Source organism: Mirounga angustirostris, unplaced genomic scaffold, assembly GCF_029215605.1.
Source record: "Mirounga angustirostris isolate CCGP_5_RB_7025 unplaced genomic scaffold, mMirAng1.0.hap1 SCAF_8, whole genome shotgun sequence".
Taxonomy (NCBI): Eukaryota; Metazoa; Chordata; class Mammalia; order Carnivora; family Phocidae; genus Mirounga; species Mirounga angustirostris.
In genome coordinates this window covers 31,876,377-31,996,717 of record NW_026991716.1, presented here as the reverse complement: position 1 = coordinate 31,996,717, position 120,341 = coordinate 31,876,377, and the positions used below count along the sequence as shown (strand labels likewise).

Here is a 120,341-nt window from a genome sequence, read left to right as displayed (position 1 = left end):
TGACACGGAGCCCCTCCTAGCTCCCCAGTCTTCATGATGGCTGCTACTGGTTCTCACTGTCCTATCCTCACTTGAGAGCAGAGAAGAGAGCCTCAAGGAGGACGAGTGTTCTCCCAAGGGGATGGCTGCTAGGAGGGGAAGCCAGATTCCAACCTGTTCCTGTCTGCCTGGGAGAGCCCTGCTCTCCTCTCTGAGCTGGCTTGTGCACATACCACAGGGACCACAGGAGGGGGAGGAGACCTGCGTTGTTTGTCTGAAGTTCAGATTTAAATGAGCGTCCTGTATTTTCATTTGCTACATCTGGCAACCCTACTCTAGAATCTACTGTCTTCTAGATCATTGATCCAAGTTTGCAAATGGGGAGACAGACTGAAGTTAAATGTTCTCTTCACCGAGCCAGTCACTGGCTACACCAAGATTTGAATCTGGTCAGCCCGACTCCCAAGTCCATGCACATGGTTGACAATTTAAATCATCAGGTAGCCTTTTCTTAGTCCACAACATTGGATGGACCCCAGGCTGTCACTTGCAGGATGGGGACGGTGCCTGGAGCCCCAGGCAGGTAGGTGGGGGTCCTGGGTCAGAAAGTGGTTTATGAAGGACCCACCGTGTGCCAGGCGTAAGGCTGGATGCAAAATCCAATCTCTGGGCTAACAGGTAATTCAGTCTGTTGGGTGCTTGAGGCATCATCACGTGCGTTGTTGCCTTCACTCTCCCGGAGTAAACAGCCTTCAGGTAATTTCTTTTAGAATCACGTAGGTCTCATGTAGAACTCAAGTGAAATATGGCTGGCCTCCTAGCTTGTCTCCTGACCCCACTCCGCCCTGCCCCGCTACTGCCCCCCCTCCCCAATGTAACAGAGCTAGAGGTCGGCGATGAGTAGTTTCAAGGTCCCAAAGTAAAGAAGGAACCAGAATAAGAAGGTAAATCTTGTGAGCCCAAAGCCTAGGGCCCTCTCCTGGACGTGGCTCTCCCCTGCTCCGGGTTCTGTGGGAAGCTCTAAGGAAGGGCCAAGATGGCTGGACCTCAAAGACCAGGACTGTAGTTCTGTCTTTCCTGCCCTGTGCCCGTTCTGATGTTCCCAGGGAAGAGGGAGGAATGCCATTTTGGTGGTCAATGCCACACTCAAGGCCTAGGCACCATTCTGAGGTTTCACGGGGGCTCTTTATTTCCCTGTAGCACAAATGCCTGAGAACTGGGGCTCTCCAGATAGCTGAACTCTGAATCCTAACCAGGTGCACACTAAGCCTTAGACTAATCATCCCAGAGGCTGGGACTTGGTTAAACAGCCAACTTCATTCACAGTGGAATCAGTCGGCCTCCACACGTTTTCCCTTTGCCTTCCCTTCTCCTGCCTACTCCTCTTTCTTGTGGTGCTGTGGGCCTTGGGAGAGCGGGCACTGGGCTCTGCGGATTCCCCACAGCCCAGCAGAAAGCAGGGAGTCAGCATTTGCTTAACATAGTGGGTTTTTAAGGACTCCCACCCCAGGGCGTTAAGGCTTGATAGAATGGGTGATTTAAATCCACGGGACTCAAATCAAGAATCCGGGAAGACTCAAGTTCCCAAGTATTTCTGAAACGCCGCCTTGCCCTGCCCTCGCGTTTCCACAACTACTAAAAAAGGCTTACTCCTTGGCTCAGTTCCAACAGGAAGGCGGGACTAATTTTGAAGCCCCCTTGTTCTCCCCAATCCTCAGCACCTGAACCCAACTGAGCCAGACAAGCAGGTGTGTGTGCACTGGGGCCGGAGCCCATCTGTCTATAGCCACGCGTGATTGCCACTTCACAGCTGCTGTTCGAGCGCTTAGAGCCTGGCACCGCACAAAACACGTTAATGCTCTGAATGTGGTCCTACAGTCTTAGGTGCCGTCATCTGCACTTTCAGGTGAGGAAACCGTTTTGAGCAACTCAACAGGCTCACAGGCCTCCTGAATGGAGAACTGGGATTCAAACTCAGGGAGTGGGAAGGGTTCTGCCCGCAGGCAATCACGGGGTGGCCTTCTTGCACCCACTAAACAGTTGAGCAGACATGGGAAGTGAGAAACTGCCTTTAAAACCCTTCGCTCCACAGCTACTGTCGGGACAGCGCGGCCGCTGGTGGAACAGAAACGTGTCTCCGGTCTCAGGCTCAGACCCCCTGCCCACCGAGGCCCTCAGGATTGGCTGCTAGCCATGCGGCTGGGGCCCAGCTTAGCGAACTTTGAGGACTTGAGGCTTCTGCCTCGTGGCTCTCAGCCTGAGAGCACACACTGTGAGGCTGGACAGATGCCATTTCTGATTACACTTAGTCCTCAAAATACCCCTTTTGCCTTAGTTTTTCTTCTGATTACAAAGCTCATAGAACTTCAGAAAATCCCAATCATTTTTCTTCCTGAGTTAAGCATGGCCAACATTCTGATATGGAAACTTCCGATCACTTTTACTCTGCATAAACTCTCTCCTTTCAATAAAATTGGGTCCCAACTAGTTTTATATGCCAGCTTTTTTCCCTCCCTGTCTGGAACATTGTCTGACAAGCATAGGTATTTTATCACTCCTTTCTAACGCTTTAACAGAACAGAGGAAGGAGCAAACTACACCTATTAACCCTGGAACCCAAACTCAAGACTCATTCCAAGATTAGGTTGTAACCATTTTACCTTTAAGCAAAATTACGAAGTTACTAACTTAAAATCAAATCACAGGTTTCCCATACCAGAACCCAACTTCCCAGTAATAGGTGCTGGAGGCAAGAACTCCCAACAGGGAAGAGGCACCTGGGTGGCTCAGTCTGCCTTTGGCTCGGGTCACGATCCCAGGGATCCCTGCATCAGCCTCCCTGCTCAGTGGGGAGTCTTCTTCTCCCTCTCCCCCTGCTCCTTCTCAAATAAAATCTAAAGAAAACAACCCCCCCTCACCCGCAACAGGGAAGTGCCTCAGGTCAGGAAGAGGGCAGAGCCTACATACCTGGAGAGCAGACGGCCTAAGCTTCCACAGCCTGATTCTACCCATTTGTTAAACTCCCCTAGAAAACAGGGGCAATTACATTATTTTACAGGTCTACTTGTGTTTTCCTAAGCATCTCATAGAGTAAATTACTAGCCTGAATACAGAGTATTTAATTTAGGGTCAGACAAGCAAATCAGGGTTGTGCACCCCTCCCATCTTTTAGAATCTAGGAACCCAACATTCTTTGTGAGCCCTACCAAAAGCCCAAATGCACAATTCAGAGGGCTAAAACAAGAAGCCCATGAAAGAAATCATGGTTAGAGAGAGGCAACTTCAGGCCATAGATTAAGCATGCTGCTGAGAAAAGAGTCAATGTCCTCAAAATGTGAAGGTCCTACCCCTCCCCTTCCACTAGCAAGCAATGGGAGCACTACAGGCTGGAGTCTTAGCCCAGATCTGCCCTTCTCAGGGTTCAGAAAAGCTTCAGTCCTGGTTAGCAGCCCGTTACATGTTATAAAGTATCCCAGAGTTCTGAAGACCACATGGCTTCGAAGGTAGACAGAATGTACTTCCGGGTGTGCAGCACGGAGAACATGACCACCCACCCGTGGGTGCCAGGAACTGCGTCACCAGCACAGTGCTATGGCATGCAGTGTCAGCTCACAAAGCACCTCCCTCTCCCAGTCACAGGCAGGCAGGTGAGGGCAGCACCAGGATTTATTGAACTGTGCGCCTTAGTACAGGCGCTGGGGCTTGCCCATGGTGCTCTTGATGTATAAAGCCCGGACGTTCTGCCAATTCTTCTTGAGCAAGGACACCAGGAAATTGACCGCTAAGTGGATGTTGTACACAAGCTCGTCATCCGTCATCTTCACATGGCCAACAGCCACTGCCAGACACAGCACCTGCGGGAAGAGTGAGGTCAAATCAGGCTGACGGCTAGATGGAGAAGAACCCGAGTAGGCACATCTACAGGCCCATCCCTCCCCACCCCTCCAGTGACCCTACGAACGGGTACTCTGACCCCAGGCCAGGAAGACCAGGGCTATGTGAAAAACTTCAATTCTGCCCAGTGACTGTCACATGTCCGAAGTATCCACAGAAAGGCAAACCAGGGCTCCCATCTGGAGAATGGGGGTAAACTTCAGGACTGGTGGTGCCTACCACCACCACCACGGCTTAACCAAGCTATGCAACCCAGTCAGACCTCCTTACCTTCTTCATCTGGAATTTGATGGTGGACTTTACTTCATCCACTTTGGCCACCATGTTCTCATTGTGGGTCAGCAAGGAAGGGAACTTTCCAGCCTTATTCAGGCCTGGGCCCAGGATTCGTGGAATCTGCTTGATCAGAGATTCTGAAGCCAAAAAGGCGTCATACTTCTTGGCTGGTAAAAAGAAGCCATTGGATGCTTAGGATCTGGCCTCTCGAAGGCAAGCTCCAAACAGAGCTCCGGCAACCAACCACAAGAGTGGCCTCTAAGCACCACGCTCTACTCCTCTTCTCCACGTACCAAGTCTTTTTAATCCTCTCCTCATTCCAGCTTATCTCTATCCCCTGAACTTTTACTGGCCCAACATTCACATGAAACCTGGTGTCAGAAGCCCAGGCTGACCCACTCTCCTCATGTTCCAATAATAAATGCACACGTTGGTTAAGACTGCTTGAGTTCAAATCCTGCCTGCCTACTTCCTAGTTACAGGACAACCAGGGTACCAGTTTCCTATCTGTGAAATGCCTCCACCACATAGGATAAAGATGGAAAAAAAATAAGAAACAGAGCTTTAAGTAGACATCCTATTTCAGAACATACCAGCACCTGACTGGTCAACTTAGGGGAGCTCCCCTGTTTAGAAGAATCCTCAAAGCAAATCTAAAAAGCAATCTTTAAAAGGTTAAAAACCATCACTCAAGTTAACCCACCACAGCAATCTCTTCCATCATGATTCTCTGCACCCTCTTCCATCATTTTAAAATCCAGATGGCAGCACTGCCACTTTTCCACCACTCCCATGACAACTGTCTGCCCAAACACAAAACCACCCTAAGGCACACTCACCCAGCTTCTTGACTAATTTCTTATTCTTGTTGAGTTTCTTCAGCGCCTCAATGTCCATGTGGGGAATATCCACTGCCTTGGCCTCATCACAGTGCTGCTGATCCCCCAAAACACATACGGAGAACTTGGGGCGGGGAGTGGACTTAAGCCTGCGTTTTGGGGGACAGAACAGGTCAAGCCCAGCCTGGGGTTCCGAAAGCAGGTGAAGGGGTCTGGGGCCGCTGCAGCCACGGAGCCTTACCCAGAACGTCCACATTCACCAACAGCTAGTCTGGCTTCTCAAACTAGCCGGCGGGCTCGGCCAAGGCCTCCCCACGCCTCCCCTCTTATTTTAAGACCCAGGGTGGGGGTCCGTCCAGCCACGCCTGCGCGGGGCAGGGGTCTGAACGACCCAGGCGCGTCCGTGCCCCCGCGCCCGCCCGTCTCAAGCTCAACAGGAGCCTGGAGGGTGGCGACGGGCACGGGGGCGCACGGAGGGCTGGGTGGGGTCAGAGCGGTGCCAACCTGACGGTGCCCGAGAAGCGTTTGTCCTTCTGAGGGTCATAGTTCTTCAGGCTGATCTGCAGCTCCACCGTCTCCAAAAACCTGAGAGAAGGCGACCGAGTCAGGCGGCCGCCCGCGGCCTGCACGCCGCCGCCCTCCCCCGAGCCCGGCTTACTTCCGGCGCTTGCGCTGGTTCCCGTGCAGAACTTCCCGCACCGCCTCGTACAGGGTGTCGCGGGAGACTTTGCTGCTGCGGGAGAGACGCAAGACGAGCGCTCGGCACCTGGAGGCTTCGGCGTGGTCGGAAGCCTCGGGCCTCCAGACGCACCCCACCCGAGGGGATTCCGGACACCACGTCGGGCGACTGGGCGCGACAACGACAAGCCCCGAGGAAGAGAGACCCTACCGGGGGCCTGGGGCTGCAGGACGAGCGAAACAGGGCCAAAGACCACCTCCGACTCAGCCCGCAAGTTTCCCATCCTACCAGGGTGCCAGGAATCGCGGATGGGGGCGGATGGCTCCCTGAGCGCCACTCACCTCATGGCTCTTCGCGCCGCAGTCACCGAAAAAGAAAGCAATGGGGTTCGCGCATGCGCTCAAATAAGGCTCTTGTTCTCGCGAGATGCCTTTTCCTGTAGCTTCCTCCCGAGAGCGGCCGGGTCGGCTCAATCCCGGGGAGCGCCGCCGTCTGCTGCCGCTAGAGGGCGCTGCCGCGCGTTGCACAACTTAGACTGGCTCGAAGGCGAGGCGGTGCGGCGGTCCGGGCGCCCCGTGGCACGCGGAGAATATCCCCGTTCGCGCCAGCTACTGCTGGCCACTTAAGAGGCCGGTCCTGGGCACCGCAGCGTGATGGCCGCTGAGAGCGTGCAGTTCCCGCATGCTTGTCCCTCCACCCTTTTCTTCCCACCGCCCCTGCTTCGGGTCGCAAAAGCAGGCTTTACTCCTGATCTCTCCCTCATCATCTTGCTCTGGGGCTCATGGTTTCAGAGAAGTCATGAGAAGGGAAATGTCATGAAAGTTCTGTTCCCGGCCCCTCGAAGCCTGCAGTGGGGGAAGAGCTGGGAAGGTAGTTGATAGTTGATTGAATCACACCTACCCAGTTAAGTGTTTACTATGAACAAACCTTCTCCAACTCCAGACAGCTGCACCCACCTTCAAGGCCCCATTCCCCAGGGGTCAGTGCACACTTCACCTACTCAACAGACAGCTCTGATAGGGCTGAGCGGAGTGGCATCACACATCATCGCCAAGAACATGAATGAATGAACTTGAGAACTTTGTCACCTTCACCAGGAAAAAGATGCCCCTTGTCACTGAGTAGGGTGGGTGGTGGTGGTGTCTGTTGGTTTTCAACAAATACCCAGAGTTCATAGGAAGGCAGACGCTGCTTTGAAGAAAATATTAAAACTTCCTGCTTTTTATTAAATACCTGCTCTTTAATAAATTATTATCCAAGTCAGAACACAGAGGGTCATAACATACACTTGGGTGCAAGATATTTGTGCTGAGGACACAGGTCAACTCAGGGATCCTGAAGCATCATTCATCTACCTAGGTCTGCTTTGACCCTACTGAGGCCTTTCTGAAAGTTTCTGTCCCCACAGTCTGAAGTAAAAGTGACAAGGAGTGAGCCCAAGGTCAGCATCCCTTGGAAATAAAGCTCATCAAGGCTGCTTAGCCCAGGACCTTCCCTGCTGGCTGGGAGGCCAAGATGTCCTCTCTGCGTCCTGGAGCAGGGAGGCAGCGGACCTCAGCCTTTACCCCCAGGCAAGGGGTCAGGGTGAGGTGCTGAGGGCAGAAGTATCCTTCAGGCAGCTGGTGAGGGAGCTCCCGGAGTGTGGTCCCTTAGTGCATGGTCAGGGGGCCAGATGTCTCAGGGCGGCCTTCAGGGACTTCCTCAGGAAAGTGGTGTTGAGCTCTAGGGCTGTGGCCAGGCCCTGCCTCTGGATCTCAGTGATCTGGGGAGAAGGAAGAATCATATCAGGACTCCAGCAACCCTTTCCCCTCTGCCCCATGGCACTGTTTAGGAGGAAAGAGAGAGGAATCAGGACACAAGGATAATGGAGGAGATATCTAAACGCATTACTTTTACTTCACCATGATTATACAAGGTCTTTGTGTTCAAGTGGACCTGGGGTCAAATATTAACTGTACAACTTACTAAGTCAGCCACACTAATAACAGATGACAATTATTGGGTGCTTACTACGTAGCAACACTTTATAAACATAATTTCATGTAATCTGCACAACCCTCCCATTATACAGATGAGAAAACTGAGGGTCAGAGATACTCTGTTGTAGCTGCCACATTCCTTCTGGGGCCTGCTATTTCTTCCCTGACCTGCCACTACAACCTCCTGACAGGTCTCTGCCATGTATCTTCTCTCCAGTCTCCACTCCTTATAGATGCCAGAGACTCCTTTATAAAATGCAAATCTGACCAAGTCACTCAAGCTTCAGCAGTTCCCTGGGATAACTACCTATGTCTCATATTGCAGTCCCTTCTTCCAGGATCTACAGGGTCTCCAGAGGATCCAGGAGCCTCCTGAAATTGCGCATAAGATGTGTGTTCAGATTTTCATTTTTCTGGGAGGATCTATAGCTTTCATCAAGTCATCAAATGGGACTGTGACTCCCCCAAAAAGGTAAAGAGCCAACAGCCAAGGATACCTGACCTTCAAGATAAAAGTCCATGCTCCTCATCATAACCTACAGGGTCTTCCATAGGATGCTAGCATGGCCTGGCCATGGGACCTTGGGCAGGTCACTTAATCTTTCTGGGTTTCAACTTATCATCTATAAAATGGAGTTAATAATAGTATTTTATCATTGGGCCAACACACGGAATAAACTAGCAAGTTAACATAAGCAAAGGGCTTCGAACTGTGCCCAAGCCGTAGCAGGGGCTCTGTGGTATTAGCTCTCAGTGTTTTAACTCTGACCTCTAACCTCACCCCTCCCACCATCCACTCTCATGTTTTTAGGCCTCAGCTACTACCTGTAGATCCCCTTGGATGCTCATCGCTTATACAGTTTCCTTGGCCTGAAATGCCCTTTCCTCAGTCTTGGCCCTTGGCCACCACTCACCCTTTCAGAGCTATGCAGCCTGTCCGAACTCCCAACCACAAACAAGGTTTAGTTGCCTCCTCCCCCTCTGCAACCAAATGCCCCGCGCACACCTCTTGCCTGGCTCCTTCCAGATACTATGCTGATCTGGTTATCATCTCTCTCCCACCTCACTAGCCTGGCACCAGTGGAGAGTGTCAAGTCAAGGACAGGGACTGTGTTATGGACACCGTTGATTCCTCAGGGCCCCACACAGCATCTGGCTCACAGCAGTGTGGGCTGGATGAACGAACTCCTAAGCAGTCTCGTGCCCCAGTCCGAGGCTTGAACTTGTAGCTTCCCTGGTTAACACTCAGGGTGTCTTCCCTGGCAAACATCTAGAAGTACCCGCTCATGGCATACTCAAGAGCAGCAGCGCCAGCCCTCATGGCCCTACCAATACTCACATTGGCCTGGTACTTGGTCATCACTGTCAGCATGAGCTTGGCATAGGCCACAGACGTGGTGGCTGCTGGCCCCTCTTTACAGAGCTTCTCCATCAACACACTGAACTTCTCAGGGGTCATCTCCACCTGCACACATTGGGAGATGAGACAAGAGAAGAAGAAAGGGCCCTGGATTCAATTCCGACCTCTACCACTTTCTAACTAAGTAACCCTGGACAGATCACATAACCAGACAAAGCCTCAGTTTCTGCATCTGTAAAAATGGCGCTCATGATATCTAACGCTAAAGACGGTAAAGAATTAAATGAGATAATGCACATAAAGCCTGGCACACAGGTCTCGGCCTCACTTGGTGATTGAAGATATAAAGGGCTGAGGAGTCCCCAGGGTACAGCCAGCATAACAACAATAGCTCTCCTTAATAATAATTTAATAAATACTTGTTATGCATCAGGCACTGTTCTGAGCATTTTACACCAATGACCATTTCGACCTCACCCTGGCCTTGTGTGGTACATACTATCATCACTCCCCTTTTGTAGATGGGAAAACTGAGGCATAAAGAGGTAAGGTCAGCTACCTAAGTTATAAACAAATGAGGCGGAACTTTAGGTAGTCATATGGCAAAATTGCCAAAATATACTGTAAGTTAAAAAAGCGAAGTAGAGCCCTGAGCTCGGTGTGTTGTCATTTGTGCAAAAAAGTAGGCAAAAAGTCACTTTAAACACGTGTCCTTGTATATAAAAGCATCTCTGGGAGAGTTTCCCTGAAACTACTAATGCTGACTAGCCCTGGAGAGGGGAGTCTGGATGGGCGGGGGGGGAGGGGGGGGCATTTTTCTCTATATCCTTTGAGCTTTAAAATTTGTGAACATAGAGGCGCTTGGGTGCCTCAGTCAGTTAATCATCTGACTCTTGGTTTCGGCTCAGGTCATGATCTCAGGGTCATGGGACTGAGCCCTGAGTAGGGCTCTGCACTGAGTGGGGAGTCCGCTTGGGATTCTCACCCTCCTTCTTCCTCCGCCCCTGCCCCCACTCACACATATGCACTCTCTCTCTCTCTCTCAAATAAATAAGTAAAATCTTAAAAAAAAAAATTCGTGAGGGGCACCTGGGTGGCTCAGTTGGTTAAGTGTCTGTCTTCAGCTCAGATCATGATCCCAAGGTCCTGGGATCGAGCCCCGCGTCACGCTCCCTGCTCCGCGGGGAGTTTGCTTCTCCCTCTCTTCCTGACTCGTGCTATCTCTGTCTCTCTCTCTCAAATAAATAAAATCTTTTTTAAAAATTGTGAACATGTTTATTATTTATTTACTCAAAAATAAAATTAAATTCAGGGCGCCTGGGTGGCTCAGTCAGTTAAGCATCTGACTCTTAATTTTTTTTTTTTTTTAAGATTTTATTTATTTATTTGAGAGAGAGAATGAGATAGAGAGAGAGCATGAGGGGGGGAGGGTCAGAAGGAGAAGCAGACTCCCTGCTGAGCAGGGAGCCCGATGCGGGACTCCATCCCGGGACTCCAGGATCATGACCTGAGCCGAAGGCAGTCGCTTAACCAACTGAGCCACCCAGGCACCCCCTGACTCTTAATTCTGTTCAGGTCATGATCCCAGGATTATGGGATCGAGCCCCCTGTCAGGCTTCGTGCTCAGCATGGAGTCGGCTTCAGATTCTCTCTCCCTCTCCCTCCTGCATTCACTTGCTCTCTCTCTCTCAAATAAACCAAAATAAACCAAAATAAAATAAAATAAAATAAAATAAAATAAAATAAAAATAAATGAAATAAAATTTCACACACACACACAAGTCCCTCCCCAAGGCCACGCAGCTAGGAAGCGGCAGAGCTGAGCTCTACCATGCAGTCTGCTCTCGGCTACCAGCCTTTCAAGCCCCAGGACTCACCCGCTGTCACGGCCCAGCTTGCTGCAGGGCAGCTGTTTTGCTTGCCTCCATCCCCGGAGGGACCAGAAACCCAGGAGACCCATGCCCGTCCACAGCACCGCGGTGCTTCCTCACCCACCCTTCCCCAAGGCAGCCTGCTCACCCGCCGCTCCAGCAGTGACTGCAACACCAAGAAAGTGTCCTCTTTCCAGGGCAGCTCCAAGATCTGTCTACAAAAACCACAGGTCCCGCTGAGGACAGCCCACATCTGGGTATCTACTGCTCCTACCCCCAAGGCAAGGCAAGGCAAGGCCCCGGAGACAGCCAAGATTCCCCAGCCAACAGAGCAAGTAGTCAGAGCCCCCCACCCCCCGACCCATGTTGGCGGCTGCCCAGTAGCCAGCCCACACTCGGTGCTGGGAAGGCTACAACCCAAGACTCCTGGGGCAGACCACGAAGGATTTGGTGTAAGGTGCACCAAGGTTTCCTGAAAAGCAAGCAGGAATGGAGAGTGCATCGTGAGTACAGAAGGTGAGGGTGACCCAGAGAAGAGGACGATGGTGCAGTGAGAGGTCCATAAGGCTTTCTAGAGGGCAGAGCCCAGCCCATGGGGATGTCCACTCCAGCTGTGCTTCCTGGGCTAGGGCAGTCCTCGCTCATGTGGAAAGGGAGCGTGTCACCCCCGGGAGCAGTGTGGCCTCCTGGCTGCACGGCCTTAAGTCTGATCCCAGGCTTTCTCACTTGCTGGCTCTGTGACCTTTGGCCCACGTCCCTTAACAGCCCTGGGCTTCAGGTTTTCCATCTCTAGGGCAGCCACGGCACCCACCTCACAGCACTGGGTGAAGACTAACTGAAAGAATGACTCTAACGCACAGAGAAAGGACTCGATCAGTGGTGGCTGACGTTACTGTTCAGACTGTCCCCTTCTCACGTGAGAGTCAGCATTTTATAGTCCACTTTAGTGTCAGTGGGCTCTTAGCTACTCATTTGTTTCTACGTGTCTGGATCTTGACTCCCCAGTTTTAATACCCAAATTGAACACCAATTTAATAACAATTTTTGAGCACCAACTCGGGGCCAAGTACTGTGCTAAGGTCTATATACATTATCACATTTAATATCTAGAAAAGTCCTACTGAGTATATATCATCCCCATTTTTCTTTCTTTCTTTTTTTTAATATTTTATTTATTTGACAGAGACACAGTGAGAGCAGGAACACAAGCAGGGGGAGTGGGAGAGGGAGAAGCAGGCCTCCCGCTGAGCAGGGAGCCCGATGCGGGGCTCGATCCCAGGACCCTGGGATCATGACCTGAGCCGAAGGCAGACGCTTAACGACTGAGCCACCCAGGCGCCCCCATCCCCATTTTTCATATGAGGAGACAGAGGCTCAGAGACATGGAGAAAGCTGTTTGAATTGACCCAGGGCAAGGCTGAGATTCGAAATCCTGTCCGCCTGGCTCCAGAGCTGGAACTCTTAACCATGCTCCAGCTACGCTGTGAACTGCTCCAGAGGGGCGACCACCAGCCTCTCCCCTGTGCTCCCCAAGGCACCTGGCCCGGAAGCCTGGAACCTGGCGCCACCTGGGCAGGGTCCTGGGATGGCAACTTGCACAGGGCCACGGGGGGAAGGCACAAGCCAGGCTCGGGCCACAGCGAGAGGGGCATCCGCTGGGCCACTGCCCGGCTTTCAGGCACAGGACCTGCTACCCAGGCGGCTCCAGCTCCAGAATGCCAGGAGCAGGCTGGGCCAGTGCGAGGGGCTGGGAGTAGGGGCCTGTACACTCACCCCAGCATTAGAAGCTGCATGTCTGGCTCCAGGGCCTCATCCCTCAGAAGGCAACACAGTAACTCTGTTTGAGCCGGACCTGGGGAGGGGACAGCAGAGGGGGGAGGTCTGGGGGCAAATGGCTGGAAAGGATGGAACAGAACGCCTGGCTCATTATAGGGGGGCATCGGCAGGGAAGCAAGGTATCTTTACTGACTGAATACACAACTGCCAGGGTCCCCTGGAGTGAAGGGTGCTGGGAACCGAGAGGGCAGAGCTACCAGGCCTGGGGCTGGTTCCAGAATTACCTGTTCCTGGGGCCTGGAGCACAGGGCCAAGAAGGGCTTTCCAGACAGGATAGGCATACTTGGCACAGAAGGAGGTCAGGGCAGTCATGAGCAGGCGGGAGGCTGAGGAAGTCAGGGAGAGAATCTACAGCCAACGGGAAGGAAAATATTAATCCATTCGTTTCTTCTTCCCTTTAATAAATGTTTACCAGACATGTATTTAAGATGGTGATACATGTTACAAAGAAAAAAACATAAGTTCTTTTATCTAGAACTCACATGGATTCCCCCATTGGAAAAGATACAAAGCTTCCTTCCCCAGCTCCGAAATCCCTTCAGTTCTGGGAAGGTCTGGGGCCCGACAAGGAGGAATTTGATGCCGTGTGGATAGCTGGCCTGGAGGTTCATGCCCTTCCCTTGCCCCAGGCTGCCTCGACTGGCCAGACGCCTTACAAGGTTGGGAACCTGCTCTCCCAAGCGCCACCCTTCTGAGGGCTCAGATTCTCTCCCCCATAGTCCCTAGCATGCCAAGTGTATCGCAACGCACCTACCCGTCTAAGGAAGAGGCTCTTGGTCAGAACGGTCGCATTGCTAAGGCTAAGATCTGGTGAAACGGACAGGAGCCAGGTGCAGAACTGCAGGAGAGCTGGGTCCGAGAGCTGCGGGAGCTGCAGCTGGGCACACAGCAGGTCCATCTGCCATGTGGGAGGGACGACACAGACGCACTCAGTCTGCCCCTGCTAGGCTGTCTCAAGCCGACCGGGCAGCAGAATGGGCAGGGCAAGGACACGCCAAGGTAAGGTGAGGCAGGGAGAGCTACCCCCGGGGTGAGGATCCAAGGGCTAAAAGAGGGCACACAGGGTGACCCCGACCCAAGGGGCCAAAAACCCCAACAAAATCCCCTCCCCCCATTCCCACGTGAGGCAAGGAAACACAGACTTAAATGGAAAAAGGCTGGGGAGAGGGGATGTACCCTCAGGGCCAGGCAGTCTTTCTGGACTCACCTGGCTGGGATTGCATTCATGGAGAAGCTGCAGCTCGGGCGGGGGGGCGCCCTCCAACCCCTGGAAAGGCAAATCCCATGTTTGCGCCGGCAGAGCCCTTGGTGACGAGTCAGAGACCACCCCTTTGTCTGGCAGCGTGGGTGGATGAGGAGCCTGGATGCTACCAGAGGAGAGGGACTTGTCTGGGGTTAGATGACATATCTGTCCTTTGGGCCAAGACAAGCCCCTGCAGTGACTGTCCTCAGACCCCCACTCCGACCCCCCACTGTCCAAACAGCCTGTGCTTCCCTGGGCAGGGCTGAGGTCTAGGCGGCAGGTGGATGAGGGGCAATGGTGAGTGGGGGCCAGGTACCTCCCCGAAGGTCTTGAGCAGCTGCTGCAGCCTGGGAAGCTGGTCCTGCAGAGGAGAGCCCAGTCACTGCCAAGTCCCTACCAACACGGTGTGGCCCCAGGCCCAGTCCTAGCCCCCTCTCCCAAGAAGGCCCCACATCAGCGGGAGCTAGCAGGCAAGGATGATTCAAGAGTCAAGAACACGAAGCCTAAACCTTGAGAGGTGCTTAAGAACTCAAAGTCAACAAGGTCCGTGGAAATGCAGCCGCCTAGACTTGTCCTCTCTGCACCCACCTTAATGGGTTGGGAGGACTGGCTGGAGGCTGGCACGATTCCACACCCTCCACAGGACAGTTCTGGACCTTCTCTTCTTGCCTGGCAATCCTTTAACCTCATGTTGTAGAACATTAAGGCCAAAGGATCCTCCCTTTCCAAAACTTCCTCACCACCCCCTCCTCAAGAGTCTGTGGAGCAGAGACTATTCCCTTAACCCCACCCCTGCTCCGGGGACTCCAGTTATCCCAGTTGGGAAATAGTCTCCCAACCAGCTTTTGCCCTGGATAAACCCCCCACTCCTGGAGGATCACTCTAAACCCAGCCTCCCCACTCTAGTACCTGGACAGCTTTGGGCAACTCCAAATTCTCGGCCAGGCCCTGAGCCTCCTCCAGACTCTGACCAGCCTCCCTGGGCTCGGCTCTGACAGGCTGGTTCTTAATGGGTGAGGCACCTCCTCCAGCTGCCTGGGTCTCCAAAGATTCAGATTCACGTCTCTCCTCCTCCTGACCTTCTTCCCCTTCCCTTTCCAAACGTCGGAACCTTTTGGGGGCCCTCTGGCCCTCAGGACTGGCAGGCTCTTCCTCTGGCCCCTTTCTGCGTTTCCGAGGCCACAGGGAGTCCTCGTCCTCCTTCTCCTCCTCTTCTTCCTCTTCGGGAACGGGAGCCTGGGCTAACTTCAGCCCCCTGCCTCCCTGGCGCAGCCGCCCACACAGGCCCTGGAGCTGTCTCCGGCAGTGTGTAGACAGCGGGGACGCTCCCTCAATCGCTACCCCTGCGCTCAGGTCCCTCTGCAGCAACTGCCCCAGGGCCCGGAGCCAGGCGTCGGCGCCTCGGCTCTGGGCTTGTTGTGCAACCTGCAGCACCGGGAGTAGGCCGCTCTCGGGCAGCGACGGCCGGACAGCCATCAGCAGGGACATCAGGTTCCTCCGGCATAACGGGGGCAATCGCAGCAGCAGCGGCCTCCTGGTAGCAGGAGGAGGACAAGCAGTTAAGAACATCTTGCTGGAAGGAGCAGAGGACAGCCGAGGCAGAGCTAGAGGTGGGAGGGCAATGGACAGACGGGGTGGCTAGCAGGCGGTGCCTGCGGGGACGGTGGGGGTCAACGTGAGTGCCATTCAACAGGCCTTCACTGAGCGTGTATTTTTTGCTGTGGTGGTGAAGCCAGCTTGAGTTCCTTTTACTATTGCTAAACAGCCAAAAGTTCTCTGAGCAATTCCATTTTTTTTTTTAACAATTCCATTTTGTTAAAATTGAGCATTTATTCATGTATTCTGTGCTAGGCTCTGCTCTTCAACACCTAGTTCAGCTCAAAAAATTCACACTGAAACCTACTCTAGGGACACCTGGGTGGCTCAGCCGGTTAAGCATCTGCCTTTGGCTCGGGTCACGATCCCAGCGTCCTGGGATCGAGTTCCGCATCCGGCTCCTTGCTTGGCAGTGAGCCTGCTTCTCCCTCTGCCTCTGCCCCTCCCCCTGCTGTGCTCTCTGTCTCTCTCCCAACAAATAAATAAATGAAATCTTAAAAAAAAAGAAAAGAAACCTACTCTATAAAGATCCTTGCTTGTTTTATACAAAAAAAAAGTCCCTTCCCCAACTTTATATAAAAATAATACTCCAGGGGCCCCTGGCTGGCTTGGTCAGTAGAGCATCTGACTTTTTTTTTTTTTTAAGACTATTTATTTATTTATTTAGGGGTGCCTGGGTGGCTCAGTTGTTAAGCGTCTGCCTTCGGCTCAGGTCATGATCCCGGGGTCCTGGGATCGAGCCCCGCATCAGTCTCCCTGCTCCGCAGGGGGTCTGCTTCTCCCTCTCCCTCAGCCTGCCACTCCCCTTGCTTGTGCTCTATCAAATAAATAAAATCTTTAAAAAAAAAGATTTTATTTATTTATTTAAAGTAAACTCTACACGCAGCATGGGGCTCAAACTCACAACCCCAAGATCACAAGTCACACGCTTCACTGACTGAGCCACCCAGGCACCCCTTAGAGCATGTGTCTCGTGATCTCAGGGTCCTGAGTTCAAGCCCCACACTGAGCTTACTTAAAAAGATAAATAAATTAAAAAAATTTTTTTGTAAAGATTTATTTTTTGACAGAGAGAGAGAGAGACAGTGAGAGAGGGAACACAAGCAGGAAGAGTGGGAGAGGGAGAAGTAGGCTTTCCGCTGAGCAGGGAGCCCGATGCGGGGCTCGATCCCAGGACCCTGAGATCATGACCTGAGCCGAAAGGCAGGCGCTTAACGACTGAGCCACCCAGGCGCCCCCATAAATTTTTTTAAAAAAAGAATGTGCTATGGGATGGGCCAAGACCCAAAATAAAAACAATAATAGTAGTAGTAGTACTCCAGGATGCTGTGCAGTGCTTACTCTGCAGCCCTGTGCTCACCTTGGCTATCCCCTGGAACTTATAAGGTCACAGCTGTCTAGCTTTGACATTCCTTTCACCCTGCTGGGTTCCTGAGAGGCAGAGGCAGACTCTCCTTTTTCCACGTCCCGGTACCCAGCACAGCATCAGCCCATCACAGGGACTGGGTGCACATCTACTGAATGAATAAACTCTCAGAGAATAAGTGTCCAGAGATTAGCCAGGCTACTGTGGGCAGAGCAATGTAGCTGTCTGCCATGTTGGCAATGCAAGAATCCAGATGCTGTGTGACCCAAGGCTTATTGGTGTGGCAAGCAAGTCGTGGGTACATCGAGCCATGCCATCACGCCTCTGCTGCTCTCTATGAATTTGCAGGGCTGCTTGTCATCACATACAAGGGGCACCTGGGATGTGTGAAAGAGAAAAAAAATCTGACTTTTATTTCTTTGTGAACAACAAACACTAAGTGAGAGAGAAAACTAAAGCAAAAGTTAAAAAGATAGCCAATTTGTTGTAGAGGATATTGAGAAGTGCAGAGGTGGGGAAGACCCTACTTCAAGGGCTTTTAACTTTTTTGTGTTCATGGACCCCTTATCAGAATAAGTGTTAAATGTATAAGATAAAATACATGGGATTATGAAAGAAACCAATTATACTGAAATAAAGTTCTACCCAGGGACCCTAGATTAAGTCCTCCTCCTATTCTGTCCAGAAAAAAGCAGACAGCTGGATAAACATTTCTATGGCCTCCAATTTGGGGATGCAGAAAGCTCTCTCTCTCTCTCTCTCTCTTTAAGTAGGTTCCACACCCAGCCTGGAGCCCAGTATGTGGCTTGAACTCAGGACCCTGAGATCAAGACCTGAGCAGAGATCGAGAGTGCCATGCTCAACTGACTGAGCTACCCACGTGCCCTTCTCCTGATCCATTTCTTGAAAGAAATTCAGAGTGGGGTGTGGGAAGACAATATGAGAATTTCCATTTCTCCTTATCTAAAACATAAGAAATTAAGTATTACAACTTAACATATGGGGGGTGTGAATGGCCCTTCATAGTCCAGTCTCCAGCCTAATTCTGAGAGAGGAGTATCCAAGAATGCAAAGCCGGCTCTTCAGCCCCCTAGAGGCTGAAGGGGGCACCTCACTTTTTTTTTAAACTTTCTGTGTATTTTCATTAATTATGATAATTAAACGCATTTAATGGATACTGCATTATGTCCTTTAACAAAACCAACCTCACTAAATGGACATACATGGCTGATAAGGATGACTGAAAAGAAACAGAATACCATGGGACGCCTGGGTGGCTCAGTCGGTTAAGCGTCTGCCTTCGGCTCAGGTCATGATCCCAGGGTCCTGGGATCCGGCTCCCTGCTCTGTGGGGAGCCTGCTTCTCCCTCTGCCTCTCTCTCCCTGTCTGTCTCTCACGAATAAATAAATAAAATCTTAAACAAAAAAAAAAAAAAAAAAAAAAGAAAGAAAGAAACTGAATACCAGTTCCAGAAGCCCACCAAATAAGAAAATGGCAGAGTTGGGGCGCCTGGGTGGCTCAGTTGGTTAAGCGACTGCCTTCGGCTCAGGTCATGATCCTGGAGTCCCGGGATCGAGTCCCGCATCGGGCTCCCTGCTCGGCAGGGAGCCTGCTTCTGCCTCTCACCCTCCCCCCTCTCATGTGCTCGCTCTCTCATTCTGTCTCAAATAAATAAATAAAATCTTAAAAAAAAAAAAAAGAAAAGAAAATGGCAGAGCTGACCCTTCTGCTCCGAGCAGAAATTGTCAGTTACATAGAGGCCAAAAAAAAAAAAAGCTCAGAGTCACCCCAAAGACTATAAATGAGCAAGAACACCATCCATAAGGAAAGTGATTTTGCCCTAAAATGTATACTGTGCTTTGAAAATTTGACATTATAAAGCCACTCCATCAGATGTCTGTTCGGTCACCATGTTTTAAATTTCTACTTTTGTATACTTTATAATGTACGTATTTTTACTCTTGTGTACACTCGGTTATACTAAGTATCCCTACACTGGAGGTATGAGTTCGGTTTCCTTAGAGAAGAAAGTTATATGATCAGAAGTGATTTGAGTCCACTGGCTTCTAGTTACTGATATACACGAGGCGGGAGACGTGTGTCTACCCGCTCCGGCAGCACCCAGTAGGTCCTCAATGAAGGTCTGTTGGATGCCCCCCTCCCAGGGTGCGCGGCAGGGACGCCTGGCTGTGGGGAACTAATGAACCTCTCCGGGCCGCGGTCTCCTCATCCAGAAAAGTGGGGTGGCGCCCCGCGACCAGACGACTTACAGCTCCAGGCGACAGTCCGGGCCCTCCACGACGGGCTCCTCCCGGCACAGAGCCTCCAGGACGCGGCCCCAGCAGAAGGGTTCCTCGCCGCGACTGCCCAGCGCCCGCAGCAGCCCCAGGCCGCGCCTCGCCCCCTCCGGCCCCGACTGCAGCACCTGCAGCAGGAACCGGGCGGGGGCGTCCAGCTGCGCCCAGGGCGCCGACCCAGCGCCCTCAGCCAGAGCGGGCGCCGCCTCCGAGGCCGCCATGCCCGGGGCTCCGGGGCTCCGGGACTCCAGGGCCCCGGGGCCGCGCCGGCCGCCGCTCTGGTTCCTGACCTCAGCCTCGAGAACTGGCGAAAGGGAGCAGAACGCCAGCGCCTGCCCCGACGTGGCGACCAGCCTCCTCCCGCGCCTACCACCTGCCGGGCTCACCTGTCCACTCGGAGCTCAGCGGCCGAGACCCTGCCAAGCTTCGCGCGCGACTTTAGAAACCTATGAAGTGGGCGGGGCCGGACGTGAAGCGAGGGGCGAGGGCAGGCCGGAAGGGGCGGGGCCAGTGGTGGTCCTGGCCATAGAGAAACGGAGGAACGGAGTAAGGGGGCGGGACGAAGGCCGAGGGAAGTCCACGGATGGGGCGGGGCCACAACAAGGGTGTTCGCCCGTGGGCGGGGTCATGCCACAGAGAGAGGGGTGGGGCGGGACTTGGTGGAGGGACGGATCCTGGCCTGCTGACCCTGATCTTCCTTCCTCCACTGCTCCCTGAAGTAGGGGGATGAGAGGTGGATGCAGAATGGTTGTCAGGGATCCTGTTGTTCTTCAGGATCCAAGCATCATTTAACTTTAGCTGATGTCCGTATTATGTGCAGATCATGGATTTTGCGATAGGATTTGATCACAGTTTACCACCCCACCTTGACATCACCTCCTCCATAGGCCATCAACTGTCATCACTAGGGTTTCAGTCCTCTCCAGAAATATTTGATACACAACTACCCCTGAGAATGGGGTGGTAGTAAAACCTAACACTATCTATATGGCCAAAGGCCTTGCTGTGAACTTCCTCTGAAGTCCGGGAAGCCGGCTTGCTCTGGTTGTTTCCAAGGGGCCAGGAGCGGCTCCACCTCCCAAGGTTTCAGTTTAAGGAAATCTGCTGGAGAAGGCAGGCTTCCAGTGAAGTGGAGGGAAAGGAGGAATCACTGCAGAGGATAAAAATAAAGAGAGAGGGGATGGGGTGCCTGGGTGGCTCAGATGGTTAAGCATTGGCCTTCAGCTCAGGTCATGAGAGTCGGGCTCCCAGCTCAGCAGGGAGTCTGCTTCTCCCTCTCCCTCTGCCTCTCCCCTTGCTTGTGCTCTCTCTGTCTCTCTCTCAAATGAATAAAGTCTTTAAAAAAAAAATAAAGAGGGGAGAAGAGCCCCCACAGCACCCATAAACCCTACTTTGGGTTCCAGTTTCTATTTACCATTCTCCCAGCTTCTGCAGCAACACACATCCATTCATTCAATAAACCTTTACTGAGCACCTAGGGCTGGGGATTTAGGGAACAAAACAAAGACCCTTCTCACTGTTGTTGACACTCTAGAGAGGAGAGACAACTAATAAGTAAACAATAGAATGTTTGATTGTGATTAGTGCTTTCAAGAAGAAGAATATAGCAGGGAAGGGAGATAGGGTGAGGTAATTTTAAGTAGGTAGTCAGGCAAGATGAACCTGAAGAAGATAAGGAAGCAAGTCAGATAGAGATCTGTGGGGAGGCCATTTCAGGCAGAGGGGACAGCACATGCAAAGTCCCCGAGACATAGTGCGACTGGAGCAGAATGTACTTGCTGGAGAGTAATCAGAGAAGAGATCAGAGAGGTAACTGGGCTAGATCTTGTGAGGCCTTGAGGTCATAAAGAGGACTTTGGTTTTTCACTTTGTATGGTAAGCCATAGGAATATCTTGTTTGTTTTTAAGTAATCTCTACACCCAATGTGGGGCTTGAGCTCATGACCCTGAGATCAAGAGTTGCATGCTCTGCCGACTGAGCTAGCCAGGTGCCCCTGAACAGTATGGTAAGCCGTAGGAATATTTTGAGCTGGATCTGATTTCCACTGGAGCCATGTTTTTTCCCAAAATAATTTTAAGTGAGGTGTTGGTAAAGACTAAGGAGTATTTCTTAGCTAGTGACTGCTTTGCAAAGGCTTAAATAGCAGGAAAGAAGTTTTTTGCCAACACCTCTATCTCAGGTTAACTGTTCTAACTTCATAGAAGATGTCTTTGGTCTTCAAATGACCAGCTGTTGGGGGAGAGGGGAGAGACAGGCCCTGGCAAGTAGTGGGTAGGGTCAGGAATGCTAAATAAACTTCAGTGCCTTGCCAGTCCTCAACTCTCAGCTTTACTCTGAGATGGTGGCTCTGGCTCATGCCCACTAAGGTGGGCATTCTAGCCAATGGGAAGGAGAGCAGGGAGGAAAGTTCTAAGGGTGGTTCAAGAACCCTGGGGGATCCTGGAGAGCCTTTCATGGGATCCATGATGTCATTACTATTTTCCTAATACTAAGATGTTATTTGCCCTTTCTACTCTCAAACTCTTAGGAGCATAAAGTGAAGTTTCACAGAGGTCAAGTGACGGGTGACATTGCAACAGAATGATTGCAGAAACAACCCGTGGTTCAGGGGGAGGGCATCTGGGCTACGAGCAGACATTCTTTAGATACCAGCAATGATGGCTTAGATGCATTTTATTGGTTTTATTTCAGAATCCTACAAAAGAACAAAGTTAAAATCCAAGTCCCTGGCAAGAGAGTGAACCCTTTCCCTTCCTCTTCCCTTGATCCCCAGTTGTGTCAGTGCTGCGCTCCTTGGGCGTGGAGGGCTTGCTACTTCAGCCCCTACCAAGCCCCAAAAGGGAAAAGACTTATCACCTAGCAACCCTTACCCCTCAGCCCCATCCCCCACATGTTGATCCTGGTTACAGAAGGCCGAGGTAAGAATTATCGGGATCCAGCAAGAGTTCCGAACCCCAGAAGGCCATGGCCAAGGCACAGTCCATGAAGAACACTTCGTCTTCCTGCTCGGTGCCCCCTAGGAACCCTGCTGGGCCCAGCACCTGGGAGTAGAGAAAGAAATCAGTGAAAACCCATCAACTTCAACCCTATTGCCCCAGGAACAAGAGAATCAAGGCTGACACATAAGGTTGGGCAGGTTGTACATAACACAAAGATGCCCCATCTGAGCAGGCACCATTATCATTATGAACATCGTGTATGGCTTTTACATTTATCGAAGACATTTATTGTAAACATGGCCAGCAGCCTCCCTGTCCCATATTCCTGCTGTTACCACCTCACTCCCAGAGGTCAGCTGCATACTCTCAGTCCAGGGAGGATCAGAGGTCAGGGCTTTATCCGGTTGCTGGTGCAGATAAATACAATCAGACTTGAAGGGGCAGCGGCCATTCCCTTGCATGAAGAATCGGCATCGGATCTGGCTATGAGAGGACAGAAGGAGAGAAGACTGTTGCTTTCAAGCCCTGTTGCCCCAGAAAAAAGGAGCACTCAAGGCTGACATGTAAGGTTGGGTAGGTTGTACATACCACAAAGCACCACTCCTGTGCAGCCACTGAGGGTATCACAGTGTAGATTTTACTACATTTATTACAACTATTTTCCAGCAGATGGCAGTAAAGTGTCTTAAGGGATGCCTTTCTCTAAGTCCCACAAGGTCGATTTGGGCCAGCAGTGATCCCCGGAATCTCTTTTCCGTCTTTGAACTAAGTTTCAATAAAAGCACCAATACAGGAGAGGTTTGTGGGCAACCTGTGATCGGCTTACGTAGGACCAGCTTCCTTCTTGCGGAGAAGGATGGATGAGAGGCAGAAAGGAAAGGACAGATGCCTGTTAATAGGTTCTTCTCTGCATTATCACTCTCTGCTCCACACCTTTGAGTCCTGCCCACTTCCTGCAGCCCCAGTGTGAATGCAGGACCCCACTGACTCCCCAGGCTGGAGGCCTGGGAATCCCTCTAAACAAACGGCCCTTTCTCTTCTTCCTCCTCCTATTTACCCAAACCTAGCATCAGACAGGAACCCCTCCATCTGGACAGCCTACAAAAACCCCACACTCAACCTGTCCAAATCCCCCATCAGCTTCTCTCTCTCTGGGCTCATGTAATAGTGCCATAATGTGGCCACATATGCTCAGTAAGATATTCATCATTTTTTTTTTTAAAGATTTTATTTGAGAGAGAGCACAAGAGCAAGAGAGAGCATGAACGGGGGGAGGGGTAGAGGGAGAGAGAGAAGCAGACTCCCCACTAAGCAGGGAGCCCGATGTGGGGCCTCGATCCCAGGACCCTGAGATCAAGACCTGAGCCGAAGGCAGATGGTTTACCGACTGAGCCACCCAGGCGTCCCATATTCATCATCTTAAATCTTCCTTCTCCACCTCACTGTCAGTTGGCCACCCAGGTCTGGCCCTTTTTCCTCTCAAGTCCATATCCACCCCCCCGACCCCCTTCCTCCCAGGATGCACTAGGAGTCAGAATGCCTGGGTTCAAACCCCACTTTTTCACTGAAGTCATAAAGACCATGCCTCAGTTTCTTCTTCTGCAGCATGAGGGTCGTAGGGTGCCCTAGTTCATGGAGTTGATAATGGGCAAAGTCTGTCATACAGATTAAGCCCTTCTGCTACCTTGTCTCCTAGCACCCCCAGGCTGGGTGCTCCCTTCTGGTGGTTCTCGACTGGTACCCCAGATGCCAGTAGTTCCCCACTTTGGCCTACCTCTGCCTTGAGTGCTCTCATTTCTCCCCTCCTGAGGGGCCCCTACTTCTTTTCCAACACCCAGCTCAAATACTTCCTCCTCTGTGAGATTCACCCAAGAGTTTTGTCTCAGTCACTTTGTTGATCCAGCTATTATAGTTCACAGACAAAATCCAGGTGCCTTCTCAACAAGGTCAAATGTCTCACAGGTGGAGACAAGACCTTTTTTATCCCACCCTTTATCCAAATATACTTTGCATATGTTGAGTATAATTAACCCTTTGGGAAGGTGGAATTAAGAAGCTGGAATGTACCTAATTCCAGATCTGGATATAGGCCCACCCTCCCCAATAGATGAAAAACCTACCCACCTTTTCCCTTGCTCCGAGGGCTGACCTTCTGATCTCCTTCTCAGAGACCCCATGTTTTCAAAGATCATCTATGCAACAACATGTATTCCTATCAATCTACTTTCGGGAAAGGGAAAGGGGAAAGGGGAAAGGGAAAGGGAAAAGGAAAAGGGAAAGGAAAAGGAAAAGGAAAAGAAATAGAAATCAGAAGTAAAAGCCAAGCAGGGCTTTTCATTTTGCTGAGAAAACCAGAGTTGCCCTGCATTGACCCTGAGCCAGGCTGGCAGAGAAACTTGGGCTTGATCTGCTGCTGCTGTCTCTGTCACTTTCCAAAACAGTGGAAAGAGCTCACATCCTCATCTGCCATCTCCATGGCTCTGAACTTCTAGGATTTGGGGGATCCCAGGCTGGGAACCAAGGCTGAGCCGGAGTAGCGCAGGGGCCGCCTTCCCCTCTCCCCTAAGCTGCCAGGCTCACCAGGTCCGAGCCTTGAAGTTCCTGATGAGTTGCTCCTTCGCAGCCCCCTTGCTCACCCAGAATTTGTGGGGGATGATGTAGCTGGAATGGACCCGGCACTGGGGACAGGCCCTGCGGGGGTGATGGGGCGGGAGAGTGGTCACGAGCCCAGACCTCTCGGAGGGGTTTCCCTCCCTCCCGCCCTGCTCCTCCTGACACTGACTTGATGACGTCCAGCGGGAAGGTCCGCTGGCTCTTCCTCCACGTGCGCAGGCAGCCCAGGCAGTGGGCGTGGCTACAGTTGGGCAGGATGCCGAAGATCCGCTCAGCCTCTGGCTTGTCCCACACCTTGTCCATGCAGATGCCACACACAACGTCCCGACTGTCCTGCTCCCTCTGCAGCCACACGCAGGGTCAGGGCACATCCCCATCCCCCCCCCCCCCGCCGCCCCCCAGACACACTGCCGCCGCACATACAGCCCCGGGGACCACGGAGCCCTCCTCCGGCTGGCCTGGGCGGCTCGGAGGTCCAGCCTGGCATCCTCTGCCACTGCCCCTCCCCCACAACCTGCTGCACCTCCTGGTCCAGGCTCTGAAGTGGGGCCACCAGCTCCCGGACGGGGTCTGACGTAGGCTGATGCTCGCGGGACTCGCTGTGTTCCACGTCAGCAGCTGTTGGGGGAAACTGGATCCATTCATTCATTCATTTACTCATTCACGCAAGCTCTACCTCCACGCACACAAAGTCCGGCCCCCAAGTAGCTCAGAATCCAGGCAGAATTGTAAGTCTCTGGTACAACCACTGAGAACCATGCGGTCCGGTAACAGCAGCTACTGGCCACATGTGGCTAGTGAGCACCTGAACTGCAGCTAGTCTGAACTGAGAGGTGCCGGAAGTGTAAAATGCACGTATTTCCAAACTGAGTACCAAAAAGACTCTAAAATGTTCCATTAATAACTTTTTTATATTGATTACAGATTGGGATAATATTGGATAAAGAATCTTTGATAAATTGGGTTAAATAAAATATAATATGAAAATTAAACTTCACCTGTTGCTTTTTACGTTTTTTTTTTAAGATTTTATTTATTTATTTGAGAGAGAATGAGATAGAGAGAGAGCATGAGAGGGGGGAGGGTCAGAGGGAGAAGCAGACTCCCTGCTGAGCAAGGAGCCCGATGCGGGACTCGATCCTGGAACTCCAGCATCATGACCTGAGCCAAAGGCAGTCGCTTAACCAACTGAGCCACCCAGGCGCCCCCCCCCCTTTTTTTTAATAGTAGGCTCCACACCCACACCCAGCGTGGAGCCCAACGCAGGGCTTGAATTCAAGACCCTGAGATCAAGACCTGAGCTGATATCAAGAGTCAGACCCTTAATGGACTGAGCCACCCGCTTGCCCCTGCTTTTTACCTTTTTAACATGGCTACTAGAAACATTTAAATTTCATATGTGAATTGGGACCACTTTGGAAAAGAGTTTGGCAGTTCCTCAAAATATTAAACACAGAGTTACCATATGATCCAGCAATTCTACGTCTAGGTATATACCAAAGAGAAATGAAAACATATGTCCACACAAAAACTTGTACATGCATGCTTATATCAACATTATTCATAATAGCCAAAAAGCAAAACAACTCAAATGTCTATCACCTGATGAATTAATAAAACAAAAGGTGGTATTTTCATATAGCAGAAGAGTATTTGGCCATGAAAAGGAATGAAATCCTAGGGCTCCTGGGTGGCTCAGTCATTTGAGCATCTGCCTTGGGCTCAGGTCACGATCCCAGGGTCCTGGGATCGAGTCCCGCATCAGGCTCCCTGCTCAGCACGGAGCCTGCTTCTCCCTCTGCCTCTGCTTCTCTCTCTCTCTCTGTCTCTCATGAATAAATAAATAAAATCTTTAAAAAAAAAGGAATGAGGGCGCCTGGGTGGCTCAGTTGGTTAAGCGACTGCCTTTGGCTCAGGTCATGATCCTGGAGTCCCGGGATCGAGTCCCGCATCGGGCTCCCTGCTCGGCAGGGAGTCTGCTTCTCCCTCTGACCCTCCCCCTTCTCATGTGCTCTCTCTCTCATTCTCTCTGTCTCAAATAAATAAATAAAATCTTTAAAAATAAAAATAAAAATAAAAATAAAAAAAAGGAATGAAATCCTGATCCATGCTACAACATGGATGAACCTAGAAAACGTTATGCCAAATAAAAGAAGCCAGCCACAAAGGGCCATATGGTGTGTGATTCCATTTATATGAAATGTCCAGAACAGGCAAATCCACAGAGAGAGAAAGTAGTTTAGTGTGTGCCAGTGGGGGGGGGGGGGGGGACGGAGAGGATGTGACTGCTACTGGGTTTCTTTTTGGGGTGATGAAGATCTTCTAAAATTAGATAGTGGTGATGTTCATAGTACTCTAAATATACTATGTCACACTGGATTGTATACTTTGGTGAATTTGTGAATTATATCTCAACAAAGCTGTTAAAAAATTATATGTGTGACTTGTATTTCAGTTGGACAGCACTGAATTAGAGCAGTAATTAAAAAAAAGAACCACATTTAGTGTTTACTCTATGCCCGGTACTGTGACCTAAGCACATCACATTTATGAACTCATTGCACTTCACAAGACCCTGGGAGACAGGTTCTGTTATCATTGTCCTTTTGTAGATGAGGACACGGACATCCAGAGAGGTTAAGGGACTTATCCAAGATCACACAGCTGCTGAGTGGTGGAGCCGGCTTTTGAAACTAGGTGGTTTGACTCCACAGACACCATGATACTCTGCTTCTAAAACATAGACAATGACAGAGCTGGAGGCAAGTGTCCCTCTAGCTGGAAATCTTGAGGTAGGAAAGGGATAAAAGAAATATAAACCTTGCTCAGAGATAGCACAGGAACCCTGGTCTCAGATCCCACCTGTGTCCCCCCTAAGGGCCACTGATGACTTACATGATGGTGAGAGGGAATTCCAGGGACTGCCACCAACCTCCTCGGCCTTGCTGGCCAACCCCGCCAAGCCAGGCTCCATGCTCCAGCAGGCCCCGGGCCAGTCCCAACCCACAGCCACGGAGGGCAGGTAGGTGGGCTCGGAGCCCCTGCGGGTCAGCCCCAGCCGGGGTCTTGGCAGGGTGACATGTGGCTCCGAATGGCGCCGGCCCCATTCCAGGTGGCCAGGGGGCTGAGGGTGCTGATAGCTGCATTGGGAAAGAGAAGTGTGAGGAGATCAGATAGACCCTCCAGGGCTCGGAGCTAGCTCAGCCTAGAATTTGGAGCTGAGAGGGGAGAAGAGGCTTTGGGAAGATGCATGGTGCATGGAGGGAGGATTCCTCCTGTGTCCCCCACCCTCTTCCCCGTTTTAGGAGAGGAGTGCTTACCTGCATTGGTCTCCGTGGAAGCAGAAGCCTCGCTGGAAGTATCTGCAGACTTGGGACACCTTCCTGTCTTGAGCAAAGTAGTAGCTCAACCTCCAGCGATGGGCCCCTCGGGCAGAAGTCCTAAGAGATTGAGTCATGCTCAGCCCCTTTGTGATCCTTAGACAGAGAGGCTGTAGGATTGCAGAGCACGGGCTCTGGAGTTGGTCCTGCCTTCAAATCCTGATCTTCTGGGGTGCCCGGGGTGGGTAACTCAACCTCCCTAAAGCTTGGTTTCCTCACCCTTAAAATTAGGTTAGCAATGCTTCATTGTTACCTCAGGATTGTTGCGGGGGGTTGTTTAAAGATTTTGCACGATGCACGTAGTGGGTGCTCAGGAAATCACAGTGATTACTCTTCCGTCCTCCAAGCACAGTCTTTCTGGAGTCAGAACTCAGGGTTCAAATTCTGGTACCAGGGCCAGCCTCAGGGGCATAGATCTGTGTTGTCACACAGGGGCCCTGCCCTTGCTTTAATGACCTGCTGTTGCCCTCTTAAAAGGATTACATTTAAAAATATATATATATATATATATATATTTTTTTTTTTTAAGATTTTATTTATTTGACAGAGAGAGAAACAGCGAGAGAGGGAACACAAGCAGGGGGAGTGGCTCCGGGAGAAGCAGGCTTCCCGCCGAGCAGGGAGCCCGATGCGGGGCTCGATCCCAGGACCCTGGGACCACGATCCTGAGCCAAAGGCAAGACGCTCAACGACTGAGCCACCCAGGCGCCCCTAAAAAATATTTTATTTGAGAGAGAGCATGAGCGGGTGGCAGGAAGCGGAGGGAGAGGGAGAAGCAGGTTCCCCGCTGAGCAGGGAGCCCGATGCAGGGCTCGATCCCAGGACTCTGGGATCATGACCTGAGCTGAAGGCAGACGCTTAACCGACTGAGTCACCCAGGGGTCCCTGAAATGATTACATTTTTGAACAAGGGCCCTGATGTTTTTTGGAACTGGGTCCCACAGATTACATAGCCAGTTCTACCTGATACCACTCCTTCTTGGTTGTGTGAGCTTGGACCACTTTTCCATGCCTCAGTTTCTTTATTTGTAAAATGGGGATAATATTAGTACCTATTTCATGGGGTGAGGTCAAATTTAAATGACATAATATATTTAAAAACAATATATGGGGGCATCTGGGTGGCTCAGTAGGTTAAGCGTCTGCCTTTGGCTCAGGTCATGATCCCAGGGTCCTGGGATCGAGCCCTGCATCGGGCTCCCTGCTCAGCCGGGAGCCTGCTTCTCTCTCTGCCACTCCCCCTGCTCTCATGCTCTCTCTCACTCAAAAAAATAATATCTTCTAAAAAATAAAATAATAAAGACAATATATATAGCAAGCCCTCAATAACTATTAACAGTTTTCATCTTCATCATCACAACTACAGGGGCTTTTGAGGGAGAAGGTGGGAGGCGGAAAAGGGAAGGAGGAAGATGGTTGGGCAGGTGTTTATTGAGAATCTACTACATGTTCAGGCCTGGGCCAGGGCGCTAGGACAGTTGTCCACTCTTGTCATGTGTTTCCTTGCCTGGAGGGCAAATGAGACCACACATGAGGCGGCCAGGGCATCAGGGATGGGGACAGAGGCCCTATTCTAGTTGCAAGAGAACACAGACTGCTAGCCCAAGCTGAGGGTCTGCCGCAGAGTGGCCAGCACCATTCCCCAGAGAAGGTCCAGTGGTGAGGCCCGGGCCGAGACGCAGGCAGAGGGAGAGAACGATGGACGACAGGCCCCCAGGGCTTGTCAGTGAAGGTGCCAGATTGTGGGTCACATGCTCCTTCATTTACAACAACAGCGTGGGACCCCGGGATGAAGAACCTGCCTGTGGAGCTCCTGCCGAGGTGACAGAGCAGAGAACCAAGAAATCAGGGCCATAACTAGTGGAAGGGGAGCGAGGCATTCACCTCAGACACAAAATTTCGAGGGATGCCCCCCAAAAACCTCACTAATACAAGAAATAATATCTTAAAGATCAAAATTCATGCCAAAGAAACCTACGATGACCAAAATATCAAACTTTGAAACAAAGAGGATTCAATCCCACACAATTTATCTGCTTTGCCTCCCCCAGTCCAGGCCCCGCAAGAAGGGCACAACCGACCCAGACAAGCACAGGCCGTGAGAAGGGTTCAGCCAGGGACAGACAGCTGGTAAGGTGGGGACCGACTTTTGACAGGGTGGCCAGGGAAGGCCTTTGATGAGGTGCGAGAGGTAATAATCATTATTCCAGTGAGGGTTGTTCTGTTATTACATAATAAAATAATAGTAATAGTAGTATGGTTGCTCCTTTTATGGAAGCTATTGTGAGGGCCAGGAGTGTAATGTAAGATCATTACACAGTAATTATTGATGAGAGACCACTATGTAAATTTTGGCATAATTCAGAGGAAATTCAAAGAATGTGCTTGTGTGCTCTCTCGCTCTCCCTCAAATAAATAAATCTTTCTTAAAAATTGAAAATAGAAATTGATGCTGAACCCTGGCTTCTTCTAACAATAAGCAATATTTATCCATGGACACATGAGCTTTTGCGGGGGGAGAGAAAAAGCAACTGTCCCGTCTATCTCAGGAGAAAATTTTCTTTCTTTTTGTTTTTTTTCTTCAGGAGAAAATTTTCTAAAGAAATTTTTTTGTTATTTAATTATTAACTGTTAAAGTATGTAATATATTTAAGTTGTTTTGATCAATTGATTACTACTAATAACAACATCCAGAAAAACATAAGTTTCACAAATATTTTTGTTGCAGGAACATAGAATATTGTCATCAGTAAAAGATGGAATCTGAGAATAAAAATATGTTAAGATAAAACTCTGGGGAAGTGAAATAGAAAAGGCACTCAAGGAAAAAAAAGGAATTATGTAAAACTGTAAGAGCCTGTATTTGGGGCACCTGGGTGGCTCAGTCGGTTAAGCATCTGCCTTTGGCCTAGGTCATGATCCCCCGGGGACCGGTGATCAAGCTCCCTGCTCAGCGGGGAGTCTGCCCCTCACCCCACACTCTTGTGCTCTCTCTCATTCTCTCTCTCACTCTCTCATAAATAAATAAAATCTTAAAAAAAAAACCTGTAAGAGCCTGTGTGTGTATATATATATATATACATATACACACACAAACACATATAAAATACATATATATTTTTAGATGGATGACATTATATGTAAAATCTCTCTGGTAGTTAGATGCCACTGGATACATGAAAAGAATCATGTACTTATTCACAGCCACCCCGCTCACCTGCCATTTCTGGTCAGCTGCCCACACAGCGAGTTCACTGGCAAGACCCACAGCCAACAGCCCAGAATACCTTGGATTGAGATTTCTACTCAGAATTAGAGCCTGCCCCAGCCCAGTGCTCCCTGGAACCTTGTCACCATTCTCACTACCTGGCTTGGAAAAAGTGAGAAGCTGATACAGGACTGAGGGCAAGTTCTTGTGGGCTCAGGGCTTTGAACATATCCCTCAAAATCTTGCCTCAAGTGCCAGCCTTGGAGAGGAAAGATTCAGAAATGACAAAAAGCATTTGATTTAGTGATATAACTTCTCTTTAAACACATCTTTTAAAAAGCTCTTTTGGATTTTTTTTTCCTAAAAAGTTATTGTTTTATTTTATTTTTTTTAAATAAACTTTTTTTTTTTTTTTTAAGATTTTGTTTATTTATTTGACAGAGAGAGACACAGCGAGAGAGGGAATGCAAGCAGGGGGAGTGGGAGAGGGAGAAGCAGGCTCCCCGCAGAGCAGGGAGCCCGATGCGGGGCTGGATCCCAGGACCCTGGGATCCTGACCTGAGCCGAAGGCAGACGCTTAACGACTGAGCCACAGAGGCGCCCCTATTGTTTTATTTTAAAGTGGGACTATTTGGGGCCACCAACTACCTCCTTCACAAGCTGAGTGGCTCAGCGACAAGAGCTCTCCAAGCGTGTCCACGGGGGTTCAGCCCCTTCGATGAGCCACAAGAAAAGGGGCTAGGGGCTTTGTGATCAAATCCATTTGAGTATCTCTTCCTTCTATATTTTCTTAGAGTCATGCTGTATATCGTTTATTGTACGTGAACATATAAAAGGTTCTGGTAGGGGCAGCTGGGTGGCTCAGTGGGTTAAGTGTCCAACTCTTGGTTTCAGCTCAGTCATGAACTCAGGGTTGTGGGATCGAGCCCCATGTGGGGCTCCGTGCTCAGTGGGGCATCTGCTTGAGGATTCTCTCCCTCTGCCCCTCCCCCAACGCTCTCACACACTCTAAAATAAATAAATAAATCTTAAACAAACAAACGGCTCTGATAAGCCCTGCAAAGGAGACTGCCCCATCTAACCCAGCATTGCTTAAACCTGTTTTTATTGTTATTTGTTTTGGGCCCTGCACCCACCCACCCTTAACGTGCCAATGAAACACACGTTGCTTGTGGAAACACCAAATTAGTTCACTTAATTCTGAAAACAAGTCTTAAAAGTCAGGAGTCTTTTTTTGTTTTCCAAATCTGAGGCTCAGAGAAGTAAAGTAACTGGCCTGGGACTCAGAACAAGAGCTAGGACCCAGGTGTCCTCATTCAGCCCAATCGTTCTCTAGCTGCCTGACTGGGGGAATTTCTCAAGCCAAGCTCTGAGGCCAAGGGGGAGGGACAGAGCAGCCGAAAGGCCCAGGTAATCCAGGCCTGGGAGGCGGCAGAAGGGGCTTAGTGCCTGGGTTGCTGGAGCCGTGAGCATACCCAAAGGAATGACTCTCTCATGGCATAATGTTCAACCTGACCTGTTTCCATTCAAACGTTACGAACATCCGGCTCCATGCTAAGTCCTGGGGCTACAGAGGTGACCAGGACATCAGATCCCACCCACTGTTTGGGGTTTCTGGGCAGAGAAATCTTCGCTGAGTGGAAGAGAAAGAAGGCAACTGGGGAACGGTCAGACCTGAGCTAGCCCTGACGGAGCTGTGCAGCCTGGGTGTGTCTTTTCTCCTCTCTTGTCTCAGTCTCCTCCTCTGGACTATGAGGGCATGGGAAGTGATCTCCAGACCCCTCCAACATTGGGGTGGGGGCAAGGAAGCCCCTCCTTGGCCTGATGCACCCCACATTCTTAGACACTGGGCTTTCAAAAGCCAGGCCGAACCTCAAAGCCTTTTCTCCCACCTTCCCTGGGTTCCCCTGAGACCCAGACCCCCTACCTGCATGGCCGCTGGGAGCCGGGGCTGCTCTCTCTACCATGGCCGCTACCATCTGCCCGCGTGGAGCCCATTCCAGCTGCAGCCCCCAGTGAGAATCAAGCAGGCTGCTCCGGTGCACCTTTATCCTCCCTCTCCAGGCAGGGCCAAAAGGGGGAGGGGCTCCCCAGCCAGGCCTGCCCCTTCCCTTGGCCCCAGGTCTGCAGAGGGGAGGAAGAGAGGGCGGAGGCAGGACGGTTGGGAGGCTGTGGGGTTGAGCAGCCCAGTTCAGGCTCCAGGAAGTGCGTGGGGTGGAGCATGAGGGCCTTCAGGGATCCCTAGGTGATTACTGGAGGAAACTGGGGAATGGTTTAAAACTTCAAGGGTGCAGAGGGGCAGGGTGAGGAGGGGATACAAGGACCTGAGACCTAGGACCAAAGGCCTCGGAAGCTGCGAGTCTCAGGGCTGAGGAAGTAATTTGTGGTGTCCGAGAGGGGTTTACAACTGAGGAGGCCAGAGTGGGGCCTCCCTCAACTCCAGGGCTACGTAAACCCCACATGTGGAGCTGAGGTTGGTGGAGAAATCAGAGGGTGGGCTGGGAGGCTTTGGAGCGTTCAGGAGATGGTGTAAGCCAGGCATGGGGTCCAGGGAGGCCTGTCCAGGGGGGCCACATACTGGACAGATCCAAGAGGCTCTGGGGACCTGCCTCTGGGACCAAGATGTTCTTTCTACAGAAAGTCGCTGTGGCCTGGTCTATGTTTGCCATTGAAGCCAGTTTGCTCCCCTGGGCACAGAAATTAGAAGAGTCTATGCCTCAGCTCAGCAAGGGCTACCGTGAGAGGTGGCCAGGAGGGGGTTTGCCCAAGGCTTTATCCAATGAGGACACCTCAGATTGGATGACAGTCCGTCCACCAAGCAGAGCCTCTCTCTTGGGCAGGATAAAGATCTGGTGGATTCATAGCTTGCCGTGGGGCGAACCATGGGTTGGGCCCAAGGAGGATGTGGAGATAGGGGAAGGAGGACTGTGAGGTTTAAGAGTCCTGTTCTATTTATTTATTTATTTATTTATTTTTTAAGTAATCTCTATGCCCAACGTGGGGCTCGAATCTCAGGACCCCGAGACCAAGAGTCGCACACTCTTCTGGCTGAGCCAGCTGGGTGCCCCTCCATGGTTCTATTTCTAAGACCCCCTCAAGTCCCATCTTATGCGTCCGAAGCTCATGCTCTCTCCACTAGACTGCACTGTCCCCTATGGAAGAGAAGTTTAAGAACACCAAATAAGAGGAATTCACTTAAAAATTAAAGGAGCGGGGCACCTGGGCACCTAGTCGTTAAGCGTCTGCCTTCGGCTCGGGTCATGATCCCAGGGTCCTGGGATCGAGCCCTGCATCGGGCTCCCTGCTTGGCGGAGCCTGCTTCTCCCTCTCCCACTCCCCCTGCTTTTCCTCTCTCGCTGTTTCTCTCTCTGTCAAATAAATAAATAATATCTTTAAAAAAAATAAAAAAAAATAAAAATTAAAGGAGCAATTTTAAAATTGAATTTAAACAACTTATGTCTATGAGTACATTGAGATCATAGATTGGGACCAATAGTCTTGGACATTTTTGTTATTTCCTTTACTTTTGTTGGATCAACATTATTATAAGACCGCTGCTCTGAACACTGAGCTATGGAGCCCACTTTGGATCAAAATTATTACGTTTTATGTCCAGTTTTTATTTTAATTCCAGGTAGTTAACACACAGTGTTATATTAGTTTCGGGTGCACAATATAGTGATTCAGCACTTCCATCCATCACTCTGTGCTCATCACAAGGGCCCTCCTTAATCCCCATCACCTATTTCCCCCCATCCTCTTGACCCCCTCCCCTCTGGTCACCATCAGTTTATTCTCTAAGAGTCCGTTTCTTGGTTTGTCTGATTTTTTTCCCTTTGCTTGTTGGTTTTGTTTCTTAAATTCCACACACGAATGAGATCATATGGTATTTGTCTTTCTCTGGTGGACTTATTTCGCTTAGCATTATCCTCTGTAGCTCCATCCATACTGCTATAAATGGATCAAAATTATTTTTAAAAAATTTTCATTGGTGCTGCCAATCTTCCCTCTGTGGAGCCTGTGACCACTTACACTCCCACCAGCAGTATGGGAGTGCCTGGTGTTGCACACCCTTGTTGCCAACACAATGTCATCACACTTGTTAGTACTTGTTAATTTGGTGATTTAAAAAACAGTATCTCGGGGCGCCTGGGTGGCTCAGGCGTTAAGCGTCTGCCTTCAGCTCAGGTCATGATCCCAGGGTCCTGGGATCGAGCCCCACGTCGGGCTCCCTGCTCAGCGGGAAGCCTGCTTCTCCCTCCCACTCCCCCTGCTTGTGTTCCCTCTCTCACTTTGTCTCTCTCTGTCAAATAAATAAAATCTTAAAAACAAAACAGTATCTCATTGTAGTTTTAATTTTTATTTCTCTTACTATGGGTAAAATTGAGCATCTTTCCATGTTTGTTTTTTAGGTAAATGCTATGCCCAACGTGGGGCTTGTAATCAAGACCCCGAGTTCAAGAGTCCTATCTCTATTGACTGAGCCAGTCAGGTGTTCCAAGCATCTTTTCATATATTTAAGAGGCATTTTTTTTTCTGTTCATATCCTTTGACCATTTTTCTATCAGTTGTTGACCTTTTATTTATTGATTCATAGGTGTTCTTTATATATTAAGGAAATTAGCTCTTTGTCTGATTATGTCACTTTTTTTTTTTTACATGGTTGATTTAAAATGTCTTATGGTTTTAGCTCTGGGAATTAATTTTTAAGATGTACATATAGTAAGGTGTTTCATTTTTTATTTTATAGACTCTTTTAAGTTTTGTGTATGATGCATGAAACTTAGAAACTTTTTTGTGTATATAATAGACTTGAAAGGTCTATCCACCTCATGATTATACAAAAATATGGGGCCCCAGGGTGGCTCAGGCATTAAGCGTCTGCCTTTGGCTTAGATCATGATCCCGGGGTCCTGGAATGGAGCCCCGCATCAGGCTCCCTGCTCAGCGGGAAGCCTGCTTCTCCCTCTCCCACTCCCCCTGCTGTGTTCTCTCTCTCCCTGTCTCTCTCTGTCAAATAAATAAATAAAAAATCTTTAAAAGATTATATAAAAATCTTTTCCCATGGGTTTCTTCTAGTTTTTTTACACTGTAAATATATCAAGTGTATCCATTTTCCTGTTGATGAATGCTATTTTGTTTCCAAGTTTTTGTTATTGCTGCAGTGAAAACCTATAGGAGTCTTTATGTAGTTTTGTGGGTTTCACACCAGGGTATGGTGTCAGGTTGGTTTCTCCAGGAAATACATTTGGAGGGTTACTTGCAGGACACTCTGTGGGGAGTGCTCTTTGGAACAACAGCTGTAGGGAATTGGAAGGAGGCGGGATGGCATAGAGAGAGAAGCTAAATTACAATGTAGTTGCAGCAGAAGCCTTGACTCTGGAGCTGGGGTGATCCTTCAAGCTGTCCCAAACAGGCAGGGTGGCTTGGCCTCATACCCCAGTGTGGGCTATAGGCTGCCCCTGGGAGGTGAGCTTATCCTGGGCAAGGCAGCTGCCTTCAGCAAGAGCACTTTCCGGAGAGGAAGTCCGCTGGGCACCCTGCAGCCATGGAAACTAAGGGCTACGTTCCCAGGGGGTGGAACCTCCCTGACACCCCCACAGCCCACAGGCACATTTAAGCTTTACTAGGTTTTGCTAAGCTGTTTTTCAAGTAGATTATACCAACTTCTACTCGCTTCTCAGTGTGTAAGAATTTGTACTGCTGTTCTTCCTGTCGACATCTTCCATTTTCATTTGCTTGTACTATTTTCTGGATAATTTCAATAGGTCTTTCTTGAGCTGCAAAAATGACCTCTTTGGTGGTATCTAACCTGCTTCTTCTTTTTTAAGATTTTATTTATTTGAGAGAGAGAGAGGAGGAAGCATGAGAGAACACAAGCAGGGGGAGTGGGAGAGGGAGAAGCAGGCTTCCCGCCGAGCAGGGAGCAGGGAGCTCAATGCCGGCTCGATCCCAGGACCCCGGGACCATGACCTGAGCCGAAGGCAGATGCTTAACGACTGAGCCACCCAGGAGCCCCTCTAACCTGCTTTTTAGATCGTTGGGTTTTTTTCTTTTTTCTGGAAGTTCTAGGTATTATTTTTTTAAGATTTTATTTATTTGAGAGAGAATGAGCAGTGGGGAGGAGCGGAGGGAGAGGGAGAAGCAGGCTCCCTGCTCAGCCTGGGGCTCAATCCCAGGACCCTGAGATCATGACCTGAGCTGAAGGCAGACACTTAACCAACTGAGCCACCCAGGTGCCCCTGGAAGTTCCAGGTATTTCTTTAAAAATTTTTTTTCCCTTAAAAAACAAATTTCTCCTTATGGTTTTGATTTTTTTCTTTGTATTTTTTAATAATATAAACGTTATTTCTTTTTTTTTTAAGATTTAAAAAAAATTTTTAAGGTAATCTCTACCCCCAGTGTAGGGCTCGAACTCATGACCCAGAGATCAAGAGTCACATGTTCTATGGACTGAGCCAGCCAGGAGCCCATATTTATTTCTTATAATATATTCAAGTTATATTTTTGGATGTCCCCAGGGGCTCTAATTTCACTGGTTGTTATGGCTATTTGTTTTCATGCAGGATTTTCTTCATTTTTTTTTTAATTTTGTGGGAATTCTGTACTTCCTGCCTGTACATGTCATCCAGAGAGGTTTTGCATCTGCTTCTTCCAGGCTCCCCAGGGATATTACCAGCCTGAGACCCTGTTTCTTTCTTTCTTTCTTTTTTAAAGTAAGCTCCACTCTCAATGTGGAGTTTGAACTCACAACCCTGAAATCAAGAGTCGCATGCTCCACCCATTGAGTCAGCCAGGCACGCCCCATCTTTCTTTCTTATTGAAATAAACGTATTGCATTAGTTTTTTTTTTTTTTTAAGGATTTTATTTATTTGACAGGGAGAGAGCAAGAGAGCACAAGCTGGGGGAACGGCAGGCAGAGGGAGAGGGAGAAGCAGACTCCCCGCTGAGCAGGGAGCCTAACGCGGGGCTCGATCCCAGGACGCTGGGATCACGAACTGAGCCGAAGTCAGACACTTAACCAACTGAGCCACCCACACGCCCCTTATTGCTGAAGTTTTAAAGAACTATTACAAAGATAGTAGCTTCTAATTCTCTTAAGGTTGCTTTCTTCTCTTTTAGTCTGATTCATTTGTCCTGAGTATCATTAGAAAGAGATCTACTTGCTCCCCAAGTTTTGCTCATGGGTAAAAAGCAGAGGTCCTAAGGCCCTGGATCAATATGCCTCTTCCCAGCTGAGTGGCCCCAGGCACACTTGCTAATCTCTCTCATTGTGCGTCCTCACCTGTAAAGGGCAGGTGATGGTATTTACCTGTAGGGTAATGGTGAGAATTAAGAGGTGACGTATGTAGAATGCCTGACACGAACTAGGAGCTTAATAAAGAGTATCACTTAGTGATACTAACAAGTTGCCAGAATGAAGTGGATGCTGTCTCTTTGCAGCCAGGTAACAACAGAAAACTCGTACCGAGACATACCTTCTCCCTCAACTGAGTCCTATCTAGTTCTTTGGTATCCTTTACTCTTACCTCTTTAGTGCTGGGAAGAGGACTGGCCGTTAACAACTGAGCCAGTCTTCAACTTGACGTGAGCAAAATCAATCAAGCAAACCAGAAGATTCCATCGTAAGCGAGGCTATCAATTTCAGAGACGCCCCTGTTCCAAGCATTCCTCTTCCTCCTCCTCAGGTCCTCCTGTTCCCCTGGGACTGTCCCTCTCCTGGCTGAGATGAACCCTATGGGACTTGACAGAGGTCAGATCGCTCCAGCCAGCAACAGAGAAAACAGGGAGGCAAGTGTCAGACTTGAAAGGGACTCATGGCGCTTCTGGCGGGAGCGGCTGAGTTGCATGGAGCTCCAGGCTTCCTGCTCAGGGCATGAGGTCCCGGGGGCAGAGCAGCGGCCGTGACGGCCGGCACCCTGGCAGCCCTTGGTGTCGTGAGTGTGGACTCTGGTCCTGCAGTCACCTTGGTGGGCGGCTCCAGGCTTTGACAGGGAGAGAGCACTAGTTTCTGCAGTGTCCGTGGGGATTCTGGTGATGCTGGCCACTAGATGATCCCATTTCCCACACAGCCCTGGGGCTGACGGTGTCTGCCCAGTTACTAACGGATGGCCTCAATTTCCCCCCTTTTGATCTTTCACTCCTTTTGATAGTTTGGTCACAATTTCCTAGAGTACATTCCCCACTCTGGAATGTTTCGGGGTGTCTGTTTTCCTGGCTAGACAAGTACTGAAGTCTGCCCTGAACTTGCCTCACTGCAGTCGAGCCCACGGGCTGCAGAGGGCCCGGCTCTCTGTGAAGGTGGCACCCCGGGAAGTAAAGGAGAAAACTAGGGTGCTGGCTGAGGAAAGCCCTGGTCTCTTGTGCGGGTGATGCCTCCTCCAGGGCCCTTCGGAGCCCTTCCCAGGCCCTCCTCACGCCAACGGAGTTGCTACCACGGCACCAAAGGTGTGTGTACCCGTTCTCCCACTCGTCCCCCAAATGCCCCGTGCAGGGCAGGAACCTCAGTCCTCCACCTTTGCTGACCGATGAGTGGGGGAGCAAAGCAGGTGATGGGGAAAGGTGAATCAGCTCTCCTGGCCTGCACCCCAAAGTCTCATTTGCCCAGCCCGGTTTCCCCCTTTGCACACTGGATAGGGAGGAGGGGGAGGAGTCCGATCAGCCCCCAGGAAAAACCTGTAAAAAACGGAGTCAGCCTACATCAATTCTTAAATATTTAATTCCCATTTATTTAAAGTTCTGTCAGTCTGTGTACACTATTTATATTAAAAACACAGGAAGCTGGGGATCCTAGCAAAAATATACATTTCGATTTTGGAGATTGTGTTCAGACACTGAGAAGAGCTATATCCTCAGCACCAGGCCTGGGTGGGGGCGGGGGGTGCGTGGTGGCGGAGGGGGCGTGGGGGTCAGGCACAGCATCTCTCCCTTCACAGTGCTGGCTCAAAGGGAGCACCCTAACCCCAATCCTTGGTCAGCTGGGGGTGGCGGTGGGAGTTGTCAGTAGAGACTGATCCTAGGGCATGGAAGGCAGGGGCAGATGGACGGGACTCTAACCTCAGGTCTTCCCCAACCTTTCTCAGAGACCCTCACCAGTCCCTCACCCTTCCAGGCCAGTTTCCTTCCTGGTGAAGCAGGCTGGGTGGGCTGACTTCCTGCTCAGACACAGCATCCAAGCTGGGCTTCAGTCCCTCCTCTGAGGCCGAATACTTCACCTGGGAGGAGGGGAAGGGTAGATGCAAGGGCCAGAGGAGGGGGACTGGGCCTGGCAAGGTCCTTGGTCACCAGAAGCTGTGTAGGGGGAGTTCCCAGTGACCGGCTGGGCTGAATACAGGGGAAAGGGAGAGCAGCAGAACTGTTGGGACAAATGGATGTCACACTGAGCGGGATCAGTTTATCCCTGGCACCTCCCCCATAAGCAGGTGCTGGGCTGGTTCAGCAGGGCACCCCTGCCCACCAAGGGATCTGGGAATGAGGGCGCAGCTCTGCCCACTCACCTGGAGGCCCCTCTGACCCATCTGCCTTGGGGAAGGGAGGGTGAGGGGTGTGGAACCAGGTAAAGTGATTCAGTGCTTGTGTGTGCTGGAGTGTTGGGGGGTGGGGGCGTGCGTGAGCTTCCTCTGGGCTCCTGGTTGAGGCTGAGGCCAGGAACTCCTGAGAAACAGGAGTCGTGGGTGGTGGCTGCTACAGAGTGGTGGGAGAGGAGCTGACGATGACCCCAAGGCCTGGGCTCAGAATTAAGTACACCACTTGCTGCCTTTTCTGCCAACCTCCGCCTCCCTCGAGGCTTGCTCCTCTTCAGTGGGGGCCCCCACCTGAAGGGAAGCCCATCTCCTTCCAGGCTAGGGGTGTCCCCTGGCGGCCAGCGCAGGGGACCATCAGTGACACTGGCCTGGAAGACTGATGAAAAGAACAGAGAGGGCGTTAGTAATAGGGGGGCTGGGGTGTGCTGCTAGAGAGGGGTTGGGTGGGTAGGGAAGGGTGGTGACAGTCTGGGGGAGGCGTCCTGGCCCTCAGGGCAGGGCCCCCGTGACTGGGGGCCATTGCTGCAGTCAGCCCGGGCCCTGCGTGGCTTCCCCAGGAAGCCAGGCCCAGAGAGCTTAGTGTTTCTTTGGCTGGCCCATGTCCTTTGCTGTGAAGACAGGAGAAGTGAGGCGCCTACCCTTACAGGTGACTGTTGGTGTGGAGGGCAGGCCCATTCCTCCCTGCTCCTGGGGGACAGGGGACGGGGCGGACAAAAGCAGAGGACCTGTTCCATGCTGCTGGTGAAGTAACACAAACTGTCTCACAGAAAGAGAAAGGGGGACAGACATAGGGATGGGGAGAGAGAAAAAGGGAAGGCCAGGGAGGAAGGAAGAGGGGAAACCTACAGAGAGGAAGAGAGAGAGAGCGAGCAAAGAAATTAGAGAAGAGGATCTGAGAAAGAGGCACATGAAGAAGGGGAGGGAGGGAACGCAGGGAGCAAGAGGCTGTGTGTCTGAGCGCAGGAGTGTGATTCCACTGCTCCGGGCCCATGTGCACCCAGGGCTCAGGGCCTGCTCTCCGGAAAAGTCCCGTGAGTGGCGTCTGTCCCAGCTCTGTCCGCCTGCCCCCAGAGGCCCCGGGCGCACGCCCTCAGTACATGTCCTTGTAGATCTCCTGGAGCAGGGGGTGCAGCGAGGTCTCCGTCTCGGTCTTCTTGATGCGTTGCATCATCTGCGCGTGCTCGGTGACCAGCTGCCGCAGGTCAGCCATTTTCTGCAGCAGCTTGGGGAAGAGGTACTGGGCGTACGGATGGTTGGCCTGCAGGTGGAACTCGAGGGCACGCAGGATGGTGTCCTGGATGGCCTCCACCTGGGGCACGTTTATGAGGCCTGGCCGGTCTGTGGGGACACAGGGCAGAGGTGTGGGAGGGAGCAGGCATGCATGGAAGTCTCCAGGGGCGGCAGAGGAGCTCCCCTACCTCTACCCGGGTGGGTGACTTGGCCCAGGGGACAGCAGACCTACTGCTGTGACAGACCCAAGCCCTGTTCTGTCAGTGACTGTTCTACTGAGTATTCTAGCCCCTCCACCCCAGGTCCTGGCCCATCTCCTTCACTTTTTTGTTTTTTCTTCTGAAAAAGGCAGTATGACCTCATGGTTAAGAGACTCACTGTCTGGATTCAACTCCCGTCCCTACCACAGGCTAGCGAGGAGGCTGTGGGCGGGCCACTCGGCAGCCTCTCTGACTTCCGTTTTGTCATCTGTAAAACGGGGTGACAGAAGTACCTTCTGCACAGGCTGCTGCGAGGATCAAATGAGTTATAATTTGGGAAAAGGAACCAGAACAGTGCCTGGCACGAAGTAAGCTCTATGGCACTGTGAGCAGGATGATTATTCTAGTTATTGCAGCGGAATCTGAAAAATGCAGGCAAAATATGGAGAATTTCTCCACCGTCAGAAATCATCCCCGTTAACATATTGGCATTATTTCTTTGCAGTCTTTTTTCTGTCTCCTCTCCATCGAGAAGAGGGAGCCGGTCCTCCACGCAGTCGGGGCGTCGCGTGTCGCACGGCTGTCATCACAGGGCACCTCCCCACGCTATGCGCGCTCGGGCCTGGCGCCCCGCGGTGGGGCCCGAGCCCCAGCAGGGCGGCCCCACCCTCACTTACCTCCACAGAGAATGATGGCCGCGATGAAGAGAGCCAAGTCACTGTCATCAAGTTCCAGGGCATTGAACTTGACCGCAAACTCAAACTTGGGCTCGATGATGTCACTGAAAGGCTTCCGGAGGCTCCGCAGGAACTCCCGGGTGACGAACCCGGTGCCGTTGGCCACCAGTAAGCCGTCCTTGTTGACGATGGAGGCCAGCATAGCGAAGATGGCCTCGTGCACACCGTACTTGAGGAGGGTCACCTGGTCGTTCAGGAAGAGGCTGCTGAAGCTGGGGATGCTCTTGGCGAACTCGGTGAGCTCCCGCACGGTCTCGACCGTGGTGCACTGGCAGCGGTAGAAGACGTGCACGCTGATCTCCTTGTAGGGGGGCAGGCCGGTCACCAGCTGCTTCCACACCAGGCCCTTCTCCGCTTGCCACAGTGTCTCGATGTCATGGATCACAAAGGGCTGAAAACCAGGCCCCATGAGAGGCCAGGCCTCGGGGGGACCCCCGCCCATGTGCTCCCCATGCCCCCAGCCTGTACCACGAAGTGAGGGGAGGGAGGAGGCCCGGGTCTCCCAGCAGTCAGGCAGGTGGCGGCAGGGCCCAGAGCCCGGGGCTGCCAGGCCAAGCAGTGACACTCACCGCCGTGTGGCTGGCCTTGCCGGTGAGGATGCCGCGGGCCTTCTTTTTGGTCATGTTGAAGTTTTTCAGGTAGGCGTTGTAGATGTGCTTGGCGAAGGCCTTCAGGTCGGCCACCTGTGGGTTGTGCGGATTCCCCTCGCTTGCCGTCAGCCCTGCCACCAGCTTCCTCTTCTCGGCCTCTGGCATCCGGCCAAAGCGGATGGCTGTATTGGGGGGTGGGGGGGAGGGGGGGTCATCGAGGAGCCCAGGCAGGAGCTAGCACCTCTAACCTCCTTGTCTCACAACAGGTACGTGAGCCAAAAATGGAGACACGTTTTTTGAGCCCAGGACCCTCAGAAGCTCTATGGCCAGCACACTGGAATGTTGGGGGACCCCTCCAGAATGCAAGCGCTGGGGGACAGGGATTCTGTCTTGTTCACAGTGCCTGGCACGTACACAAAGGCCCTAACTCCTCGGGGAGTCAACTGAGCCACTGTGCCTGGAAGGCAGTGCACTGTGATGCGTAGGAAGACAGTTTCTGGTGTCAAAGGCCTGTGCCTGAGTTCCAGCTTGGCAGAAATAGGCAGGCTATTTCACCTTTATTCATAAGAAAAATGGGCTAATACTGAAATCTCACTGGACTGTCAAAAAATAAGACTATTCACACAGTAAGCACTAAAAAGTTAGTCATTAGTAATGGAACAGGATAGAAATCTGGCTTCTCTAAGAGAAAAAGTGAGAAGAACTGCGTTGGCCCTGAGATCTCCTAGGAAATCCGCTCAGCCCACCCAAGGAACAGAGCCCGGGCGGATACAGACTGAAGGGTGGGACCAAACCCCAGATCTGCCAGGCCCCACCATCTAGGAAAAGCTTCAGGTGGAGGGCTCGGTCCCGCTACCATCTAAAAGGCAAGACAGGGTAGCTGTGAGTGGAGACATTTAAACAAGAGGCTCTCCCCAGTCCTCCGGGAGGGCAGGGCAGGGTCTGACCCAGACAGGCAAAAGGGGCAGGTGGGCTCTGCAAAATCCTACTGTATGGGATCTGAAGACAAGACTCTGTAGGAGGCCCAAGTGCAGAGCGGGATCTGTCTCCCGGGAGAGGCCAGCCTCCAGGAAGCTCCTGCCTGGCTCCTGGCAGCGGACCCGTGTGGTCCCTCACTGGCTCCTGCCTGCCTTCACTAACCAAGGAGAGCTGAGGCGATCCCCGGCTTGGGCAGTGGCTTTTTACGCTGTCTCGGGTCACCTGAGCCAGGCTGAGGTGCTGGGTCAATTCCCAGCCCCCCTCTGGGCCAGCGAGGGTGAGCGCCCCAGGCCGGGGCCCCACAGCGGACGTGGAGCCGGAGCCGTCTGGGGAAGGCCGGTCTTCGCCAGCTGCCGCGTCAAGCCGCACCTGCTGCGCGCCGGGCACCGCTCCAAGGGCCCCCCCACCAGGCCGCGCCAGGCCCGGGCGGCTCTCACCGTTGTGCGACATGCCGAGCGCCACGCATTTCTGGAAGCGGCAGTACTGGCACTTGTTGCGGTTCTTCTTCTGGATCTTGCAGATGCGCTCGCACTTCTCGTACTCCAGCTTCATGCGGATCGTCCGGCGGAAGAAGCCCTGAGGGGCGGGCGAGAGGTGAGGCAGAGCCACAGGAAGCTCAGGGTCCTGCTCTGCCCCGTGGGTTCTGTGACGTCAGGGGCCCCAGTTCTGGGTGTAAATGTCAACCTTCCTGAAATCTGGAAGTAATTGGGAGAAATTTCTTTTGGAGGGGAGGGAGGAGGAGAGTAAACAACTCTAAAGCCTTTGAGATCTATCTATATTTAATTCTTTATTTTAGATGCTTCCTTGTGAGTTTGGTAACCTAAAACTGTATTGTGGGTAATCTGGTTTATTCATAAAAGTATCTGGTTCTGGGCATTTTCTAGGCGGCGGTGTGGCAAAATAGTATGTACAATTTTGATGGGCGTGCAGGTAGGAGGATGAACCCGAAAGCACCCCTGGAGAAAGAAATGTAAAGTTTCCTTTTTTCCCTCAAAGAGGCCCTTCCGGGCCTTGAGGTGCAGGAAACACTGCCGTCAGGGTGATGGTTGAGCCCAAGACCCTCATTCTGCCCAGCCGGTGTTCTAGAGCTACGTCCCCAGGGGGCGCCAGCAGCCAGCCAGCCCACATGAGAGGCTGGGGCAGTGCGGAACAGGGCAGGCCTCACCAGGGACCAGCAGGACCCAGGGCGGTGGCCTGGAATGGGCCCAAGGGCCTGGCGGCCGCCCAACTGACAATTCCGCAGTGGGGCTGTGAGGGCCCGGCCTCTCTGGCAGGTCAGCTCTCCGTGTAAACACAGCCCCAGCCGCCAGCCACCACTCGCCGCGGGCCCTACCTTGCACCCCTCACACGCGTGAACGCCATAGTGGAAGCCCGATGCCTTGTCCCCGCACACACGGCACTCCATGTTGAGGCTGCCACACGAGGCCCCGTCACAGCCCATCTGCAACTGGTCCAGCAGTGAGGGTGGCGAGGAGCTCCGGGAGAGGTCTGCAGACACACGACACAGGGGTGCCTTCATATTCAGCCGGGACGGGGGTAGGGGAGGTGACCAGAGCCCATGGGGCAGAGCAGGTGATGGGAAGAGCCCATGTTTCTTAAGCAGCCCTCACTCAGCTCACTTAAGAGCTATGTGCCTCAAGGAGTCAACCTTTCTGAGGATCGGTTTCTTCATCTAGACCATGGGGCTTTTCCTCAGACCTGACATACAGCAGGTGTTTGGGGAATGGCAGCTATCACTATTGGGGGGAAGTCAGAGCCTTCCTGGGCTGTACTCACCGAGGAGGAAGGGGTGTGTGTGTGTGTGTTTTGGGGGGGATGATTGTGTTTTGGGGGGAAGGGAGCAAGAGGAGGAAGACAGAATCTCTTCAGACTGAACTTGGGAAGTAGCCCTCCTAGCTTAAGAGGCTCCACTGTGTGGGCCCATGTAGGGTTGTATGAAATGAGTGTTAGGGAGACTGCAGCCCTCCACCCACCTCACCTGGGAAATTCGATTCTTGTGTGGACTCCACAGAGATGCTGTAAAGGGTATCTCAAGAAGCTCAAACCCATTCTTACAAAACTTCTTGCTCAAGTAGAAAGAAGGCAGGTACCATTCATGCTGACTGGGCAACATACTGAATTTCCCCAGGTTTTTTTCTATTAAGTGTACAAGATGTTTGAACCAGGTGTTGTAAGTATAAGCAAGGAAAGCACTAGACTAAGGCAATGACTTCAGGGTGTATGTGCTGTCAGCTGACTCGGTAAGAATTTCTGGGAGTCTCTTTGGAATCTCTCCCCTGGACACTCAGCCATGAGCCCGGCCCTGAGCCCCAGTGTCCCGGCCCAGGGCCAGCTGCATGACCCCACATGCCGCCTGTCCTGCCAATCTGCTGTTCTCTGCTCTCTTTCCTGATGACTGAGCAACCTCCTCAGGGGCAGGGGCCAAATCCCCAGACCAGAGAGTCAGTGGCTCAGAGCAGGATGGCACCTTAGAGAGACCCAAGCCATGAAGCTGAGCCCAGACTTAACATTTCCCAGGCTGGTGTTGCTCCTGGTCTGTCACCCAAATATAGGTCACTCCACAAAATATCTTGATTTCCCTCCCACGGAGTAACCCACCCTCCCTAGACCAAAGTGTACTCCACTCTTCTCACACCTTCCTCAGCTCCCCTTTGGGCCCTAGGAGTGACAGCAGGAAAGCCTTCAGCCAGACCCTACCTGGGCCACAGGGAGGGGAGCATGAGCACCAGACCACAGAATAGAGGACCAGACAGCCCGCTGCCCTCCTGGGCTGGTAAGGGCAGGGGTGTGAGGTAAAATAGCCTGTCCCGTCCCAGGGCCTTCGCTCCTGACCATCGGTCATTCCAGGGGGTGTAACGACCCGCCTCAGCCCACAGATGGGGGAGAGTGGGCTCCCTCCGTCTCCTGGGCACAGTGCTGCAGGGGGGCCTGTAGTTTGGGAGGGCAGAGCCACTCTGGTTTTCTCCATAGCCTTTGCCACCACATTGACAGTCCGTGTGTGTTCACTCAGTGTTGGGTGCCCTCTACCAGAAAGTAAGGGCCACAGGGCAGGAACTCTGCCCCCAGGGTGCTGCTATGGGATGGGGAGCAAGCACGGGACAGTGACTATGGAGCAAGTAAGTGGACCTCAAGCTCCCTGGGTTGGTCCTGCACTCGGCGCCAACGGGCTGCAGGGGCTGGGCAGTCTCCGCCTCGCCTGGAGGTCTCCGAATAGGGGCAAGAGAACTCATGTTATGAGCTGTCCGGAGAAAATGAGATCACGTGTGAAAACCCTTTGTAGAGACCTGTGTGGCGGCTGAGCAGGAGGGTTTCTGGCCCTCCCCCCTCTGATCTGTGTGGTCTGTGTGCATGTTCGCTGTGTCACTTCGTGTAAGCAGCTGTGTTGTGTGGCTTACACATCTGCCTCCTCTGCTAGACGTGGGACATCTCTAATCACGCCGCCTTTGGATCTCTAAGCTCACCTCCACCACCGAGTCTTGTCCGCAGCCACCAACCTTTTGGTGGTGCCCTCTGTGTTCTCCCTCCTGGCCTCGGAGGCCGGGCAGGGGTCTGGGCACTTGCCCTGCACGTGGCAATGCCACCCTCTCTTTTCATTCAGCGGACATTTGGTGAGCACCTGCTGTGTGCACAGCAGGATCCACACCCTGCCCTCGACTAGCTGAGGTGAGAATGAGGTAAGAAAGCTGGAATACGAGGGGCGCCTGGGTGGCTCAGTCGTTAAGTGTCTGCCTTTGGCTCAGGTCATGATCTCAGGGTCCTGGGATCGAGCCCCACATCGGGCTCCCTGCTCGGCGGGAAGCCTGCTTCTCCCTCTCCCGCTCCCCCTGCTTGTGTTCCCTCTCTCGCTGTGTCTCTGTCAAATAAATAAATAAAATCTTTAAAAAAAAAAAAAAAGCTGGAATACGACACGGCGAGTGGCAACACTGGCTGAGGGGCGGGCAGAGGGTGCAGGACTTGGAAGGCGCCACCACCAAGCCTGAGGCTCTCGGGGAAGGTGACTGCTCCCCTCTTGGGGCTCAAAGATGAGATCTTTGGGAGACTCCAAGTCAGCTTCCAGATGCTTGGGAAGAGCAGGCATGAGGGTGAAGAATGTGACTGAGTTCAAATTGGTGTCTTAGGCTCAACACCCAGCTCTGCCCTCTGGGCTTCAGTTTCCTCCTCTGTAAGATGGAGAGGACAGGAGTATCTATCTGAGTCATGGTGAAAAGTAAGAGTTACTACAGAGAAGAGCCCTCGGACCTGGAAGTTCACATCAACATCAGTGTGAGTTAGGATGGTGCTTATCAGAAAGCTGCAATTCTGCACTCCCCAAGCTCTGTACCCTACACAGGCAGGGACCGTGACCTGTCCTCCTTCTGGCTGGCTGTACCTCTTCCCCCGCAGCTTCACGGAAATCCAAGGTGGGGGTGTCTCTGCTTATTGAGGCCCGGAGAGCCCCCAGGACCAGACCAAGCCTCCTTTTACTTCCCCTGGCCTGCCACTGGCCCGTGGCTCAGGAGCATTAGGACCACTGGGAACCCTGGGAGAAGCCAAGATGCTCCGGCCCCACCAGCCCCTGAGGCAGCCTGAGCTCCGGATCCTGAGGAGACACCCCGGGCGAGTGTCTCAGAGGTTAGTGCTGCAAACGAGACTGTGGAGAAACAGGCCCAGGGCACTATCAGGGCGCTGGGCCATGGCAGTCCCGCCCCTGGGTCGTGAGCAGACACAGGCTGCAGAACCTGAAAGCAGTTGGCAATGCTTGGTGGTGGCTGGCTAATGGAACAAGGGCACCCCCTGCCCGTTTGGAATAAAAGAACAAAAATAACTGCCAGGCGGAGAGAGGCAGGGGAGATGAGGCGCTAGGATGGGCAGAAGTGTATGCATCCTCCAGGGGTAGGTTTTGTGCCAGAGTGCATGTGCAGTGGGGATACTGAAGTGGTGGGGGCTTGGGAGTGGGTTTGCTTTCCTTTAAAAAAATTTTTTTTTAAGATTTCACCTATTTGACAGAGAGAGAGAGAGCACATGTGCAGCAGAGGCAGGAGGAGAAGCAGGCTTCCCACTGAGCAGGGAGCCCGACACGGGACTCGATCCCAGGACCCTGGCATCATGAGCTGAGCCGAAGGCAGATGCTTAACTGACTGAGCCACCCACGTGCCCTGGGAGTGGGTTTTCTAAAGATAAAAGTTCTGTTTCTTCCTGGCTGATCACCTGGCTTAGGGTTTTATCTTTGAATTTTACCCAAAAGTAATGATGGCAGAATGCTCCCCATTCTAGGGACCAGGTTCTGAAGGTCCCACTGCCTTGCCCATGACCTCCCGGTGGGAGACTGGGATTCTGAGAGGCTGTCCCCCTTACCAGGAGTCCCTGCCCCTCAGGTATGCTGGGTGGGGACATGGGCCACGCCAGTCTGAGGGCCGTCTGCCTGCACAGCGGCTCTCCCCAGCCAGCCCAGCGGCTCTCCCCAGCCAGCCCAGCATCGTCCTCCCCTGGCTCCTCCTGAGCTCTCAGGAAATATACTTGCTCACCCAATGGCCATCATCCGGGCTCTGCCCTGCCTCTGAACTTCCACTCCAGACACACCCTGTCTGACCCCCCAAGCATCTCATGAAGGCCCACCTCTCCTTCTACCCCAGGAAGGGAGGGGGAAAGAACCAGCATTTATCGCCCACCCCCCAAAAGCTTGTTAGTATCATTCAATATCACCTTGGAAGATAGTAACAGACACCATTTAAAGTTGAGGAAACTGAAACTTGGTGAGGTTAAGGGACCTGCTCAAGGTCACCTGTCTAATACCTGGTGGGGCTGGGCCTTGAACCTAAACCTGACTTCCCTGTGAAGAGTGCGTGTCGATACTAATAATCTCTTTTTTGTGCACGCCTCCCATGTACCAGGCGCTCTGCTGGACCCTTTATACCATTAATCCCATGGGAACCTTAAAATAACCCTTCAAACAGGTCTTCTGACCCTTTTATAGGTGAGGTTAAGTAACATGCTGACAGTGGCATTAACCAGATCATTAATTTTATGTGTCACCTTGGCCAGGCCATGGTACTCATGGTGACCAGTTTTTGGTCAAACACCAGTCTAGATGTTGCTGTGAAGATATTTTTTAGATGGGATTAACACTGAAATCATTGCTCTCCATAATGTGAGCAGGCCTCAGCCAGTCAGTTGAAGGCCTTCTGGAAAAAGACCGAGGCCTCCCTAAGGAAGAAGGAATTCTGTCTCTGGACCGCCTTCAAACTTAAGATACAGCATCAAGCACCCTGGGTCTCCGGTCTGCTAGCCTGTCCTGCAGAATCCAACTTGCTAGCCCTCACAGTTGTGTGAGCCAATTCCTTACCTGTGCGCACGCACGCACGCGCACACACACACACTCTATGTATGCACACATCCTATGGATTCGGTTTCTCTAGAGAACCCTGACTAATACAGTAACAGAGTTAAGAATTATAACCTAGAACCACCTAACCCCCGGGGCTGAGCTCTTACTATTCATTAGTACTAATCAATAATTCATGCTCATGATAACCGATCAGACATGTCACTGCTGAGGATGACACCATGCCATTATTCAAATGTTTAGGCTCAGCGTAAACACTAACCCCAACACCCAGGCAGTGAACTATCAGTTGCACCATCTTGGATTACAAGTTCAGCAAATAGACACTATTGACCTTACTCACATCATTTACGTATGGATGAGAGTTCTCTTACATATCTAGTCTCTACTGCTGGAGGTACGCTGTTGTCATAGCTGTGAGAGTGGCCAGGAGGGGTCAACACTATTTACTTTGCTGGCAGAGTCCCACAGGCAAACAGCTTCTGAAGTCAGGGCCAATTCTGTGGGACTCTGGAGCTGGGTTACTAAGCAGCCTCCTTACTTCTGTCGTCCTGTTCACCTGCACAGTGGGCTTCTCAGGGCTGGCGTGCAGCCTTGTCCTCAACTGAAAGGTCAGCCCCTGCCTGGACACCCACTGAGTGCTTGCGGAGAGAGGAGGTGCCAAGGCCAGGAGGAAGGACACTTGATCTTCCTCAGCCCCAGCCCGCACTAAGACCCCTGACCTCTTCCTAGGGTGTGGATGTGATGCCCATCACTGAAGTAGGAGGGGACAGCTGCCCCCACCCCTACCCAGCTCGGGGACCCTGGGCGTGTGAGTTTCCTTGTTGCTGAGTGCTAATGGGGAGATCTGTCTTGCCTGCCGCTTTGTCAGGTGTTGAGCTCGGGATAGAGATGCAGAACCTCTGAGGGGTCAGAAGGGAAGCAAACTAGGGATCTTCTTGCTGTTTCAAGGCTCGAGGCTGTGTCCCATCCTCCTGAATTCCTGAGGGGACTCGAGGCCAAAGTCACAGACTCATGGGGCAGGGTAGAGAACCTTACCCGGCCAGCCCTTGAGGTGGGCAGACTTTAAAGGCAGAGCCTGAGAATGGAGAAGTGAAGGCACCAGCCAAAGCCACAGCTGACAGTCACCGACTTGAGATTCCTGCCCTGGTTTGTGTGATTCCCAGCACAGGACAAAGCTCTGTCTCCAGGGCCCCTCACCTGCTGGCCTTTTTTGGGAAACAAAACTGCTTTACCTTTTTAAAGAAAAGCCATGCGTTTGCTTCTTAAACGGTGAGAGTACTGTAGACTTGAGAATAATACGTAATGGTGTGCACCACTGTATGATGCATCCTCTCCGCCATGATCCTACTCCCCTGAGTTAATGGCACAGTCCTTTGCGTGTACACTCTTCTAGTGCCTTCCATGATACTTAAAGATTTTTAAGCAGTGGGATCCCCCATTTGGCAGGAGCTCTTTTTCCCGTCAGTAGATTCAGACCCACCCTATCCTTGTTAATGGCTACACAGCATTCCACAGTGTGGCTCTACCACAGTTTACATAACCAATTCCCCACAGATGGGCGCCTGCCAATTTTTTGCTTCTCTGAGCAGTGCTGCAGTAAATAAGTGTGGAAATCTCTGTGCACTCTGAGCGAGTATTTACATGGGATACATTCCTAGGAGGGGAACTGCAGGGTCAAAGGAATGAAAGAATGAAAGGCTATGCAGTTCTCCTGCATAGCCAAGCTGCCCTTCCACCCTTGGTGGCTGGAGGGCCCTTAATCTGACAGGCTAAATGACATCTCATTTTGAAGATGTCTTCTTTGATTGGTGAGTAGACTGAAAAACATTTTGTTTTCCGGCCATTTGTATTTGTCCAACCATGAACTGCCTGTTTCTATTTTTCTGTTGTTTGTCTTATAGAATTTGCGGGAACTTTTTCTATACAATGGCTTTAACACATAATGATTATATTAAAAAACCTCCTCCTGTTTCAATTATTGAACAGGGAAGTCTTTCTACCTCCACTCTATTGTTGTATTGGTAAATGCAATCCATTAAAAATCACATCACACATGCACTGCAAGGGTGGTTGGGCAAATTTTTCTCAGACGTCTCCGTGTATGCCCTAAATCCCACTGATAAAGCTCCCCGAGATGCCATCCCCACGTCCACCTCGCCTTGCCTGTACACCCAGGCCCTGTGCTCTGGTCTGCATGTGAACAGGAGTATCATGTGGGGATACGGTCCCCACAAGGGTGTGTAGGAAACTCTGGTTAGCCATTCCTCTTCTGAGAAAGGCTGGTCTCTAAACTCATTCCAGTCACCAGCCAACTCCCAACCAGGGGTTGGGAGATACTTTTTCTTGAGTCCTGAAATCACACCAAGCCCACTTTGGTCATTCCTGGGTATGTGGGTGGGATCAGAGGGATGGGAGAATGGCCCTTCCCTTACCCTACCCACCACGTGCCCTGAAGAGGAAGAAGCTCTGCAGAATCCAGGAACTTGTTCTGCAGGTTCCAAGTAGTATGGCTCCAGGATTTGGGCCTTCTCTAACTATAGGCCAGGCAGGAACCTGCTCTCCTCAGCAGCCCTGCCCCACCTTAACTCTGACACAGGGCTCCAGAGACCATCCTGTGGGGTGGGCCTACTCCTCTGCCCTCAATCACCACCCATGGCCGGGATCTCCTTCAGTGAGATCAGGATGTCCCTTGCTGGAAGCGCATCCTCTCGTGACCGTGAGTTCCCTCTGAGGGTAAGGGAGCAAAACTCAGCTGAATGTGCTGGCACTTAGGTGGAGGGAGAAGGCGAGAAGCGGTGGGGGAGAAGGGGCCAGGGACAGGGAAGGGGCAGCATCAGCAGCAGGGAAAACCAGGGGCCAAGGAGTGGATTCTGGGTGCCCCTGAAGGTGGACATAGCATGATGATGAAGAAGATGGGGCGAGAATAACACAGGGTCCCAGAGATGAATGTCTACACTGCTGCTAGCAATGGATTAACAAAAGGGGAACCGAGGGGCGCCTGGGTGGCTCAGTTGGTTGAGCGACTGCCTTCGGCTCAGGTCATGATCCTGGAGTCCCTGGATCGAGTCCCGCATCGGGCTCTCTGCTCGGCAGGGAGTCTGCTTCTCCCTCTGACCCTCCTCCCTCTCATGCTCTCTGTATCTCATTCTCTCTGTCTCAAATAAATAAATAAAATCTTTAAAAAAAAAAAAAAACAAAAACAAAACAAAAGGGGAACCGACAAGTGAGATAAGAGCAGCTAAAAACTGGCTGGCTGCACAAAAGTAACCTTAATTATAGTCATTCAGACTAGCCGCTTAGCATTTATGCCTAATTACGGGGCCGCTCAATGATGAGTGTCAGCAGCAGGTCACTGCAGCTGTCGTGACTGATCGTTACAGCCGCAGGTACAGCTGATCTTTCCAGCGTGCTGTTAAGGCAGATTGGCTCCGGATCCCTTGGGCAGCAGCAGTGGGAACCAAGCGGATGACGACACGCATTATAAATGCGAACTCATTTAATTCTCACAAAAGCCCCTGTCCACATCCCCTACAGGCCCCGTGGTTTTCACAGAAAGAAGAAGTGCAACTGGCCCGAGGTCCTGCAGCTGAAGGGCAACAGAACAGTGGTGTGAACCCCGGCTGTCTGGCTCTGCCCCTCTGTGCCCCATGATGCTGTCTGCAGAGGGCACGGTTCCTGCTCGGCCCACTCGGCATCCTCTGCCCTGTGTCCCCTGCCACCCCCTCCTCACCTGTATAGCTGCTGGAAGGAAGTGAGTGCTCTGGTCCTCCATTGAGTTCTGGGGCTCCTTCTGCCTCTGCCACTTCCTTTTTCTCCTCCTCTTCCCGGACCTCAGGGGCTTCCCCCGGTGGCTGCTCCATGGCTGATTTCCCCTCGGCGCCACGCCTGCAGGCCCGGTCATAGCTCTGGCATCATCTGGGTCTGAACGCAGACGGACCTCTACAGGGCAGCTGCCATCAGCCTGGGCCAAGGAGACAGGGAGAGGATGAGAAGGTGTGAGAAGGGCATGTGAGAGGGCTACCACCGGGCGGGGGGGACAGCAGGGAGGGGTCTCCCCTGCTCCTGCTCCTTCACGACAGGCACGCCTCCTCCCTGTAGTGCTAGCCCATGGGCTCTGCTCCTTGCACCCCGAGTCACTTCCCCTCCTGCCCTTTGTCTGCTTGGTTCCTGAGGCAGGTCTGTGGGGTTCCGAGCAGTCTCCACAAACCAGACAGGGTGACACACCCCTGCACCACCTTTCCCTGGCTCCTCGGCCCCATCCCGCTCTTGGCGCCACATCAGAATGATTTCAGGGGCTTCTTCCAACTCTGGTCCTCCTGGAGGTCCTGATATGCATTATACTTCCTAACCCCCGCCCTGTCCCCTCCAGCACTCAGGCTCTCCTACGCCGCAATTCCTGAAGGGAGTAGGTCTTATCCTTCCTGTGTTTAGGTGTGGGGGGACAAAAAGACCGGAGCCCCTGCGGTGCTAGGCTCACAGCTGGCAGCAGATCTGCAACTGGACGCTCAGCAGCACAGCCATCAGGTAAGGGGAGATGTGCTCGGTCCAGGAATCTTTCCGAGGTAGGGTTACAAGGTGGTGACTCCTGTGTGGAGGAGGCAGTTCCAACCCTCGGCAAGTGACATATTGCCCACAGATGCCACCATCAGTGGTGGTAAGACCATGAGGTGTTGTGGGGCAGTCGTCCTGGCAGGGAACAGTAGGGAGACACCTTGAGAGTGGGGTGGATTTTGACCAGAGATGGCACGGAACTTGTCTTGGGGACAGAGCATGAGAAAAGACTCAGAGGCAGCACAGCAGGGAGTGGTGAGGAGTCCCGGTGGCCAGGGAGTGAGCACTGTGGGAGCGAGGATTTGGAGGGACGGCCAGGAAGGTGGGCTGTGTCCAGGCACGCATGCATGACTGACTCTATCCTGAGGCAGTGCAGGCTGTGGGAGGATCGAAAGCAGAAAAGACCTGCTTTAGGGCGCCTGGGTGGCTCAGTTGGTTAAGCGACTGCCTTCGGCTCAGGTCATGATCCTGGAGTCCCAGGATCGAGTCCCGCATTGGGTTCCCTGCTCGGCAGGGAGTCTGCTTCTCCCTCTGACCTTCCCCCATCTCATGCTCTCTCTCTATCTCATTCTCTCTCAAATAAATAAATAAAATCTTTAAAAAAAATAATTAAAAAAAAAAAAGAAAGAAAAGACCTGCTTTAGGGAAATCCAAGCAGCTGTGGGCCTTCTGGATGTGCCACAGGCAGCTCAAACTCAACCTATCCAAACAGAACCCACCATCTGCCCCCAAACCCGCCCCTCCTCTGGTAATCCCTACTTTGGTGACCCACATGTCCATCTACCCGCTTATCAAAGCCAGAAGGCAGGGGTCAACGGAGACTCTTCCCTCTCCCCCACTGCTCTACACTTGCAAACTTGGCTGGACACTGCAACCACTGGGGAGTTTTTCAAAATATGGATGTCTGGGCCTGTCCCCAGAGATTCTCATCTGATGGTTGTGGGGAGCTGCTTGGGCACTGGAATCTTTATTTTTAATTCTCCTGGTGATTGTCATGTGCAGCCGAGCTTGAGAACCACTGTTCCACAGCAAGGCCACTTCCAGCGGACAGTAAATCCTCCCTCTCTCATCATTCCTCTCCAGCAGGCTTTCATTTTCCCTTGTTTGGACTGACGACAACCTCTTCAAGTCTGTCAACAAAAGGCAGTTTGGAAATTCAGCCCTCGAGTCTAAGAGCTGGGAGTTGGGAATCTAGAGCTGTGGGGAGCATCCTCATTGATTTTGACAGTCACGGAAGGGATTCAGTTCACCAAAGGAGAAAGCAACATGTCAAGGGAGGTCAGGGGAATAGGCACCAGAGCAGTGGCCAGACGCAGGAGAGACGTGGGACAACCAGACAACTCAGAGTCATGGGAAGGGCTGTTTCACGAGGGAGCGCTCAACCGTCTCAAATGCTGCGGGGTTGAAGGGTGATAAACTGACACATGACCCCTGGAATCAGTGACCACCAGGTCATCAGTGACCCTGTGAGGCAAGTTTCAGTCAAGTGGTTAAGATGGAAACTGGGGCTCTGAAGAATAAGTGGTAGGACAGGAGGCAGGACAGCAAACGGAGACTAGGTTTTTGGTAAATACGTCAAGGAAATAAATGTACTGCCTCGAGAAAGTGGCAAAGCCAGGAAGAAGTTTTTGGACTAGAGGAGACTCAAATAAGCCGTGGGTAGAGGAGAGGTCTGCAGAGAAAGACCGTCTGAAGATTCCAGGGGGAGGCTGGGGCAGAATGACTGATGAGAGGGGACTAATTCAAGGGCACAGGAGGAGGAAAATACAAAGAAGTATCGTGGCAATTGGGGAGGGGGTGATGAAAGCTCATCCAGGATGGCCTCACTCTTTTAGTTAATAAAGTAGGCGGGAAAGTTGTCCACTGAGAGTAAAAGATGGGACTTGAAGAAAGCAAAGAGGCTGGGTGGACGCACTTTGGTAAACATGACAGGGAATTAGCTGGAGAGCAATAAAAAGAACTGTAGCAAAGCCACAGTAATTAAAACAGTGTCGTACTGGCACAAGAATAGACAACCAGTGAAAGAATACAGAGTCCATAAATAGATGCAAACACACATGGAACTTCAACATGTTACAAAGACAGTACTTCACATCAAAGAGAACAAATGGATTCTCCAATAAACAGTAATGGGACAACGGAGTAGCCATCTGGAAAAATTAAGATGGATCCCTACCTCAAACTTTATATCAAGATGAGGTCCAACTAAATAAAAAAAAATTTTTTTTTAAGTTAAAACAAAAATATATGCATTATTGTGCACCTGGCTGGCTCAGTCCATGGAGCACGCAACTCTTGATCTCAGGGTCATGGGTTCAAGCCCCATGTTGGGCATAGAGACTACTTAAAAAAATTATATATATATGTGTGTGTACATATATATACACATATCTATAAACTTTCTACATGGTAGAAAAAAATCATAACAAAAAACAGATAATAAACTGGGAAAAAATATTTGCAACTCTCATCAAAGGACTGATTTCTCTAAAACATTTCCTATAAGTAAGTAGAAGCAGGGCACCTGGGTGGGTGGCTCAGTCGTTAAGTGTCTGCCTTCGGCTCAGGTCCTGATCCCAGGGTCCTGGGATCGAGCCCTGCATCAGGCAACCTGCTCAGCAGGAAGCCTGCTTCTCTCTCTCCCACTCCCTCTGCTTGTGCTCCCTCTCTTGCTCTCTCTCTCTCTGTCAAATAAATAAAATATTAACCAAAAAAATACAAATTAAAACAATTCTCAAATACACTTTCTACGATCAGATTAAAACAAATGCTAACACGTTGCTAAATATGTGGGGAAACACAATCTCACACATCCCTGGTGGAGAGGTAAGCTGGCACGACCTCTGAAGAGGGTAATTTGCCTACATTTCTCTAAATTACAGGTGCGTATATCCTATGACCCAGAAATTCCACTTCTTTGTGGAAATCTTTGTGACATTTCTGTAACCTTCCAGTTTTTTCAAAACAGAGTTTTTTTTTTAAAAAAAAAGCTAAAAAATTCTGGCTTTCTGGTTTCTCTTGAAAATTGGGCAGACCTGGCCACTGGGTGCCTGCATGGCCCCGACACCACCCTGGGAGCTGAGCAGTGGCCTCCTCTTTATGTAGACAGGTGCTCCCCACTGGCACCCATGGTCTCGGCTACTTCCTGCGGTCACTCCCTAGGCTGCTTCACTCATATGCACTGCATGAGGTGTCCCCTCCTGTGGGAACCCGAGTCTAGTTAGCATAAATCAGTTCCTCAAGGATCAATGACTGATCATCAAACTAGACCCGGAGCAAGGCCAGGGAGGGGCTCCCGCCACGTGGCTCCGATTACAAGTGGCAGCCTTCTCGTTGTTTACCTAATGCCATTCCCCCTTCTCCCTTACTGACGCCCGGTTTCTTTGGATCAGGCACGTGCTTAGCTAAACGCTCCATTTCCCAAGCTCCCCTGCGGCTACTGTGTTCACGTGACACAATGCTGACCAATAGGTAAACAGAAATCTACTGGGAGGGCCTTCTGAAAATAGGTTTTCTCCCTGATCAAAAGAGACAAACGTTTGCCTTCCCCCTTCCTGCCTTGACTAGGAATAAGGGCCCGGACGCGGAGCAGCAGAAGACAGGTTGAGAGGGCAGGGCGGGAGGAGAGAAGGGGTCTCGGGCCGCCGCTGAACCAGCCGTGGAGCGCCTGTCTCCAGACTCCTTGCTGCGGGAGACAACGAAACGCCTGCTTTATGAGGCCCTGTTTGCCAGACTTCAGCTGCCGGCAGCTGAACACAATCCTAGCTGAAACAACACGATATCGGACACTTAGCTGAAGAGGAGAATGGGATCGTGGGAGGGGGTTGACACCAACACTGGGAAAAGGACCTTGGCGATCACCGGGGGCAGTTTGTGGACATTGTGGCATGGAGTAAACTCTCCAAAAACATCAGTTATTCTCTGAATAACAAGGACCAGAGACACCGGTTCATCATGCTCCAGGACTGAAAAGTCTGGGGCAGGTGAGGGGTGAGAAAGCCTCAACCAGGCCTGTGCCGGGGGGGTGGGGGGGGTGGGGGGGGCTACAGGAGGCTTCTGAGGAGCAGCAGCCAGAGTCTGGGCAGCGTGCTGACAGAAGGCTCAGACAACGTGACTTCGACGGAGCTGCAAGCACAGTGGTGGCAATGACCACAGGGTAAGTAGTGTGAGGCTGAGAACAAACTGCTTCTGGATCTGCGGAGCTTGGCTGTCAGTGGACACAGGGAAATGCACACCAGACTGTGGTGACAAGAGCCGGGGAGCGAGGGACATGAAGATTTGGGGTCCCCCTTAGCAGCTGGAAACAGAGGAGGGAAAACTACAACCCTGTCTTGTATAGATAACTTGACAAAATATTTTCTCGCTCATTCCCTCATACCCTCCGATCCTCTGGGTGACTCTGGGGAGACGGGACAGAGTTCACAGTCAGTCCTGAGTCCTGGCAGGAGGGGTGGGAGGTGACTGAGCCCCCGCTACACGTCACGTCTGGTGCATGAAAAACAGGCTCTGCTCACTCCTCCCGAGCTCCCACAGGTGAGCCCTGTGAGCTGCCCTGCGGAGGTGAGGGAAGTGACAAAAAGCTCAGCCCTGCGGAGCCTGACAGAGTGTCTCTCGGAGAACAACGCAAAGGATAAAGCAGAAGACCACAGGGTTTCAGACACAACGGGGTCTGAGCCTGGCCAGGCTTCCGAGGAGCCGCGTGCACTGGGCCACCTTATGCACCTCTGACGCCTTGAGCCTCAGCTGCTGCTTCCATATACCTACTGGTAGAAGGTTCTTTCACATGACCAGAGGAACTGTTACCAGCTTCCAGGGGTGCAAGTGGATGCCTCTTGAAACAGATGCGGTTCTGGGCTCTGGCTAGAGTTTTGGATTTGGGGCCAGGGTCCCTGGATTCCAGGCAGATGTTCGTGCCCTGACTGGAGTTGTCTCTTCTGGCTGGGACCAGCAGAAGGGGGAGGGGAGGAGCAGTCTGGTTGTTCTAAAACCCACACACATCCCTTGGGCTGTTTCATGTTTAGATGCAACCGCTGTGCTGCAGCCCATCCCTGCATTTTGCCAGAAACCATCCATTTTCACACAGCCCCGGCTGTTCCATTTACAGCTGAGGTCTGCCCATCTCCCGGCAGCCACGGCCGCCCCACCCCCACCCGGTGGCTCTTCTGCGCTTGCCAGGTCAGGAGCCACTTTGATCCTGGGGGCCCTCCCTCCACCCCACTGGGCCCAGGCCCGCAGGCTGGCCCTATCCCTGCAATGGACCTTGTTTCCCTTCCTTTCTTCAGCCCTAGCACTTAAAGCAGCACACCCTGCCTGGCACCAGGTCTAACTCTGGTGTGACTGAGAAGCCCAGGTTTTTGCTACTGCGACCCCCATTACTGTGCCAGAGCCAGAAACCCCGATTGTGTCCCAGCTTCACCCCACTTACGAGGTTGGTGCTGTCAGCAGAGAGGACAAGGGTCCTGCAGCCAGAACGAAGAGGTGCTGTTCTGTTGCCCTTGGACAAAAAATGGAGTCTCTAGCAAAGGAATTTCTTATAAAACAAATGCCTGCCTACCCTGATTCTGGCATGCACACGTGTGTGTTGTTTGCATACATGCTCACACAAGCCTGTAGTGCGAGCAAACCCAGTGCTCCCATTCCAGTACCCTTTTTTTTTTTAAGATTATTTATTTGAGAGAGAGAGAGAGCACGTGTGTAAGCAGGGGGAGGGGCAGAGGAAGAGGGAGAGAATCTCAAGCAGACTCCATGCTGAGCATGGAGCCAGACGCAGGGCTAGATCCCACGACTCCGAGATCATGACCTGAGCCAAAATCGAGAGTTGGACGCCTAACTGACTGAGCCACCCCTCCAATACCCACTCTCTTGCCCCAAGAAGAATGTCTGGCCTTCTGAGCGAAGGTGGGGGGAGGCGCATGCTCCATCCATTTGCCATTGGGCAGGTCTAGTTCATGGGCAGAGGTAGGAGCTTGGCCCAAGTGACCCAGAGCTGTACAGAGGCCTGGTCTGGGGCTGGAGCAACCAAGCCACCTGGGGCCCTAATCCATCCCCCAAGGTCTGGACATCCTCAGGAGGTGGAGCACCCCTGCCACCCACCGGCAGGCTGCACGCTCCGACTGGGCTCAGGCAGTGTGCTGGAGCCCCACTCATCTCTCAGAGCTGTGCAGCCTGACAGCTTTCTCCCTGCACCAGAGCCTAAGCTGGGTCACAGCTCTAAGCCTCCAGCTCCCCACCTCCATCACAGTGGTACCAGCTTCCATTCTCCCAGGGCTTACTATATACCAGGCTCTGTGTGCACAGACATGTAATCCTCACAACAACCCTAAGAGTCAGGTACTGTTACTACATCCATTTAACTGATGAGGAACTTGCGCACAGAGAGGGAAAGTAACTGGCTCAAGGTCACACAGTAACTGGAACAGCAGGATTGGAGTCCAGGCAGGCTGGTTCAGGTGTTAATCACTGCACTGCGTGCCTTGCGTGTGGTGCTGGGTACGACTGTTATGTCCAGAAGACGGTATGTGCCTGCCCTGTTGGATCTAGTAGCTGCTCTTAGCCTCGGTCTGGAGCCATCACTGTTGAATTCTTTGTCTAGCTGCCAATCCCCAACTGTTTTTCTGTCAAGAATACCCTGGGTCAACGTCCTTCTGGATACTCCCTGCCAGAAAATGACTGCTGTGTGCTAAAGACAGCCCTAGGCTCTGGTCCCTGGCTCCTTCTCCAGCCCCATCCCACTCGCCCTGAGCGGCAGCACCACTCTCCGACTCTACAGGCTCGTACTGGCCTCAGCCTGGCATGCTGCCCCCTCCACCTCTCCCCTTCAAGAGTGGGCTCTCCTGCACCTCCTCCCTGTGGAAGCTCTCGCTGACCGGCCCTATTCTGTTCCTTCCTAAGGCAAACCTGAGCCGGGGCCCTCCAGATCTGCGATCACTGCAGCAAACTGCACTGTCAAGCAGCTGGTCTGGCCTCACCAGGCTGTTACCAGTTTCCCAGACAATGCCCTCTATCTTGCTGAGGTAGGGCCCCAGCACCTGGCACAGTGCCTGGCATCCAGTGAGTGCTCAGCACACACTTGCTGGACAAATACACAGACATTAACCTTAGGCACAGTGTTTTTTCAGTCTTAGCATTGCCACTGTATCGGTTTTCGTGTATTATCACCCCTGAGATGCAATACTCCATAGAAGTTAATTCCAGGCGCTTCTGTGTCAGGCTGGATTCAGACCTTGGCTCTGCCCCACCCGCTCTGTGACTTGGGGAGGAGACTAACTTCAGAGTTCCTCAGCCCGACATCTGGGACGCTACTCCCTAGCGTGAGCAGAAGTCAGGAGGTTTAAATAACCACACAGCCAGGGCTGAGTAGTGCTGAGTATCCGGTAAATGCCCAACAAATAGGGACGGCGGCTGCTGCCGTGATCATCACTGTTGGCTCATCTTCAGGGATCACAGGGAGCAAGTGACATTCCAGGTCTAAAAATGGGCTAGCCTACTGGAATTCCAGGGACCTAAACTGACCCAGAATTTCCCAATTCCCTGCCTTACAATCAACTGTGTAGAAGAGAACCGACAGGGAGCTCCCTACTCTGGGCACGTGCTTCTCCTTCAGACAGCTGGACCCAAACCTTCCTCCACTTCTCGTGCTCCCCCGCCCCAATGCAGATGACCCAGTTGTTGCCCTTTCCCCCCTCACCCACTGCAGGGGGATGAGGGTCAGCAGTCTCCAGATCAAGGGCAGAGGTTGCCCCATATCTCTGGCGAGCGCTTTCAGGATCAGCAGTGAGAGAGGCCATGGGAGAGTGGGCCTGCTTGGCTCTGTCCCAAGCTTTCCCATCAATCATGAATCCGGGTACTGACCCAGTGCCCTGGTTTTCCAGGCCAGCAACTCCATGGGGCTCTTTGCTCCCCATTTGCCAATCCAGGTCACCCCACCCCTCTCAGGGCATAGGAGAGGTCTGTGTGGCCTTCTTGCTGGCAGGCCACCTGAAACCAACCCCCCAGAAGTAGCGTGGGGGCTGGTTTTATTCAGAGAGATCTGGAACCAGAGAAAACACAGGCAGGAGGCCACCCTTGCCCCTCACATTTTGTAACTTTTCCAGTTCCACCAAGAGTCAGCCCCTAAGCCCTGCGGAGTGGAGCTGAGCTAAAATAAAAGGAAAAGCTGCCTCAGGGAGCTACTGAGAGTGTGGCAGGGAAGAGATGTGAGTGCGAAAAAGAGGGCTCTTCACTCAGGATCCGCGGGACCTGAGTATGCTGGGGGGCCCGGACCCCCAGCCATCACCTCTCCCACTATAAGGGCTAAGGCGCTGAGCACTGCCGTGGCTGCCTTGGGCTGAAGCCACTGAAGACTAAGGAGATACCAAAAATCTCCAGTTTTGGGGCGCCTGGGTGGCTCAGTCGGTTAAGCATCTGCCTTCGGCTCAGGTCATGATCCTGGGGTCCTGGACCGAGCCCCATGTCGGGCTCCCTGCTCAGCAGGGAAGTCTGCTTCTCCCTCTTCCTCCCCCACCCCCGATCGTGCTCTGTCTCTTGTTCACTCTCTCTCTCAAATAAATAAAATCTTAAAAAAAAACAACCCTCCAGTTTTTACAGACAACACAATCTCAGTGATGTCAAAACATGTACATAAGGCAATAGAAACAAAACTGGAAAGACATGGCCTAAACTGAATGGTATTTTTCTCTGAAGGGTCCAGTTATGTGCTTCTTTTCTTTTTCTTTTTTTTTTTTTTTTAAAGATTTTATCTATTTATTTGACAGAGAGAGACACAGTGAGAGAGGGAACACAAGCAGGGGGAGTGGGAGAGGGAGAAGCAGGCTTCCCGCCGAGCAGGGAGCCCGATGTGGGGCATATGCTTCTTATTTTCTCATATTTTTCTGTGTTCTCCAGTTTCTTCACCGTGAGCATAGGTTACTTTAATGATGGGAGGGGAGGGGGGGAGACATTTAAAGAAATGTGGTGGACAAAGAAAACAGAATCATATGCTGAGATACTGCTGTGGTAAAAGAAAGGCCTGCCCAGAAGAGACCCAGATCTCTCCTCCTGGAAGCCTGAGGGAGGAAGGAGGACCCACTGCTGCTCAGAGAAGGCTCCTAAGGTAAGGGTGGTTGTGCCAATGGGCAGAGGGCCACACCGGGGGACCTTTCCAGAACACTTCTCGTCTGAGGGCCTCAGGTGCTATGGCTCCTAATGCTGTCAATGCCCTCCATTCTTCTTCTGGGCCCTGCCAGCTGCTTTCATTCACTCACTCAACAAATATTTGTTAAGTACCTACTATCATGTGCCGGGCTACATGAGGCAAGCAAGCAACACAAATATGGAACTAGGAACCACGACCAGGGCTCCGAAGGACCAAGGCCAAGCACAGTGGGGGCACACTCAGAGCGTGCTACCCTAGCGTGGGTGGTCAGGGGAGGCCTCTGACTGAGAGGCAGGCCTGCAGGGTTCTGGGCCATGGGGAAGAGAAATGTGAAAAGGCCCCACGGAGAGAAGATGGCATGGCCCCTTTGAGAGCACAGGAAGGCTGGTCTAGCTGGGGCTGGAGATCACTTCGGGCTTCAGAGGGCAAGCTGAGGATGTGGGTGTTTATCCAAAGAGCAGGAGAGTGCTTAGGAGGGTTGTGAAGAGGATGGGCAGCATCAGAGCTGCATATGAACTTCTCGGGCTGCTGTGGAGGACGGGTTGCAGATGATTTCAGCCGGGCTCTGAGAAGCCAGGGTTACAGCAAACCTAGCTGGGCACCGATGGGAAGGAGAAGGCCGCCTCCCAGAGCCCTGGAAGGCTGGGCATGGGACGCAGCCGCCTAGTCATTCTTGGGAAGATCTGCGCGACAGAGCAGAGAGGTGAGGCCCTTGCACAGTGCTGTGTGCTTCTCCAGCTGCCCCATCTGTGCCTTCTCAGTAAAACATCAGTGCAGGGTTAGATGACCTCCAAGGCCCCTTCCTGCTCCGACTTCCTTGGCTCCAGCCTCCTAGCACTGTCCTGGTCTTACTGATTCCCAGCTGTGACATACACACAGATCTGGGGAGCAGACGTGGCACTTGGCACTGCTTGGCAGGAGGCTGACTGCCGCAAGTGGCCATGTTCCTGGGCCCGACAACTCCATGCAAGCCCCCCAAACTCCCGACACACAGCTCTCATGGCCGGCACACCAAACTGTGGGCCAGTGGCCCCGCTCTGGGAGCTACATGGTGACAGGGCACAGACCAGATGCCACTACACATACCCTTTTCTTCTTAAACAACAAAGACCAGGACACCAGCCAGCCCTTTAAAGTTCACAAAGCGCCTTCGGGTACACAATCCCATTTAATCAACCCGGTGGGAGGGCGGCAGACAGACTAATGTGTGTTGAGCACTAGAATGGATTATTTCACTTTAAAACCATGATGACCCTCCCAGGGAAGCTCTAACTCCTGCTGGCCACATGAACAAACTGGGTGAGGGAACAGAGGCTGGTGGCAAGGGAGGGGCAGCGCACTGAGGGGGTGGCCAGGTCTAGCGAGAGGGAACAAAACTCTGCCCAGCCCAGGAGAAATGGGACTCACAGTTGGAAGGGGGAGGCAGAAACGGGGGTCAGCAGGGCTGAGTGACTTCTGAACCTCTCCAAAGGGAGGGGAGACAGGAAAGAACCCTATAGCTAAGCCAGGATTGGTCAGTCCTGTCCAGGAGAAACTGTGGCTCCCAAGTTCAAGCTTCACCTTTAATAGTGTTCATGTCCTTTGACCTTGTAATTCCCCTCATAGGAAAATGCACTGCGCTGTTCAGGGCAGTGTTATTTATAATAATGAAACAGTTTTTTATAATAATGAGAAATATTTATAATGAAAACGAACAGAAATGACTCTATGCCCAATATAGGAATGGTTACAAAAATTAGGCACCCCCTGAAAAATGGAGTACTATACAATCATGGAACTCATGTTTCCATACAGTATTTAATAACTTATTTTTAAGTGAAAAGTAATAAAATACAAAATTACATAGACAGCATGATTCCCATAAAAATGACAAGAGAAAGAATGGAAGGAAGTTCCCTCGTATGCATAGGGTGGTAAGTGATTTACCGTTTTTATGTTGCTGTACTTTTTGAACTTGATGTACCAAACATGTATTATCTTCATCTTACACTTAACCCATCAGAGTATGTGATACCATTGCTGGATCCTCCCTCCTTTACATCTTTTCTTACTTGGCTCCCAGGCTTCCTGGCTGCTCCTACGCAATCTCTTTTGCTGGTCCCAGTGAACTCCCAATCTGAAGGTCTCTTTCATTTTCCGGCTACACTTGCCCCCTGCATGATCTTAAACTGGCTCGTAGCTTTCAATACCTTCAATAAATATGCTTATGACTCCCACATTTATTTCTCCAGTTCCAGCTTCTCTGACATCTCCACATGGATGCCCAGTGGTATCCGAATGGAGCCCTTGACCTTCCCCCAAGGTCTTTTCCATCTCAGTAAAGGGCATCTCCAGCCTTCTAGTTGGTCAGGCCAAAACGGTGGAGTCAGTGAATCCTGTGGGCTCTGCCTTTAACAAACACCCAGAACCGAATCACTTCTCACCACCTCCACTGCTATGATCCTGGTCCAAGCCAACATCCTCTCTTGCCTGGATTATTCCAACAGCCTCCCAACTAGCTTCTCTGCTTCTGGCTTTGCCCCCTACTCTCCACACAGCAGACTGATCCTTTTAAGTCAGATTCTGTCCTTCCTGTGACCAATCCCTCCAGGAGCTTCCTGCCCATCTCTACAGTGGCCTGCAAAGCCTTCCGGAACGGAGGCCCTGCCCTATGGCTCCCTTCCTGGCATAATATGCACAGGCACACGGCCTGCCTGCCGGTGGTCTTTGCAGCTGTTCCCTCCAGCTGAAAATGTACTTCCTCAGGGCTCTGCTCCCATGTGACAGTCAACCTGATGTCGGGGAGGGTCACTGGCAATGAAAAGATGTGACCAGCAATGGACCCATGAGCCAGACCCAGGTGACTGAAAGCTCCCCACCCCCTTCCCAGTCTTTGGAATGTGGTTCTGCTTGTCTTTCCCACTCTCCGGAGGCTGTTCCAAGGACACGGCCTTGGGATAGTGATGTGGTATTGAAAACACCAACGAGGTATACATGACTGACTCCAGTTAAGACCTCTTTGTAAGCTTTTAAGATTTGGTGGGTGGATGTGCAGCTCATTTGTCTTGCTGCCACCCAAGATAAGCCTTGCATGTAAGCTCCCTTTCCTTATTCAAACTGCCACTTACTAACCTGGAGTGGCCTACCTCTTTCTTCGGTCTCTGCCTGCCCTCTGCTCGAAGGGACGCCTGACTACCTAATTTAAAACCATCCCAGCCCACTCCCAGGTAATTCCATTTCCCTTCTGCTTCCATTTCTTCCATAGCTCTCACAACCATCTGGAATGGTGTGTGTGCATCCATGTATGTGTGTGTATATGTGTGTGTGTATGTATATATATATATGTGTGTGTGTATGTGTATATATATATATATATATATATACACAAAAGTTATTTTTAGGGGCGCCTGGGTGGCTCAGTCGTTAGGCGTCTGCCTTCGGCTCAGGTCATGATCCTGGGGTCCTGGGATCGAGCCCTTTGTCGGGCTCCCTGCTCTGTGGGAGGCCTGCTTCTCCCTCTCCCACTCCCTCTGCTTGTGTTCCCTCTCTCCCTGTGTCTCTCTCTGTCAAATAAATAAATAAAATCTTAAAAAAAAAAAAAGTTATTTTTAAAAACTCAGTTGTTTACTGATTGTCTCTCCCCAAAAGAATATAAACCCCACAAGGCAGACATTTTCACCTGTTAGATTCACACTGATCTTCAAGGCTTACAGCCACGACTGGCAGATAGTCATTGCTCAATAAATATGTACTGAATGAATAACTTTTTATAACTGAAAAAAAGATTTCCATTCATGGCCCAGCCTGAAATAGCCCCCCAGAGATCTGTCCTCAGATTCTGTTTTCCAGGGGTATCTGAGCCTGCTCTCCAGACCATTCAAGAGAGGAGCTCATCAGGCTTATAATAAACTGGTAGAAATGCACTGTACGGAAGACAGGAGTCCAGAAACAGCTGGTTGAAGGTACCCAGGTGTGGTCCAGGCCAGCTCGTTTGCTAATCTGTCAGGTGACCTTGGGAGGAGATGGTTCATCTTTCTTGGCTTAATTCACCTCCCCACCCACTGGGAGGGAGTGTTGGGTGCATCTATCTCCCACCTCCCCTTTGATTCTAAAATCCTCTCACTGAGCAGACCCCACGGGTAGTAGTCAATGGAAAAAGGCCTAGGTCACTCACAGCCTTTAGCTCCTCTCAGGGTAGGGATGGGGAGGTGGTGACAAATCCTCAAGTGCCTTTGAAGTGTTTACACTCCAGTCAAGGAGGAAGAGAAGACCATACCTATAAAAACCTCAGGGAAAGCTGCACACAGACGGGGAAGGGGGTGGGGGGAATGGCTAAGAGGAAATGGCTTCTGCTGGAGGCCTCAGGGAAGGTTCAAGGCTAAGGAGAGCTGGGTTGTCCAGAAATGACCTCAAAAGTAAAATATGCTCATCAGAGAAAAATTTAAGAATTCAGAGAAGAAAATAAAATCAAGGAGTGGGGAGATTGCTTTTTAAATACAGACTGAGGGGTAGGGTGTTCTAGGTTGGGGAAATGCAGGGTCTTAGGCCCAGGACGGGGTAGATGGAGAGAGACACAAGCAGACAGGGTGGCAGGGACCAGAAAAGGCTGGGGAAGGAAGTCATAGCCAAACCGTAGCACAGAGAACCTCCTCTAACTCTCACATGGGGCCTACCCAACTTCTGCGTGAATCACACTGTACAAAGTGTTTCTATGTGCCGGGCATTATTGTAAGCTCCTTACGTGTAGTGACTCACTGGGGCTTCACAAGTGAGAACTATGAAGCAGGTACTATTATCATTCTCATTTACCGATGACAAAACGGAGCAGGAAAGAGTGAAGTAACTTCCACGCCCAACTGAGCCAGGATCAGGATACAGAGCCATGAGCCAGTCTGCCTTCAGGGTGGGAGCTCTCAACCTCTCCACTGGACTGCTTCTTGCCTCCACTCCTGAGCCCCTCTAGTGCTAAAAAGGCTCCTGTATCCTGGCAAGTAGACCCATCTTCCAATGAACCTCCACTCCTGGTCCAGTCCTGCCTGATCTCTGGTCACCAAGTAGTCCCTACCTGCACCTCCTCCCCATCAAGCCGTCCTGTCCAGGTGAGACCTCTCAGTTACCAAAGCAATTGTCACGGGACCCATTCTCGACCCTCCTCCTCCTTCGTTTATCATGCCTTCCTACTGTGTGGCTCCTAAAACCCCCAATGATCAAGATGAAGCTAGAGCGTTGGAGTGGCAATACTTTAAACCTATCTTTCCTCCTAAGTCAGTAAGGGGCCAAAGTGTCATGAGATGCTTTCCTCTAGGTGCTGTTTATTTATTTATTTTTAATTTTTTTTAAAGATTTTTTATTTATTTATTTGAGAGAGAGAGAATGAGAGAGAGCACATGAGAGTGGGGAGGGTCAGAGGGAGAAGCAGACTCCCTGCCGAGCAGGGAGCCCGATGCGGGACTCGATCCTGGGACTCCAGGATCATGACCTGAGCCGAAGGCAGTCGCTTAACCAACTGAGCCACCCAGGCGCCCCTAGGTGCTGTTTATTAACCTTTGGATAAGGCAATTCGACAAATTACAGTGACTGCCTGGGCCCTGCTGAAATCCAGACCCCCAGCATGACTCTTCTCTGTCTGGAGGTGAGAAGAGAGTGGATACAGTGGGGAGAGTGTTAATGCTGGGCTATATGGCAAGAATATTCCCAGCTCGGTCTTTAATATGCTGTGTACCTCTGGGCGACCTTCTAACCTGTCTGTGCCTCAGTTTTCCCATCTGTAAGATGGGATTAGTATCCACATGCCTTCCCCAACGGAAGAAGCAAGGCTCTGGTGAGATATTCAAAGTGAAAACCATTTGTATTATACAATCTATACACCAAACTATCAATGGTGGTGATCTCTCAGGGGTAATATTTGTTTCTTCTCTTATGGCTTATGTGATTTTTCTAAATTTTCTATAATGAACATGTGCTGTGTTTAGTAAGCAAAAAGAAAAAAAAAGTTTTAAAAGCATGATACAAACAGGAGACATCATTATTTTAGAGAAGCAAGATGAAGCAGAAGAAGCTGAAGAAGTCAATCTCATGCTGTGACCTTCTGGCACATTCCTGCCACGGAGCTCTCTGCAGAACCCCCAGAGCAGCAGGGGGCCCACACGTGGGGCCATGGCAGGATGGCCCTTATACGCCGCTGGGAGGGGATGGCGAGGAGTCACGTTGCACATCTGCCTCACACCCATTTCGTTTCAGACAATGATACAGAGCCGACACACGTTTGCCCAGTAATACTGGGCAACTGCAAAGGGAGAACAGTCTGGAATGGGAGAGAGGAAGGAGGTGTGTGATGGTGGGAAGATTAATAGTTTTTATGAGTATATAGTTGTAATTGTTTTTAAAACAGGCATCAATGTCTTTTGCAAGGAAGCTGAGGAGAAGAGCCAGGAGTCTCCTTCAAAAACTTCTTGCTTTCTCCCTAACGAAAGCTCTGGATCTCACTTGAGTGAAACCAGCTTGGGAACTAAGGGTGAATGTGGACACCGGAGAAAGCAAAGCTTGCCTGGTGCTGGATCTCAAAAGACATTTTCAGAATTTGCTTTCTGTTCTCCCTTTCCTTTTCTTTCTTTTTAACATTATTTGAGAGAGAGAGAGGGAGAGAGAGAGAGAGGGAGAGAAGGAGGGAGAGGGAGAGGAGGGGCAGAGGAAGGGAATTCCAAGTAGACCCTCCCTTCCCCCCAAGCGTGGAGCCCAACATGGGGCTTGATCTCATGATCCGGAGATCAAGATGTGAGCCAAAACCAAGAGTCAGATGCTTAACAGACTGAGCCACCTAGGTGCCCTCTCCCCTTCCCCCCCCCCCCCCCGCCGCTTTCCTTTTCAAGTACACACCTATGTGGTTGCTGTCTAAGGTCCCAGATAAGGGCCTAGTTAACAAATATTTGAAAAGCATGAAGTCCCCCAAAGAGGAAAGGGAGAACCAGGGTGAAGGAATGAAAGGACAAATCAAAAAGAGTATTCAAATCTCAGGAACAGCAGAACATACTTTTCAACATCAAAGCACCATAGAGAGTCAGAAAACTGGCCCACGCCCTCACCTTCCAATTTGCATATCGTTTTGACAGCAGCTTCTGGATTTTACGCCTGTATGACAGACAGCCTTCAGAGTTCTCAGTGGGAAAGCTGGTCAAAAATCTGCCATCTCACTTCTCAGGACTCAGAGCCAGGACGAGGATGTGCAGGACAAGATGGGGAAATACCAGGCATGGAGCGACTTAGGGATGACACTTGGGGAATTCATTCAGAGAGCGGAAGGCCTCACATGTTGGGTCATGTCAGGCTCCTGATACAGATTTCTGCCCTATCCGGCAGGAGGAAGAAGGGGCTCCCTTGAAAGAATCAAGTAAAGCACTGCCACTGTTCCCCAAGTGTTACCACCAGTGATGATGGGGAGTCTTGTCTGTTCCTCTGGGGTTCTCTCCAGGAGGACCCTCTGTCCCTGCCTACCTGGGGGTCTCTCCAAGATGCAGTGCCCAGGGAGGCCATCAACCGGGATAGAAGAACTCCCCAGAATTCCCCTCTGGGCCCACAAGGCACAGCTTGCTCCTGGTCAGGCCACTCTGGCCCTGCCCTGAATTTGGCCACTTGCCCGGAGGCCTGTGAAGACGAATAATTCAGGGAGAAGCAGCAGGAACTTGGGAAGGCTGACTCTCCCGGACTCTCAGCTCCACAGCAATAGGACAACTGGTCCTGACAAACCAAATCCTGACTGAGCCAGAGCCACTGTTTTCCTCACAACAACTGCTCCCAGGAAGGGCATGAGGAACAGACATTACTCACCAAGTGCTCAGGTGCTACTTGCTTTGAAGAGAGCTGCTAACTGGGAAGATGTCGGTCTGGTGGGCTGGTGGGCTGCCAGAGCAGCCCTAGAGTACTCCAGAGTCACTGCCACAGCCTTCCTTTCTGCTTGCCTCCTTGAGAACCTCCACCCAAATCCTAGGGCGTCCAGAGCACACAGGCAGTGTCTCCCCACCCACAGTGACCTGCTTGGCAAGGTTCTGCACACCTTTCCCCCATTAATACTTCCTGTCTCCCTCCCTCCCCCCAGGAACCCAGGCAGGCTGAGGCAGTACCCCCTCCATCCATCTAGACTGTCCTTGGAATTCACGGGCCAGTTTGGGGATCCTGGGCACTGATCCTAACAAAAGCCAAGGCCAGGTCCGGGAAACCTGCACTTACCTGTTTGGGGAGGTGGGGGCTGGAACGGGGCCAGCAGCTCACCTTTGTAACATCCACACAAAAGCATTTATTCCAAAGGTGGCTGAGGAGAGTCCAAGAGCCCTCCTACCAGCTTACCTGAGGTGCCTGGGCCTTCCTACAGAACAGCCTGCCACGTGCCAGGGAGGAACCTGCACACGAGAACCACCTCTCTCTGACCTCTCACCTCGGACCCTGCAAGGGCTGGTGTTCTGCTGGATTCTGAGCAGTAGTACTTAGAGCTCGCTGCCACCATGACAATGATGGGGCGCCTCTGAGGAGGCAGACTGACGTTAAGGACAAGGGCAGGGCTTTGGCTCCAAAAGAACAGCCTGTGAATCCTAGCTCTGCCACTCACTAGCTGAGTGGCCTTGGGCAAATTGCTTCACCTCTCTGAGTATCTATTTCCTTTTATGTACAACTATTCAGCCCAGAGAGATGATGTAACTTGTCTACAGCTTTGGGGAGAGATGGTTGTAGAGCTTGGTCCCCCATCCCAGTTTCCTGGCTTCCAGGGCCTTTTTGACAACACCAAGATGCTTCTCAAGAGCAGGTGCAATTGACAGAGAAACAAGTCAGTGGAAAGTTCCTTCCAAAGTTCTCTGCCTTAAAACAAAAGTAGCCTTCCCAGACACCAGTTTAACCAGGTGATTAAAGTTAGCATCACCTTTACTGGGGCCAACTGGGACCATCATGTTGCCTGATGTGGAGCATCAGGAAGCACTCAATACCTATCTGGGTTCTCACCAAAAAAACAATAATCAGAATCTACTCGCAAGGAAATGACCGAACAAATATGAAATGTGGACAATCAATGACACAGTGTCAAGCAAATGAACAGACTGTTAGCAACTGGTGAATCTTAGTGAAGGCAACAGATGTTCACCACACTATTCTTTCTACTTGCCTGTAGCTTGGACCTATTAAATGAAAAGCAGAGAGGAAAAAGGCACTTCTGCCTTCTGCTCACCCATGACTCTTAACAAAGACTCAGTTGTATCATGTTCTGTTATCTATCCAGTGTCTGGAATATAAAAATCCAAGCTTCTCTGCTTGTCATTCTTGAATGACACTTCTTGGCACAGCAGAGATCTCACAGAGTTTTCTAGGTTCATCTTCCACAAAACTCTACAACCTGAACCACCTTCGTCAGCCACAGCTGTTTACACACTGCTTCCAAACAGCCAGCCATTAGTTGGAAACCCATTTATTGAGCCAACAACTTTCATGGAGTACTCTCTAAGGTCATGCACCCACCTTGGGTAAGGCACAAAGCCAGGCCCCAGAAACATTGTAATAGACAAGACTCGGTGGCTGCCCTGTGGATGTTATCTGCTAGGGAACCCTACAGTAGTTGGCACAATAGTTGGCTTTTGTCAAGTCCTGCCTTTTGATCGCTCGCTCTCTCTTTTTTAAGTAGGTTCTACACCCAGCGTGGAGCCCAATGCAGGGCTTGAACCCACGACCCTGAGGATCAAGACCTGAGCCAAGATCAAGTCAGATGTTTAACCAACTGAGCCACCCAGGCACCCCCTGCCTTGTGATATCTCTTGACTATACTTCCATATAAGACTTCCTTCTCAACATTTCTTGGGAAATTTACCTGTTTTATTTAATCCCCAAACTTGAGAAATATCAATTGAAACACTGGGAAAAATAGGAAAAAGTATGATAATACTCTGGTGAGAATTAAAGCTTAACAATCAATCCAGAGATGTTACTGGTTCGAAGGAATCCACTGACTTCAAGTCAAACAAAAGCAAGAACTAACATGCAGAGTTGAAGGTTAAGGCTGGCATCTCGGAACCAGGGCAGGAATGCGAAGGAGAGAAGTGGTCACAATCTAATCGAGTCTTGCTTGTAGCCACTGCCACGCTCTAAGTGTGTGTTTATGGCTCTGTTTGCCATTAATGGTGAGCCATTCTTGTAACTATGTATTAATATATTTATATACACAGTATGTACAAATCCTACAAGTACTATTCTAACGAATAAGTTTGGAAGGAAAATAAGTCCCTAAATTGGCAATTCTGACACACAATTTTGTGCAGTGCTCTAAATTTTGTTAGGAGATCCATCTGTTAGGTTATTCAAATATACTCAATAATGTTCACTGGCATTTTCCAGCGTTTGACTATTTGATATGGAAGAAATACAGACAAAAGATGTGAATATTGTGGAATTCTAGGACACAAAATGAGAAATGGATCTAAAATCTGAATTAATAAAGCATTATTGATTAGTAAAAGCAGTAACTAAATCAAAATTGGGGCAAGCAAAGTATTTTCATCACTAAAATAGGAAATGAGCCTATATGAAGTAATATGTGCCTCAATGTCCGACTCGAAGATGCTTTTGGACACTTGCATAACAAACAAATAAACAAACAAAAAACAATCTGATTTGGGATGCCTGGCTGGCTCAGTTGGTTAAGCGTCTGCCTTCGGCTCAGGTTATGATCTCAGGGTCCCGGGATCGAGCCCTACATTGGGCTCCCTGCTCAGCGGGGAGCCTGCTTCTCCCTCTCCCTCTCCCTCTGCTGCTCTCCTGCTTGTTTTCTCTCTCTCTCTGTCAAATAAATAAATAAAATCTTAAAAAAAAAAGAAATGGGCAAAAGATTGAATAGACACTTCACTAAAGAAGATAAACAAATGACAAATAAGCACACAAAAAGATATTCAACATCCTTAATCATTAGGGGAAAAGCAAATTAAAACCACTACATACCTATTAGAACGGCCAAAATGAAACAAAAAGTGACAATACCATGTGCCGATAGGGTTATAGAGAAACTGGAACTCTCATACATTGCTGGCAAGGATTCAAAATGGCACAGTCACTTTGGAAAAGAGATTGACAGTTAAACATATTCTTACCGTAGGTCTAGCAATCCACTCCTAGGTATTTACCTAAGTGAAATGAAAATCTTTGTTCAAACCAGCATGTGAATGCTTTTTCAAAACTGTCAGGAACTGAAAACTTAAAGGCCCCTCAACTGAAGAATGGATAAACAAACTGGTCCATCCTTACCACAGACTACTACTATTCAACAATAAAAAGGAACAAATGCAGGCAATAACAACAGATGAATTTCAATACATTATGCTAAGTGAGAGATTAAAAATGCTATGTACTTTATGACTCCATTCATATGACATCCTGCAGAAGGCAGAACTATAGGAAGGGACAGTAGAGCAGGGGTTAATGATATGGGGGGGTTTGACTATGAAGGAGTGGGTCAAGGGAATGTCATTGTTTTGAGGGGGTCAGGGCACAGTTCTTTATCTGGATCATGGTGGTGGTTTATGACTATAAATTGCCAAAATTTACAGAACTGTACACCAAAACGGATGAATTTTAGTGTCTGGAAATTTAAAAATAAAATTTTGTAATTAAGAATAACTTTTAGGGGCGCCTGGGTGGCTCAGTTGGTTGGGCGACTGCCTTCGGCTCAGGTCATGATCCTGGAGTCCCGGGATCGAGTCCCGCATCGGGCTCCCTGCTCAGCAGGGAGTCTGCTTCTCCCTCTGACCCTCCCCCCTCTCATGTGCTCTCTCTCTCAAATAAATAAATAAATAAAATCTTTAAAAAAAAAAAAAGAATAACTTTTAAATATTAAATGTTTGTGGTATTATCTTTAAATCATTCAATGATTTTTTTTTCTTTTAAAGATTTTATTTATTTATTTGACAGAGAGATAGAACAAGTAGGCAGAGAGGCAGGCAGAGGGAGAGGGACAAGCGGGCTCCCCACTGAGCACGGAGCCCCATGCGGGGCTCGATCCCAGGACTCCAGGATCATGACTTGAGCCGAAGGCAGCCGCTTAACCAACTGAGCCACCCAGGTGCCCCCATTCAATGATTTCTACTGGGCATTCATTTTGTGTTAATGTTCTCATCCTTTAACATTTTCTATTATCAAGTATCCGTATCAGTTAGAGATCATTTTTACATGTTAATAAAATATATAATATAGTCTTGTCACAATACAGTGTTCCTAATAATAATAAACCATGCATTTAATATTATATCTTTTTTCATTTTTTTACAGAAAAACTTCTGAAACTTTTACCATAGAAAAATAATTCAGTTTACTATGGTCTCTCATTCTTACTTAAAAACTCATAAATCCAAGAAACAACAAGTGTTTCTGCCCTACAATCCAGTAATCGTACTACTGGGTATTTGCCCAAAGAATACAAAAACAGTAATTCAAAAGGATACGTGCACCCCTATGTTTACAGCAGCATTATTTACAATAGCCAAATTATGGAAGCAGCCCAAGTGTCCATCGACTGATGAATGGATAAGGAAGATGTGGTATATATACAATGGAATATTATTCAGCCATAAAAAAGAATGAAATCTTGCCATTTGCAACATGGATGGAGCTAGAGAATATAAGGCTAAATGAAATAAGTCAGTCAGAGAAAGACAAATACCATATAATCTCACTCATATGTGGAATTTAAGAAACTGTAAAACAAACAAATGAAAAAAGAGAGAGACAAACCATGAAACAGACTCTTAATTACAGAGAACAAACTGGTGTTTAGCAGGGGGGAGGTGGGGGGGGGTTGGTTGAAACAGGTGAAGGGGATTAAAGGGTGCACTTGTCAGGATGAACACTGAGTGATGCACAGTATTGTTGAATCATTATATTGTACACCTGAAACTAATACAACACTGTATGTTAACTATACTGGAATTAAAATAAAAAACTCAATAAAAATTCAAAAAATAATACAAATAATAAAAACTTATAAACAAAGGTTATGAAAGATACAGAATAACTTGTGATTTGGGCAATTCCGGGGAAATTCGATTCCTTGTTCCCAAATCCTGAAAAGTTAGGAGCTGTCGGGAATTTGGAAGCACCAGAGCCTTGACACTTTCCCAGGCAGCCTTTGCTATGACCCCCATGGTAACCTTCTACCCACCTCTAGCCGGAGTCCTTCTATTAAAAAATTGTTTACGGGATTTGGGAACTATGTGCACCAGCAACTGACCTAGACTCACTCCTAAAGGGGGAGATGCCAAAAGGAGTAAGTCAGAGACCGCCCTTGAAGACAGCTAGCACACAGAGAGCTGTGTGATGGAGGTCACATGGGCGGTGGACACTTTGGAGGAAGAAATATTTCCAACTCAAGAGAAGCAGGGATCGTTTTGGAGTAGTTGTTAGGGCCCTTCTTCCAATGGGCCAGAAGGTTGGCAAAGGCACTCCCAGGGAAGGCCAAGGTGAGCCAGGCAAGGCAGCTGAAAACACCAAGCATGTTTGGGAACGGAGAGCTTCTTTTGGCTGGGAGTCCACCTCTCTGATGGACAGATAAGGGGCCCAATATGGCCGGCCTTGACTTCTTACTTCCTAAGTGGGTCTTAATTCTGAGGCAAGGGGGAAGGCAGAATCAGAGAAGTGTTTTGGTTCCAATGCCTGTAAGACCAGAGAGAGGCCGAGAGACTCTCACTAGGGGGTTTCTGAAACAATACAGTTGAGAGAGGATGAGGGTCCGAAATCTCATCTCTCATCCCTTCCAAACGCTACACTGTGTTCACCTGGAACTTTCCAGCACATCAGGCTCTCTGCTCTGGGCCCCCGCGCAGGCTGTTCCTTCCATCGGCGACACCTCACCCCTTTCTTAACCTAACACCTCCTCATCCTTCAAATCTCAGCAAATAGAACACTTCCTCAGATAAGCCTCCTGCAATGTGCTCCTAAAGTCCCTGTATTTCTCAAGCACAGCCCTTCCCACACTTTCTTGCTACTGCATTTTACTCATTGATTTATTCTGGGGAGATGCTATTTATTTATTTGCTTGTTTCCTTGCTTTATAACAGGAATATAACGTACCCATGATTACAGGGTGTGGTTTGCATTAATCTGCAGTGTGTAGCTCCACAAAGTCTTACATTTATATACACTACCACAAGATCACCCAGCTCAAGATCCCAAACGTCTCCAGCACCCCAGAAGGTTCTTGATACCCCTTCCCAGTCAGTGCCCCGAATAAGAGGTAACCACTAGTCTGACCTCTATGAGCATCAACTAGTTTTGCCTGTCATGCATACAGTGTCTCCTGGCTGGAGTTTGAGGGCCCATGGAGTTGTTCTGTTGCTCTCTGGACCCCAAAAGGGCTGAGCACAGAGCAGGCCTGTGAACATCTACTAACTGAATGACGAGACCAGGCTAGAAGGGGAAGCCAGAGTGCCCGGGCCCGGAACCCCAGCCATGCTTGCAACTCCATGCCTCTGCTCATGCACTCTCCTGCCTGAAATGCCCCCCCTTTTTTATCGGTCTCATTCTTACCCCCCATCTTTTTTAGAGGTTTGGCTCAAGTTCCATCCCCTTTGGGGAAGCTGGCCCTACAGCCTCCTCCGCCCACTGCATTCATTCCGCAGAGGCTGCTTCCCAAGTCCTTTCCGAGTATATGTGATGAACCTCTCAGTCCTGCTCCCCAAACAATCGGAGTCTCTCACAGGAGAGATGCTGTTTTACTCTTCATTAAATGAGAACCAACCTCTCTCACCTCCTCACTGCTCACAGAGTATCCTGAGCTGCAAAAATTTCTTCTGGTCTGTCTTCCTCATAGGGCTAGGATGATCACACCAGAAAACAGCTGTAAGAATGTTCTATAAGCCACAGTTCACCTGACAAATCTAAGGCATTGCTGGACAATTATTGGCTAAACTATACACGCATCAAATGTACAACAATAAAGATTTAAAAAAAAAAGAATGCAGGGGCTCCGTATGTGTTGATGTGGAAAGATTTCACAACCTAAGTGAAGAGCGTATCCAAACAGGTGTCCAAACAATTTAGTGTGCTCCCCACTGCCACAGGGGATAGGAGGAGGAAGAGGAAACATACATATACACTTGAGTCTGCGCATGGAAAATTTCGGAAGAATACACAGGAAACTGATCACCCTCACCTGTACCCCTGCGGGGGGGGGCTGCGGTCCCACAGCCAGCCAGTCGCTTTTGGTCCTATAACTGTCTCGCCTGTCCATGGGGTATTTATATATAGAGAGAGAGACATTTTAACATAAAAACAAGGTAAACTGACTAAAGTTCATCCTGAGGGTAAACTGAGGACAGCCTGTTGACACCTGGACTCGGGCCCCAGAAGCCAGGTACACATTGCAACAGGCCTGGTACCAGGCAAAATTTCAGCACAAGTCAGAGAGATGACAACAGCCTGTGAGCTCACCCGGGGCAACCCCTGGGGCCTCGTAAGGAGCAACATCTGATGCAATTCTACCTTTTGCTCAGCAGCCAAAGCTGTGAGCTGAGAGCCTAGGGCCACAGCGGGAGCAAGGGATCCGTGGCCACAGGGGGCAAAGTGCCGCCTACCCTGCTGTGTGGCTCAAACTGATCTGGGCCTGGGAGGGGCCTGGCTTCCCCACCTCCCGACAAACATGCACACGCAAGGTTGGGAGAAGCAACCCAAGGGAGGGGGCAGAAGGACCAGGGCTCCCAGGGGGCTGCTGGGCTTCGCAGCTCTAAGAGCTCCACGCAGCACAGGCAGGGCTTCCGGGGATGGGGGAGAAAGACTGCAGCAACCTTTCTGCAAGGGCCTGTCTCTTTCTCTCATCTGCAGGGCTGCCCCTTCTGAAGCCTCACCCTTGACCTTGACGAATTACAGGACCTTCAAGGTCAACCAACAAACTCCAGCTGCCAGGTGAGCAGTGAGGTGGATTCGTTATCACTTTCCTGGTTTATGTTTGCGTGGGCTCTTGGTTGACGTCTCAACCTTGAAGTTAGACTCCTTGAAGCTATCCCCTCACCCCCTAATGAGCCACCAAGATCCACACACTCCAAGTACCTAATGAACCAAGTACTGTTCAACCGAGTGCCAAATATCTCCCTGGATCACCTCAGATGAATTACTACAACAGTCTCTAAGAGGGTCCCCTGCCTCCATTCTTTGCTCCCTCCCCAGTCTGCAGCCAGAATGACCTTTTAAATCACAAACTGAATCATATCTACTTCCGTGCTTAGAACGCCTCAAAAACTTTCTGCCACCGTAAGACCAAACCCATCACTGCTGTTTTCACACACTGTGACCACATCCTTAGATCTGTCCCGGACTCCTCACCTGCTGACTGCCTAAACACCACACAGAGGCCTCACGGGGCCCCATCACACCTCCCAAACACCAGTGATCCCCAGGTCAGGCCCCAGGCAGCCCTGCCCCTCATGCCCAGCAGATGACAAGTGCTCATGTCCTCTCCTGTTACCTCCCCCTGCAACTCCTCTGACCCTCCTGTACTTGTCAGTGGGACGCCATCCTTGTGTCACACGGGCTGAAATACCAGCATCAGGCCCTCCCTCACTACTGACTTTCCAACCATCCTCTGTCCCCTTTCCCTGACTTTGCGCCCCCACCTGGAACTGCCCCTAGGCACTCCCTTGCTGCAGTCCAGCCTCCCTCCTTAAGCCCAGACATGATCTGTCACAGCCCTGCCCACAAGTCTCCTGCAGCTCACTGTGCTGAAAAAATAAAATCCAACTCCTTCATGTGGCATCCAAGGCCTCCCACGCTCTGGCCTCAATCTATCATAACAACCACCGTGGGTAAGAGCAGTCACAAGAAGTGACGTGGACCAAGTGCTTCCCACATGCCTCTTGATCTCTGTAACAACCAAGATTACAATTTGGCAGATGAGGAAACTGAGGACAGCAGGGTTAAGTCACTTGCCCAGGGTCACAGTCAAGCTCATAAGGAGTGCACTGGGTCATAAATGACAACCTTTTAACCCATTAGTCTTCCCTAAAGATTACATCCTTCAGGGCCAGAATACACCTTTAAAAACAATCTTGGCAGCAAGCTTCCTATTGCCTCCGTGACATCCCAAAGGGAACGGGGCAAGGGGTGGAGGAGGAGAAAGGGCAAGTGGTGTTCCTGAGATCAAAATCAAAGAGACCACAGGTCAAGGAGACACCAGATTACTTCACATGCATGAAATATTCATGCCTACTTTATGGGACTGGGAGAAGGATTTTACTCCTCTAGAGGTTTCGCTTTATGACAAGCTGCCAGGGGCAGCACAGCAGAGCCAATGCCAGGGGCCTGGTGAGGAACACCCGTCCCGATGCGGGGCCCGTTCCTGGAGCACTGTCTCCTGGCAGTGCCACACCTGTCCCAGGGCAGAATGTATGGCTGCCGCCAGCCTCCAACTGCCTGTGGGCCTGCGACCTGGACCTCCAGACGCGTGGCCTCAGCCCAGAGGTTCCCACTCAGCCGCCCACTGTTCCCACTTCCTCAGGTCCTAGGGGCTGTTGCGGGGCCAGAATGAAGGGGCAAAAAACAAGCCCAGCAACGACGGGGACAGCAATACAAGGGAGAGCGGGCAGAGGAGAGGGCACAGAAGGCGGGTGTGACAAACTCAGGAGACTGCCTGGGTGGCTGGGCGGGTGTGGGAGGCGCGCTTGCTCGTGCCTTCTTCCACACCACCCCTCTTCTTCTACTCCCCTCACTCTGTGCTGTACTTGTTATGTATCTGTGTCTCCCCTCTGGAATGGGGACCTCCTGGCTGGTCCTAATAACTAGCAGACCGTAGGTGCTAAATACATGCTGAGTGAATCGCAGCAGACCTTCCTTACAAGTTGTTAACCCTGTATCTACTCTCCCCTTGCCCCTTAGTTACAGAATCCTGATTTTATTTCAGGTGGCAATGTGTCCAGCTAAAAGACTTCTTGGCCTCCCCTGCAGCTATGGGAGGTCAATGAGGGAAGTAGAAGCTACTGGGTGGGACTTCTAAGAAAGCTCCTGAAGAGGGAGAAAGACAGCTTGGCATAGGTCTTTTCTGTTTCCCCTTACCCCCCTCCTTTCTGGAAACCTGACTTGATGGCTGGAGCTCTGCACCCATCTTAGACCATGATGCAGCCCTGGGCTTGGAAGCCACACACTAAGGATGGCAGAACAGAGAGGCTGGCCCTAGATTGCCTTCCCCAGATTTCTTTTAAAAACCTAACAGAGAACAAACTTCTACTGCTTTAAGCCACTGCTCTTTCTGATCTCTGCTTACCAAATGCCAAATGCAATTTGCAATTGATTCATGAATAAACCAATTTGACGTGCACTCATCGCTGACTTGCAGTTCAAAGGCCAGTCACCACCTCTAACCTCTCTGATCCTTGCAATAAAACAATGACTGGCCATTAATCTGGGATACCAGGAAGATAGAGGGACGGAAACAATACAAGGATGCGGTAGTACAAGGTGGGGGAGTAGGGGATAAAGATGGCAGCAGGACAGGGAGCAGGAAAATGAGGGGCAAAAAAGAGAGGGATGTGGGGAGAAAGCAGGGTAGGAATAGAGGGCAAAGTGTGTCAGAGAAAAGGAAAGGGGAAGACGAGAAGCAGGGCAGAGACCATGCAGGGAAGGGGAAGGGAATGGTGTCAAGATGTGCCGTGGCAACAGTCACCATTCAGAGAGCACTCGCCGTGGCCTGAGCATTATGCCAGCCACTGGATGATCCTCTCTAATCCTCATCCCCCTGAGGTAAGTGCTATCCTACCCATTTTACAAAAGAGGTTAACTGTGGCTCTGAGATATTAAATAATTTCCCTTCAGTCACAGAAAGCGGTAGAGGCAGAAGACATTCCTGAAGTAGCCTTAAAAGGGAGGGAGGGGAGACATCACCCTTCCCTCTTTCTTTCTCTATCCTACTGCCTGGAATGCAGATGTGATAGCTAGATCCATGGCAGCCATATTGGACAATGAGAAAGACAGTCACACCCTAAGAATGACAGAGCAAGGAACTGGAAGGAGCGTGGGTCCTTTATGATCTAGTGGAGGTTCCACAATTACCTGAGACTACAGACTATGTAACCCACTTGGAGTCCCTATCCATAAATCCACCTATAACGGCTTCAGACCTCAATTTGCTTGATTTTCCTCCAATCCTCAATAACAGATTCCAAGGCCCACTCCCAGAGACCCTGATTCAGCAATCACTTTGAGATGTACTCTCCTAGAAAAATGGAGTCAGATTAGAAAAGGCAAAGAAACAATCTGAGGGTCCACAGGAAAATCCCTAATGCCTCAAAAACAGCAATTGCTGGCTGGTGATCTGCCCCAGGAGACCAGCAAGTGCCATTATAAAACTAACTTGTCATTACGTAAAGAAATGGAAGGAAGGATAAATTCATAAGGACACATTCGGGGCCATTCCTCAGAAACCTAAAAGGTGGCCTTAGTCATCTCAGACCAGTCTGAAACAGTGCTAGCAAATCATCCAAGAAAAAATAAACTGATGGTCCAAACCTCCCCAAACAAGAGCACTAGGCTGTTGTGAGGGCCAGATTTGCACAGAGCAGCACCACTCAGAATTGGTCTCCCACGGTCGGCTGCAGCTTCCTGTGTGCTAGAAATTCTCTCCAACTAGTGTCTCAGGAGAAGGGCTGTGTTGTTACTGTTCTGGTGTCTTCAGCAGGAGGGCCCAGCACAGTAGTGAGCACACAGGTGCTTAATTCACAGCTACAGATTGAGAGTCATCAGGAATGAACTAAGGGAATCGGGGGTGTTGGCCGAGCTGTCCACCAACCCCTAGCCCTGTGTCTCCCTGAGTTGAGGTTGATTCCTGAAACCCCGGCCAAGGGGAATGAGAGTCAGTGCTGTCCCTGCTCATCCTTCCTACCAGACTACTGTCTGCCAGACACCCTCCAGGGAACTTCAAAGATCAGGTTCCCTTCTCTTATGAAGCTATTCCTGTTTCGGAGTCCCAGGAGTCCAGAGGATTCATGCAAAGCTGAAGAGGGCCGGCACAGGCCTGTTTAGCTCTGGCCCAGGCCTATCCAACCCACCCTTTCTAATGGGCAGAAACCTTAACTAAGTCATGGGCATAGATGACCCATAGCTCTGAACACCAGAGCTTTTACACCCTGCTCTCCTTGGAGGCCCCAGCACAGAATCATCTACTCCTAAAGCAACTGTCCCTTTCAGAAGTGCAGTCTTATTCTAAAGTTAAAGGTCCTTAGGGTCCACTACGGATTGTAATTAGTTTGTGCTATTCTGCCTGGCACTTGGAGAAGCCAAGTTTGGGGATGGAATGTGGGCATGCATCCTTAAGGCTGGAAACCACTTTAATTTGCAGGATTTCGTGGCTTCTTCTGGCTGCTGTCTTGCCTTAAGTCTCTGGCACCAGCAGCTAGATTGAGAACTGCTACCTGGTGTCCCCGCCACACTCCCATCAACTTGGCATAAAACTTGCCAAAAAGACAAACTTCCTGCTCTCTCTCTGTCTGCATTTGTGTCTCCTGCCACTCCCAGCTTGCTTCTATTCGACCAGAGAAATTCAATGCACTTCAACTTCACAGGCAATACTGAGCAGCCACCAAGTGACAGACAGAATGCCAGGAGCTTCAAGACCCTGTTCTCAAGGGGCTCAGAGTCTGGCACGGAGACACAAACAAGCAGCCACCCCCAGAGTGATAATTACTATAGAAAGAGACTCCAATCACAGAACTAGCAACAGCCACTCTATCAAGGGGGATCAAGAAAGGAAGTCAAGGGGAGACAAGCACTTCTTGGGAGGAACGAGCATGTGTAAAGATGCAGAGGTCTGAGAGTGTGGCCTACTGGAGATAGCAACCATGGAGGGAGTTAACAGGGATTAGGTTACTATATGCCTGATGCTGCCATTTTACAGATGAGAACATTTGAGGCACAGAGATAGTAACTTGACTGAAACCACAAGTTACAAAAGGATGAAGACAGGTTCCAAAACTAACAGCTGGACTCTGAAACCTAAGTTTTCAAACATCACAGTACATAGTGTGCAAGAGTTCAATTTGCTGAAGTGTACAATTTAAGAGCGAAGTTTATGCAGGGGCGTCTGGGTGGCTCAGTCGGTTAAGCGTCCAACTCTTGATTTTGGCTCAGGTCATGCTCTCAGGGCCGTGAGATCCAGCCCTGCGTTGGGCTCCATGCTGAGCATGGAGCCTGCTTAAGATTCTCTGCCTCTCCCTCTGCCCCTTCCCCTGTTCTCTTGCCTGCACTCTCTCAAAAACCAAAAACAAAAACACAAATTAAAGAGCTAAGTTTTTGCAGGACAGGCAGAGGCTGGATCATGAAGGGCTTCATACACTAAAACCGTGGACTTGATCTTTCAGCAATCCAGTAGACTGAATTATTATGAAAGACCTTCCCCTTCCCACTACAGTCACACAGAAATACCAGATAAAACAACAGATATCCTTCAACATACAGCCAAATTTGAAAGAAAGAGAAATACCCCATGTGCCAGAAATAACAAGAAAAATGGAAACATGAACAGTTAGTAGAACTGACACCAAAATGACCCATGGACTTCTGAACCACATCTGAAGTGGCTGGTTGTGGCTGGCTGTGGCTGGGAGCCCCGATACCAAGACGAGAGCCTCAAAGGGCTGCCCAGTTTAAGAAAGCAACAAGAAGCTGGCAATTTCTCCAAGGCTCTACTTACTGGAGGATAAGTCTCCTAGAAGAAGCTAAACTACTAAGCTAGCCCCACGCATAGATATGAATCTGATTTGACACTAATAGAGTGGTGAAGAGGCACCAAACTGAGAAATGAACATAAAAACTGAGCCAGAGGATGCCTGGGTGGCTCAGCAGGTTAAGCATCTGCCTTTGGCTCAGGTCATGATCTCAGGGTCCTGGGATTGAGTCCCTGCTCATCGGAGACCCTGCTTCTCCCTCTGTCTGCTGCTCCCCCTGCTTGTGTGCTCTCTCTGTCAAATAAATAAATAAAATCTTAAAAAAAAAAAAAACTAAAACAAACAAAAAAACTGAGCCAGTACCACTATAACACGAATGGCCCCACCAGAAGCAAACTGCTCTTAGGGATACTTTCACAACCCAAGACACAACACTTACCCATAAAGCAGAGTCCTTCCTGAAGATGAGCTCACAAACCAAAGTTACAAACCACACAAGGAAATAAAACACCAAGAGGGACAGACCAAAAAAGAGTAGTATCATCCCCCAAATCAGAAATAATAAAACAATCTGAGACTAAGAAATGAGAACATTTAAGATCATTAAAGAGATAAAGCAGCAGAGAAAAAACAGATACAGAGACTTGGATGGTAGAATGGTCAACATATATCTAAGAGGAATTCCAGACGGCCAGAGTAGAGAAAATGGGAGAGAACTGAAGAGATAAATGACTGACAATTTTCCGGAATTTTATTTTCATTTATTTTTTAAATTTTAAGTAGGCTCCACACCTAATGTGGGGCTTGAATTCATGACCCCAAGATCAAGAGTCATATGTTCTACTAACTGAGTCAGCCAGGTGCCCCTGAGAATTTCCCAGAATTTAAAAAAGAATTAAATGTAAGATATTACGGGGCGCCTGGTGGCTCAGTCAGTTAAGTGTCTACCTTTGGCTTAGGTCATTATCTCAGGGTCCTGGGATCGAGCCCTGAGTCCGGTTCCCTGTTCACCGGGGAGTCTACTTATCTCTCTCCCTCTGCCCATCCCCCTGCTCATTTTCTTTCTCTCTCTCAAATAAATAAAATCTAAATAAATAAATAAATGTAAGATGTTAAGTATCCTGGACTTCAAGAGCTGTGTGCTCCTCCAACCAGCCAGATGCCCCAAGATGTATAATTTTCAAAACAGTAATGGGAATAAAGAAAACTCAAGCAATCTAACAGAAGGGCAGGAAAGGAGAAAAATAGGCAAAAAAGGAAGGTATATGGAAAGTATGCAAAACCATGATATATTTAAGTCAAATACCAAAAATGTAAATAATTATACTGACTTAAGACAGATTTCCAGATTTGATTTAAAATTTTAAATGCAGCCACATTCTATTTATGAAAGAAAACTCCTGGAACATGAGGACACAGAAGGTTGAAACTCAATGCAAATAACAACCCCAAGCTGAGATAGCGCTAGTGTCATCCGACTTTAAGGAAAAAAGCAGAAGAAATATTTAGAAGGAAAAATTACCAAGACTTGGTGACTGAATAAAAGAGGCCTTGGGGAGAGGGAAAAAATGGAGGGCCACCATCAGGTGATCGAGGAAGTGGGGACATCCTAATAAGGCAGGGACTGCAGGAAGAGGAGGTCTGGCAAAAAATATAGGGGTCATTTTGGGGCATATTGAGTTTCAGGAACTCTAGAGACCCCCAGGTGACAATGTCCTATGAGCAGTTACAGATAGTCACAAGTTCAGTGGGTTATTCTGCAGTTTTCCAGAGAAGATTCTTAACACTCAGTATTAAGAATGTACATAATTCCTGGGGGCGCCTGTGTGGCTCAGTCAGGTAAGCATCGGATTCTTGATTTTGGCTGAAGTCATGATCTTAGGGTTGTGAGACTGAGCCCCACACTGGGCTCCACACTTGGTGTGGAGCCTGCTTCTCTCCCTCTGCCCCTCCTCCCTCCCTCTCTCTCTCAAAAAAAAAAAAAAAAAAGGAATGTACATAATTCTTGTTTCTTTCTTTAAAAAAAAAAAAAAATCCAAAAACAACCAAACCCAAGTGCCAGTACCAAGACTTATAATGACCTTGGCAGTAAACCTGTGTCTCCTTTTGATGCCTGGCCCATCCAAACAATGCCCCTGTTGGATGGTGAGAGAGGCAGTGATAGACTCCAAGGCCCAGGGCTTCTGGAGCCACTTTGGGTCCCATGTACAGAGTGGAAAGCTCTTTGGAAAAAGGAACCCTGTATCTCGCGGCCATGAGAAAAACACTCGCTAGAAGTGGGGGTCAGGAGCCAGAGGGTCCCTATGGTTTGCTAGCAGTGGGTTGACTACTCCCACTGCTGAATCCCAAGGTTCAACTCCAGTAATCAAATAGTTACCTAATGCCTGATCCTGCTCCGAGGGAATGTGTGGTGGTAGAAAGGATAGCCATGACACAAGAAAGACTGTAACAAGCCCCATAACAGAAATACCAAGAGCTCTGGGTTTAAGAAGGACAAGCTCCCCTGCGCAGTTCAGAGGAAGAATCGTGAGTTCACGGGAAGAGGCAACATTGGAAATGTTCTTTCTCCATGTCCCCTTGTTACATAATTCCAGGGGCACCAGCATTCCTGCAGTTGTGCCTCCCAGGGGCTCAGGGCCTGAACGCACTTACTACTCCCCACGGTGGAAGCTGGTCATTCTAACGATATTTATTAGTGCTTACAAAGAGGCAGGCACGCGCTGAATGTTTTATGAGCATTCTTTCATTTAATCCTCTCAACTACCTCCTAAGGTGTGTACCACTGTTATTCTCAGTTCACAGGTGAGGAAACTGAGGCTTAGAAAGGCAAAGAAAACTTTCCCAAGGTCACTGAGGTACGGTCACAGAGCCTGAATTTGAACGCAGGTCGATATCCAGAGCCCACATTCTTTTTTTAATTAAGATTTTATTTATTGGGGCGCCTGGGTGGCTCAGATGGTTAAGCGTCTGCCTTCAGCTCAGGTCATGATCCCAGGGTCCTGGGATCAAGTCCCGCATCAGACTCCCTGCTTAGCGGGGAGTCTGCTTCTCCTTCTCCCTCTGCTCCTCCCCCCTGCTCGTGTTCTCTCTCTCTTTCAAATAAAAAATAAAATCTTAAAAAAAAAAGATTTTACGTATTTATTTTAGAGAGAGAGAGTAAGAGTGTGAGCAAGGAGGGGGCAGAGGGAAGGAAAGGGAGAGAGAACCTCGAGCAGACTCTGCACAGAGCCCAACATGACCTAAGCCAAAACCAAAAGTCGGAAGCTCAACCGACTGAACCCCCCCAGGCACTCCTCCAGAGCCCACATTTTTAATTGCTTTGTCATACCACCTCCCGTATATATACATGCTCTGCTTACGCTCCTAGAGGATCTTGTCATCATAGACCCCTGCCACGGCTAGCACCAAGCACAGATGAGAAAGCTGCTGCAGGACGACAGAGGGAGGGGCTGGATTTGAGTCAGAGCTCCTGGGCTTGTCCCAGCTTGAGCGCTCGCTGCAGAGGCTGAGTGAATCGCTCCAATTATAAAGCAAACAGTGTCAGGCACACTACTACATAACCTAATCCGCACAACAATCCATCAGCCCCATTTTCCAGGAGAGGAAACTAAAGCTCGAAGGGGATACATAATCTGTCAGAGGCCCTCAGCTAATGAGTGAGAGAACCAGGATTCAAACCCAGACCTACCTCCAAGGACCGCACTCATAGCTGCTGTACATACAAGCCTTGAACATCTCCAGACCCAAGAGTGAGGGGGAAGAGGAAGGCAGAGGACCCTGCCTTTGGACTCGAGAAGATCGAATGAAATAATGAACACGGAATCACTGTAGACTGGGAACACTGTCCCTATTTCAGGCCGAGGTCAGCGAGCGCAGGTTTGTCCCTAGCCGCAGCGCAGGCAAGAACCCCACAAAGAGCCTTTTTCCGAAGAAGGTCACACTCACAGGTTCTAGGGATCAGGACATGGACATATCACTTGGGCAGCCACTATCCAACTCATTAGAGGTGAAATCAGAGGAGTGGGGATAAACATGGAGAGAATGGGAGGGACGCCTGAGGATGGGAGAGGAGAGAAGGGCTCAAGCTGTCATGCCACTCCCAGGAACTGACAGAATGGCATGTTATGAATAGAAATGGAGACGTGAGAAGGGCAGAGACAGGGCCATTCCGCCCTGAAAACTGAGCACTCCAGTAGCCAGGTGGACATGTAGGTCTGGCATTCAGCAGAAAAGGATTTGTGGCAAGAAGTTCAGTATTTTGGGGCGCCTGGGTGGCTCAGTCAGTTAAGCAGCTGCTTCTGGCTCAGGTCATGATCTCAGGGTCCCTGCTCCTCGGGGAACCTGCTTCTCCCTCTCCCTCTGCCCCGCCCCCTGCTTGTGCGCACGCTCTCTCAAATAAATAAATAAATAAAATCTTAAAAAAAAAAAAAAGGAAGAAGTTCAGTATTTTTCCCTAAAAGGGAAGAAGGTCCTAACCAGGAAGGGCCAAGAGGGTGAGAGGAGCAGAGAAAGGACAGAGCACGCAGCACATTCACGTGCAGACGGAGGAAAGAGGAAAGAGGAATAGGAAGCAGGGCAGCAAAGACACAGAGAGGAAGGAAACCGAGGCCAAGGCAAGGAGCGAGACGCTGGCCTTGGAGAGGGCAGGGCTGATCTCTTTCTGCTGCATATTTCTGCAGCCTAATACGGCAGTGGGCATAGAGCGGGCTGAAGTATGAATCAAACAGTGAACAACTGTGTGAGAGACCAAGTAGGAGCGATTTCAGAGACGCAAAGAAAAGAAGTGATGGCCTCTGTAGCGCTTGTGATGTCCGTGGTTCCAAGAGGCAGCATCCCAGGAGAGAGACGCGGGGGAGTGGGCGAAGGCTTGGCGGAAACTCTATGTGGAATGTGATCCGAAAGCCACAGGAGGTGAATAGGAGAAGCAGCGAGCTGCTGTGGGAGAAGGTGAATGGCTAGAGCTCTAACTGACCCCACACAAGGACACAAGCACTACCCTGGCCATGCGGCTCTTCCTTCAAATCCTGCATATGCTCCATATGCTGCCCTAGAGGACACGCAGACGCCACCGCTCATCTGTGGAGACAAGGACTGCCGCCCCCACCTGGGGAGACCTGCCTGCACCCCTGGCAGCTCCTGGGGGCGGCTCCTCAGCACGGGCAGGTAGCTTGCTTTCCCAGATAGGAACTATGCAAACAGGGGCAGGGACTGTGGCCAGTGGGTGACTCAGGCAGTGTTTATCAGCCAGGTGGGTGCCCACCACCTTCAGAGGGGCAGCCTGGGCTGACTGGGCTGTGTCACACTTCCTGGAAGCATTTCTTCAGTTCTATTTTTGAAGACACAACTTCCAGAGTGACATCTCTCCTGATGACTTCAAAAGGCATTTCAATCAGCAGCCGGAACCAACGTCCTATACATACTTGACCAACCCAACTCTACTCACTCTCCAACACGTCCACATGTGACAGGGCAAGTGGCCGGAAAATGCCTCTCAACCTCTCTAAGGGCAATAGGGAACGGTGCAGTACCACAGGGCCATGATGAGGACCCAGGAGGTCAGAGTCACCATCCTACCCAACAGGCAGGACTTCTGTGGCCCACAGAAGGGGGTACGTGAGCTCGGACTCCTAAGCTAACTGGCTCACAGGTCAGAGAGTGCTGTATTACAAAAGATCACAGGGCTTCTTTTATAAATTAACTTTATAAAGTCAAGCACTCTTGTAAACTGCAGAGAGAGGGTAAATTAGTATAACTCTCTGGAATTTGGCAGTTTGGTGAAGTTTACCGATAACCTTAACATTTTGGTTCATTCAAAATTATATAACACACAGACACTCTTAAAACCGAATACCTACCAAGTTGCCAGGAACGATGCTGGGGAGTAGGGAGACAATGTTACCAAGACAGACCAAGTGGCTGTCCTCAAAGGGCTTCTGTTCTAGTCAGGAATTCAGACAGTTCAGAGATAAGGTGGTTTTTTTTTTTAAGATGTTATTTATTTTTTTATTTTAGAGAGAGAACGCACATGCAAGTGCGCAAGTGAGGGGAGGAGCAGAGTGGGGAGAGGGGGAGGGGGAAAGAATTTCAAGCCCCCTCAATGGGGGGCCTCAATCCCATGACCCCAAGTTCATGACCCAAGCAGAAACCAAGAGTCTGACATTCAACCAACCGAGCCACCCAGGCGCCCTGACAGTTAAGCAATGACTTAACAAACAAGATGATTTCTGAGTACAGGAAGCATTAGATATAATAGCAAAAGATGATAAATAACCATCAGCAGGACTGGTTAAATAAATAAGCTCAGATACACTCATAAGATGGAATAGTGCTCTGCTTTGTTAAAAATGCATTCTTGGGGCTCCTGGGTGGCTTCAGTAGGTTAAGCAGCTGCCCTTCAGCTCAGGTCATGATCCCAGAATCCTGCAATCGAGGCCCCCACCCCTACCCCCCGGGCTCCCTGCTCATCGGGAAGTCCACTTCTCCCTCTTTCCCGCATTCCACCCCATGTGCGCTCTCTCTCTCTCTCTCGAATCTCAAATAAATAAAATCTTAAAAATAAAATAAGATAAAAATGCATCCTTGAAAACTATATTCAAATTGTTAGTGATATAAATGTTTAAAGTATCACAATTATGTTTGGTGAAAGAAGACAATCGCAAAAGCACATATTGTATAACCCCATTTCTATGAAATGTCCAGAGAAGGCAAATCTGTGGAAACAAAAAGTAGATGAGTGGTTGCCTTGGGCTGGGGGCAGGGGAGGAAATAATGGGGAGTGAATGCTAATGGATACAAGACTGCCTTCTGGGATGATGAGAAGGTTCTAAAATTAAATTATAGCAATGGTTACACAACTCTGCAAATATACTCAAAACCATCAAATTGTACATTTGATGGTGAACTTTATGGTATCTGAATCTGCTAAATAATAGTATCACAATATGACTTCGATATGGTTTTCAAAAAGAGGGTATAGGGAGGTGTGTGTGTGTGTGAAAGAGAGAGAGAGAGAGAGAGAAGGCATGAAAGAATGAATATTCATGAAAATATTAACCATGGTAATTCTCTGGGAGGAAGATTCTAAGGTAGCTTTCATTTTCTTCTTTATATTTCTCTGTATTTTCCAAATATTTAAAAATGTAGACGTTAACTGTTTAACTGACCAATCAGCCAGGGTTTTAAAAGCTGTAAGAGGACCTTAAGTAGATCCAAGACACAGAACTAGAAAGGTCTGCCTATTGTCTTAACTTGGATATCGCTTCTCAGCCTTTTGGCTAAGATCAAGTGTGGATATATCTGAGGCTGTCACAGTCTTTGCACCAAAGATAACCAGAGGGCTAAGCAAACAGATTTTTTATTTCAGATAAATCAGACCAAATAGGTCCCAGTTAAGAAGGGTCTGCCAACCACAGGCAGAGCTTACTCCCCTCTACAAATGCTTTAAAAGAAAACCAGTGGGGCGCCTGGGTGGCTCAGCTGGTTAAGCGTCAGACCTTGATTTGGCTCAGGTCATGATCTCGGGGTCATGGGATAGAGTCCCATGTCAGGCTCTGTGTTGGGCGTGGAGTCTGTTTCTCTCCCTTACTCTCTCCCTCTGCCCCTCTCCACCCGCCCCCCCCCCCCCAAAAGAAAGAAAACCAGTTGTCACCATAAAGCTCAGATACTATCAAAGAATGCAGAAGAATATCAAAGATTTGAGCAGATGCGGTCAGAAATCTCCTGGACATGTTAAAGGAGTCATTTCCTGGTTGTGAAGTGTGAGGCCCTCAGGACAATCGTTGTCACGTCCCACTGACTCCTCTGATCAATGACCTCAGAGGCACCTTTCTGAGAAGTCAGTGGTCCCCCCAATCAGGCTTGCCACCTCAAGTCAATGGGGAGTTTCAAATGCAGATTTCTGGACATCATTCCTGGAAATCCTAATTCAAGAGGCCTGAAGCAAGGCCCAGGAATCTACATTTCTTTCCAAAATTCCCTGACACATCTACCAGCTGAGCCATGTCTGGGAATCATGGGACTAGATACTGTCTGAGACATCCAGTGACCAGGCCAGCCTACACATCTGGCTGCAAAGCCACAAGGAACCCACTCAGCCAGTGCTGGGGATCAAAAGGGTACTAAGTGCAGAAAGGGAAACTCCATGGGGAAATTCCATGCATGTCTAGCAATGAGTGCTAGAGCCTGGGGAGGCAGCGAGTGAATCCCTATGAAAAAGCCTGTTTTAGAAGGTTCTTTCAGGCCCAGTGATCTTGGATGTTCACCTGGGAAAAGAGGGTAACCAGTGCAACTTCTACTCTGGGAGACTAAAAGAATCATTGCCCTCTAACAACACAAACGTGAGCCAGCAAGCTTTGCAACCCCCAAGGAATCAGAAGCAGAAAGGGACGGTGAGGTGTGGCAGAAAGAGCTCTGGGTCTGAGTCACACAGCTGTGGGTTCAAATCCCCGCTTTCCATTACTGGCTATCTGTGGATTAAAGATGGCTACCATCCCTTTGCTACTCCTCCCATCAAGATGTGGAGTCTAGTTCCCCTCCTGAATCTGGGCTGGCCAGTGACTGCTCTGCCTAGCAGACTTTGGCAGAGGCCCCACCACAGAGTGTACAGGCTGCTGAGAGAATGTGTCAACCTAGTGTTCAGACAACCAACCCCCCAGTAAGTACCCTTTCACCAACAAGCTCCCACTTTTGGAACCCTTTTTGGCCAAGAGTACCCCTTCATATACAAAGTACAGGAACTATTTACGATTCCCCTACAACTGGGAGGGACCCTGCCAACAAGTGCCCAATGTTCCAAGGATGACTCACCTCCCACCACACCAGTGTCCCCTCTGGCCTCTCTTCTTCCTGCTACAGTGTCTTCTTTATCTTAGTCACCTGGGTTCAAAAAGTCAACCTCTCAGGCTCCTCTGTCTCTCTTCAGCATCCAGGAACAGCCAAGACCTCACCTCTCCAGTCACCCCCATCTTTCCAACCCCATGGCCCCCAAAAGACAGTCTTCAAGGCCAGGCAGACCTGAGTGCTGTTCTGCAACTTACTAGCTGTGGACCATACACAAGCTTCTTATCTCTTTGAGGCTTAGCCTCCTCAGCTGCAAACTAAATTTGTAGTCCTTTCAAAGATAAAACCTAGAGCCAAAGTACATAGTACAGAGAAGGTGCTCAATACGAAGCAACTGTTTTCACCTAAGTTAATACAGATATCTCCTCAGCTAATTCTCTCGCTGTGTCTCTCTCTCCATTTGACCCCTCTAGTATAATGCTAGCACATTAATTGTCCATGATGACAGCTACCACATGATTCTCCTACTCAAGGGCCTTCTGCTGGCTCCCACTGTTCTCACATCAATCTCAGCTTCTCAGCCAAGCGTGTCGGATTAGCTACAATAATGGCTGCCCACTGTCATGCTGGCCTGCCCCAGCCAATCCCATCCTCACTATGACTTGCTGCTGGAGGCAGCCTTCTAAAATGGCTCACAATAATACCTTCCTCCTGACCCACAAAAACTGCAAGATCACAAATGTCGTTTTAAGCCACTAAGTTTTGGGGTCATTTGTTATGAGGCAATAGATAACTGATATTCTTGATTTGCCCAAACACATCTGAGCTGTTGCTCCTTTACTCACACTTGCCCTTCCCACATCCCAGCCTACTGCGATCCTTTCCCGCCTGCAAGGCCCACCTCCTATGCCAGTGCTCACCCCGAGGCATCAACCAGCTTCCTCCAGGAGCCTTTCCCTCTCCCCCCACACACTTCCCCCACACATCTCCATCTCTGCATCTGTCACGCAGTATCATTGTCAATCTGTTCATCTGGGTGCAAAATGACACTGGGTGCAAAATAACGGCAAGGTTATTCACTACAGCAAAAGACTGGAAATCATCTGTACATCCATGAATAAATAGAGAATGGCACACCCATACAACAAATGAGGGAGCAGTTAAAAAGAATGAGGAAGCTCCACAGTGTACTGGTATGCCAGGAGGGACAACATACTATACGTGAAGCAAGGGGCAGACTAGAGATCACAGCAGACAGCCATCTGCCTGAAAGGTAATAACGTAATAATAGAAAATATATAGGTACATGCTCATAAATGAAAGTGACCAAGAGGGCTGCCTCCATGAGGTGGTACTGGGCAGCTGAGAGACAGGGGAGGGAAAGAGGGAATACCTTCTGAATTTTGTAGCATGTCAATAATTACCTATTCAAAAATAAACAGCTCCAAAGACTGACAGCTTTCCCCCCGAGATCAGGAATAAGATAAGGATGTCCACTCTCACCAGGTCTGTTCAATACTGTACTGAAGATTCTAGCCAAGGTAATTAGGAAAGAGAAAAAAAAAAAAAAAAGTTATCTGGGTTGGAAAGGAAATAGTAAAACTGTATTACCAGATAACATGATCTTACATGACACGATCTTAGAAAATCCTAAGAAATCCACTAAAAAGCTATTAGAACTAATAAACAAATTCAGCAAGGTTAAATGATACAAGATTGATATATAAAATTAATCATAAAATCCTCAACAAAATATTAGCAAACTGAATTCAACAATACATTAAAAGGATCAGATACCATGATCAAGTAGGATTTATTCCAGGGATGCAACAAGGATGGTTCAATATCCACAAATCAATCAACATAATACACTACATTAACAAAATGAAGAGTAAAATCATATAATCATCTCAATAGATGCAGAAAAAGCATTTAACAAAATTTAACATCTGTTTATGATAAAAACTTAACCGAGCGGGTATAGAGGGAACATGTCTCAACGTAATAAAGGCCATATATGACAAGCCCACAGCTAACATCATACTCAGTGATGAAAAGCTGAAATTTTTTTCTCTAAGATCAGAAACAAGACAAGGATGCCCACTCTTGCCACTTTTATTCAACATAGTATTGGAAGTCCTAGCCACAAGAATTAGGCAAGAAAAATAAATAAAAGGCACCCAAATTGGAAAAGAACAAGTAAAACTGTCACTCTTTGTAGATGACATGATACTATCATAGAAAACCCTAAAACTTACACCATGAAACTAATAAATGAGTTCAGTAAAGTTGCTGGATACAAAATCAAGATGCAGAAATCTGTTGCACTTCTATATACTATAATGAACTATCAGAAAGAGAAATCAAAAAAATTTACAATTGCATCAAAAAGAATAAAATAACCAGGAATAAATTTAGCCAAGGAAGTGAAACACCTATACTGTAAAAACTATAAGACACTGCTGAAAAGAACTGAAGACAACACAAATAAATGGAAAAATATCCCCTGCTCATGGATTGGAAGAATTACTATTGTTAAAATGTCCATACTACCCCAAACACTCTACAGATTCAATGCAATTCCTATCAAAATATCGATGGCATTTTTCACAGAACTAAAACAAATAATCCTAGAATGTTAATGATACCACAAAAGACCCTGAATAGTGAAAACAATCTTGAAAAAGAAGAACAAAGCTGGAGGTATCATGCTCCCAGATTTCAAACTACACTACAAAGCTACAGTAATCAAAACAGTATGGTACTGGCACAGAAACAGACACAGAGGTGAATGGAACAGAAGAGAGAGTCCAGAAATAAACCCACATTTATATGGCCAATTAATTTACACAAAGAAGTCAAGAATATATAATAGGGAAATCTCTTCAATAAATGGTGATGGGAAAACTAGACAGCTACATGCAAAAGAATGAAACTGGACTACTTTCTTACACTATATACAAAAATAAAGTCAAAACAGATTAAAGACGCAAATGTAAGATGTAAAACCATAAAACTCCTAGAAGAAAACATAGGCTATGCTCTTTGACACTGGTCTCAATAATATTTTTTTTTTTTTTGGATCTGTCTCCTCGGGCAAGGACAATAAAAGCAAAAATAAATAAATGGGATTACATCAAACTAAAAAGCTTTTTGCACAGCAAAGGAAACAATAAAACAAAAGGCAACATACTGAATGGGAGAAGATATTTGAGAATGATACATCTGATAAGGGGTTAACATCCAAAGTTTGTATGAGTTTAAAGAACTCCTACAACTCAACAGCAAAAACAAACAAAAAACAATCTGATTAAAAACTGAGCACCGGAACTGAATAGACATTTTTCTAAAAAAAGATATACAAATGGCCAACGGGCACATGAAAAGACACTCAACATCATTAACCATCAGGGAAATGCAAATCAAAACCACAATGAGATACTGCCTTACATTTATAATAGTTAGAATGGCTATTATCAAAAAAACAAGAAATAAGTGTTGGCGAGAGTATGGAAAAAAGGGAACTCTAGTACACTTTTGGTAGAAATGTATATTGTTGCAGTCACCATGAAAACCAGTATGGAGGTTCCTCAAGAAATTAAAACTACTATATGATCCAGCAATTCCACCTCTAGGTATTTATCTGAAGAAAATGAAAACACTGGGACATTAAGTTAAGTGTCCAACTCTTGATCTCAGCTCAGGTCTTGATCTCAGGGTTGTGAGTTCAAGCTCTGCGTTGGGCTCCACACCCAGTGCAGAGCCTACTTAAAAAAAAAAAAAAAAATGGGGCACCTGGGTGGCTCAGTCAGTTAAGCATCTGCCTTCAGCTCAGGTCATGATCTCAGGGTCCTGGGATAGAGCCCCACATTGGGCTCCCTGCTCAGTGGGGAGTCTGCTTCTTCCTCTCCCTCTGCCCTTCCCCCTGCTTGTGCTCTCGCATGCTTGCTCTCTCAAATAAATAAAATAAAAACACTAACTTGAAAAGACATATGTACCCCTACGTTCATTGCAGCATTATTTACAATAGCCTAGATATGGAAACAACTTAAATGTCCACTAATATTCTACACAATGGAATATCATTCAGCCATAAAAAAGAATGGAATCTTGCCATGTGTGATAATGTGAATGGACCTAGAGGGTAGTGTGCTAAGAACTAAGTCAGAGGAAAACAGGTACCATACAATTTCACCTATATGTAGAATCTAAAAAGCAAACAATCAAACAAAACAGAAAGGGTAAATTCATAGATACAGAGGACAAACTGATGGTTGCCAGAGGGGAGCGGGTGGGGGGGGGTGGATGAAATAGATGACGGAGATTAAGAGGTACAAACTTCCAGTTATAAAATAAACAAGACACGAGGATATAATGTGCAGCACAGGGAATATAGTCAATAATACTGTAACAATATTTGTTTGGTGACAGATGGTAACTAGACTTACTGTGGTGACTATTTTGTAATGTATATACTGAATCACTTTGTTGTACACCTGAAACTAATACAATATTGCACGTCAATAATCATTTTTAAAAAATCAATCATATTTCCACACACTAGCAGTGAACCAAGAAGTCCAAAAGTCCGAAGTCTATTAAGAGTCCTAGAAGTAGAGGAAAGAGACATTGAAGGAAACAAATAGTAGAAAATGTCCCAAGGACTCTTCAGCCATTAGGGCCCTGCAAGAATTAAGGAAAGAAGACAAATACCTAGCTATATCCTGGTGATATGCCTAAATTCCAAGAATAAAGAAAATCCTTACATCTTTCAGAGCGAAAAAAAACCAGATTACTTACTTACGAAGTACCCAGAAGCCAATTAACTTCATTATTCATACTGAAACATGGAGCAGTGACCTAAAAATTCTAAGGATTCTATACTCAACCAAGCTATCGATCACGAGTGAGGGCATGGGAACTCTTGTACACTGCTGTTGGGAATGTCAAACAGTGTAGCCACTACAGAAAACAGTACAGTGGTTCCTTCAAAAATTAAAAATAAAATTAGCACATGATCCAGAAATTCTACTTCTGGGTATATACACCCCAAAACACTGAAAGCAGGGCCATGAACAGATATTTTTACATCCATATTTATAGTAGCACATTCACACAGCCAAAAGGTGAAAGCTACAGATGAACGGATCGTCAATGGAGGAATGGATCAACAAAATGTGCTAGGGGCATACCTTACACTTACTGCAGGTTCAGCTCCAGACCACTGCAATCAAGCACACATCACAATAAAGCGAGTCCAGTGTTTTTTTGTTTCCCAGGGCAAAGAAGGAATGCCCACACTATGCTGTAGTCTATTAAGTGTGCAAGAGCACTATGTCTTAAAAATGGACATACCTTAATTACAAACCACTTTATTGCTAAAAAATGCTAACCATCACCTGAGCTTTCAAGGACTCGTCATCACTGATCACACAGATCACAACAACAAATATAATAAAAATGAAAAAGTTTAAAATATTGCAGTTATTACCAAAATGTGACACAAAGACGTGAAATGAGCAAATGCTGTTCAAAAAATGGTGCCAAGAGATTTGCTCCACACAGGTTTGCCACAAACCCTCACTTCATTTAAAAAAAAAAAAAAAAGCAGTATCTCCAAAGCACAATAAAGTGAAGTGCAGTAAAACAAGGTAAGCCTGTATATACATACAATAGAATATTATTCAGCCTTAAAAGGTAAGGACATTAACATAACAACATGGATGAACCCTGAAGACATTATGTTGAGTGAGGTAAGCCAGAGTCACAAAAGCAAAACTACTGGATGATTCCACTCATGACCTACTGAGCCTAGTCGAATGCCTAGAGACAGAAAGTAGAACAGTGGTTGCCAGGGGCTGGGGGCAAGGGGTGGTGGGGCATTATTTACAAAGTTTCATTTTTGCAATATGAAAAAAAGTTCTGGAGATGGATGGTGGTGATGGTTGTACAACAGTGTGAATATACTAAATGCCACTGAACTGTACGTTTAAAAAATGGTTAAAATAATAAATTTTATGTTACGTATATTTTATAATGAAAAATAAATAGCTAATCAACCTAATAAACAAATAAATGAGTGAGGGCACTGTGCAGCCACTTTGGTAGTTCCTCAAAATGTCAAACACAGAGTTATTAGCACATGACCTGGCAATCCCATCCCTAGGTATACTCCCAAAAGAACTGAAAGCATATGTCCACACAAAAGCCTATAAATGAATGTTTGTAGCAGCCAAAAGATGGACACAACCCAACTGTTGAATGGATAAACAAAACACAGTATTTCCCATCAAGTAGAAATAAAGAGGAATGAAGTACCATTACGTGCTACTTAGACAGCAAGTACACAGATGAACCTTGACGACGTTACACTGAGTGAAAGAAGACAGACACAAAAGGCCACACATTGTATGATTCCATTTATACAAAATGTCTGAAATAGGGAAATCCATAGAGAAGGATAGGTTAGTGGCTGAGGGGAGAGTGGTACTGGGACTAACTATTAATAGGTACAGGGTTTGTTTTGTGGTGACGGGAATGTTCTGGAATTAGCGGTGATACACCATAGTAAGTATACCAAAAACCAGTGAGGTGCACACTTTAAAGTAGCGAATTTTATGTTATGTGAAGTAGATCTCAATTTTTGAAATGCTGGAGAAAGATACAGAATGTAACATAAACCAGGCGCCTGGGTGGTGCAGTCCGTTAGGTATCTGCCTTTGGCTCGGGTCATGATCCTGGATCATGAGTCGTAGGATCGAGTCCCAAGTTGGGCTCCCTGCTCAGCAGGGGAGTCTGCTTCTCCCTCTGCTCCTTCTCTCTCTCTCAAATAAAAAAATAAAATCTTAAAAAAAAAAAAAATGTAACATAAACTGCTCACAATCTGCCTCGTGGCTTAGTGATTCGAAAGCTTGTCTCTGTCCATGCCCTCTCACCCTGCAAGGCAGCCCGTCTGTCTCCTCCACCCTCTCTGTCCCCCGGCACTCTCTGGTTGCTCACCAGCCCCGCATCGCCCCCATGACTTCCCACTTTCTGACTCTTGGGCAAGGCCTGCCCCTGCCTCACCAGACCCACCCCTTTCCTGGCGGGTCTCCACCTCCTACATAAACCTACCCAGGACCGTCTGGAGGCTGAGACACCAGCCCCAAGAGTCACCCCAGACGAGCTGCCCAATGACGGGGACTGCAGTTACAAGCGTGTGTCAGCTGAGGGATTTGGTTTCACGCAGGAACTTAATTATAGCTCAGGAATGGAGGAAGGGAGAGGAGCAGTGCAGGCTTGAGGGGACGGACAGGAAGCTACCCTGCTCTGTGGTCCAGACAGTATCTGCCAGGTCGCACCAGGACTGGGATCCACAGGAAAACAAGTATGACCCAGTCAGGCCCACAGCAACACACAGCTTATGGAAATCATCCTGTTCGTAATCACGAATTCCTGGCCCCACCACGCAACACCAGCCTGTGTGCAGACCAGAGTGGTCCAGAAAAAACCTGAGATGCCAAGTCTCACTCACCTTCAGGGCTCAGATAGGCCTTTTCCTCACCTACTGCCAGGGACCCCATTTTACTGTGAGAAATAAAGGGGAGGCATAGCTTATTCCTCCCAGAACACCCCATCTTTAGTTTTCTCCCTGACTCTGGGCTGTTTTTCTAGAATGGAATCTGAGCTGCTGAGGATGCTGGGAACATCTTCCCTATGCCCGACAAGTATGCTCAGACCCCTGCCTACCGCCCAGTGAGGTGCCACGGAGCAGCTAACACACGGTGTCAGCAGGGCCGGGTCTACCAGACCTGTCAGACCACTTGGCCTGGACCCTGCCAGGTGGGGAAAGTAGACTAGATGCAAGTTCATGGGAAGAGCAGGGCCTCGGTGGAGGAGCATGTCCCACTGAGACATATTTCCTTCTCCCTGTTTCCGACCCATATCTGGGCTCCTTATTCTCTACACTTCTGCCTGGTCATCCTGTTCGCCCTGTCAGCGAGGAGTCCCTACTGCCATCCGCAGCTGCCCTGACCCCCCAACCTATCATCCAATTCCTTCTCCAGAACCAGGGACCCAGGCCCTCCTATTATTCTTCCCAAGCACCCCCCTCCCCCCAAGCTGAGGCATGATCCTTCCCATCTCCTCTCTGTGTATGTTTTTTTCTGAAATCATGAGAGGGTTCTCCCTAAAAGCCATGAAAAGAAACCTTCAGACTGGAGGCGGTATCCTTTCTGGGTTTTGTATGGAAGGAGAAAAAAAGGCAGACGGGTGGGGAGGGAGAGCAGACAGGGAGGGGGTAGGGAGAAATACGGATGGGGAGAAATAGGCACCTTTTTGCCCTCTGCCCTTTAAACCATCACAGCAATGAACAGTGATTCATCCTTCCCAGATGCCTCCCTTTGGGCAAGATGCCTTTCTTTGCTCAATCACAAAGGGCAGGGAAGGTTAGAGAGCAGACAGAAGAAACCACCTGAAAAATGGGAAAGGCAAGTCCCAGAACTGACTGTTAAATAATATCCCACTTTTCAAAGAAAACCAAGTAAGTACACACAGAAAATCTGAAAGAACATAGATTAAAATTTACAGCAGTCACTTATGGATGCTATGATAATGTATGACTTTTAGTTCCTTCTCAGTGCTCAGCTGTATTTTCTTTTCTTATTGAAGTATAATTGACATACATTAGTTTCAAGTGCACAACATAATGATTCAACATTTATACCCAACGCAAAAAGATCTCCACAGTAAGTCTAGTCACTATCCGTTACCATACAAACTTACAAATATTTTTTCCTCTGGTAATGAGAACGTTTAAGATTTACTTTCTTACCAACTTTAAAATTTGTAACACAGTATTATTGACTATACTGCATGCTATCCATTATAGCCCCATGACTTAAGTATTTTTTTTCTTTTTTTTTTCAGACTTCACTTGAGATATACATATAGAGAGAGAAAGAGTGTGTGCGAGCGCAAGCACGCATGAACAGGGGAAGGGCAAAGGGAGAGGGAGAAGCAGACTCCCCGCTGAGCAGGGAGCCCAACGTGGGGCTCGATCTCAGGACCTGGAGATCATGACCTGGACCGAAGGCAGACGCTTAACCAACTGAGCCACCCAGGCACCCCGACTTAAGTATTCTAATTGTATATTATGAATAAGCACTATTTATATAATTAAAACATTTTAAAATAAATTAAAAACCACACACATGGAAACGCTTGTGCCCGAGTGCCAGCTCCAGATCCTAAGAAACACAGTTTCCCAAATACCCATAATACTGGCCACTGGTGGTATCTGATTAACTTCTGAGCCCCCAAGTACAAGTTTCCAAAGATGTCCTTCACTGTTACTAGCTACAACAGATTGCCAGTGGCAAGCCCCTCCTTCAGAACCTTGGGCCCAAGCACCCAGAACCACCTGGTAATGCCTGCACCCATGGGACACATGCCCCAACCCCTCCAGAGCTCACAACCCAAAGCCAGAGCCTCAGAAAGGTGCAAAAGCAAAACCAGGGCTGGGGACTGTGGACTGCAGGCAGCTGCCATGGGAATTACTCTGTGGGGTCTTGCAGGCAGTCACTGACTACAGCCAACATTCTGATGGAAACAGGACAACCAATAGTCTTGAAGTTCTGTTCAGTCCAACCAACATTTACTGGCATCCACCGCGTGGTGCGAGGTGCCAAGGGTCCAGAGATATGCTAACAATAAAATAGTCAACACCTAATGAGTGCCACAGCTGTGCCTTGACATGGACGAGCTCTCTGAATCCTCAAGTCACCCCTGAGGGGTAGGGTCTATGGTTCGTTCCCCGACGTTAACAGACGAGGAAGCCGTCAAGGCATAAAGTGACTTGCCTAAAGCTACCAGTGGAGCCAGAACGCAGACCCACGGATTCTGGCTCCTAACCAGGACCCCATATTCCCTCAAAGTTCTTGGCCTCAGAAACAGCCAGTGAGCTAAAAATATAAAGAGTGCCACATGCTACTTCCTGTTCCGCTCCAGGGGACAGGCTCATTCCCTTCTGATAGGCAAAGAAATGAGGAGCGCAACTGTCCCTCTGTCCAGGACCCCCTGGGCCTACGGCTGACCTGAGGAGCTCATCAAGGCAAGCAGTTGAGCACAGTCCCCAGGGCCCAGCCGAGGGCACCAAGATGCCACCTAGGCCTGCCTCTGCCTCTTCTGATGCCCAATGCCTTCCTTGCACCCCAACCCCAGCCTCCAGCCAGGAAGTGGGAGCAGAAATAAAAATAGCTCTCTAAAAATAAACCAGGGATGGCAAGGTACAAGAAAGGGGAAAAATACAAGGCCACTGCTGGTTTGAGCCCAGTGTCCTGCTGGACTAGGTAGGGCCCACACTGCTGAGCAGGACAGGTACCCAGAGCCCTGATTTCCCCTTCAGCCTCCGCTCACGGCCTGCAGATGCACACGTGCACACACTCATAAGCACAGGGGGTCCAAAGGGTTTAAACCTCAGCTCCGTCATTTGTCAGATGTGTGACCTGAGTAAGCTGTTTAACGTCTGTGATCCTACACCTCCTCATCTGTTAAATGGCTATACCAATACCCGCCTCTTGCAGGCTGGTGTGAGGGACAGTGAGCTCATCCATGGCGTGACGTCTGGGCCAAGGGAGAAGCCGAATAAAGGCAACTTCCCTTCCTTTCTTCTCTCCCTATGTGCATATCTGGGCCCCCTTCTCCTTCTTCTCTCCCTTCACCAGACTGAAAACGGGCTGATTGGTCACTTGGATCAGAGATTGTTTTTTCCCCCTACAAGTCTCTTCCATTCTACATGCCTGGCCCACCAGTTGGCCGGTTATTTCTTCTGGTTTGAGGGGGGCTGCACGCTACCTTGAAGCAGATCCAGGGAGACACTAAATGCAGCCATATTCTCAGGACCTCCTCTTCCCACGGACCTGGAACAAGACTCTGCAGGGGCCTCCAAAGCCTGCCAACATTTGGTTCTGCTCAGTGACCAACAAGACACTGCTGTGCTCGAAAGCAGGGAGTGTTCTTGGAAGTCAATACCAGTCTGGCCAGTCAAGCAGGTACTTTCCAAACTGGAAGAATTAGATTCAACCATCCATCCTCCTTGGGGAGGCCCTGCTGTGTGGTAATCAAAGACACAGCTTTACACACCTGGGTTCAAATCTCAGCTCTGCCACTTACTAGTTGTGCAGCTTCAGGCAAATTTCCTAATAGTCTGAGCCTCGGCACGCTCATCTGTAAAAAGGGTGTGATGACTCCTACGTCTCAGGGTTGTGGGCATTAAACAAGGTGATGCATGGGAAGTAATTAGCACAGTGCATTCAATACCTGAGAGCCACAGCCTCACTTGGCGCCTGATAGCTACTGACTTCTGTCGGGAATGGGAAGGGGATTAGACACAGGTGAGCCCAGCTCTCAAAAGAACTCACAGTCCGAGCCTAGAATGTGGACAATAACTCCACCATAATATACTATGGTAGGTGCTGAGCCAGAGGTATGAGAAAGGAGCCTTACTAGGACCCCCAGTGGAGGAAGTGGAGAGAAGGAGACATATAGAAAAGATTCTGCCAAAACCAAAAACCTCAGTTGTCTCCACTAAGCTTCAACCAAAGGGAAGAGTAAGAACTAGGAAAGGGGGCCTTAAGTTTCCTTCTACAGATGTCTGACTGCTGCCCCGTGAAATGACTTCCCAGACAGGGCTCTTCGGGTAGGTTAGTGCCAGGGCTACTCTGGGAAGCAAGCCGCTTAGGCCGGCCATCCAGGCACTCTTCCGTCTGACAAGAGCTCGGTGAGCACCTCTGCACAAGGCACTTGCCCATCAAGAGCCAATTTCTGGGGAGATGATCTAAGTGATAACCATAAACATGCAGTGGCACCAGCTTGTGCGCTTTGCTCTCTTTTTCCCCGCAGCCCTCAGCCTCCTGGTTGGGTAGCTGGGGAGAAGGCAGGCTATGGGGCCACTCCTGGGAGGAACGGCGGGGAGGTGAGTGAGCTGTTAAGAATTTCAGGTGGGAATCTGTGGGACCACACTGAGTAGCCCAGGTAGAGTGGAGTGGGAAGAAGTAGCAGGCATGGGGGCCTGGAGGTCCTCATGGAGCTGAGGAGGAGGGTGACTGAAGTGAGGACCCCCAGGAACCACCCCAGAACTGCCTGGGGAGAGCAGAGCAGCCAACCTGCATTTCTAGGAACACGGCTCCACACTTCCACGGACAGTGGAGCTGCTTTTATTATTCAGCAAAAAGAGGTTGCTTTTTCCCTCTTCTAATATTTTAAGTTGACTATATTTACCTGCTGATGTGTCCTAGGTATGACGTGACAAATATTCTATGGAAAGGAACTGAGGAACACAGGCATAAAGACTGAGAGGGGGTGTGAAGAGGAGGAAAGGAGGGAAGAGGCTAAGGGCCAGGTGACGTGAGAGATTTTACACTTCTTTAGGGTCAACAGTGATCTGGCCCCAGTCACGTCTCTGACCTCATCTTCTAGGCTCTTCTCTCCTCATTCCGCTCCAGCCACTGTGGCCTCCTGGCTATTCCTCAAACACACCAGCCATGTTCCTGCCTCAGAGCCTTTGCACTTGCTTTCCCTCTGCTTGTGAGATTCTTCCCACACATGGCTCCTTCTTCTCTTTGAGCTCAACTACTACCTTCTCATTGAGGCCTTCCTCAAGCCCTCTATTTAAAAGTGCGACTACGCTTTCCTGCCTTTTCTTAAAAGATTTATGTATTTCTTTATTTGAGAGAGAGAGAGAGAGAGTGCTCGCGAATAGGGGGCAAGAGGGAATCTCAAGCACACTCCACACAGAACCCGACACCAGACTCAATCTCACGACCCTGAGATTATGACCTGAGCCGAAACCAAGAGTAAGACACTTAACCACCTGAGCCTCCCAGGCGCCCCTTATTTTATTTTTTAAGTAGGCTCCATGCCGAGCTTGAACTTATGACCCTGAGATCATGACCTGAGCCAAAACCAAGAGTCGGACACTTAACTGACTGAGCCACACAGGTGCCCCTCCTGCTTTATTTTTTATGACATAGCATTGACCACCATCTGACATGCTAGCTACATAATTCTGGCTCTCTCCTTGTTCTCCACCATAACCACCATGAGAGCACGGGACTTTTTTATCTGCTTTGTTCACTCCTTCAGCCCCAATGCTTAGCACATAGGAGGTACCTGATAGCTGCATATTAATGAGTGGAAGATGGAAGTGGAGTCAGGTTTAAACTAAATCCTGGAGCCTCAACAGTCTGAAAGAAACCCTTTCTTACTCATCTGACTGAAGGTGTGGGGTGACTTCCAAAAGCAAGGATCAGAGACACTACCTGAGGCCTTTTCTTTTACTCCCCAAGAACTCCCTGAAAGGTTCCTTCAAAGAACGTATTGCTTCGAATATCAGTCTGGGAAAAGGCAGGGCCTAGAATCTTGAACTGCTATAATTCTTATTGAATGAGGGCCAGCCAAGTCACCCCCTGGGCCTGGAGTGGTTTCCTATTGCTGCTGTTACAAATTACTACAAACCCAGTGGCTTAAAACAAAACATATTTATTCTTTTACAGTTCTGGAGGCCAAAGTCCAAAACTGGTTTCACTCCAAAATCAAGGTATTGGCAAGGCCACGCTTCCTCCAGAGGCTCTTGAGGAGCATTTGCTTCCTTGCCTTTTCCAGCTTCTAGAGCTGCGTTCCTGGCGCTCCCTGGCCTCTTCCTCCATCTGCAGAGCCAGCGGGATAGCATCCTGCTGCAGCAGTCATGCTGCCTTCTTCTGTATCAAATCTCCCTTTGCCTCCGTCTTCACAGGACACCCGTGACTGCACTTAAGGCCCACTCGGATAATCCAGAATAATCTCCCCATCTCGAGATCCTTAAACTAATCGCATCGGCAAAGTCCATTTTGCCATATCAGGTAGCATCCACAGGTCCCAGGGGTTACGGCCTGGATACCTTCGGGGGCCATGACCCCGTCTACACCATGGCAGACGGATTCCAGGAATGTGGAAGAAACAGAGTTCAGACCTCTGGTCCACATGAAAGAAGGACCAGAACAGGAATCATCTTGGCAGTGTCCTGGGCCAGGGTCTTTCTTTTGCTATCACTGCTTGCTATTATCTAAGGGGTGGGGAATTAATTTAATGGAACTGACCATTTTGGCCTTTGGAGGGCCTCCTTAGAGAAGAAGGGTAATCTCGAACCTGGACCTTCCAATGGACCACGCAGGAGTTCATCCTAAGATGCAAGTGCTGAGGGCCAAGGGGAACCCACTGGATCTCTGGACTGTCCTAAAGGCTTTTGCAGGAGGGGAAGCTGGAAAGAAATGACCCAGACAGAGAAGCTCACGATCAGGGACAGCAGGTAAGCCTTCTCTCATGAGAACTGCCTTGGGTAGAGGGTTCTGAGAACCCATGTGGCTTCGGAGAGAGGAGGAAGACCGCTGTGATCAGAGCACCAGATCAGCTGGTAATGTCTGATGCCAGGAACAGACAGGTTAATGGTAGTCTACCTGCGACATATTACCAACTCTATTCTACATGGCGCCTCTGGCAGCTATAGGAAGGTGGTTTTGGCCCAGACACTGAAATACTTGGAAAAGCAAGACATGACAAACACAATCACTCCAGGACATTGCTTTACACCTTTGGACACTGTCCCTCTGTTGCGCGGGTATCAGTTATGGCTTCTTCCTGAGGTGGAACATGCTAGCTCATTGTGAATTATTCAGTTATTGACAATGATTGTCATTGTGAATTATTTCACTCCTCCCCAAACCCTCAAGGGCCCAGTGAGGTGACTGAGGAGGAAGCATTTCCAGTGTAAGAGCTGCATGCTTACTGTATTGGTTCTACTGATGTGATGTTCACCAGGGGGCCCAGATGGCCAGGAATATTTAGTAGGCGAAGCGGCAGGGCAAAGGCTACCAACCAGGGGTGAGTTCGCCCCCTAGGGTGTATGTGGCAATGTCTGAAGACATTCTTGGTTTTCACAACTGCTGCGGGAAAGGGAGGCAGAAGCGGGGGAGACGCTATTAACATCTAGTGGGTACGAGCCAGGAATGATGCTAAATATCCTACAGCACACAGCCAGCCTACTCAATAAAGAATTCCCCAGCCCAAAATGTCTCTAGCACTGGAAGTGAAGAAGGTGAGAGACGTGAACAAGGCAATGTTGGAAGCAATTAAGGGAAACTGAGGAGGGCATGCCTCCTCTGCTTGTTTGGACAAGGGGATGATAGGTAAAGCTCTGGGTTCTGGCACATGGACGGACAGGCCGTTTCTGAGGAGAGGGTGGGCCCGCAGACCACTACATATGTAGGGCGGCCGGCTTGGCAAAAGCTGCCGTTGGGAGAGCAAAGCTGGCCGGTACTTCCACTGGAGTGGTGGCCAAATAAATGTGTGCCTCTGAGGTTACAGCTCTTGGATGAGGGAAGTACCAGAGGCAGTGGTAAGACAAGGCTCAAAGAGTTACTGAAGATTACAATGAAGGCAGTGAAAATCGGTTTTTAGGCACCTGTTAGTCTAACAGTAGAGAAATGAACTCAAGCATGAAGTGGTTTTCCCCCAACACCGGGAGCCTCTCCCTTCAGTATCCTCCCCATGGGAGAACTCTTTCACAGGTGTGTCACCAGGAGCTGTAGAGAATTCGCCAGCAGTCTCGGGGAGCTGCTGAGATGATGATAAGGCTGGGTGGAAGTTAGGCTTTGAAGATTGGACTCGGAAAAAAAAAAAAAAAAAGAAGGGGTGTCACGATACTGCCCAGAACACCAGCTGTTGAAGAGAACCTGCAGGCTCCCCCATACTGAGGCTGGGCTCCCAGGGCCACAGCCGGAAAATCAGGGAAGGAACTGTTTCAGACAGGCATGTCTTTCTGAGCTCCCCACCTCAGAAGAAAGGGGACAAACCAGCACCGCCCGAGGTTCATTTTAATCATTAAGTCAGGACCCCATACACAAGAGCGAAGAGTCCCCCCAGGTCTCTCCAACAGCAAATCCGCTCCAGCTCTTCCCATGGCCTCTTCACAGACAGAAAAGCCAGAGAGACGGGGTGAGGATGGGAGGTGCTGAAAGCCAGAGGCCAGGGCCCCAAGGAAGCACAGGAGCCGGCTCTCCGCCAGCTCTGCAGTCTGCCCAGAGTCGTCCCTTAGCCGCGAGCAGTTCCTCCGATCTCGATCTCGACCTCCTTCAAACCCCTTTTGCTGCTTACTCCTCTTGACCCCCTTCTTTCTCCCTCTCCCTAACATTCTCGAATTTGTCCCCCTCTTTCTTCCTCTCACTCTTCTCCTCGCTTCCTGGTGGTCTATGAGCGCAAAACTGGGGTATATTTGAAACATCGTCAGTGGCTGCACGTGAAGCTTTAGCTTTCTTTTGCTTTTTCTTTTAACAAATTATGATTTGGGGCGCCTGGGTGGCTCAGTTGGTTGAGCGTCAAACTCTTGGTTTCGGCTCAGGTCATGATCTCAGGGTCGAGGGGTTGAGCCCCGAGTCAGGCTCTGTGCTGTGTGTGGAGTCTCCTTTGAGATTCTCCCTCTGTCCCCCCCCCCCAGCTCAAATAAATAATGATTAACCTCTTATTGTGCCTTGACAATAAAGCCTCACTTTAGTTGCCTTCTACCTTTTGTGAAGCTTTTGATCTCTCTCGTGTATCAGCATCCCTAAATAAGGAGGGAGGAGGGGTTCCTCTAGCCCTGCTCTGGGTACTTCATCTGTGTGGCTGAAAGATCAAAATCAATAATTTTAACAGCAACCAGAGGAACTCATATTTAATATGAGGAAGAATTTCCTTCCATTCAGACTACTGCAATAGTCTCCTACTTAACCTCTCTACCTCAGTTCTTCCTCTACTCAAACCACCTTTATGCAATACTAACACAATCATTCCTTGCTCCAAAACCATCAGTGGCTACCCACTGCCCCAAAAACATACAGTGCAAATTCCTTTACCTGGCATTCAGCCTGCTAAGAATTTCCTAACTAAAGGTGGTCTCCAGGAACGGAAATTGTGAGAAGGTGCACTTTTCTCCTGGAAGTGTTACCCATATACAGGCCAGGCTACCTCACATAAAGGATGCTCTGAAGTAGTAGCTGGCCTCCAAGGAGCCTTCTCTCCCTCCCAGTGAACCATGTCTCTCGGTATTCATACCCTTGTATAGTCCTCTGAATCTGAACCAGTCCTGTGCCCAAGAAAAGACAAAGGAATTGACACCGTGTCACTGGCAAGGCTAGGTCATAAGAAACCTTGCCCTTCATGCCTGGATCTCTCAGTATACTCACTCTTAGGAAGCTTCTGCTCAGAATCCAGCCACCATGCTGTGAGAAGCCCAAGGCACATGGAGAGGCCACACGTAGGTACTCCAGTCAACAGCCAGCATCAAGTGCCAGCCACGTGAGTGAGCCAGTGTGGATGTCCAGCCCGGCTGAGCCCCCACGACTCCTGCCCCAGCCTCCATCTGACTAAAGCAATATACCCCAACTGAGAACTGCCCAGATGAGCCCGATCAATCCAAAGAACCATGGAAGATAATAAAGTTCCAATTTCACTTAAGAATGTGCTAGACAAGGGGCACCTGGGTAGCTCAGTCAGTTGAGCGGCTGGCTCTTGATTTCAGCTTAGGTCATGGTTGCAGGGTGGTGGGGTCGGGACCCCACGCACTCAGCGGGGAGTCAGAGCCTGCTTGAGGTTCTCCCCCTCCTGTCCTCCCCTTCTCCCTGCTTGTGTGCTAAGATAAATAAATAAATCTTAAAAAAACTGTCCTGGATGAGACAATAAAAACTGACTTTATTAAACTGTGACCCTTAAGTAACATGTCTTTTAAATATTCTTTGTAACAAATTAAGAGTGACATGGTTGTCTCAAGAAAAACTGTGAGATTGAGCTGTAGGCTAAACTAGTCATTTTTTTCATGAAACAACGTTTTTACTCGAAAGAAAAAAGTAACACATTATAATTATTTAGACTTTGACTATTTGACAGACTTTTTCTTGAAAATGGAGATTCAATTAAAAAAACCTGACAGCATGGGGATACCCATGAGTGGCTCAGTTGGTTGTGTCCTACTTGTGGTTTTGGCTCAGGTCATGATCTCAGGGTCACGGGATCGAGCCCTGTGTCAGGCTCCACACTCAGTGGGGAGTCCGCTTGAGATTCTCTCTCTCCCTCTGCCCCTGCCCCCCCCCACGTGTGCACTCTCTCAATAAATAAATAAGATCTTTAAGCAAACAAACAAAAAACCTGACAGTACATTCCCAGTGATAAGAATCAAGCTTTCAAGAGAAAATCCAAATTATGGAAAACTCGTATCCACCACTCTGAGCTTGACAGCTTCCCAACACTTGAACGCTTTTCTGTTGAGATCAGTGGTATTAATATGATTTATTGATATTGTAAAATGAAATATGTCAACATTTAGAAGATTTATATGACTCAGTGAACCAATATTTTCCAGTGACCAACGTAAAGTAAAAGATCCATTTAAAGTACAAGATGGACCAATGGATTTTAATGTTACAAAGTATGAAAACTCCATTGGTAAGGTTTCAGACTCCACATTCCAGCTAATCTTTAAGAAACTACCACTTGTCCAGTTTTGGTATCGTATCAAAGAATACCCACAATTATCTGCAAAAGCTATTAAAGCTATTACCCCCCTCTTTCTCAACAAGCTATCTGTGTGAGACCAGATTTTCTTCATAGCCTTCAAATAAAACAACATATCTCAAGAGACTGAACACTGAAGCAGTTATGAGAATCCAGCTGTCTTCTATTAAGCCAGACATTAAGAGATCACCAAAAATGTAAATCAATGCCACTTCTCTCAACTTTGTTCTGAAAAATAGCTATTTTTTTCTTAAAAATGTCATTTGTGGTAAATGTAATGGGTTTATTATTATATTAAATGAATTAGTAAGTTAGTAATTTAAAAAAATTCCTCGGTTTTTAGTTTCTACTATGGTAAACAAAAGTTCTTGGCTCCCTAATAATTTTTAAGAGTGTAAAGGGGTCTTGAGGTCAAAAAGTTTGAGAATCACTGTTTATGACGTTCTAAAGTTGACCTCAGCAGCACCTGGGTGGCTCAGTCGGTTAAGCATCTGCCTTTGGCTCAGGTCATGATCCCAGGGTCCTGGGATCGAGCCCCGCGTCGGGCTCCCTGCTCTGTGGGGAGCCTGCTTCTCCCTCTCCCTCTGCCTCTCCCCTTGCTTGCGCTCTCTCTCTCTCTGACAAATAAAATCTTAAAAATAAAGTTGACTTCAAAATAAACCAACTTTCTTTCAAGGCCCAATCTGAAACCCAGTTTCTTCAGGGACAAAGCTGATCCAAAGTGATGACCTGCTCCTCCAAATGAGTACCCCTGCACAGTATGTTCTCAGTACCCACCAGCTCTCTTCATATTTTCAAAATCTTTTTGTGCATATGTCTTCTCTCCTCAGCTAGACTCCACACACTTGGGGGCGGGGGTGGGGGAGCAGCCAAGGACCGTATCTGAAACATCTGTCACAGGACCTGACCCACAGAAGTGCCTCAGATGGGAAAGACTAAGATAACGACCAAACCACAGTCTTCTGAGATTAGCACTGAAAAATCTGATAAAGCCCTAGCCTCGCCTTTGCTGGTGGAAACTAAGAAAGAACACTTCTCGCTGAGAGTGGGAGCTCCAAGCTCAGGGATAAACTGGACAAGTAAGCCCTGGACAGGTACAACTGTCGCCACTGTGGCCAGCTGCTGCTGGAACGAATGACAAAGCAACGAACTCAGTAGCTCTCCCTTCCACCTGACCCCTCTCAGGGAACCTCCACAGCCCCCCACAGCCCCCTTCTTCCTCATTCACATTTCCTTCAGACGAGAGGACTGGGTCTGGGTTTGACAACAGGAGGGGCCCCTGCCTGAGGCCTTCCTGCAAGATCCACAAACAACCTGACCCCCCCCCACCAGACTGACAGACATATGGGCTCAGCACCCTGTCTGGCAACAGGAAAACCCACAGGGTGTTAAAGGCAGAGAAAGGGAAGTGAAGCCCATAAACAGCTGCTGGAACCACTGAACTTCAGAGATTAAAACAAATCAGACAGGAGCCCATGTTTCCCCTGGTCCCCAGCAGGGACCTCACCACAGCCTGGCCTCCCAGATAGTTGAGACAATGAACATCCAATTCCCTGCAGCTCCCCTTCTGGGAGTTTATAAAATCCACCAGGCATCCTGAGAACAAACAGGGAAACAGTAATGAGTGGCCCAGAGCATTGTTCAGACTGGTGAAGACCTGCTACGCCAGCAGAGATGGAAGAAAAAACTCTTGTGTATTATGCCCAGATCTCATATGTGCCAACGAACTTTGGACCCATGAGGCAGGAATTGCATCTGGGTTTTTCGCTATCTAGTACACTGGCTGGTACACAGCAGACACTCAGAAATGTCTGTTGCATAAAGGAAAGAATGATAGACACCATCTTTGTGGCCTGGCATCCATATGGACAGAGGAGAAAAGTTTGAACACTGATTCATTCAACAAATATTTGAGCATCTCCTCAGCACTAGGCAGTCCTAGACACAACAGGAAGCAAAATAAGTCCCTGCCCTTGTGGAATTTATGTTTTAATGCATGTAAAGGTGAGCAAATCTCAATGCTCCCCAAAAAACTACATAAGCCATAGACATTTAATAATTATTTAATAAGTGCCCACTATGTGGAAGCAATGAGTATCAAATTTTATGATAGGCACCTGGGATGTGGGAACTCAGCCCCAGTGAAATTGTTTCATCTTTTAGGCCAGGATCCTAAATCTGGGATGCCTCAGTCGGTCGTCAGAGGTCCTGGATAAGGAAAACGGGATTACCTCTTTGGTGCATCTGTCCTCATCTGTCGGTAAACAGAAGCCACTGCGTGAGGACCACGTGCATGCCCAAAACACCACGTAACACTGCAGGACAGAAGGAAACCCAACATTTTCAGCTGAGAGGCACCAGAGGTCAGAAAAGCAGCATTAATGTTATAATTAAACACTAGGACTCGGGATGCCTGGGCAGCTCAGTCGTTGGGCGTCTGCCTTCGGCTCGGGTCATGATCCCAGGGTCCTGAGATCGAGCCCCACATCGGGCTCCCTGCTCGGCAGGGAGCCTGCTTCTCCCTCTTCCCCTCCCCCTGCTTGTGTTCCCTCTCTCGCTGTGTCTCTCTGTCAAATAAATAAATAAAATCTTTAAAAATAATAATAATAAATAAAAATAATAAATAAATAAATAAACACTAGGACTCAAAAACTGCTTGCAGGTAAGCTGGCTCTTTCTCTGTCCCTTACACACACACACACACCCTGAGATGCTGTTATTCTGAGCCTGAGTCAGCAAATATTTCCCGATCCTGGAAGTAGTCTGCTCATCTCCAAGTAATTAGACACCGGCTTGGCTGATTTTACCAGGGTGAGGCAGAAGGGGCTGGCAAAGTGAAGAAGGACCTGGAGCCCAACATCCTCCACAGGTGGCAGCTCAGAAATGGAGATGCCCTGAGTCATGCTTGAGTCCTTGACCAAAGCCCTGTGGCGGGACTAGAGTCACACCCGAATCACCAGCCTTAGAGCTACAAAGGCCAGGAACCATCTGCCAAGAAGAAGACCCACATGGCTGAAACCTGACGCAAGGGGCCATCTCCTCCCTGCCAGGCTCCAGCAAGCACCCAGCTCTCCTCTGACGTGGTGAACTGCAGCTGCTGTGAGTGGCTCCTCCCCCGGACCCAAAGGGACAGCAAAATGCTCAGGGACATCAGACCACCTACAAGAAGCAGCCGCTGTGCCATCTGGGACAACGTGGCACAGACGAGGGCATTGCACACAGAACTTCTGACATGACACAAGCCAGGGCCTGGTGGGACAAAGTCCATGGAGACGCTGGGTGGGGAGAGGAAGAGAGTGATCCCAGCGTGGACAGTGCAGGGCAGTGGGGCAAGTCCTAGCACTTACAGGCCCTACTCAGGCACTGGAGGCAGGCCCTGCAATTCAGCTCCCCAGCCAGCAGGGAACACCCTAGGAGGTGGGCAGCAGGGACAGGCGCTGTAGCTGAGGCCTTTAGAGGTGACAGGTCCAACTCCTCCTGAGAGAGAGGAGCTGCACTGTCCCGGGACACGCCGGGATCTGCAGGCCCTCGGGACGGCTTGCACAACAGCCAGAACTGCTGCACTCTATCCAAAGCAGAAGCCTGCATGCTTCCCAGGTCAGCGTGCAACCCTGGCTAGCCTCTATCAGCCCCTGAGGGAAGAGATCTGAAGGACCACAGGTGGGGTAAGGGCCATTCTTCTGGAACCGGTAGAGGCATACACCAAAGCAGGAAAACGGTGGAGAGGCAGAGAAGAAAGAGCCAAACAAAAAGAACAGTCCATTAAACTAAGGAGTTGATGGGCTACACCCTCTGTAGAATGTCAGGGGCCTGCCCCTGTCTGCCCACACCTTTGAAAAAGAGAGAAGGCTGACCCAAATTCTGCAAAACTCACTGAATGGGAACTTGGTCATTGATAACCCTGACCATCCACCTAGGCCGCAGGGTGGACAAACTGCAAGAAGCTAACCAGCCAGAGCTGGCGGTGCCCAAGCTGTTCCATAAGGACTGGACTTGACCTCTTCTTAAGGCCCTCTCACCTGCTGCCTCGGTGGAGAGTACCACTAATGGGTAAGCAAAAACAGAGGAGGAGCAAACCTCTCAAAAGAGTCAGGTAAAGTCCTTGGGAGTCAGAGACTGGACTAACTTACTGCCAAACACACGACCTCAGCTTCATCAGAATGACCCATTAAAACCCTGGAGGGATGCTCTTCATAAGAATAAGGGACCCCTTTTGGTCCATTCTGCCCAAATCCCACCCAAGTACTGCTTAGGGAGGGGCTCAGGGGTCAATGGAGTGGGGACTGGCTCAGATGCCCACAGTTCTATTTCTTTCACAGAAAAGGGTCAGTGCACAAGAGGATTCCAAAACTTTAAAGTCTGGTCTAAGCTGGTTCACTTGGCTCTCCACCACAGCTCCTGAAAGTTGCCAATTCTGTGTCCAATTCTGGCTCAAAGACAGAGAGCACGATCCTCAAAAGAGAAGACCTAGAAACCTGGAGCCAGGTGAAACAACAGGCCTTCATTTCTAAACGTGAGAGTGGGTCATGCTTTCAGAATCCGCCAAGATCAGACTGGGCAGAAACAGAGGATAATGTTGTTTCCTAAAGATCTCTCCAGGGGACCGATGCCAAATAAAGGGACTCATATTGAAGGCATCTGAAAAGAACTTTCTGCTTGACAAGAAGGTTAAACCCCCAGATACACCAGGAAGGCGGTAGGCTTTCTGGCCCCAGAGAGGGTATCTTTGTGACTGGACAGAGACACTGACACCGTCTATCTAATGTAGCCCCACCAGTTCCCCAGGCAGATATCCACCTGACAGGGCAAAGGGACCAGAACTTAGGGTCAGCCTCCCTCTTGGATCCACAGGAAATTAAGCTCTCAAGGAAAATGGGAGGGAGAAGAACCTTCGAGAGAACCTGCTCAGTGACTTACATCAGAGGCTCTAACATTCAGTGGATCAGAGATGCACGAGTGAGAATCAGAAGCTGGTTCCGGTGACCAATAAATAGGACAGATGCCTGCTGGCCCCAGGGCTATCGGGCTAGCAATCTATTTCAAAACTCAAGTAGGAAAAAAATTTCTTGGAGCCAGTACAAAGGAAAAAGGTTAAGGCATTCTCTGGGGCACAACTTCTGGAGACTCCTCTTAGCGTTTGGGGATGGGGCACAGGGTGAAGGGTGGGAGTGAGGGCACAGATAACCTGGAATATCATGGTGTAACTGTGCTTGGTAGATCCAGAGTGGAAAGACACAGAGACTGTTTCCTGGAAGGGGAAAAGAGTTGGATGAGGCCTCCAGCTACCCCTGGCACACACCCAAGTCAGCGGCTGCTCTCTCCCCAAGGGTTCCTGGAAGTCAACAGACCCATAAAGGGGAAGTATTAAAGCTGAGATTGTAAGAATGGTCTACAAATTGGACACCATCCCTGATGCAACACCCAAGTAAATGCTCCCACAAAGACATGCCTGTTACTTACCTCAGCCCTTACTTCAATCAGGGGCTGGACACCCCCCACCCCACCCCAGAGGTATCTCCATAGCAAGTCAAGGGAAAGCAGAGTAGTGTGTGGAGCTAAGGCTTCTCCCTGAAGTAGAGGCAAGGGACTGGGAGGGAATGGGAGGTAGATGACAGGAATACAGGGGACAGGGCTTAATCAGAAGGAAATTAGAGAAACGGGCAAAAATAGGGCCTCTGAGGGTAGCCAGACTTAGGCAGACAGGGATTGCTGGCAAAGGGCTGAAAAAGCCTAATAACACCGCGAAGGTGACCAGAAACCGTATCCTGAGAGGGGCCAGGCAACGGGGGAAGGAGGGGACAGGGATGGGGAAAGAGAGCAAAGACAGAGAGGGCAAGGATGGGAGGCCGAAGGCACGAGATAAAGATAACGAGAGGAGCAGAGAAGATCCCCCAAGGAGACCCTGGGTAGAGAGGGCAATGGCTTTGGAGACACCAGAGAAGGGATGAAGGAAGAGGTCAGAGGCAACGGTAGGGAATGAGAGAGGACCCCGAGCCTTAGACCCGGCTCTCGGACACAGAAGTGGGAGGAGACGGAACCACTAGGCCCAAGAGGGGGCAGAGTCGGGTGGGGGAGGCCCGCGGTTCGGGCTCAGTGATGGGGGTCCAAAAGGCCGGGGCTCAGGGGCGCCAGGAGAGCCACAAACCACCGCGGACCCGCCGGGGCCGGGGCTGGGGTGTCGGAAAGCCGCAGCGGCTTGGCCCGCGGACCCCTGCCGCTCCCCCCACCCCACTCCCCGCCGGGCCCTCCGCCCCGGCCCCACTGGCCGCCTCAGCCCGGTCCCGCCGCCTCCTTGCACCGCTTGCCTACCGCTTCCCCCGACCCGGACTGACCTGTCCTGGCCGCCTCCCGCGCCGCCGCTGCCGTCCGGCAGGCTCGGCAGGATCCTTCGAAGCCTGCCAAAACTTTTCCCATTAATCCCCAGCTCCGCGGCGGCCGCGGCGTCACACGCTGCGCGGCCCGGGCCCGCCCCCACCATCCTGACGTCACCGCGCAGCTCGGTCCCGCCCCCTCCACGCCCCCTTCCGCCCCGGCCGGGGCCAATCACCGCGCGTCCTGGAGCCTCCCCTGATTCTGCACTCCGCCCACCGCAAGCTCCCCAGGGCCCGCCTGCAGCGCCCTCTGGTGCAGGCTTCGGGCGCGGCAGCTGAGGGAGGAGCAGGAGCGGGGATGTTCCAGGGCCAGTAAAACAAGTTCGGCAAGTATCACAAAAGGGAATTTAAAGCTGGAAGGGAATTT

The 120,341-nt window shown here is 49.7% G+C and overlaps 4 protein-coding genes across 14 annotated transcripts; all 4 read right to left on the bottom strand.

Moving 5' to 3' along the window:
- Positions 1 to 3,627: 3,627 nt before the first annotated feature.
- On the bottom strand, positions 3,628 to 6,158 carry RPL10A (ribosomal protein L10a). Its single transcript, XM_045866768.3, has 6 exons — positions 6,009 to 6,158; positions 5,647 to 5,721; positions 5,493 to 5,573; positions 4,989 to 5,137; positions 4,144 to 4,316; positions 3,628 to 3,833 (listed from the first exon to the last, which is right to left on the bottom strand). Exons 1-6 carry the CDS (start codon positions 6,011 to 6,013, stop codon positions 3,663 to 3,665), a joined length of 654 nt encoding a protein of 217 aa, XP_045722724.1. The 5' UTR covers positions 6,014 to 6,158; the 3' UTR covers positions 3,628 to 3,662.
- Positions 6,159 to 6,641: 483 nt separating this feature from the next.
- On the bottom strand, positions 6,642 to 19,596 carry FANCE (FA complementation group E). Of its 3 annotated transcripts, none has more exons than XM_045866767.3 (10): positions 19,190 to 19,596; positions 14,866 to 15,490; positions 14,273 to 14,317; positions 13,921 to 13,980; positions 13,468 to 13,611; positions 12,938 to 13,061; positions 12,651 to 12,729; positions 11,026 to 11,092; positions 8,986 to 9,111; positions 6,642 to 7,429 (listed from the first exon to the last, which is right to left on the bottom strand). In XM_045866767.3, exons 1-10 carry the CDS (start codon positions 19,435 to 19,437, stop codon positions 7,328 to 7,330), a joined length of 1,620 nt encoding a protein of 539 aa, XP_045722723.1. In that variant the 5' UTR covers positions 19,438 to 19,596; the 3' UTR covers positions 6,642 to 7,327. The 3 variants fall into 3 exon arrangements, 1 of the variants encoding a protein (XP_045722723.1); XR_008505518.1 differs by having other exon boundaries at positions 7,406 to 7,429; positions 11,026 to 11,088; XR_008505519.1 differs by lacking the exon at positions 11,026 to 11,092 and having other exon boundaries at positions 7,406 to 7,429.
- A 1,418-nt stretch (positions 19,597 to 21,014) lies between these two features.
- LOC135365555 (probable E3 ubiquitin-protein ligase makorin-1) lies at positions 21,015 to 28,599 on the bottom strand. Of its 7 annotated transcripts, XR_010413604.1 has the most exons (7): positions 28,090 to 28,599; positions 27,665 to 27,909; positions 25,193 to 25,387; positions 24,939 to 25,111; positions 22,745 to 24,847; positions 22,495 to 22,639; positions 21,015 to 22,258 (listed from the first exon to the last, which is right to left on the bottom strand). XR_010413604.1 is itself a non-coding variant. In XM_064597517.1 (6 exons), the coding sequence occupies exons 3-6, from the start codon at positions 25,070 to 25,072 to the stop codon at positions 22,121 to 22,123; spliced, it is 528 nt and encodes a 175-aa protein (XP_064453587.1). In that variant the 5' UTR covers positions 25,073 to 25,111; positions 25,193 to 25,387; positions 27,665 to 27,795; the 3' UTR covers positions 21,015 to 22,120. The 7 variants fall into 7 exon arrangements, 5 of the variants coding, with proteins under 5 accessions (XP_064453587.1, XP_064453583.1, XP_064453584.1 ...); XM_064597517.1 differs by lacking the exon at positions 28,090 to 28,599 and having other exon boundaries at positions 24,737 to 24,847; positions 27,665 to 27,795; XM_064597513.1 differs by lacking the exons at positions 27,665 to 27,909; positions 28,090 to 28,599 and having other exon boundaries at positions 24,737 to 24,847; positions 25,193 to 25,813.
- An 11,460-nt stretch (positions 28,600 to 40,059) lies between these two features.
- On the bottom strand, positions 40,060 to 120,093 carry PPARD (peroxisome proliferator activated receptor delta). Of its 3 annotated transcripts, XM_045866762.3 has the most exons (8): positions 119,936 to 120,093; positions 115,835 to 115,918; positions 54,673 to 54,903; positions 45,951 to 46,105; positions 45,055 to 45,193; positions 43,619 to 43,821; positions 42,990 to 43,440; positions 40,060 to 42,220 (listed from the first exon to the last, which is right to left on the bottom strand). In XM_045866762.3, the coding sequence occupies exons 3-8, from the start codon at positions 54,800 to 54,802 to the stop codon at positions 41,973 to 41,975; spliced, it is 1,326 nt and encodes a 441-aa protein (XP_045722718.1). In that variant the 5' UTR covers positions 54,803 to 54,903; positions 115,835 to 115,918; positions 119,936 to 120,093; the 3' UTR covers positions 40,060 to 41,972. The 3 variants fall into 3 exon arrangements, with proteins under 3 accessions (XP_045722718.1, XP_064453582.1, XP_045722719.1); XM_064597512.1 differs by lacking the exon at positions 45,951 to 46,105; XM_045866763.3 differs by lacking the exon at positions 115,835 to 115,918 and having other exon boundaries at positions 119,936 to 120,081.
- Positions 120,094 to 120,341: the final 248 nt, after the last annotated feature.

Bases quoted from the DNA above. Each gene is read 5' to 3' on its own strand.
- RPL10A (XM_045866768.3), bottom strand. The intron at 5,138-5,492 runs GTTGGCACCGCT...CCCAAAACGCAG, and splicing joins CGCTTCTCGGGCACCGTCAG to GCTTAAGTCCACTCCCCGCC. The intron at 4,317-4,988 runs GTGAGTGTGCCT...TCTTTTTACCAG, and splicing joins GAAATTAGTCAAGAAGCTGG to CCAAGAAGTATGACGCCTTT.
- FANCE (XM_045866767.3), bottom strand. From the start codon at position 19,437: ATGGCGGCCTCGGAGGCGGCGCCCGCTCTGGCTGAGGGCGCTGGGTCG. The intron at 14,318-14,865 runs GTACTAGAGTGG...TCTCCTCTGCAG, and splicing joins AGTTGCCCAAAGCTGTCCAG to GACCAGCTTCCCAGGCTGCA. The intron at 13,981-14,272 runs GTACCTGGCCCC...TTGCCTTTCCAG, and splicing joins TGCTCAAGACCTTCGGGGAG to GGGTTGGAGGGCGCCCCCCC.
- LOC135365555 (XM_064597513.1), bottom strand. From the start codon at position 25,414: ATGAATGGATCCAGTTTCCCCCAACAGCTGCTGACGTGGAACACAGCG. The intron at 24,848-24,938 runs GTCAGTGTCAGG...TCACCCCCGCAG, and splicing joins TTCCCGCTGGACGTCATCAA to GGCCTGTCCCCAGTGCCGGG. The intron at 22,259-22,494 runs GTGGTAACAGCA...CTCTACTCCCAG, and splicing joins AGCTGACCTCTGGGAGTGAG to GTGCTGGGCCCAGCAGGGTT.
- PPARD (XM_045866762.3), bottom strand. From the start codon at position 54,802: ATGGAGCAGCCACCGGGGGAAGCCCCTGAGGTCCGGGAAGAGGAGGAG. The intron at 43,822-45,054 runs GTGAGAGCCGCC...CCCCCAATACAG, and splicing joins GCTCGGCATGTCGCACAACG to CCATCCGCTTTGGCCGGATG. The intron at 43,441-43,618 runs GTGAGTGTCACT...CCTGGTTTTCAG, and splicing joins GCAAGGCCAGCCACACGGCG to CCCTTTGTGATCCATGACAT.